The sequence below is a fragment of the Perca flavescens genome, chromosome 2 (genome assembly GCF_004354835.1).
Source record: "Perca flavescens isolate YP-PL-M2 chromosome 2, PFLA_1.0, whole genome shotgun sequence".
Lineage (NCBI taxonomy): Eukaryota > Metazoa > Chordata > Actinopteri > Perciformes > Percidae > Perca > Perca flavescens.
In genome coordinates this window covers 14,884,961-15,006,856 of record NC_041332.1, presented here as the reverse complement: position 1 = coordinate 15,006,856, position 121,896 = coordinate 14,884,961, and the positions used below count along the sequence as shown (strand labels likewise).

At 41.4% G+C, this 121,896-nt stretch overlaps 12 protein-coding genes across 23 annotated transcripts; 4 read left to right on the top strand and 8 right to left on the bottom strand.

Moving 5' to 3' along the window:
• Positions 1-325: 325 nt before the first annotated feature.
• nherf2 (NHERF family PDZ scaffold protein 2) lies at positions 326-10,346 on the top strand. Its single transcript, XM_028603426.1, has 6 exons — positions 326-1,008; positions 1,347-1,682; positions 7,765-7,956; positions 8,593-8,746; positions 8,842-9,062; positions 9,216-10,346. Exons 1-6 carry the CDS (start codon positions 802-804, stop codon positions 9,381-9,383), a joined length of 1,278 nt encoding a protein of 425 aa, XP_028459227.1. The 5' UTR covers positions 326-801; the 3' UTR covers positions 9,384-10,346.
• A 2,726-nt stretch (positions 10,347-13,072) lies between these two features.
• Positions 13,073-18,338, bottom strand: LOC114573698 (transcription factor 7-like 1). Of its 2 annotated transcripts, XM_028606012.1 has the most exons (11): positions 18,196-18,338; positions 17,656-17,757; positions 17,090-17,106; positions 16,483-16,954; positions 15,792-15,863; positions 15,315-15,386; positions 14,893-14,954; positions 14,546-14,765; positions 14,175-14,282; positions 14,026-14,059; positions 13,073-13,499 (listed from the first exon to the last, which is right to left on the bottom strand). In XM_028606012.1, exons 4-11 carry the CDS (start codon positions 16,819-16,821, stop codon positions 13,078-13,080), a joined length of 1,329 nt encoding a protein of 442 aa, XP_028461813.1. In that variant the 5' UTR covers positions 16,822-16,954; positions 17,090-17,106; positions 17,656-17,757; positions 18,196-18,338; the 3' UTR covers positions 13,073-13,077. The 2 variants fall into 2 exon arrangements, with proteins under 2 accessions (XP_028461813.1, XP_028461806.1); XM_028606005.1 differs by lacking the exon at positions 17,090-17,106 and having other exon boundaries at positions 16,483-16,919.
• Positions 18,339-21,070: 2,732 nt separating this feature from the next.
• tnpo2b (transportin 2b) lies at positions 21,071-34,828 on the bottom strand. Of its 3 annotated transcripts, none has more exons than XM_028602840.1 (24): positions 34,623-34,828; positions 33,737-33,836; positions 33,394-33,469; positions 33,076-33,225; positions 32,775-32,881; positions 32,519-32,652; positions 32,301-32,382; positions 31,387-31,509; positions 31,165-31,283; positions 30,980-31,040; positions 30,683-30,854; positions 29,860-30,012; positions 29,273-29,498; positions 29,011-29,182; positions 28,707-28,937; positions 28,440-28,598; positions 27,576-27,663; positions 27,374-27,472; positions 27,178-27,273; positions 26,582-26,657; positions 26,033-26,132; positions 25,850-25,924; positions 22,348-22,477; positions 21,071-21,497 (listed from the first exon to the last, which is right to left on the bottom strand). In XM_028602840.1, the coding sequence occupies exons 2-23, from the start codon at positions 33,833-33,835 to the stop codon at positions 22,370-22,372; spliced, it is 2,706 nt and encodes a 901-aa protein (XP_028458641.1). In that variant the 5' UTR covers position 33,836; positions 34,623-34,828; the 3' UTR covers positions 21,071-21,497; positions 22,348-22,369. The 3 variants fall into 3 exon arrangements, with proteins under 3 accessions (XP_028458641.1, XP_028458631.1, XP_028458651.1); XM_028602830.1 differs by lacking the exon at positions 21,071-21,497 and adding an exon at positions 22,112-22,240; XM_028602850.1 differs by lacking the exon at positions 21,071-21,497 and adding an exon at positions 22,112-22,240 and having other exon boundaries at positions 28,743-28,937.
• A 955-nt stretch (positions 34,829-35,783) lies between these two features.
• On the bottom strand, positions 35,784-38,137 carry rln3b (relaxin 3b). The gene is made up of 3 exons (XM_028596768.1): positions 38,053-38,137; positions 36,237-36,572; positions 35,784-36,115 (listed from the first exon to the last, which is right to left on the bottom strand). Exons 2-3 carry the CDS (start codon positions 36,409-36,411, stop codon positions 35,835-35,837), a joined length of 456 nt encoding a protein of 151 aa, XP_028452569.1. The 5' UTR covers positions 36,412-36,572; positions 38,053-38,137; the 3' UTR covers positions 35,784-35,834.
• Positions 37,303-50,691, top strand: rfx1b (regulatory factor X, 1b (influences HLA class II expression)). Of its 6 annotated transcripts, none has more exons than XM_028596713.1 (18): positions 37,303-37,458; positions 38,566-38,932; positions 42,706-42,803; positions 42,926-43,006; positions 44,576-44,646; positions 44,798-45,077; positions 45,166-45,347; positions 45,460-45,579; positions 47,068-47,189; positions 47,317-47,435; positions 47,819-47,922; positions 48,023-48,174; positions 48,404-48,501; positions 49,346-49,495; positions 49,612-49,823; positions 49,920-50,073; positions 50,162-50,207; positions 50,312-50,691. In XM_028596713.1, exons 2-18 carry the CDS (start codon positions 38,593-38,595, stop codon positions 50,482-50,484), a joined length of 2,502 nt encoding a protein of 833 aa, XP_028452514.1. In that variant the 5' UTR covers positions 37,303-37,458; positions 38,566-38,592; the 3' UTR covers positions 50,485-50,691. The 6 variants fall into 6 exon arrangements, with proteins under 6 accessions (XP_028452514.1, XP_028452558.1, XP_028452550.1 ...); XM_028596757.1 differs by having other exon boundaries at positions 50,143-50,207; positions 50,312-50,418; XM_028596731.1 differs by lacking the exon at positions 37,303-37,458 and adding an exon at positions 37,595-37,656.
• A 2,286-nt stretch (positions 50,692-52,977) lies between these two features.
• Positions 52,978-62,056, bottom strand: dcaf15 (DDB1 and CUL4 associated factor 15). 2 transcript variants are annotated; one of them, XM_028564872.1, is made up of 13 exons: positions 61,812-62,056; positions 61,021-61,124; positions 60,305-60,443; positions 60,015-60,121; positions 59,739-59,884; positions 59,484-59,645; positions 58,282-58,908; positions 58,082-58,173; positions 57,540-57,662; positions 56,918-57,000; positions 56,717-56,821; positions 56,494-56,609; positions 52,978-54,135 (listed from the first exon to the last, which is right to left on the bottom strand). In XM_028564872.1, exons 1-13 carry the CDS (start codon positions 61,905-61,907, stop codon positions 54,080-54,082), a joined length of 1,956 nt encoding a protein of 651 aa, XP_028420673.1. In that variant the 5' UTR covers positions 61,908-62,056; the 3' UTR covers positions 52,978-54,079. The 2 variants fall into 2 exon arrangements, with proteins under 2 accessions (XP_028420673.1, XP_028420680.1); XM_028564879.1 differs by having other exon boundaries at positions 61,027-61,124; positions 61,812-62,053.
• Positions 62,057-62,614: 558 nt separating this feature from the next.
• khsrp (KH-type splicing regulatory protein) lies at positions 62,615-71,039 on the bottom strand. 2 transcript variants are annotated; one of them, XM_028596313.1, is made up of 18 exons: positions 70,691-71,038; positions 69,201-69,303; positions 69,068-69,121; positions 68,945-68,981; positions 68,769-68,827; positions 68,603-68,674; positions 68,445-68,502; positions 66,656-66,803; positions 66,349-66,447; positions 66,096-66,245; positions 65,856-65,958; positions 65,329-65,453; positions 64,920-65,216; positions 64,687-64,814; positions 64,491-64,579; positions 64,102-64,311; positions 63,753-63,943; positions 62,615-63,468 (listed from the first exon to the last, which is right to left on the bottom strand). In XM_028596313.1, exons 1-18 carry the CDS (start codon positions 70,778-70,780, stop codon positions 63,460-63,462), a joined length of 2,022 nt encoding a protein of 673 aa, XP_028452114.1. In that variant the 5' UTR covers positions 70,781-71,038; the 3' UTR covers positions 62,615-63,459. The 2 variants fall into 2 exon arrangements, with proteins under 2 accessions (XP_028452114.1, XP_028452107.1); XM_028596306.1 differs by lacking the exon at positions 62,615-63,468 and having other exon boundaries at positions 63,486-63,943; positions 70,691-71,039.
• A 455-nt stretch (positions 71,040-71,494) lies between these two features.
• On the bottom strand, positions 71,495-81,568 carry slc25a23a (solute carrier family 25 member 23a). The gene is made up of 12 exons (XM_028591787.1): positions 81,273-81,568; positions 79,897-80,113; positions 77,609-77,732; positions 77,375-77,462; positions 76,429-76,540; positions 75,899-76,057; positions 75,567-75,719; positions 75,005-75,118; positions 74,701-74,868; positions 74,474-74,621; positions 72,406-72,588; positions 71,495-71,925 (listed from the first exon to the last, which is right to left on the bottom strand). Exons 2-12 carry the CDS (start codon positions 80,089-80,091, stop codon positions 71,915-71,917), a joined length of 1,455 nt encoding a protein of 484 aa, XP_028447588.1. The 5' UTR covers positions 80,092-80,113; positions 81,273-81,568; the 3' UTR covers positions 71,495-71,914.
• si:ch211-196h16.12 (regulator of G-protein signaling 5) lies at positions 81,011-85,024 on the top strand. Its single transcript, XM_028591799.1, has 6 exons — positions 81,011-81,512; positions 82,753-82,819; positions 82,915-82,971; positions 83,067-83,119; positions 84,310-84,473; positions 84,556-85,024. Exons 2-6 carry the CDS (start codon positions 82,776-82,778, stop codon positions 84,721-84,723), a joined length of 486 nt encoding a protein of 161 aa, XP_028447600.1. The 5' UTR covers positions 81,011-81,512; positions 82,753-82,775; the 3' UTR covers positions 84,724-85,024.
• A 1,288-nt stretch (positions 85,025-86,312) lies between these two features.
• On the bottom strand, positions 86,313-88,248 carry c2h19orf53 (chromosome 2 C19orf53 homolog). Its single transcript, XM_028591811.1, has 3 exons — positions 88,067-88,248; positions 87,094-87,149; positions 86,313-86,955 (listed from the first exon to the last, which is right to left on the bottom strand). The coding sequence occupies exons 1-3, from the start codon at positions 88,155-88,157 to the stop codon at positions 86,809-86,811; spliced, it is 294 nt and encodes a 97-aa protein (XP_028447612.1). The 5' UTR covers positions 88,158-88,248; the 3' UTR covers positions 86,313-86,808.
• A 73-nt stretch (positions 88,249-88,321) lies between these two features.
• mri1 (methylthioribose-1-phosphate isomerase 1) lies at positions 88,322-100,674 on the bottom strand. Its single transcript, XM_028564579.1, has 6 exons — positions 100,069-100,674; positions 98,899-99,122; positions 95,862-96,031; positions 95,596-95,772; positions 95,285-95,509; positions 88,322-92,543 (listed from the first exon to the last, which is right to left on the bottom strand). Exons 1-6 carry the CDS (start codon positions 100,198-100,200, stop codon positions 92,410-92,412), a joined length of 1,062 nt encoding a protein of 353 aa, XP_028420380.1. The 5' UTR covers positions 100,201-100,674; the 3' UTR covers positions 88,322-92,409.
• A 3,739-nt stretch (positions 100,675-104,413) lies between these two features.
• LOC114547896 (uncharacterized) lies at positions 104,414-119,941 on the top strand. Of its 2 annotated transcripts, XM_028567421.1 has the most exons (6): positions 104,414-104,553; positions 110,292-110,362; positions 111,908-112,160; positions 113,171-113,232; positions 118,631-119,669; positions 119,752-119,941. In XM_028567421.1, exons 5-6 carry the CDS (start codon positions 118,812-118,814, stop codon positions 119,839-119,841), a joined length of 948 nt encoding a protein of 315 aa, XP_028423222.1. In that variant the 5' UTR covers positions 104,414-104,553; positions 110,292-110,362; positions 111,908-112,160; positions 113,171-113,232; positions 118,631-118,811; the 3' UTR covers positions 119,842-119,941. The 2 variants fall into 2 exon arrangements, with proteins under 2 accessions (XP_028423222.1, XP_028423230.1); XM_028567429.1 differs by lacking the exons at positions 104,414-104,553; positions 110,292-110,362 and having other exon boundaries at positions 110,412-112,160.
• Positions 119,942-121,896: the final 1,955 nt, after the last annotated feature.

Below are 121,896 nucleotides of genomic sequence, written 5' to 3'. Positions count from 1 at the left end.
GTCCTGGAGAACTTGATAGACTCCTTTTCAAATGGGTAAATGCAAGTGAGCCTGAGTTTATTGGCTATTTCATGAACCATTTAAATCCCTTTATTGATCTCCAGTGAAGACAGGGGATAGAGGACAGAAGGACGATTTCCGTTCTCAGGTCACACAGTCTGGTTTCACACCCACCACTCGAGGCCACCCTCTGCCTCTCTAGAGGGGCTGTGTCAGGAGCAACATGTCCTTGGCCGCATTTAAAACGCATCTTGGCTGCGAATTTATTAAATTACTAAACAAATAATTTATTTACAGTAACTCCTAACAACAGCCTCATTGCTGCGCTGCTTCGTCAGGTGTGCGCTGCGGGGTGACAGTGGCATCTGTTGTTCACGCCTCTCTCTATTCTCTCACCGGGTCGGACAGGAGGATACACGCCCAGTTGGCGAGGATAATTAAGTGTTACGTGTGAGGAAAAGCTTTCTAATCTCTGATCTCTTGGATTATTCCTCCGATGGACGGGATTTAGCCCCTGTCCGCCGTTTTTGGCCACTATTTTATGTACACGTGCGCGCACCATTTTTGCGCGCTCATATTTGCATGATGGATTAAACACTCGTTAGTTTTAGCCTAGTTTTTTGACGTGTGCTCTCAGAACAATTGTGGATGCTAAATGATGATGGTCTTTTGGTCACTGGATCGCGCAGCCGTACATTGGATTAAGAGCCAGAGGCTTTCCACCGCTCTTGGGACAATCGCCTGTTTATTCTCCTGAGACACATTTACCTGTTTCTTTTTTTGTTGTCTTGACGCGCTGGGATGGGGAGCGAGCTGAGACCCAGGCTCTGTTTCCTGACCAAGGGAGAGCGCGGCTATGGGTTTCACCTGCACGGTGAGAGGAATAAAGGCGGACAGTTCATCCGCAAAGTGGAGCCCGGCTCCTCTTCTGATCTGGCCGGGCTGCGACCAGGAGACCGGGTGGTGGAGGTGAACGGGGAGAATGTGGAGAACGAAAGCCACCATCGAGTGAGTGATGGCTCAATAAAATGAACGTTTTAAAGAATCACAGAAGTGCTTGCGTGGTAAAAAGATACACTCTCTGAGGTGCAAACAATGAGTTCTATACCTGTTGGACCACTTTGCCTGCCTGAGGAGGAGGAGGAGGAGGATGGGGAGGGGGGGGGTGCACTAAAATGGGTCAATGTGAGCCTTGTGGGAATCACTGGGTGTCTTTGTTATGCAAACTGTGTTATATGCAGGCCAGTTCAGAGTGAACAACATGCCCTGAATGACATCACACTACTGTCATAACTTTCATGTGTCTTTAAACGCTCCTCTCTGTTACTCGTCTCTCCTCCCTGCAGGTGGTGGAACGTATCCGTGAGGTGGAGCACCGCACCAGGCTGCTGGTGATCGACAGAGAAACAGATGACTACTTCCGCAGCCGTGGCCTGGCCTGCACCGAGGACCTGGCCATTGAGATGGGAACCCTCTCCCCGCAACCTTCGCCCCGGTCCACCCCTTCTAACTCTCCCTTACCCAGAGAGAACTCACCCCTGTCACCCCTGTCACCCCTGTCACCCAAACCAAACCACATACACTCATTTTCCCCTCCTGCTGCAGACTTGTCCACACACACGGCCACACAAGCTAATGACAAGAGATCCTCATTGACATCAAGTACAGCAACAGACACAGAGGTAAGAGTGGGCATCAATACATTAGACCCTTGTCTGTGGGTCTCTCACACACTAGAACAACATAGTCAAATGTCAAAAACTTAGAGGGCTTTTATAGATTATCTGCCGTTTTTTTAATAGAAGAAAAGGGGAGAGAAGAGTCCAAATTGAAGTGGTACGTTGGTGTCTCTGGCTAGCAGCAGAGAGCCAGTGTGTTACTGTGTCAAGAGTGCGTGTGACACTGAGCGTACAGTCTTTAACCTGATGTCTGTCTAACACTAATCTGACTTGAGCACTTGGGTGTTAGGCCGGTTGGATTCAGTCCCAAAGCAGTGGCTTTTGATAGAGTCTAGTGACTTGGGGCTGAAAAAAAAACAAAAAACAGGATTTTTGGTATTCCAGCACAAACCACAGGTGCCCAGAGGAGGGGAGACAAACTGATCAAATGAACTGAAGAAGCCACAAAAAAGGGTAAGAAAACACCCAAGTGGAGACATTTATGTAAGTTAACATTGGCTGGCTTAAAGGAAATGAATCACTATTTTGTAGTTTGAAATTATTATTATTATTATTATTATTATTATTATTATTATTATTATTATTATTATTATTATTATTATTCCATTCAGCTGGATGTCTTGGACAGATATACTACCTACACATGTGCACAAAACACACCGCACAATCCCTCTTCTTCCAGCCAAAGTTAGACAGTAAAGTCAATTGTAGCACATGCAAGTTGAAAAAAAGAGTCTTCAGGGAAATTAAACCGTGACTGAATAAAACAGGGAGTAGAGACAGTGTAAAAACAGCAGGTTTACAAGGATTTCTCATCTCCTCTACGCCGCCGTGCAACAGTGGGTTTTATTGTCCTGTTTTTAACTTCATTCAAACACCTGCTTTACAAGCTACTGTTGTCTCTAAGGTGTGTGAACATTTAAAATGCATATTGTATTTAAAGAGCGCTGTCCCTTTATGCATACTGATGTTAACACCTCACATGTACATACAGCTGTAGGATTCTTCCCTGCTCACCTGATCGTGTTTCCTGTAAAAACCTATAGAATATAGGCTACTTATTGTTTAGTCAACTTAAGTGAAAGATAGTGTGATAAAGAGTGCACTAGGTGGAGGTGAAAACCAAATACTCACTTCACTGAGAGTTGCCTTAATGCAATGGTGCCTCATGTTATTCTGGTTTGCGTACATGAATTTAAAAAGTCAAATCAAGCAGGAATTTGATAAAAACAAGTCAAAGGCTTAGCTGTTAGTTTTTTTTCTCCGTAAAGTGAGAATCTGAGACGTGTTTCTGCCCAGAGTTTTACTACTTTACCTAGGGCTTTGTAGTTTGTAAGTTTATTTTGGGCTTGAGGCACACAATTTCACACTCTACAGTGGGTATTTTGGAATGCTAGCAAAGCTTTGTTAATGTTTACAAAATACACACAAACCCATTTAAATGTCTACATTTCCATGACAGCAAATGTCATGGCAAAAAGTAAATTTCCACTAGTGCTAACCCAAACATCGCCGTGACATCTTAATGTCAGCCTGGCTGCAGAAACTGTGTGTCAGAGATTGACCTCAGTGTTTGGTCTCCAAACAAAGTGGACCAGGATCCTCAAAACCAGTGGCTTATGTCAAGCTGCCACATGTTTAGCCGAAGCCCCTTGGCAGGCCATCCGGCTATCTTTATCTGTTTTGGTTATAGGTTCAGCTCAAACAATATGATTCATACGCAATAACAGCAGCACTTTTACAACAATCTATAACATCACCACCAAGACTGAGCTGACAACACTTTAACCAATACTTAATAAGCTTCAGAATGTATTGATTTTTATTACATGGCTGTTGTGAATGAATGAATGAATGAAATAATGAATCAATAAACTGCATTATATTGTGCAGGTGTTATTGTGTCTACCTCCTTTACATGGAGTAATATTAGCCCCTATAATACACCTTTTGGACCAATGAATGTTTAGCAGTTTTTGCTTGAAAATCACTTAAAATACTTTTTGTACATTAACTAGTTGATGAATCAACTTCTTTCTGGACTAACAGACTTGATTATCATGACTGCAACATGGAAACACTATGTCTGTTTAAAGAACTAGTAGATATTTCCAGGTCAGTTGTGTGTGTGTGTGTGTGTGTGTGTGTGTGGGGGGGACATGATTTGGGACATGATAAATATAGTAAACAGGTCAACAAATGAAACAGAGACCTTTAAAACCACCAGGAGACACGATGACCACAGCGACCTGACCTGTCACCATGGTGATCTGTCGCCAGGGTGTTCTGTTTAATCACTATGGCTTGCACTTGTCCTTTTTTCAAAAAAATAATAATTATTTAATAACATAAGAAATACAGTAAATACATAGAAACAAACATGGACAAAAAGGGGTGTATAATATTTACATTAAAGATGTTGTAAGGCATTGTAGATGTTTAGAGTGTGGACAGCTTTCTTGTTTGTCAGTCCTTTAAAAGTTTCAAAATATAATTTAATGTCATTTTTTAATTGGTGAATATTCGGTTTTCTTTCATACCATTTACTTTATGGATATTCCATAAAGATTCCAAATGAAAACATGGTATTTATCCAAATAATGTCCTTCATAGTAAAAATAATATCTCTACTTTATCATTTTATCTTAGAGTCACACAATACATTAAATAACTTCTCAACATCAATCCAAAACAATCTGACATAAATACAGTCCAAAATCAAATCATCTCCACAAGATATGCAACATTCAGGAAAGATCAGATTTTTATTTCTTTAAAATTGGTTTGTTGGGTGGCAGGGTTGGCTCAGTGGTAGAGCAGGCACACATATACTCCAAGATTTATGACTCGACACAGAGGTCCAGGGTTCTAATCCAACCTGTGACAATTTCCTGCATGTCTTGTCCCGTTTCTCACCTAGCTGTCCTGTCAAAAATTAAAGGTGGAAAAGCCCACCCCAAAAAAAGAATTGTTTTTTTGGGTAGATGTAATGGACAATATTAAAATACACTTCATTTACTTTATTACTGACAAAATATTTATTATAATAGGTCAAAATCTAATTTCAAGTGATATTTCAAAGTGGTAATTCCAATAATGTTTGCATCAAGCAACTGTGGGGAAATGTTTCAAATGTCTAAAATATCTATTTTCTATTTCTTCTTATCCTTTATATCAATGCCATTTAATAAAGCATCAGGTCTAAACGTTGACTGGTCATTAGACACATTACTACCCTGCAACAATCTTACAAAACACATGGGTACAGCATTGAATACTATGCTATATAATCGTGCAATTATTGAAATATTAAACTTCATTAAGAATTCTGAATAAGTAAGTGACTGTTCTCATTAATCAATCCTCAATCAAATCCTTAAAATATTGTTTTGGACTCATTTGGGATAACATATTGACTTGTTCTTATCTTTATATTTTTATTTTTCCAACCTGCCTATGAAAGTTAGATAACTGAAGAGGAAGCTTATCAACTCAAAATTACATTTTAGGAAGAATTCAATACCTCCAACTTTTTGAGAAATAAAATTTGGAATGATACACACAGTTTATCTTTATTTATTATATAATGTTTAAACCTTGAAAATTATATTAGATGTATGGAAATCAAGAACATTCAAACCTACTTGATTGTATGGATTACATAAAATATTTTTATTTAAAAAGTGAGGCTTATTTTTCCATATCACTGTATTATTCATATTTGTTTATTTGTTTATTTAAAAGGATCCCCATTAGCTAACGCCAAGACGACAGCTAGTCTTCCTGGGGTCCAAACAATACATACAAAACGTGTATGTGAGTAATTACAATCACAATTACTCACAAAAATATCATATATAAATACACATAAAAGAACAAGAAGAAGTTACAATTCAAAAAGTACTGATTAGAGTAATAATAAAATAATGCAAAACAACATAGCACATAATACAACCTCGCTCAACCAATCCAGACGATATTATGATGTTGAAAACAAATACAGTCTTAATCTTTTTTTAAAACCAGTTTTTCCCTTGATTTCACGAACCCCAACTGGAAGATTGCTCCAAAACACAATTGACCTATAAAACACGGTCCTCTTCATAGAGTCAGATTTAGGTAGGGGTAAAGAAATCTGTCGACTATTCGCCCCTCTTGTGTAATGTGAATGCATATCTGAATAGTAAATTATATTGTCATAAAGAAATTTTGGAATCCAAGTGTTAATAATTCTATGAAAATATCCTAACATGTTAGCAGATAGTCTATGCTTGACCACCAGCCAATAAAGACGTTCATGCATCTCTGCAACACTAGTTCTCGAAGAACAACCAAGAACCAGTCTTGCAGCCTTATTTTGAGCCACTTGTAATTTTTTTAAATGACTGCTTGATGCAGCAGACCATACAACAGAACAGTAATCCAAATGACACAAAACTAAAGTACAAACAACACAACTAAACAACCGTGAATTTAGAAATTGTGCACATTAAGCATTACTGCAACAGCTCTGCCCATTTTAGCAACAACTTTGTTGTTAATGATAAAATATATAACCCTGTGGATTGTGTAACTATTGGTGGACAATGCTGTGTGTGTGTGTGTGTGTGTGTGTGTGTGTGTGTGTGTGTGTGGATGGAGCATAAAGGTCAGAGAGATCTGTCAGGTCACAGCAGTGTCACTAGACAGTCACTATCCATGGGCTACCCTCAGGACAGGGACTAATGCGTGGTCATAGAGCACACACATACACACACGCACACACAAATAGCCAGCACGGACCATGTTGTAGAGGCAAAGGTCCGGTCAGCAGGTGAGTCTGTGTGAGAATGTGTCAACTCTTGTCATTGGCCATTACGCTCAGAATCGGTCTTAATGTCTCTTAACCATATCCACTTAGCCCACTGTGCTCAGCTCCTGGCAGCCACTTTCTCCAGCTTAGCTCATCGTACAGTTACCTGTTTAACAGGTACACCTATGGTAGGGCTGGGCAATAAACCTGAAATCAATTTTACAATATTAAGAGATTAGGATATTAATGACAATCTCTTTCCAATGTCATTTTATATTACCTCATGGCAAATGTATGCTAATTAATTATAAGACTGTGCATTACATCATACACAACTAGTTTATTTAAAATTGCAATTTGCTTGGAATCACTGATTTAGACAACAGAGATCATTTGATATGATCATATTGTCCGGATATGACTGTACTGAAAGATGATATACACTGATTTAGACAACAGAGATCATTTGATATGATCATATTGTCCGGATATGACTGTACTGAAAGATGATATGCAATATTGAATTATTGCACAGCCCTAACCTGCACAATCTAGTGCAATCCAGCACAACAGCCCTGCAGTAACTCCTGCTGTTGTGAAGCTTTTCATGTTTGGTTTTTGTTGACACTTTGTCACAGAGGTGTTGATTAAACTCTATGGTCATATTTGAGGCCATAATTAAACATTGGTGGTGTTGTTATTAGAGGACAAAACATTCAGTATAATGCAGTCAACATCGCCACAGACTCAAAAATGATCATATATTAAAGGACCAGACAGGTTACTTAACATGTTTTTAGTAAGTTGAAATATTTGCCAAGCATTTTCAAATGCCTGCTATATACACTATATATTTTGGGATGTTTTCTTCATACTATTACAAGCAGCCATTCATTTCTGTCCAATATGAAAATCTGCAGGCTCTTCAAACTCGCTCGAGTTGTGTAATCCATCAAAATGAACACAAATCCGCATTGATTTTTCATATTATCTTTGCAGGACAAAGCAGTGCAGACTATTCAGATCAATCTGCACTTAAAATGCTTTACCACACAGCACACACTGATAATGTCACTTTGATTAAAAACATGAATGCACATTTGTTGTCCACTGTGATAGATTACACAATTCAAACAAGCTTCAGGTCTGTTAGTTTTATATTATGAAATAAATGGAAACCCGTGGCTGCTAGATTGTACAGATGTACCTAATAAACTCTAAATGCATCTAACTCGAAATTACAGACTTGTTCCCCCCTGTTTTTGAAAAGTTCTCATTTATGTCCCATTGTAGCTGCAGGTGCAGCCATCACCAGAGCCAGCAGTTGAGCTCCTTCCCCGTCTGTGTCACCTGGTGAAGGGGGAGCACGGCTACGGCTTCAACCTGCACAGCGATAAGAAAAAGGGTGGACAGTTTGTGCGTTCAGTGGACCCCGACTCAGCCGCTCTGAGTGCAGACATCAGGCCTGGAGACAGACTTATGGAGGTACCAAACCAAAGCGCACACACATTGAAATAAATGGGGCAGAAGAATGACCCCCATCCCCTTTTTCAGAGTATATATGCAGACTCGATGCAGGGCCCTCGTCAGAGGTCAATTTTAGACAACTGATTGGAAAAACAATGCAAACTGCTTCCCATATTAATCAGGTCTGCACTGGTTTTAGGTGTGATTGGATTGGAGTAGATTAGCTGGGTTTAGAGTGGGTGGGAGAGAGAGAGGTGTTGTTTAAGGGGGAAAGGAAGAAAAAACGACAGGGGACAATCTTGAATGGAGGTGTAGAAGAGGGGCTTGTGTTTCAGTCTTTTCATGTGGACATCACAGGCTTTCTGATATGTGCGCTTGCATGAGTGAGACTTTGTTTCCATTTCCATCAGTTTATGTTGTGTAGAGGTAGAATGTGGAGGCAGGAAGGGAATTCATGCAAATAAACTTGCTTCTACTCAAATTACTGATTATATGTTTTTTGGTGTGTGAGGCATAACGTACTGTACCTTCTGCTTGTGTAATGGCTACTTCCTAATATCTGCCCTGTCTCCTGTCTGTCTCATTAGGCTTGTTGTTTCTGCATCTCTTCATTTTTACTTTCCTCCACTGTTTCTGTGTCCTCTGACGTCTCAGGTGAATGGAGTGAACATAGAGGGCTTGAGGCACTCAGAGGTGGTGCTACTCATTAGAGCAGGAGGGGAGGAAGTGCGCCTCCTAGTGGTTGATCAGGAGACGGACGAGCTCTTCCAGAGACTGGGGATCACACCCAACACCAGCCATGTCAAAGGTCAAATTGTACGCACACACACACACACACACATACACAACTCTCTTTACTCTCCAGACAAAATGGCTCATGTGTTTCTGTTTACTCTCTTACAGATCTTCAACTGGATGAATCAGCCAAAGAAAGCGCCCCACCCAACCCCTCTCCAACCACTGAACTACCCGCCACAGATACACCAATCATAAACGTCACGCTGACAGACTCCCCGATCACAAATACGTCTCCAAAATCCCGGGTCAATGGGAGCTCAGCATCTCATTCCTCGAGAAGTTCCACCACCCAATCAGAGATCAGCAGCTCGGACATGAGCATCCAGGTGAGAGAGGAGGCAGGAGAGAAACAAAACAGTCAGAAAATTAGACATTAGTGTGTGTGTGTGTGTGTGTGTGTGTGTGTGTGTGTGTGTGTGTGTGTGTGTGTGTGTGTGTGTGTGTGTGCATAAAACATGTACGTTTTTTGTGTGTTGTAGGTCCCTGATGAGGACGACAGGCGTTATTCGGACCCTTTCGTGGACAGTGGCCTCCGTCTGAGTCCCACAGCCGCTGAGGCTAAACAAAAGGCCCTAGCCAGCCGCAAAAAGAAGAGAGCACCTGTTATGGACTGGAATAAGAAACATGAGGTCTTCAGCAGCTTCTGACCCCAGAATGCAAGGAGCGAAAAAAAGAGAAGAACAGCATAGAACGAGGAATAATATTGTGATTCTTCAAAGTTCATATTGTAATTTTAAGTACTGTTCCTCGATGTTGCAGAGGCACGGTAAAAGAAAAAGTAATGTGAAAAGGAAAAAGGCGCAGGTAGTAACATTCATAGTAATCAAATATCAAGATATCAAATAGTATTTTCTAGATGCTTACTTTACAGTATCTATAAGGACAAAGACATGTTCTATGGATGTGTCAGAAATATTACAATACACTGCATTAAACGATAGCACTAATGGCCATGGTGCCTGGTCAGTACACAGTGTTTCTCTTCATTAAATCATAGTAATTTCAGAGCCATAGTGACTATGCATCTGTAACAGCCTATATGACTGATTTTAGGCCGTATTTTCTGTAGCTACGCTTTCTGTTGTAACTTTGGTAGATTTCATTTTTTGAAGTAATAGTTAAATGTCTTTTCAATTTACAATGAGCTCATCAAAGCTGAGTCCTGGAGTAGTTATATTAACTTTTTGTTTTTCAATTTAATGTAGCATATCACGTTTAGATGTAAATACAGAGGAAATGGTATAGAGGCTGAGTTATGAAATGTATTATGTTGGATCACCTCAGTGCTTCTCTTCAATGATATCTGTAAAGGAAAATATTTAAGCAAATGGTTGACTAATGGATGATAGTTGTTGTAGCTTTTTAAGGATTTGTCTCTCAAATGTGCTTTGGTCCTTCTCACAATGTGAAATAAACTTTCCAAGTATGTGTAAATGCCACAGTAGAATGTCATATATCAACACATCGTAGAATGTGTCATAAGTTTGATGAGCTGAAGCCCAGTATTCATGTTGTTTTGAGCTGATATAAGGCCCTGCAGTTGGTAGCACCAACTGACCTAACATACCTTTTAATTGCCTCACCAAAGCAAAGCAGATACTCAGTGGCTTGACCTGGCCTTATATCCACAATGTATCATAGTAGGCTAACCTACTTAAGCTAACCAGCCACTTGCTTAAGCTGCGGGGTTATCAGGTGGGCACCCTCTCAATGACTGGTGTTTTGTTGAATTGGGCCCATGTTTGCAAGTGACTTGCAAATGTAGAAATTATAAACTTTAGTTCATATCAGATCATATAATCCTCTTTGGCCACCAGAAGCACCATTATTTAAATGTCTCCCTTCCCCAGACTGCAAGAGTACATTGAGATGTGAACAAAAGGCCAAATAAGGATGGCTACAGAACAGGAAATACCTGTTCATGTCAGTTTACTGCAGCAATAAAACAGGGACATGCACAATAAAGGCATATAGATGTTATCTTCAACTCCTGTGTCCTCATTTTTTTTATCTCTCTAAACAATGCCTGCTTTCAAAACTGTTTATATAAAAAGCATTTTTGTCTGTCACAAACAATCCAAACCAAAAGCTCTATACACTGTGTGTGATGGTGTTTGCTTTATACAATTATCTCAACACAGAGGTGATATCGTTACATATTGGAATGGAGACAGTGACAGAGAAGGAAGGAGGACTCAACTCAGGGAATTTCCTGAACTCATTCTGCCCAAGCTCCACCCCAAGCCTCAGGGTGTTTACAAGTAATATCATGGTAGTAATGAAAAGATGATGTTCACTGTAACAGAAGCCTGTAATTATGGTGCTGGAGATGAATCAGATATGTAGTTCGTGGGAGATTTCTGACAGACTAACAGCTTATTCACATTGTGTATGTTATCATGTCTGAAAAGGAATCCATGTTCTTGGAAAGACGGTCTTAGTGCACACACACAAAAAAATATATATATATATCTCAGGCACAGATACAAAAAAACACCTAGAGCTGCGGTACAGACAACAGAATACCTCTGAGTGTGAGTATTATGAGGCGGTAATAATTTTGATTTGATTAATGGTTACAAATATCCCGATTTTTTTCTTGCACATGGTCTGGGAGTGTGAACAGGTGCATGACCCGATTGTTTTGTTACTTAATGACGACTCTAAATTACACCTGCTTGGGAGACAGAAGAAAATCTGGCTAGCTGGATCAACCGCAACCAAGAAAATGATACCTCAACGCTGGCTTCCCCCCCACTCGCTTTGTATAAAACAGTGGTTGGCGTATTTTCTGGACATAGTTATGCTGGAGCTCTCTACAGCAAGGATCAACAAAGCCAAATCATCGACTTTAGACCTGTGGAGAAACGCAGCAGCACAAGTATCGGTCCTAATGACCTCAGCATCACAAGAAGTAGAGGAGAACGACTGGGCAAGGTGTGATTCCTGATTCCTGTTTTTGTTTTTTGTTATTTGTTTGTTTTCTTTCCTCAAGACCGCAGAGGGTGGGAGAGGGTTGTTATTCTTGTTCAATTGTGTTTGTATGTTCTGTATGTTTAAAAATATAAAAAAAGAATTTTAAAAAATGTATCATAAAAAAAATTATCCAGATTTTATCTTCCATATGTTGTATTGTTTCATATAAATACAAAGATATAAATACAAATTAATTTAAATTGAATAATTAGTTTACCATTGCAGGCAATAAAATCAATCAAACTGTAGTGCTTCAACAGACGCTTGGATAACTCATCTACTGTACTTTACTAGGCACATGGCTACTTCAAAAGGTTGTACTTACGTATATTTTAGTCGGCAATCCCTCTTTTTCAACATATATGATGTTGAAGACAAAAAAGTCCAGGGTGCTCAGGAAGTTCAGTCAAATGTTTGAAGGTGCTCTTTGGGGTCGGTAATTCAATTAAGTGTAGAAAAAAAAGGAAAATCCAAGGCACTCTTCTTCAAAATTATTTAAAAAGCCTTCATTTTACTGGCTATTTCATAATAGAAAGGCTTTTTAAAAGGGTAGACATGAGATTTGGCTTTTTTCAGTTGAAAATAGATGAAACCTCAGCTTTAGAAGAAATTAAAAATATTCTTTAACTTAATTAATCTCTTTGGGCTGTGGGAGGAAGCCTGAAGACCCGGCGCGAACCCATGCTACACACACAACAGATACAAACACAGTACATAAGAAAAAGAAAAAACACTGTTAATCCCAAAATAAAAATAAAAAATCAAAGGCTATAAACAAAAAAAAACTATAATAGGAAATGGTTATAAATACATTAATACAGATATATAATTATCTAAAAAAAAAAACTCAAGATACAAAATCTTAAAACACTCACAAGGTAATGAGGCCGTACAAAAGCATAACAAAGACCTACAGTATTTAGAAGACGGATAGGATGAGGAGATAAAAGGCTTAAAGTAACAATAATTATTTAGTTAGTCAAAGTATACGCTCAGTTGCCCATTTACTAGGTACACCTAACCACTGTAACTGTCTAAAAAACAGTCCTCCAATAATTCTGCAATACGTTTTTGTTGAAGCTGTTTAGAGAGGTGTTGATTTAACTCTATGATCATTTTGGTGGGTGTAGGTTGTGGTGCTGTTTATCTGTATTGCGTTATACAGAGTAGACTGTTGAATAGTTTAAACATGTGGCTGCTCTTCCCTTTTCTTGATCCTGTTTTCCTGTGTTTAACCAATAATATAATGGCTTTCAAAACTGTTTCGCTCCGTGGTGCTCTGTTAGTTGTCACATGTCAAAGAACTGTTTGTGATTCTCTTTGTGTATGATTTTTTTTTTTTATTAAGCTCCAGAGAGCAGATGTCTAGAGAAAGGCAGCTGAAGCTATACAGTGAGGAGAAGAAAGTGGCTCAAGCTGCTCCATCACTGGGTAACACCGTCCTCCGACATCCTCTGATCGGGCGGACTCTGTCTGCGTTAGACTCAGTGGAGCAGGGGAGGCCAGCGACGTGGATGCTGTTTCCAGAGGATCCCGCCATGAGGCAGGGCTGATCTCATACACCTGTGGCAGATGACACATGTCGCACACAGGCACAGTCACGGCAGTCTGTGTCTGTGGCAGCTGCACCAAGACTGTCTGTGTTTGTGGAGCCTCCATCCCCAGGACTGTCTGCAGGTCCCGTGGCTCCATCATTCTCGTCTTTGTGTGAGGGGCCTCCGTCAGTGAGGAGGAAGACTCCATCTTCTTGGCCTGTTGAGTGTCCTCTTCAGGATTAGATGCAGAGGCTGCAACACAAACAAACAAAAAACACTGATCAGTCTTCTTACTAAGTTGCTGCTCCTTACACCTGCATTAAACAACATGTTAATACTAGTACTTGATCAAAAGACATTTATTTTAAAAGGTCACAACTTCTGTTGTGATTCTGACAAGTTCTGATTTCTTTTGTGATAATACATGATTCAGTATTCAACAGAAAATACAAGAGCCATCTGCACCACAGTGTTATTGTTCATTTTGTGGGGAAGTTGTTTTGTGCCATTTATGTTAAGTCTAATAAAATATACAATTGGAACCTGAACTTCACCTTAAAAGTCTAAGTAAGCTAGGTTTCCCTCCACAGTCTCCTGCATTTATGTAAATGTTCAAAGTTTTGAACTAGTTTAACTCACTTCTATAATTTAAGATATATATTTCTTGTTTGTAAAACCAATGTAATTTAACAACCTGTGATTTAAGTTAGTCAAATATGATCCAGTGTTGTCCCTTGTCACCTTTTTTATCACCTTTTTCACAAAAATGTTTTCTTACCTTTAACTCTTCTCTGCCTCTTCTTCTTTTTGCCCTACACAAAAACAAACGTGATATCAGCTGATAAAATCTCTTTGCAGTGACTGTGTTTCCTCAGCTCTAGTGTAGGGAGTGTTTAGTGATAGAAACATGTAGGAGGGTTTACTTACATAGTTATCTTTGGGGGTCCATTCGGGGTGTCGCTGGGCGTGGAGCCGTCTTTCTTCTTTGGCCTTGTCGTAATATTTGGCCTGCTCTTCTTTTGTTAGTGACTTCCACTGTGGAGAGACGACAACACACAACTACAGGCTGGATAGTGCACATGTGTAAACACAAACATAAAACACATTAAAAGACACAATACTGAAAGTTCTTTAAAGTTTGGTTTGTTCTCTTGTCAAAAGACAATACATGAAAAGCAAAAATCACTGTAAAGATGTAAAGATTTAGAGTTAGAGGACTTTTTACAATCTTGGCTGTAGAAACCTTTTTTTTCAAACTTTGATTAATTGTCTCAAACATACGGAGCAAACACACTTACCTTCTGTCCCAGGACTTTATTTACGGCCGAACTCTTTATGCCTTTGATGTTTAATTCTGCCTCAACATTCAACCTCTGCTCTTTCATGAAGAGCATAAAGGCATTTGGCGGCTTCTTTACGTACAGATGGCTTTTGTCCTGCTGGCTTTCGCGCTTTCTCTTTCTACAGACGGGAGGAGCAAAATCTTTTGCTATGACCTCGTACAACATCTCTCCATTCCTACACAGATAAAGAGACAGAAAGACACATTAGATAATAGAAAGAGAGTTTGTGATGATACAAACAAAAGCTTAATAGCTGTGTACACTTGTGTGTGTTTGTTTGCATTAATGTGTGTGTTACGTACTGCGCTCCAATCCAACGCAGGCTCTGGCCTTCAGAGAGCTTCACCACAGGAACAATGTTACACTGCAGACACAAAGACACACAGCACAGGTGATGAGACAAGCTGCAATGGTGTCATGTGACCACCTAGTGTCAGGATTTTACTCCCTTTAAATTATAATTACTGTTTGAATGACATCTGTGGAGTAAAATCACATCTGGAGAAATTACAACACACAGGTTTCTGTTGAGGGTCACAGGGGTCAGGAGGTTCGGTAACCACGGCGCAAACAGCTGAACAAGGGCCTAATTTATGCATTCATGCTAAATGATATCTTTGAGTCATTGAGAGTAAGTGGGAAGCATAGGAAAGTAAAATTCTGCTACATGATTTAAGTGAACCTAATTCTCAGTCCGAGTGTGTGAGGTTAACCAGGGTCTTACTGGCTGTGGAGCAGCAGCAGGGTGACTGACGGCTGTTGAGACGTCAGCTACAGGCCACAGATACGGCAGATACTGTGGAGAGAGAGGGGAGGTTAACCAGCCATAATGCACACACTCAATATACATCATGCAATTCAGTTTAACTGTAAGCTGTCCTGAAGCTTGGCCTGACATCAGAAACACACATAGCCTTATCTAAACACGTGAGACACGTCTGAGCAAGAGTGGACAGCTTCACCTTCTATTTTTCTAAAATGCACCATTTTTCTATTGGAGTTTGGAACTGGAGCTACAGGACAAAGTATATATGTGTGTTTGTCTTGTATAGCTGTGACCATTCCAGCACTGATATCCTTCTCCTACAACAATGCTACTAAACCTGCTGCAACCAAACAGTAAAGATGTTCAGAGTTGATGAACATGATTTAAGTGAACCTAATTCTCAGTCCGAGTGTGTGAGGTTAACCAGGGTCTTACTGGCTGTGGAGCAGCAGCTGGGTGACTGACGGCTGTTGGGACGTCAGCTACATGCCACAGATACGGCAGATACTGTGGAGAGAATGAGGGGAGGTTAACCAGCCGTAATACACACACTCAATACACCAGTTCATAAACCAACACTCATCGTTCATGCATGTAACCACACAATCTTTACTGTGATCTGACACAGAACACAAAAACACAATACTGGAAATCTACTTCATCAGACTGTCCAATAAAAATCATATAGAGCAACACAGGAACATGGTACTGTGCAGAGACATTGTGTTTGTTCATGTGTGTTTCATCCTTGAGTATTGAAATCTCTTCACCAAATCACTTGTAAGAGAATGAGGAGACTTTATAACATAAATTCAAGCAACAATCACAATAAATGGAAAGTCACCATTACCATGTGTGCCATCTTCTCCTTCTTCTCTGGTTTCTTATCCAGAAAGGTGTGGAACAACTTCACTACCCTGAGCTCTTATGAATTATTACTTTTGAATCATGATTAATTGGAAGTTATTACGTTTATTAATCAGCAGAGCCTCACAGTGAACATGTGTGAATGAATAACAGAGTGAGCTTGAAGCATCCTCCATTGACAGTCATCTGTATCACTACAGGTATTGATCTACCCCTAATGATACCTATCCTTAACCTATACTTATCTTACGTATCTTACCTGTCCCTGGCTATATGCACCTGCTGGACTATACAGGTAACCTGGCTGTATAATGTTTCCCTGACACAGAAGTCCATCGTACATGGTGGGAGCAGCCATCAGTGGATTTTGCTGCTCAAACATATGAGGATATGCCATCATGGGGATACTCGCACCATATCCACCCTCTTCTACTGGCTGAGGGTGGGTGTTGAGTTCCAGCTCAGCAGGGACAAGAGGAGGAGGTGGAGGGTTGGGTATGCCAGCCAATATTTCATCTATGGCCGCCCAGACAGTGGAAAGCAGCTCTCCCCTCTCCATCTCCTCTATAACAAGCTCTATCTCTGCACTGACATCCATCTTGGTGTCAGAGACGTGCCGTCTCCCTACAGCTTGTTGTCACTGAACTCTTCCAGAAGAACGCCTCTGTCTGATTCTGTCTGGCGGTTACTGGACTCCTGTCACACAGTCACAGCAAGCTGGTTTGGAGACACTGTTCGTAATGTAGTTCACTACATTTATGTGACAGCTATAGTTAATTGGCAGATATGGATATTCACATACAAAATATATGATTGGTTAAGAAATTGTGATGATTTGTCTTAGGTTTAACTACTCAACAACATACCGTTATTATAACTTGACCTGGACCAACAACAAAATTAAAATGCTGTTTAGCTTACATGTTAATGCATCAATAATAATACTCCAACATTAAAATGTAAACACTGACACTTTAAAAGGGGCCAGTCTGCATGATGAGTGTTCTTACTTTTATATTTGTATACTTTAGTTCAGTAAGTTTCAAAGGCGGCTACACACATTTACTTGTATAATGAAGTAGGATATTTTTACATTGTGGTATTGGTATTTTTACTTAAGTGTTTAAGTAGGCTACAATTTTGAGCTACTTGAATATTTTTATTTTCTGCCACTTTATATTTTGACTTCACCATATCTCAGAGGCAAATGTTATACTTTTTACTCCACTTCATTTATTTACCAGTTCTAGTTACAAGTTACTTTGCAGATTAAGATTTTGAACACAACACTCTCCCAAAAGTTTATTTTATAATGGAAGTATCCTCATTGACCAGCTCCAACATTAAAATGCTGGTTCTAATCAGTAACCCTATTTATAATAATGTATCTGCAAGTAAATATCGGTTAAAAGCTATCTGTTTAGATACTTACCTAGTTAACGTTAATCCGTTAAATGGTTCTTGAGGTTTGAAATGTCCCACTTTTCTTAGTTTTGTCGTTTGAATATATGTGTGGTTCACAGGTTGAAGTCTGCTGGTGAAATGAACTAATTCTGTTAAATTCTCGCACATTCTGTAGTAGCTCTATATGTCACATTATGACGTTAGTTAATTCAAATATTCCATTCTCGGATTCCATTCCTATTTTTACAGTCTGTTCCATTCGCATTTTATTGTTTATTTCCGGCAGGTAACCACTTGTGGAATGTAATTAAGTAGGCTACTCAAGTAACCTACTATTCTTTTTTAAAGATTTTTTGGGGCATTTCAGCTCTCAATGGAAAGGACAGCCAGATATGAAAAGGGAGAGACAGGGGGAAGACATGCAGGAAAATCGTCCAAGTCGGACTCAAACCCCTGACCTTCCGCATCGAGGTAGGCCTACACCTCCACACGTGGGACCCGCTCCACCAACCGAGCCAGCCCGGCCACGTAACCTACGATTCTTAAGTACAATTTTGAGGTATCATACCCGTACATTAGTTGAGTAGCCTACTTCCATTTTATGCTACTATATCTTTCCATTCATGTATTTTTCCACCACCACCAGCGTTAGACTCCGTGGGAATCCTTTCGTCCTATCGTTTTTTATCTTCCAATTGATCTCTCCTTATTGAAATCTGTGGTGTTTGTCCCGTGCTAATCTGGCATTTAAAGTCAGGGTACTAAAGTATAATCCGTTTATTTTAACCAATTCTGTCGCAGCAGACTCTACTGAATTTTCCATGTGCTAAAATCTCAACAATGTATCAAGTTAGTTGAAGCATTGCACAGCAGGTGCACTGAAATCATTGCGGCATTTTAAAATAAAATGGTCGTTATCAAATAACGCTTTCTGTAATGGTCACTACCTGAATATTATACAAGAGCAGGAGAAGAAATATGCAATTTATGCGGGGGTCTGTAGGCCTATAATAATATAGTGTAAGAATAACTTTTGAACCTTCATTTTATTTTATAAATATGCCATATTATTGCACATAATGTAGCCTACAGTCTAACTGGCATCACACAAAAGTAAAAATGACTGTGATAGTACTGCACTGTATCACTTTACTTTTTCTGTTCTGTAACCTCTACGTTTATCCATAACATTAAACTATTACTTTTGATTAGTGTTTGACAATGTTTAAAGGTAATAATTTAGCAAGTCTGTTTGGCTCTTTGTAAATTGAAACTCTGTCAAAGCCTTTCTGTATGAAATGAATGTACTCTGACCATCTTCTCTAACATGAGCTTATTAGTCAGTCCAGAGTTCCAGTGAAGGTGATCTGGGCACATTCTGGATTCAGTCATATTTCCAGTGATATCCCATGACTGGACCTGCTGGACCTGGTAGCTCAGTTTTGGGATAAAACACACAGTTACATCACACAGTATTTTAAAATACAGATGGAGGTGATAAATCAGTTGCAGCTGAGCATGTGTAAAAAATGTACATTGTGTAAACTCTCACACACACAAACAAAACCCCACTCAACAAAAGGTTTAAGCTACTAGAATATCAAAAATGTGTAATTTGAGGATGTATGTGTGCCTCTATGTAATGAAGTTGGTCATTAATGGAGGTTTACACAATGCAGCATTACAGTAACTGTGAGGCCTGGTTATTTTCTAAAAGGTAATACCCCAATTTTTTTTTTTTTCTTACAAAAGACAACACACTGGCAACTCTAACACCCGGTCTTCAGCATGCATGACAGAATTTATTTAAAAGATCCAGAGATTTTACAAACATAAACTATAAATCATATAAAGACTCAAAGCATTTTATTTGTCATTCCCACCTTCAAAAAAAAAAAAAAAAAAAAAAAGGGAACATGACTGGTGGAAGTAACCCGCAGAAAAACAAAGGATACCAAAGTCCTACTGCCAAATTGCAACAATATCATGCTTTTTATTATATAAACAGAATTTTGGAAAAAAATCCTTCCTTCCTCATCTCTTGTTCCCATCGTCTTTGCATGTATTAAAAAAACTGTCACACCCTTCCTTTCCTTGAAACTCATTGCATCAATGAATCTGCCACTGAAGCAGGCTACTACTGTATCATCCAAAGAAAAACGTACACTGATCCTTTAGATACAAAAACTGCTCAGCTACACAAAAAACACTAAAATTAACGAGCAACCAAAAACATTTCTCATACAAGCTTTGAACTAGGAGACTGTGGAAATAGAACTAGACTTGGGTCCAGATTGTCTTGTATTTAAACTGATTAAAGATTGATTTGATTATATCAGTGGTCACAGTCTAGGTCAAATCAAGTGCCAATGTCTGATTGTTTCTCCAAATGTCTACACTAGAAAACACAGTATATTAATGAAAAAACAAATATGAATCCCTGTAGTCAATTTTGCTGGCAAAATCGTATTCCATGATAAATCTAAAAAGCCCTTGGTTGCCTGTACTTTTACATCATCATGACAATGCACATATTCAAATAGCAGCTTGTCTCTACTACTTATTGTCGGTTTTTAAATTTCAGTGGCTATTGCGCTTTGGCAGTGTCCTAGCTCTTCTTTTTTAAGTAAATTATGCTCTACTCTCGTGAATTGAGGTGGTGCGTTGGTGTGTAAAGGGCAATCATATAACACACACACACACACACACACGCACGCACGCACACGCAGTACACATCTCATGCGTGCCTACTCATGCAGGATCACACACACAAATGCAGTATCTCACACATAGACACACACACCTCAGCAATATGGCAAAGTTAGTCATTGTAAAGGTGCTGATTAGTCCCAGTTTCACAGAGTTGTTTTTATTTGCCATTTAGTATTGGAATATTTTTGCCAGTCAAAGACACTTAATTTCACAGTGCAACACAGTATGACAAACACTGACATTGGGGTCAAGACATATCAAACGGGTGAGGTAAAAAAAAAAAAAAAAAAAACAAGTCCATACAAAAAAGAAAAGAAGGTCAAATAAAATAAAAAGTGCAAAACCAACTTAACAGTCACTGAAGAAAATAGCATTAATTGAAATGGGTTTTTTGCGTTAATTGTGCGAATTTAAGTCCACTATAGAAACAAAAATTATCAGTAGCAGCAAAAAAAATAAAAAGAATATGGACCATTTTGAAAACATTATAAAGATCACAATGACATTGCCAATCACTGTTTTACTTAAGATATCAATATGGCATCAAATGGATATCAGTACGAATGTAGACATAAACACACACACTCCTTCGCGCACACACTCCTTCGCGCGCGCGCGCGCGCACACACACACACACACACACACACACACACACACACACACACACACACACACACACACACACACACACACACACACACACACACACACACACACACACACACACACACACACACACACACACACACACACACACACACACACACACACACACACAGTTAACAGGTGCCAAGGACATTGCAGTGGGAGTCAAGTTTTAACTCGGTACCATGTCAAAACAATACATATTTCACACACTGTTAACATAGAATGCCGAAGTGAGGATTTACAAACTGCACATGCACACACACAGACACACTCGCATTTACACACACAAAACCTCAAAGAGGACAACTGAGGGTGTGATTTTGTCTTTCTACGATTTCCTCCTCTCTGGTGAGAAAACAAATGTTAGCCCTAATCCTCCCTTCCTAGAGGAACGGTTTCTGTGACGCCACGAGGAAAGTCTCTCTCTCTCTTGCTCTCTCTCTTTCTCTCTCTCGTAGAATATGTGACAGGAATATGTCTGATAGATGGATAGCTCTGTGAAGCAGCACTCTGGTCAAAGTGAAAGATAGGAAACAGATAGCGATATTATTTTACAGCCAAGTAGAATTCATTGAGTACAGATGAACTAATTCATATTGAATCCTATTCCCCGGAAAAGAAAGATATCACCCAGAAAACGAACAGAGTTTAGACCCCTGTCTGTCTGTCCCTAACTACATGTAGGTCTCAAAAAGTCTGAATAATCGTGCCACCCACAGTCAGTTCCATGTACTGCATGTGCAGTGTGTGCAAGTGTAAATGTGTGCGAGTCTGTGTTGGTCTGTCTGTCGGTCAAGCTATCGGTTACTCTTGAGTTTAAGAATCCTATTCAAATCTCAACTGTCCCTGTCCTCCCAGTAATAACAGACCTTTCTGTCGCTCTTTTTCCCTGCCTTGTTACCGATTTCCCACCCTCTCTTTCCCTGAAATCTCTCTACTGGTCTCTCTCCCTGCCTCCCTCTTTCCCAACATGTCTATCCCTCCATCTCTTCTTCATGTTCCTCTCTCTGTCCCTCTCTATCTGTCCCTACCAGTTAGTTTTTCTGTGTCGGGTCCCTGCCTAGTTAATCTAGAGGCGTCCCTCTGTCCCACCCTCCCACCCGCCCACCCTCCCTCTATGGACAAACACATAGGGCGTGGGGGCCGTCCGTCAGGGGGAGCGGCCAATAGCGTCCCTCTCCCTCCCCCCAGATCAGGGCAGTGCAATACACAGATGGATGAGTTTCCCATTCACCCTCCTCCTGCTGGCTCACCTAGGAGGACGGATAAAAAGGGAGAACAGACACAATCAAGTTTAACTTTAGTATGACCATTTATGTACCTATGATTATAGTTTAAATAATGATGTGTGTAGGATTACCTCTTGGGTGGGTGTAGAGTATCTAAACACCATAGCAGGCTGCCAGTCTCTCCTTCAGCAGTGGGGGGAACTGCTCTGAGAACTGCTGCCAGTTCTCCTCCCCAACCTGTTCCTTAAAACCGTGCAGGATCTGCAGGAAGGGGCAGAAGGTGGAGGAAATTCATTTCAGGCACATCGTCAAGGCTACACACTTTTACAGACAGGGCCAGGATTTGATCATTCCTTCTTACATTATGTGATCCTTTAACAGTCTCCCTATCCATAAGACCAGGCCTTATAACAGCAACAGAGAGGACTCTCTGTGAGTGTTTGATTGACTGCTACAAGGCTGAATTACCAACCGGGCTAAGTGGGCACAAGCCCCTGGTTCACTAGCCTGGCTCCGCCCTCCTACGTACTTCCATACAATCTTTGCAGAGTTTTGTTGTTGGCCATGATGTTGTGGCCCTCCTCCCCACAGTGTTTGGGAAAAGTTTGATTTTCCAGGTCGCTCCGTTAGTGGTGAAGGAGTTGGCTCATAGTTGGCTAAATACTGATAATAAAATGTGTGATGTAGTGGAAAGTTAGCAGGCTAGCAAAATAAAGATAAACTAGCAGCTTCACATCACAGGGTGAAACGGTTAACTGAAACAACTCAGGAATAGATTACTCTGCTACAACAATGGCTAAATAGAAAGAGTACAAACTTACATCGTCTCTGACTTCTGAACCAGCAACCGTAATGAAAAGAAACACGAATCGATCTCTGGGATTTCGTACGTAACTAACGTAGCCGTAACTACACACAGTGTAACCTACACGGTCTCCGTAGCGGGAGGAATTCACAACAGTAACGGAAATTTTTTTTTATTGGAGTAAAAGTATTAAAGTCATCGAAAATATGTACTCAAGTAAAAGTGGAAGTAGGAGAAAAAAAAGAATACTCCAGTAGAGTACAGATACAGCCTTTTAGTACTTAAGTAGAGTAATGAAGTAGTTCTACTTCGTAACTATACAGCTCTGTTAATACAAACTATTGATCAGCAGAACTTTAGTATATGTAATGAATAGGAGTTTAATATAATTGCAACAAACTAAATCACACCCAGATAATCTGTGGCCACTGGCCAGGTAGTATGAGAGAGAGAGAGAGAGAGAGAGAGAGAGAGAGAGAGAGAGAGAGAGAGAGAGAGAGAGAGAGAGAGAGAGAGAGATGCTGCTTTCTGAGTATCTGGACTTATAATGAAAGGCATCTCTGTGCACCTTGCTTAAAAGGATCAAAGTGCATACACAATGCACACAGAGTAGAAGGCAGGGGACAACTAGAGGTTTTTTTACGGGTCCACCTGAACCCTAAGACCCAGGACAAGACCCGACCTGGGACTGTACGGGCTCGGATCCTTGGTTTATACAGTCAATTGGGTCCGGTTCTGGTCCTGTTCTATTACCGCGGGTCCCGGGTCTGTTTAACATTATGAGTGGATCCGAGAACAACCGACTGTGATCAGACAGTGCCGAGCACGTGGGTTGAGCAGAGGCCAGACTCTGAGAGCACAAATGATAGACAGAGGAATTGTTGGGTCTATGTAAATTATAGTGTAGTCTAGACTAGAGGTGTGAATCTTCACTGATCTCCCGATTCGATTACGATTATCATGTCAGTGATTCAATTTGATATCTCGATGCATCACGATGCGTCAAATACATTTTTCTATTAAAGCCATGTAGGATATTTAATTCATAGCTTTTCAAGCTTCAAAAACAAAACATTTTGCAGGGCTCCAATACTAAATAAATTGGATACATAAAACTACAGCACTAAGGACATAGCACTTCCTGAAGGTGCAAAACATAACAGAAAGGTTGTTAGGCCTACATTAAATTGCAAACAGAAATAATCGATTATGAGCCTGTCCACGATACGATGCATCGATTATTTGATTAATTTCAACACCTCTAGTCTAGACCTACTATTGTGTAAAGTGTCCTGAGATAACTTCTGTTATGATTTGACACTATAAATAAAATTGAAAACAAATTAGCATTGCCCGTGGAAATGAGCAATCGTTATAGCTCAAAGGGCAAATAGTCAAAGTTATCTTCATTATCCTCGATGCAATAAAACTGCAAAGCGGATTCTAAACGAGTTGCATTTGTCATTTAAAAAAACAAATTATTAAATTAGATTATATTTTGGGCTTTTATGACCTTTAATTGATCGGACAGCTTGAAGACAGGAAAGGGGAGAGAGAGGGGGGACAACAAACAGCAAAGGGCAGCGGGTCGGACTCAAACCCGGGCCTCTGCCAAGGACCCAGCCTACCCGCACACTCCACTGGGTGAGCTAGAGGTCACCTCTGCAAGTTGACTTTTTAACTGAAATAAGGAGTGGATTAGCCATGCTGTTTCAATCAGCAAGAGAGGAATAACCCTAACCCTCCTGGCTGGATGGCTTATATGGGTTATATGGGTTACAGTTCTCTTAATACATCCATGGTCACAGGCTGGCACAGGGGAGGAGGCTACGTCCATTACATTAGGTAAGACACAAATTTCGTTTTGACGACTTGTAAATTAACGTTCCGGTTCCGGCGAGTACATTTCTGTGTCTTTTTTTTTGAGATGCTGTATTTTCAGTTTTATAGCTGTAGTCTTATTTTGTTTACAAGTTACAGATGGAGTCTGGAGATGATGTGGGGTACTTATTGTTTACATCTTACTTTACACACTTCAGGCTGTTGCAGCTAGCTCAGGGGGGAGACTGTGGTACAGCCTGAGACCTGCACAATAAAAACCAAAATTAAAAGAAAATAAATTGCCTTCTGCATTTTTGTTTTGCTTTTCCCTCCATTGTACCAAACCCGTACTGAACCGTGATGTCTGAACCGAGGAATGAACTGAACGGTGACTTCGGTGTACCGGTCCACCCCTAGCTCCAACCAAGCCAGAGCAGTTCTCATTATCACAGAGCAGCGGGAGATGAATAAGTGTACACAGTACATTGTCCTTACTAGGTGAAAGTCCCTGTCTATTCAAACAGAAATAGTGTACCGATAGTGAAATAGAACAGACTTGATCACCAGGTTAATTTGGCCTACTATGGAATCACTCTGCTGTCAACACACTGGTTAAATACCTTAAAAGGAATACAAAGTATTACAGAGGATCTCGATTTGTGTAAATACACGTATCTGTGGATTTTGCATAAAATTTGCAGGCAGAGCATTTTGGCCTTTATGTGGTAAGCTCCTGAAGGGGAGCGTGTTCACTTCATTTCTCTGCAGAACAAAACAGTGTCCGTGTTGCTGAGATGAACACACTCTGCTTGGCCTGAGGTCTCTACACCTCACAGTGACTCACGTAGCAGAGGAAGAGGAGCGTGAAGAGTGTGATGATGTCATGGGGAATTAAAAACCGGCTTTTGGATAGGACTGGTTGTGGAAAAACATAAAACTTGTTCTTCAATATGACCTGGACTTGGCTTCTACCACTGACCGACACAATACTGCGCGTCGCCCCTCACCTTATAGAACATGTCTCTCAAATCATCCTTAGGATTCACCCAGGAGGCCACTGCGTCACAGAAGAAGATGAAGTCCTGAACAAACACAGAGGAAGAGGTGAGAAGGTTTCATCAAGCTCGACAACCCCTGTGGGTTTACAGCCAAATGCAGACTGTGAAAGCCTACGATGTACAATGTCTCACCTGCACCACGCCTCCTGGGTTCACACCGATCATCATGCAAATCCCACGGAAGGCAGAGTCTTTTTCCTCGTTGTCTCTGATGTTCCGCAGAGACGTACACCTGCAGCACGCAATTATTATTAACCAATCGGAAGCTGTTAAAGCTGACAATGCTGTCACTACTAAGAATTCAACTCTCTCGTCTACGAGAGAACAGTAATGAAATGAGAAGTAAGCTGAAACCAATTTCAAAAAGTAAAATGGTAACAGCCTGTCATCATCATCTTACTGACATTTGTCTTTTTACTAAGCTTGAGACAACTGAAAGACTTCGGTGTCTTATTCTGACTGCTTGCGGATTCCAATCATTTTAAGAATTTGTTAAAAGAATGTCAACACTGCAGCCCTTGTAATGCTGTGATTGCAGCAGTGTGATCACACAAAAAAGCGAGGTGGCAAAATGAGAAAAAATAAGAATAGAAATAAATGTGTGACAGGGATAAAAATACTGAGTCAAGAAGAGATAATGGAAATAATCTCTCAAAATAAAGGGATTAAATAGTCTCTCACCAGGGCCGGATAAACTGCGGCAGCATGGGCGCGACCTCCTGAGGACACACGTAGCCCAGTCGTCCGATGGTGATTGCTGGAGGAGGAGAGAGAGGAGTCAGTACTGCTTTTAGAGAGAGTGAGCGTATTATCATAACACTCACTGCACTCGCTTCCCTTCTGATGAAGCATCTGCTCTGATTTTTAGCCGTCAGTCATAACCCATAACTATAAAATCTGTCTGTTCTCTTTGAAAAACAAGTATTAACCCTTGTGGGTTGAAATTCCAACATTTTGTTGTTCTTTTTCTACACTTTAACGTTTTTATTCCACTTTTTTATGATTTTTTGTAAAAAAAAAAAATTACAAGTTGTTTGTCACTTTTTTTTAACACGTTTGTGGCAATGTTTTTAATGTTTTTTTTTTGTAACTTTTTCAGATTTATTTTGTCACTTTTTTCAGCTATGTTTTTCCTGTGATTTTGTAGCTTTTTCCAACATTTGTCCCTTTCTTCAACGTTCTTTTGTCATAGTTCAGATAAAAAGTTTTTGTAAACGGGTTAAATTTGACCCAAGGACAACAGGAGGGTTAAAAACATCATGCATGCATGCATGTACCGGTGTTCTCCAGCAGGGTCTTGGGGGTGTTGGGTCGATTAATAATCTCAACCAGCTGGTTTAGAACCATAGCGATGTACGGCTGCATCTCCACTCCTGTTAAGAGACACACATCAATACACTGCATCTCATCTCATATGTAACCGCACATGCACTTAACAGTATCACACAGAAAAAAAGATTTACTCCAACTTACCCATCTGCATACAGATCTCTCCTATGGCCCAGGTAGCATTGTTGCAGACAGAGATGAACTCCGGGTTCAGATTTGTCCCGAGGATTGGCATGAATTCAGCTGCAGGACACACGAAGAAAAAAAAATGTATCATCTTCACAAACAAAAAGAGGATGATGGAACATTATGTATGCGGCTGAGTGAGAGGGAGTGAGATAATTACCAATACACGGTTTAACATGAGGGAAGCAAGCCTTGGTCAAGTCACCCAGTAGAGCAAATGAACTCTGTCTTACTTCAGGCATCGTATCCTGGGACAGAAGCGACAGAGAGACAAAGACAAATGTGAACACGCACCGTTAACAGAGTGGACGAATTATCCGATGGCACCTGACCGACAGGATATTGACCTGGGCTTAAAATTTCAAAATCTCAAATGTATTCATGCTTCCACCATATAAACCGATTCCACCGATTTTTACGGCCATTTCAAATGATGTACTTCATCCGTTTCTGACTTTGTCTTCACTCCGCAAAACTAGTTTTTCGTGTTTGTAGCCAGGAAAGCGAGGCAGGGCGGGAGGGAGACGGCCCATTAAAATTCTGTTTAGCTCCCTTCTGTAATCACAAATACTGCGTATTCAATACAGCCAAATTCACAATATAGTTGTTCTCGTTAGGGTTGTCACGGTATTGATTTGTTTTCGTATCGCACAGCGGCAGCGAGGAGCTCCGGGCACTGGCGGCATGGAGGGAGAGCAGGCGCCGCTCATCTGATAAATACAACAGTGTGGGGAATTAACAGCTCCTTGGGGAGGAGGGGAAATTCTGGACCCTCCACTCCGCTCACATGCATTCGGCAGGCACAGACAGATAGCTACTGAACACGGTTTATTGACAGTAACACGCTTGCAAAAAAACAATCCAGTGATACGTTTGGGTCTGCGGCTGGCGTGACAATCTCGTAAGTCAATTTTGACAAAAGCATCCATATGCGCCAGAGTGAAAGAAGGATTCGACTCAACTTACTGGGGGGGAAGAAAAATCATTAAAAAGGTCAAATCAAACACACACGGGCTCTACTCACCTGCATGCACTGGAAAAGCAGCGTCATGATGTTACTGCGGGCCACAAGCGTGTCCACGTGGCCCCCCAGTCCCTCAGCTAAGCCACTTAAAAGATCCAATGCCACGATCATGAAGTCCTTGTCGGGTGCTTCGTACTGGTCTGGCTGCTGACTGTACATCTGTGACACACCAAGAATAGAAGGGAAGGTGGAGAGAAACGGTCAGAAATGGGAACGATTGGCTAAAGTGTCATTGTCATTATGTAAAGTAGCAAAAACATAAATTGCCTCTGCAAAGTCCGTGTGCATGTGAGTGGGGCTCACCATGGCTTGAGCCAGTGTCTTCTGGACCAGGGTGACACAGCGCTGGTAGACAGGCTCGCAGTAGGGGAGGAAGCCGCTCTGCAGCGCCGTGGCAACAGATGACAGACACTCAAGCAGAGGGAAGAGATCTTTGTCTTCGTCCTTTAGCTCGTTCCACTTGGCTATCAGCGGAGGCATCAGCTTCTCTATGTACTCCTAAAACACAATTTTGTCATTCATTTGTTCCACACAAAACAAGGCTGTGTAAATATGTGCATTTGGTGCTCACAGGCTGGTTGAGATGGTGTCCCACAGAGTCCGCCAGTGTTCCTATAGCATCGTAGAGGATGAGCAGGTTCTTGTGCTGGTACTTCCCAAAAGCAAAAACCAGCGTGTCCAGGATGAAGCTCAGGTAAGGCACCAGCTCCGTGCACGCCTCCTCCTCCAGGGTGGCAAACGCGCTGTAGGAAAGGCGAGATGGGTTCAACTAACGTCTAAGCGAAAAGTGAGACACAGGAGAGTCAACATACTGGAAAACTTAAGAGCTGTACCTGCATGCTGCTTCCTGTACCCTCTTGTTGCCATCCAGGATGCGTTTGAGCAGCTCAGTCATGAGGGGTTTGAGGTGAGCGTCAGGGGGCTGGCTGACCACCCAGTGGGCGTAGCGGCTGAGGGTCCAGCAGGCGATGGAGCGGACCAGGGCCTTCTTGTCGCACAAACACAGGATGAGGTGGGGGATGAGCTCAGGCAAGTAAGGTACCATGCCTTGCATGCAACCTGGAAGGACAAACGGTTTTATACACCAGCAGCTGGTTAGCTTAACATAGCACAAATACTGGAAACAGGGGAACAACTAGCCTGGCTCTGTCTAAATCCACCTAACGGCATCTATAAAGCTCACTAATTAACATGTTACATCTGGTTTGTTTAATCCACAAAAAAAAAAAAAAAAAAAAAAAAAAAAACACAAATCCCAGTTTTACAACGGGGATGTGTTGGACTATTTTTTTTGGCGGGGACCAGTAAGTTCCTGGTGTCTCTGCTGGTTGCCAGGCAACTGGTTCCTTGATACAATTATTAATCAGTGAGCTTTATTTGACTATGGTATACTGCATTTCAAGCCTGTGCCGCGTCTCACCCTCAGCGATAGCTCCCAGCACTAGGATGCCAGACTCCTTAATGACCCAGTCAGGGTGGAACAGCAGTCCTTTGAGCAGGGGCAGGAGATGGGGAAGCAACTCCTCACGAAACACGTTGGCAAGAACGTCCAGAGCCGCGGCCGAACACTTCCCTGGAGGGGGGAAAGCACCATCAGCATTAGATAACTTTGAAACTGTAATAGCGCTCTGTAGCATCACTGGCACAACACAGAAAAAGATAATCCAACTACAGACATAGTGAGACAAATTGTGGGTAACACAGATAGTACAAAGTTTTTTACTGCTACCTGCTGGGAGAATATTTTAAAATCTGTTACAAGAAATATGTAACGTACCCATTATCATTGTTACTTGATGTTCATTTCAATTAAAAACACACATGTTTCAGTTGCCTCTAATGTCCGTTTTCGGAGCATCAGAGAGAAGCGCAGGCATTTAAGTGGCACCAAAAGCCGCGTTGCTATTCGGTCCGGTAGATAACGGTTGTTAAGGCACCAGTGCCCCCCAAATAAAAACTCTTCGGATCTACACGATTCACGTGGATGGCATTTTCCCATTCAAAACGGCGATTTTTGCCGAAAAGCAACTAGTTTGCAGGTAGGATATGCAATGCAGAAAAATATTTTTAAAAATCAGGTTGAAGTAGCATGTTATGGTTGAAGAAAAAAAAAAACATATACTAACCTTTAAATATTACCCTTGCTCAAAAAATAGGTTACAAGTTTAAGAATGCACTTTAAGAGCAAGAACTGCCACATGGTCACCAGAGAGGATTACTAAAGCTGTGGGTCTGTAACTTACGTAGGTTCCAGTCAGAGAGTGTGTCATCATCGTCGTCCTCGTCTTCATCGATGTCCTCCCCCTCCTCGCCCTCCCCTCCTTCATGCTGCAGAGTGACGGTGCGGGACTTGTGGAAGCGAGGTTTGATGTCTTGCTCGCTGTCAGGAACTGCCTCATCCTCTTCAACGTCGCCCTGGTAGGACAACAGAGAGAAAAGGTGAATGAATGCAGAATGGACACAGGTTAGAAAAAAAATTTTAAAAAAAAGGAAGAAGAGACGAGAAGTATGAGCAACCGATTTATCCAGGGGTGGCTCACCTTTAGAAGAATAATGTCAATCTCAGAGTATTTCATCCCATTCACCAGGATAGGGATCAGCCTGTAAAAAAAGAGACAGACAGACATATTACTATTCAGATGAAATTCATACAACACTTGATTTTTAATTCCTTGTCTTCAATTTAACCCGGTCCAACGACTTATTGGCATGTGTGAGCACTTACTGGACCAAGTGCCCGGACAGGGCCTCTTTGCAGATGGGCTGTTCAGCCAGAGTCAGCCAGAACTCACAGGCCTCCAGAGCCACGTTCTCATCTGGGTCCTGGGTCCGCTGCAGCATGTACTAGTGACAGACAAGAAGAGGTGATGAGGAGGAGGAGGAGGAAGAAGGGAAAGCCACATATTCTCTGTTTAAAGTGGAGTGTAAGATCTAGTCCCACACTCACCTGGATAATGCTGTGCATGTGTGGGATGAGGCGGTCAATGCGGACTTCCAGCAGCATAACCAGAGCCCTGCACACGTTCTTCCGCACTTCACTGTCCTCGTCACCGGCCAGTGCAAACAAACTCTGGATACAAAAGAGACAAGGGGAGAAAGAGGGTGGGGTGGCAGAGAGAGAAGGGGAAAGATTGGCAGAGCCAACAAATGTTGGGCAGGACAAAAAAAATTCTGTTACGCTTTGCCACATTTAAATCTTGACAGTGTTAGACAAGGACCTGAACAGGGTTTCAGGGTCTCTCCCTCCCACCCCCCACTATGTTCTCACAGCCATTGATGATACAAGTCTAGCTGCTAAATACAAACTAACTTCAATACTAAACTAACTCTCTAAACAAACTATTGGGTAAAATGTGTGTCCATCTGATTAGAGGACACTAGAAAACAATTTCTCCAATGCTGCACCTTGATCCCGGAGATTGTTTTGAAGCAGCATAATTGACCCTGAAGAGAGATCTGTGTAAACTGCACGAGCTACGGTACTTGGCTGGGATAATATCCAAAATTAGATGACTGTTTTTCTTATGCACCATTAAGGAGATAAAACAATAGTTCAACAGCATGTTGTAGTAAACAATTTCTCTTTTTTTTTTTTTTTTTACACACATTAGACGACTTCACGCATTGCCTCAAGCAATAGATGCCAAATATCTTAGGAATGCAGTTTAAAAAGCTGCATACAGTTATATGGAACAATAGAACTTAACCACAGCAGAGACCTGTGTGTTAAAGTAAAAAAACATAACTTTAACAGATAGATGCATTGTAACATATTCAATCTCTGACAGGAGTTAAAGGTGAGGCAGTGAGGTTTGAAAACAATGGAATTTCAAACCAAAACATAATACTGGAGGTGCTCACCTCAATGAAGGTGTCAATGTTATCCATCAGAGCCTGAGCTCGACCAATGATGAACTGGTTTACACACGCTATAGCATGGGACCTGAGAGAGAGAAAGAGACAAACGGGTGAGATCTATGATGATGATTCTAACAGGGAGAGTGAAAGTGGAAGGTCTGAGGCAGAGAGACAAAGTGCCAGTAGAGGCAGAGTCAGGAAGCAAAAGACTTTTCACTGGCCTGATCTTGGGGCTGCAGTGCTTAAAAAACTGTAGGAATTTGGGGATCATGATGTTGAGAGGTCTGTTCAGCGCATCGCTATCCAACAACTCTGATGAATCCTCGCAGATCTTCTGCAATGCTCCAAAAGAACCCTGAAAGGTGGAGGAAATCATAAAGAAAGCACGTTACAGACAAAAGAAACAGATATAAATCGGACTATCGCGTTACTATAACATTACGGAGCTATTAATGTGTGCAGGCAGGTGAACCTGACCTCGCAGGTGTTATAGTCGTCCGAGTTGAGCAGATTACAAAGCTGAGGCAACAGTTCTGGCCAGGTCTGCAACTCTCCTTTAGAGGCAATGGTCGTGATCAGGATGCCTTTAGGATAGATAATAGAAAGGTTACACAAGGATAAATCAGGCTTTAAAATAAGTGACTAAAAACTTAAACTTCCAATCGCATTCAAAACATTTTGAAAATGCAGCGCTTGCGCCCACACAGCCACATTACCTGCAAAAACCCAACCACCTACATAGTAGTCTGACTCACACTTTTTTCACTCAAACACCCACCGATCGTAGCTCTAATAAGCGGTGAAGGATCTCCGATGTTGTTGAGGCATTCTCGTTTGATGAAGTCAGCCACAGTGGGAGGGAAGTTCTGGTAGTGAGCCTTAACATTGTTCTTCAGTATGAGACCGCTCAGAGAGCGAGTGGGCTCGTCTTGAGAGGGAAGGCAGCAGCAGAGAGTAAGAGCATAAAGACATTTTTATTTTTATTTTTTAAATGGGAAGGTTAGGTACAGAAGTAATTGCAGATTACAAGCAAGGTTATTCAGTAAATTACTCCTATTCTATTGTTAGAATCTTTATATTGGACGTGCATACATACCCTCAGATTTGAGGCTTGTGAGGACAAAGATGAGATAGTTGTTGAAATCTGGAAACTGATTAAGCTGCTCCAGTTTCTGCAGGGTCTGTTAAGGAGTTCAACCATCCGCACACGCACATAGCAAAAGCTCACACACCCTTGCATACCTTGTGGTTGTGTTTGACATTTGGGCAGCACGGACTAATAAACAATCACAATCAATCACACCAGTTCATGTAATGCAAGCTGCGGCATGACACACCCAGTCAGTTTTTATTATCACCCACTTTTACACAAAAGCTCTCATGCGTAAAGCTAAATCTCACACCTTTCTGCGTGCGCGCGCACGCACACACAAGGATACTTCTTGCACAGCTCTCTGTGTTGCTGTGTCTGGGGACTGGGAGTCCTTGAGTAGCTGAAGCACTTGCTGCAGACCCTGTTCATCTGGCTGCCACTCCATCCTACAAGAGACACACACACACACACACACACACACACACACACACACACACACACACAACCGGTTTATGAAGCATGTACTATATTGGTTATTACCACCTGGCCCCACCTGTGACCTCAGCACTCCGTGCGTTACTACTCAAATCACGTATAAGTAACGTAAACTACGCAATAAGGATTACAAAACAACCAGTATGCGATAGCTGCCTTTACCAATAGCAACAACTTGTCAAATACTAGCGTAACCTGTTGACGTCTCAATCTTAAATTTTAGAGAAAACACTTCATTAAATTATAAAATAATTGTCTGCAACGTAGCTAACCGTTAGCACTGCCGTGACAGCGTTAATGTTAATGAACATTTTCCGTTTCTGGCTACATGAAATCTGAAAGTACCCCTACGCAGTCGTCAATTGGCTAGTTAGTAAGTAACAGTTGCATTAATACGTAACCACACCAACTATCAATCACGATCAAAACAGCCTTTTCCACATGAGGCCCTAGACGGCACAGACGCTAACGTCTGGCTCATTCAGCTAGCAAGCTAGCTTAGTTAGCGTCGCTATGATACTTCACACGTACCAGATTCACACAGAAAACAGCTGCAGTACGCTATCTTACGTTAATTATCAGGACATCACGTTGATGTGTCAAAGTAGCGTTTGTAATCAAAGCGACAAAGAATGCGCAAATGGAGCGCATTATTACTCATAACAGTCGCATTTCAACCCATCTACCAGTAGCATGGCTAGCTAGCATCATCTTAAAAGTACCGCGAAAGATTTTACCTGGTCACTCCGATGTGGTAGATCTATATTTCTATAGATTATAGTGCAGTTACGCTGTGACGACTAACATTAAATACAATATGACCGCGATCTGTGCAGCTAAATACAAACTCTCTGTGGATCTGTGTCGTTGCTATGCTAGCTGGTATGTGACAGAGATTGCATGCCTTGCATTCAAGCCGGGTGATCAGTTTGATCGTGTTCGGCTTCCGTACTGGACAACTGTCTGGCAAAGTAACCGTAGAGAGTGATAACTACCAATGATAACTACTGAGTTTGCCGTTTTTTGGACAGTCTGTACACATTATCTGTGTTAGCTGTTGTCTTTAAAAAAAAAAGTGAATTCATTAAGATGCATTACGTATTTCAATTATGTGAACAGACATGTTATAAATTGTTTCGTGTTGTGTTTAGTTTCTGACCACCAGATGGCGTCAACTCCAAATTCCTACAGCATTTAACTACTGTGTGTGTTGTGTAAAATGTATCTGTTTTAACTGCTACAGGGCGTAGACAACATTACGAACGCCAGTGGAAGCTAACAACAATTACTACCATTGTATGAAGCTTGTTATGGTCACTCAGTTTTGATGATAAGTCTCAACATGATGTGTTAATTCATCTCTGATAGAAGGATAAGCAAATTCCCATTCACACACTGAAATAAACAACCAAAGTCCAACATTATAGGCTCCACAGAAGCAGTATGTTGCAGGTCTATTATACTGGATTTAAGTGCTTTGTAAATATGTGTCACATTTGATGTCTAACCCCTGCAAAATCACAGGAAGCAGCTATATTCACTAGGCACTGTAAATATGAGGCCACCACCACTTCCTTTCATTTCGAAATCCTTGACAAAAATATATTCCTGAAACAAGGCTTTAGCAAAGTGGAAGTGTTGTAACAGCATTAAATATCATTTTAGTAGGCTATCTCAGTCTTTTGAAAGAGGAACAGAGACTTTCATATCAACTACACACAACTTTAATAAACATACAGTAGGCCTATGTCAATATGTGATAATTACAGTAACGAATTTTGAGTACACATTCACATTCCTGTATAATAGTATATAATAGTCAACACATGGACAGTGAATTGGATGGGATGTGGAATTTTAAGAAGTCTGAAGAAATAATGGAATCACATAGAAAAAGAGTAGAGCTCTGCATTATTGACAAGACAGGATGTATATTTAGGAAACTAGGTTCAGCACAGAGAACTGATTTCACTCTTGCTACAGCCCCACTTGCAGCAGGCGTTGGACAGTCCAACTACTACATCCCGTCCTTTCCTATCTGCACTCCGTAGAGCCTCCAGCACCTCCTCTGAGATTGGTGAGCGAGCTGAGCGGCTGAATCCAGCAGCCACAGATGCCTCATTTATTGTTTGATCTCTCCATACTTTGGACTCTGCAGGATCCTGCTCATCGATAAGTTGAGGGATGGGATTTGTGTTCCATGGGTCAAAGGCCTCTTCTCCAATAAGAGCTGATAAAAAAGCAAGGACACATCTCTTAATATTTTTTGTTTTTAGCCATTTTCTGTTTAGCCATAAGAACACAGGGCACATCATACAAAAATAAACTTGTATCCGTAGTCTCTCTCTTACCTGAGTCTCCTATGCTTCTCCTCCAGCGAGAACCACCACAGGTAAAGATGACAGCTCGTATGAACTCTCTTCCACACAGTTTCACCCCATAGAAAGAGGGATGGCCGTCATTGGACCGCACCCTGTCTACCAGTGCCACCAACAAACCCAGGGTCAAGAGTGCTGCCTTCCACATGGTGAGAATGAAAAGATGCCACAGGGGTCTCTAATGCTGCTTGAGGTATCTATGTGGTTTGTTTTTCTTTCGGGACAGCATCTTTTATAGGCCTCAGCATCTCAGAGAAGGACCTCAACTCACCTCCACTCTTCGTCATGCCCAGAGATAAGACCGGAGACCTTTAGGGGCAACAATGCACATAGAGAAAAAGAAAGTTGTGATAAAGTAGCAAATGATGCCAGAGGTGATGTCAACAGAGCTTGTGGCTATCTAATCCCCTGTGACCTTTTCCTGGCCTTTCTGTCCCTTACATCATTTGGGTTGTGCTGTATGTCACCCCACAATCTCTCCGTCTTGCTATCTGCTCTGCCGTGCATTGGATGGAGATCACTATCCATTCACCTCAAAGATAACTAGGGTGCCATACATTGGTGTTTACTGTGTCAAAGTGGCACACACACACACACACACACACACACACACACACACACACACACACACACACACACACACACACACACACACACACACACACACACTCTCTCTCTCACACACTACAGATATATTTCAGGGGCCAACTGGTGATAGGCCTACTACAGTGACTCAAATCAATTGTCAACTTCTAAATGTTATACAATATTAATTATTTATACAAGCCTATAGAGGGGGTAGAGATAAGTGGCGGTAGCAACATTTTATGTGAACTGAATGAAATGTCATTCCTTCATTTTTCATCTATCTACTTGACATTATGAGCAATCAAAGAAGTAACTTTAAAAGTGGTAATTTCACGTTCGGCTCTGGTGAAAGTGACAGACAGTCTACCAATGAACGATAGGTTATTTTAGTGACGCTGCAACCACCTCCCAGGTCAGCAAATCAGCACTTAGTGTAGGGCGGGGCGATGACGAGAGGGTAGCAACAGTTGCCCCGGTGAAGGCAAGGCGCCATAGTCACGGTAGTCCTAGCGACAAGAACCAAGCAACGGGAGTCAACAACAACAACCTAAATATAAGGGGGAAAAACTCCAACGACTAAAAAGGACAATATTGGGACAAACTAGAGGTGAAAAAGTAGAATATAAATTATAATTTTCATTCCGTTTTCTCTTATTGTATATGCGTACTTGTTTGTACAACCGTCAGCGTTATTAACGTGAAAATGGTCGAGCGACACGGTGATGTATGTGGTTGCTAGCTTCTTTCCAAACGGAGACCGTTGTTATGGCGATGTCAGATCTTTGATACGAGCACAAGATGGCGGGTGTGTAGCTAGTGTTGTAGTGCCACTCGTACTTTTTTTTTCTTCGAATGTTCAGGGGTTTTCTACAGTTTCGATTACGATAACATTATAATGAGACGGGTTTGGTCATGGATTTAATAATTATCCAATACGAGTAACGTTAACAAGCAACTAGCTATAGCTCTCTCTAACGTCACAAATCAACGTGAGCTGCTAGCTGGGAAAGCTATCGCTCTCGCTTTCTCAACTCACTTTTCTAGCAAGCTGTCCAGGAACATTAGCTAGCTAGCTAGCTAGATAGATATAGAAAAGCACATGGGACTTGTTACGCAACTACGAGTTGTAAACGCTGAGATATATGAGTGTAACAGTATGTTTCTAATCTTTTAGTGACTTTGAAAAAGTTTTTGGCCTGACATTGAATTCGGCAAGTCACTCCCATGATCATGGGATCGCCGGATGATCGTCTGATTGTCTTGTTTGCTGTGTTGGTTTAGCTACAGTACGCAGGAGTGGCTAATCTTCCAGTGTGGGATGGCCTAAAGTCTTGAATGACAGTGGGTCCAATGATTAATGTGGGAGTATTTCCAGATAGTAATATCAGCAAGTGTCCATTGTCGCATCTTTCCACATTTTTAGTTAGTCATTTAGTTTGACTTCACTTGAAACACCATGGTCACGGTTAATAAGCCTTGTTTTGGAAATTGATTTCGTTGCTTTAATCATGGTGATTAAGGTCTTACTGTGTCTCATACTGGAGCAAACAGGAAAGCTCTAGACTACCGTGAGTCTCAGACAAAAGCCCTACTTCCTCCTCTTTATGTTCCACGTGCACACACTAGGTCAGTGTGGAATAACATGCCAACGAGTGTGTTATTATGTATGTTTGTAGCACTTTAAATAATGAGTGCTGATTCTCTTTATCCCCAGAACCAGCTCCTCAAAGCATCGGTTGCCATGGCAACTTCTGGATACTCCGAGGACCTTCAGCCTCAGCAGGCCAATGCAGTAACCATAGCAACACCTTCTGCCACCACACCCTCATCCGCAAAGACGGCACACTTCCTGTCCGAGATCCCACCAACCTCTGGAGCAATTGCATCGGCTAACCAATCAGCCTCTGTCTCAAAAGCAGGACAGGATGCACTTTGTTCTCAATCGCCGCCCAACAGCCAGAAGGCAGTGGTTCTGACGACTCCCACGCAGCACTATGTAACCCAAGAAATCCAGCACTCTGCGGTCCAGAAAAGTAATGGTCAGAGCAACTCGCCCCAGTACATCATAGTAACTGTTACAGGTGAGAGACAGAGGAATGACTGACACATACCTGCATAATAGACACTGTGCACACACACATAATACACATTTTCTTGCAGCAGGAGGGCACGATATGGTATGCAGTCAATGTATCTGGGGTGTAAACAACAGGCTGGATCCTGGTTGGAGACTGGCAGTTTGTCTGGCATAGGGATTCTAGTAACCAAAACAGTGCAGAGCACAGTTGTGTTTATATATCTTTAAAAAAGTGCTTGGCTTTAGTTGCCAGGGCCCATTATGATCTATTTATAGTTAAATCAAAGTGGTATCACACAGTGCTTAAACAATTAGTCCATTAGTTAATTGACAGAAAATAAATTGTCAACAACTTTGATAATGGAGTAATTGTCATTTATCCATGAAAACCCCCAAATATTTGCTGGTTTAGGGTTCTCAAATGTGAGGATTTTCTGCTTTCCTCTGTTGTACATAATTGTAAATTAAATATTTTTAGGTTACAGGTTTTCAGCCCTACCTAGTTTTTAGCTACCTTTTTTTTTAAATAGTCTGATTAGATGTCTGGAATGAAGCAGAGATCTAAGTCTCACCAAGATCGAAAAAAAACCACTGATGTAGTTTGCCTGGCTGGTTGGGTGGTGCATACATTATGAGGACAAAATAAGCTGATGGACTTGGTTGCTAGGCTGCATAGTCCCAAATGTGGGAGCGTGGATGGCTAAGGATATAGCCTGACTTCACTTCTACTCTGCTGCTTTTGCTGTTCTAGAGAGTCGATGGTATAATGACGGGATTTGTTTTCAATTATATTTCATCAACATGGCTTTTATTGTACAATTCCTGCAGTGTTACCAAAAAAATGAGATAAGCCAGTATCTATGGTAGCTAATGCACCGTGTGCTTACAAGGCTTTGGACCATTTCCAGATATTAGTTCAAATTAATTTAGCCATTAGTTTTTTTTTAAATACATCCTGAATTATAAAAAAAATTCTCAGTCATAAAGAAATCAGTTAGTATTTTTAAAATGGGGTGTTAATGAGAGAGTATTGACCCCAACAGCGGTGTATGTTTATTTTAGTGCCGTCTATTCGTAGATCTTTTTGCCTGCTAGTATCATGTAGCACTGTGCACTCTCACCCAGAGTGAGACTCGCAGGCCTGGGGTTTGTCTCACTCTCATGAAGTAGGACTAATTTATCTGAATAACTGGGCTTAGTAAAACCTTGCGTTCCCTCATTTCTATGTATTGCAGTAAAAAGAGCAGGGTTCTACTCCAGTAGTAGTAGTACAGTAGTTTTCATGTCCATAAAAAAGGATACACTTAAGCTATTGTGCTTTTTTCTTCAATATATCCACATTTATGATAGTACTCTAGAATGATGTACTTAAAGGTTTCCATTAAAAACAGTATACATATACCCAAGGTTTTAATATGGTAATAACATGCAGATTTTGAATAAAACACAAGAGAAGTGTAACATAAAAAGGAAAAAAATGTTTTCTGTATGGCTGGGACTTTATAATATCAGTAGCTGTTCGTTTTAACTATAAATCAATTTTGCAGCAAGGATTGTGTAGAAGCAGACGGGCTGTTGTCGGTAGCTCACTCAATTTTTAAAGGTGCCCTGCCACACAAAACCGTTTTTTTGAAATATGTTAGGTCCATATGTGTTTGTGTTATGTGGTGAATGTGAAAATGAACTGCTCCCTCCTCTGTCAGCTCTAGACACTGAAAAGAAATAAGCAGAGAAATCAGGCCAATTACAAAAGCTGGTCAGTCTGACGTCATGTTGCCTGAGCTCATTACTATTCATGAGCTCGCCCAGTTGCGCTCGGTAAAGGATGCTGATAGCCAGGCTCTCATTGGCTAGCTGTTAGCCAATCAGAGTCAAGCAACTTAGTTGAATATTAATGAGAACTGGACAAATTGAGCTGAGTCTTCCTGCAGGCTTTCTATACCACGCTAGAATGACTTGAAACAAGGTAACCAAGGAATTTTTTCCACAAAAAATGTTACAGAGTCCATAATGAAATACGTGTGGCAGGGCACCTTTTTAAGAGAGTATACTCATGCATTTACCTTTTATACTGGCAGAAATTACAGCTAAATTTTACAGGGCTAAAACTTGTTGATATATTGATTAATCAAATTATTATTCCACTGATAAAATCATACTGCTTTTTTTTGGCTCTCGTAATCAAATGATGGATATTTTTATGTGACCTAATTAATGTTTTAGACAATTGAAAAAGTAAAAGCTACATTTTGAATGTGATGAAAATTGTCAAATATGTATACCTGTATTAAATATGCCTGTTTATCAATAGGATTTGGTTGGTTGTTAAACACGCCTACTATTCTGGTCCTACCTGCAATTATCAGGATTGGGTAAACCTAAACAAAGCCATGGACCAGAATGGCTTCCCCACTCGCCTTCCTTATTTTGTTCAGTCAGTCAGTACCCTCTGTAGGCTTTTCCCCTTTGAATCAAGGAATGAAGGTATAAAAGTTGCCGCCAGACAGCGGTGACTAATCAGATATTGAACTAGGAAAACACCATGTAACCTCTGACGATAATTAACATTTTTAATTTTTTACATTTTGTTTTTTTACAACTCACAACGTGGTGGGTGGGATCATCATCACCACCCACCTAGACAAAAATCAAGATGACACAGTAACTACAATATTCAAAACCATTCAACAGAATAGTAACAAAAAAGACCGTAAACCATAAACCAAATCATACACGTTTCTCCTCCGCACAAAGCTTCCTAGGAGCCCTCCAGTAAATGCAGGTACTTTCCCCATTTTATAGTATAGACATCCAACCTGGCAAACCGTTTATATGACATCTTTTCAAACGCCGCCACCCGAGCCATCTCACTAGCCCACTCCTAATTGAAGGCACTCCTTCATTCCTCCATCCTCTTAAAGTAATATGTTTGGCTATCATTAAACTAGTCTGGACACAGCTTCTTATGTGCTTATCCATCCTGCGTAGGATTGACACATCTCCCAGAACAAAAATAATCTTGGGATGAATGGAACCTGGGTCCCTGCAATCCAACATAGGTTATCATGTATACCGATCCAAAATTCCTGGACCTTATCAACGATAACATATTTATTAAGTATGCATTAATCTTGAATTGTGTTATGGGAGGTATATAAAGTTGTTTATATACACATTTATTTACTTTCCACCTCTCCAGGTGGGAACGACGAACAGTTAGTTCTCACTTTAATCCAAAATTAACCTGAGTGATGGGATGTGCCGGGTTGTGCTGGCTCAAGTGTATGTTCACAGCGGTTAACCCAGGTTGAAGTGAGAGCAGCACAGTTAAAGCAGGACGGTGCAAAACAGTTTAAATAGAATGTTTTTTCACCTGAAAGAAAGTGAATATTACCCTCTCGTCCTCCGCCCACTCTCCATCCTCTGTTTTCTCCCTCTATCCCTCGTGTAGCTCTCATTTCCCTCTCTACTCTGATCTGCATGTTTACAAGATGGAGTGATTTCTCTCTCCATCTGGGGAGATTAGCTGTCCAAGGCTGTCCTTCTGACATGCAAGATATAAGGATGAAAGCAGAGTTGGACAGACACACTCTTTCCTCCTCCCTACTATCGGTCTCTTCAAAAAAACAAAAAATCTTTGTTGCATGATGTTCTGCGGTGGCTGTTATTATGATTTGGAAGCAGTATGCCGTAAGTACTGAACTTGTGGAAATAGTGGCTGGCTTTTCTGTTGCTTTGTTCAATCCTCTGAAACCTCTCTCCCTCTGCCATCCCTAGAGGGCTCAGTTCACTCCAATGACAGCCTGTCAGACTCTAGCCCACCTGCCACTGGTGTTCCTACTCAGGTGGTCCAACCAATGCAGACCACCCAACAGGTAAGATGCACACATATACACAACCCCCATTAATTTACCATTTGACCACATAGGAGCAAGTCACAACAAAAGGCTGAGCACCCATTAGTTCTATCTGACACTGTGGCTTTACTCACCTGCAGAGGTCAGTGTTACAAGCGGTGTCGCAGGCAGCCAAGAGGATTCAGATCAACAACCTACAGTCTGCGGACATTAACCAGGAGGTAAACAGACAAAATACTGTCCTCTTATAATGTAAGAAAGTATACAATAAATACATTCAATTGACGTATAAAGGTAATGGTATCTTTTTAGCAATGGCTTGTCCACAAGCAGACAGAAAGAGAGGGATGTAGAAGAGAAAGCCCTTAGTGCCCTTTTGATGAAATCAATCATTTCCCGCCGGCTTTGCATGTCTTTTTACCTCCATCACTACGGCCTCCCCAGGCTGTCTTGAGATGTACCTGAACACTGAACTCTGCAGGTCATGCTCTGTACCTGTGTGAGTGAATGAGCTGTTTCTGAACCACCACTTACATTCATCTTTAATGGCAGACTACTACCCTACTACTTCTTTGGTTTTTCTAGTTGTATTCCTTAATACTTGATGTCCTTAAACTACCAAGAAATGCTGTCAACAACTTGGCTTTCATTTATGTATCACAAAATGATGGTGAGCTGTCAAACCGGTTTCATAAATTGTGCCTGCTCGGCTCCTCCGACTCCAAATGAGTGCTAATGTTGCTCCGTTCTCCTGGATGTGTACGTAGAAACACAATAACACGCTTGCCATAACTTTATAGGCAAGACAAGACAAGGCAAGGCAGCTTTATTTGTATAGCACATTTTCAGCAACAGGGCAATTCAAAGTGCTTTACATAAAACATTAAAGAGCAGTTAAAAATCGATAAAAAAAAACTTGTCAGGACCATATTTCTTTACCATTTCATTCACCACGGGCCCTGCAGGAACATGTGACTTTGTACTCTCGTTACCCATAACAAGAGTGGAAGTACTTCTCTTTACCTACAATATAGCCGTCGCTATAAGGCTTAGTTTAATCAGACAAACTTTGCAAAATCCTAAACAGTTCAAACTGTTTTCCTTTAGATTTTATCATAAAATCTGTGTCACACCCACGTTGGAGAAATTCTCAGGAATATGTCCGTTATCTGTTCAAAAATACCACTAGATAAAAGATGAGAATAAAAATTGACAGTGCAGTATAAGAACTTAAAAATGTATTTAAAGAAAGGCAGCTGAGAGTTGCGGTGTACCTGCAGTTTTCTGGGAGTTTATTCCAGATATGTGGAGCATAAAAACTGAACGCTGCTTCCCCCTGTTTAGTTCAGACTCTGGGGACAACAAGCAGACCTGTCCCAGACGACCTGAGAGGTCTGGGTGGGTCATAGTGTATAAAAAGTAATAGTAATAGTAATATAAAAGTTTTTCCAAATCCTGCTGAGACATTAGTCCTTTAACCCTTGATATATTATTAAGGTGATAATAGGCTGACTTTGTAATTAATTAATTTGGCTGTTTAAAAATTCAGGTCTGAGTCCATAACTACACCAAGATTTCTGGCTTTGTCTGTTGTTTTTAACATTGTCGTTTTAAGCTGAGCGTTGACTTTTAATCGTTCCTCTTTTGTTCCAAAAACGACCACCTCAGTTTTTTCTTTAAAAATTAAAACGTTAAAGGGTAAAGGTATTATAGGGTAATACTACTGTATGTCAATATTGTGTTTACAGCTTGTTGTGCTGCTTTACATCTCCTGTTTGCTTGTTGTCCAGGTGGAGCATGTGTACTCTGGCCCGGTGCAGTATGTGGACGGAGGAGACGCAACTTTTACCCCGTCCTCCATGTGAGTAGAGAGGAACCTGCTCTGTTTGCATGTTGACATAGGCATGCTCACACACCTGATCGATTACACACACCGTGCAACTGTCCCGGACACAAAATATGTTGCATTTATATGTTTCTGTTTGTGTGCGTAAATGTCTTTTCCTGTCCAGTCGATCGAGCAACTACCCTTTCTCGGACTCGCCCCTCTACTCCCAGACCCCTCCCTCCTCCTCCTACTACGAGGCCACACCCAGCTCTGAGTCAGACATCACTGGCTCTGTGACCTCGCAGCCAGTTTCTGTGGCAACAGCAGGAGCCAATAGTGGGGGAGCAGCTGCGGGCGGAGGGGGCTATGTCATTCAAGGAGGTTATGTGTTAGGAGGAGGAGGAGGAGCAGGTGGAGGAGGACAGAGTTACTCCAGCCCTAACTCTCGTGCCCCACCCGCTACTGTAAGTACTCAAGTTCAAAGTGAACAATGTATTAGTTACAATCTAAGACGTGGAAGTTCAGAAAATGAAATTCTGTGACCGTCCCTAGGTGCAGTGGCTGTGTGATAACTACGAGGGGGCGGAGGGGGTGAGTTTACCTCGCTGCACCCTCTACTACCACTACCTGCTGCACTGCCAGGAGCAGAAACTAGAACCTGTTAATGCAGCATCCTTCGGCAAACTCATCAGGTCTGTCTTCATGGGGCTACGTACCCGGAGATTAGGGACCAGGTATATATACACACATTCACTCACAAACACACACACACACGTACATTGATTTTGCTAGACATGCATCTCCTCAGGGCAATGTCAGAACTCTCTGTGTGTGTGTGTGTTTCAGAGGGAACTCTAAGTACCACTACTATGGACTGAGGATCAAATCTGGTTCCCCGCTGCTCAGACTGATGGATGAACAGCAGCACATGGCGATGAGGCAGCAGCCTTTCTCACAGAAAAACAGGTATCCACACAGGGTGGCGTACTTGTGTCCCTGTGGCCACGGGTGGAATTTGTAATTTCAGCATTCATTTTGACATCTGGTTGTGAATATTGTTTAAAAAAAAAATCACAATACGGCACAGTATATCAAGACTTTAAAAAAATGCCTCTTGTGGTTTTTGTGGTCTGGATTGCCACGTGTCCTCGATGCACTTTCATTTACACATCTACAGTATCTAGAGCTGAGCACATGGGATTGGCTCATCCAGACACATTATACTGCTGAACTTGAACAGGGCAGCAGGTGCATCATAGTGGTAGATGATCAATTTAAATAATAAAGATCTAACCGTGGCTTTGCTTACAATGATATTGCAGCCTGTTTCCAGTGTTCCAATTGCAACATAAGCTGTGTTTTGTCTGTGGCTCTTTCTCTGTGTGTCTCTCTGACCCCATTTCAACCTGGTATTCAAATCCGATCTGAGTGATCTGATCACAAGTGGACAGCTCTAAGTACAGGTGGGAATGCACCCAGGACGCATTGAGATCAGATCACTCACACCACATTCAGAGGTAATTTAGGCCACGTGACCACATTCTCACAGCAGTGTGCACGTGCATGTGTCCTGGGCCACATTAAGGAACGCATACTCAACTGTGAGCGAAACTACGTACTCATTTTAAGTATTTCTCATATAGCAGAAACCGCTGAGAGTGAATCGTGTGTTTTGAGTGTTATAATCATACTGTCAGTGATGTGTCTGTGTTGTTTGTTCCGGTACTGCCTGCTCCTGTATCCCTAGCTGTCTGGAGCTATGTGCCAGGCAGCCGCCGGTATAAAATAACCTCATTTTAAGTTTCATAAAACCTCGCCGAAATCACAAATATGTAGGATATTACAACAGACATTCCTGTTCTTAGGGCGAAACTTCTCCTTTTGCCATTAAGAAGCCGGCAAGCCTGAGTGGTCAAAGCAGCGGCTGTTAAACTGTAGATGCTAGATGGCACCCGATACACGCGTTAACGTCAACACGGGCATGCTGCGCAGGCATCAACACCTGGGCTTTAACACCATTCTACAGATGTTACTGCAGTGTTTATATTTTACATACTGTACACTCTTGGTTGCTGATGTTGTTCATTATTTCTCCCCAATTTTGGATTACATTCCTGTTGGAACATTTTCGATGTGTGTAGTTTTCGGTTTAATAGCCTAATTGGTGATTTTGCTGCTGTACTCCGTAAAACAGTCATTCCACTGCTACTTGTAGCTACATGCTAATATTTTAGGGAAACCTGTAAATCTTGGTTGCCAATTTTGGGTCACACTGCTTCTGGAACATGTCCAGGTGTGTAGTTTTTGTTTTAAAGTCTTTATTGTTAATTTCTAACGGTAGAAAGTGCCGCTATACTCTGTTACAGTCTGTCCACCTGTGATTGGATCACTCAGATCGGATTTTAATACCAGGTGGAAAGGCAGCGTTTGATTGATGGGTACTCTGTCCCATAGGATAAAGCCACTTCAGAAGTCACAGGGGATCACCAATGGGACATCAGGTGGGATGGGTCAGCAGCAGGCGGCGGCACTGTGTGATATTTCGGCGCAGGTGCAACAGTACCAGCAGTTTCTGGGTGAGCAACACTTGCGCTCTGCTTTTTTTTTTCTTCTTCTAGCAATACAATAAGAAATGGATACTTTCATCTTGTGTTCTTGGTACTCCCGTATACAAGCTGTGAGTAACTGCTGTCTCTTGTGCAGAGGCATCAAGGCCGCTGCCAGACTTTGTGGACATTGATCTGCAAGATGGAACCCTGCCCGATGGGATCCTTTTAGAACACCTCAAGGCCTTTCAGACTCTCTACAGAGAACACTGTGAGGTAGGCAGTCATGGACAAAGACAGTTAGACATGTCAGCTTTGTACTCTGTCCACATACCCGGGTCATAGCGCTTGATGCAGATACTTTTCAACACCAGCTTTAATAACAGCCAGCTATCTGCTGTCAAAGTCGAAATTGTTGTATAACACAGCATTGTTAAATGCTTTAAAGATAAAAGCTCCCTGCACTAATAAAACATTCTTTACAATGAAAATGTCAAGCAATCATGGCGTCGGAAGTGTGAATACGGTTTAGACACGTGTGTGTGTGTGTGTGTGTGTGTGTGTGTGTGTGTGTGTGTGTGTGTGTGTGTGTGTGTGTGTGTGTGTGTGTGTGTGTGTGTGTGTGTGTGTGTGTGTGTGTGTGTGTGTGATCACCACAGGCCATTCTGGACGTGATGGTCAACCTTCAGTTCACTCTCGTGGAGACACTTTGGAAATCCTTCTGGCGGTTCAGCCAGAGCAGTGACACCGAATCACTCAACCTGTAAGTGTCATTCATACACTCAAGAGAATCTGATGGAAGAAATACTAGCACATATAAATAAAAAAAAAATGTATGACCGGTCGGTCTTGTGTTCCTCCAGGCACAATGAGTCTGAGAAGCGTCTGCCCAAATCGTGCCTGGTGGTGCTGTGTAAGTATGAGCCAGTGCTGCGCTGGACCAAAGAGTGTGACAACCTGCTCTACCAGACTCTGGTGGAGATCCTCATCCCTGATGTACTGAGACCCATCCCCAGTAAGTTAGTAAGGCCCGTAAGAGGCCTGTATGCAAAACTCTTTAGTGAGGCTATCAAGACATTCATTGACAGATTTACAGCATGCAGGCCTCAATCTGGGGCAAAGTTCTTCTATTACACATCTCCATGTGTAGATATAAATCTAAACTCTCTCTCTCTCTCTCTCTCTCTCTCTCTCTCTCTCTCTCCCTCCCTCCCCTCTCTACATCGCCACCATCCCTTCCTCAGGTGCCTTAACTCAGGCCATCCGCAACTTTGCCAAGAGTCTGGAGAACTGGTTGACAGGCGCCATGATGAACATCCCAGAAGAGATGGTTCGCATAAAGGTATTTGCATTAGAGCTGAAGATCTTTGCTTAATTTCTATAATTTTACACGGGCTCGGGCCGGGCTCGGGCCGGGCTCCGGGTTGCGTGGTAAATGAGCGGTCAGGTGATGCGTTTCGATTAACACGGAAATGGCTGCTGAGGAGGTGAAACGGGGGCTGGCCTCTGGCGATTACGTTTTGGTTGCACCGGCAAAGAAAGCAAAGTCTGAGGTGTGGAAAACTTTTGACCACGTGCATAATGACAATAATGAGCCAGTGGGTTATGTGAAATGCAAAAGATGCGACATTCTGTTAAAGTACGACAGAAAGAAAAGAGCTGTATGTGTGCGCACATTTGAATAATGTCGGGCTGTAAACGGGTTCAGACTTTTAAAAAGCTGTCAATCAAAATGTACTTGTCGGGCTTGGGCCTTTTACAGCTCCCCGATTACAGCTCTAATTTGCATGCTTCTGCACTGATTACATATCAAGACATTATCTGGATAGGATCTTAAAAACCTGTTAACATCTGGCTATGTAAGAGTAAGAAATAGAAATATAAAAAAAAAAAAAGCATCACTTTTTTTTAGATTTTTTTTTTATTTCTATTTCTTACTCTTACATAGCCAGATGTTAACAGGTTTTTAAGATGCAAGAGGCATGGCAATTTATCTTAAATGTCTCGAGTGAGCGCTTTTTATTATGTTGGATGGGATGTATCCTTGGTGTGTCTAAATATGAATTTACAAATCTTCAGTGCTGTTCTCTTGTGATTGGAAAACCCAAGATGCACCTAAGTTCTGAGTGGGAACTGGCTACTTCCTGACGTGCCATCTAATTATGGCTCCCCCCCCTTCCCTTCAGGTGCTGTGTGTGGGCTCCTTCTCCCAGACGCTGCGCCGCTATACCAGCCTGAACCACCTTGCCCAGGCAGCCCGCGCCGTCCTCCAGAACTCCGCCCAGATCAACCAAATGCTCTCAGACCTCAACAGGGTCGATTTCACTAATGTACAGGTTTGTACTTCCGTCTCCCCCCTTCCACCTGCTACTGTACGTTAGTGTTTTAGGTGAAATAGAGCAGACGCCTGACACTGTCCACCTGTGTCCCCCCCCCCCCCCCCACCCTTCAGGAGCAGGCATCCTGGGTATGTCAGTGTGAAGACCGTGTGGTACAGCGGCTGGAGCAAGACTTTAAAATGACCCTGCAGCAGCAGAACTCTCTGGAGCAGTGGGCCACCTGGCTGGATGGTGTCGTCTCTGAGGCCCTGAAGCCCTACGAGCACAACCCTGTCGTGTTACCAAAGGCTGCAAAGGTTTTCCTGCTCAACTGGTCCTTCTATAGGTGAGGGGGGGGGGGAAGGAAGAAATGTGATATAGAAAATATATTTGGTTTATGTTGAAGATAATTGTCTTTATCGTCTCCGCTTTTCCTCGCTAGCTCTATGGTAATCCGGGACCTGACTTTGCGCAGTGCTGCCAGCTTTGGCTCCTTTCACCTGATCCGTTTGCTGTATGATGAGTATATGTACTACCTGATAGAACACAGGGTGGCCCAGGCTAAAGGAGTGACACCCATTGCGGTCATGGGAGAAGTAAGCGTCTGCACACTCAGTCACATAGTAGCCGTCTGAACTTGACGATACGTGTTTATAAATGTCCAGGTCTTACTCTGTGTTGCAGTTTGCCAGCACTGTCAAGAGCCGGATCTCTCCGGACCTGGAGAAAGGTAATATCAGCGGGGTTCTCCTCACGAAGATGTTTTGGTTTCAACTCCCAGCCTCTGTTATCAGGTCACTTAATAAATGTCACTTCAATGCCTGTCTCCACCAGAAGAGGAAGAGGATGACGAGGAAGAGGAGAGCGAGGACGAGGGCGGAGATCTCGTGCTGCAGTCCAGCTCTCTGAGAGCGGTCGATGACGAGAAGGACTCGATGGAGCCGCCCGCCAAGCTGCCCAGGACCAGTTTCAATCTGCACTCTCTGACCGACAGCACGCCATCTTAGCTGCTCATTTGTATAGTTATCACACGCACACGCACACGCACACGCACACACACACACACACACACACACACACACACACACATTTTGCTTTAAGTTCAACGTCATGTCATACCATTCTGTCACCTTGTTTGGCCTTCGGTTTTGCAAACAGATGTTTGCTGTTGTGTGTGTGTGTGTGTGTGTGTGTGTGTGTGTGTGTGTGTGTGTGTGTGTGTGTGTGTGTGTGTGTGTGTGTGTGTGTGTGTGTGTGTGTGTGTGTGTGTGTGTGTGTGTGTGTGTGTGTGTGTGTGTGTGTGTGTGTGTGTGTGAAAGTGGGAGAGCCCGTTGCCATTCTTTTTCTCTTTGCCTTTACCTGATATTTTTACAGTCCTTCCCTCGTTCTCTGTGCCTTCCCTGTTTGTCCAGTGGCAAGATGCCAGTAGCTACTTCTGTGCAGTCTCAACTATATTGTATACAATATATATTAATATGTACAGATGGGTGACAAATTAAAGGAAAAACCTGAATATATGAGTGAGGATGCAGATGCTTCCAGAGAGGTGCACTGCATGCTACAATTAAGCAAACAACATCCAATCCTGCTCCGTGGCATGTATAAAAATGCTGAACAGTCCCAGTTGATTCTGATTTTGTATCAAGATGGCAAGAGGAAAAGATCTTAAAGAGTTAAATAGTTGTAACTCAGTTGTTACTCTTATTTTTTTTTAAACCTGTTCAAGTAGTTTTATCATGAAATAGCCATTTAAATAAAGGCTTTATAACTTTTTTCGTTGGGGTCAGGGGCGTAGCACAAAAGTTTGGGCCCTGTAGAAAGTTATTTTCTATGGGCCCCTCCCCACAGCTGCAGCTATTCATTCTAGCATCTTTTTGGGCCCTCCTCACATGAGGGCCCTGGGTACTCAGTCCCCTGACGTGTAATCAATGCCAACACCTCACTAAGACACTTTATGTTGGTTTTTCCTTTAGTTGGTCACCTGTCTGTATATTCTTGATTCCCTCCTGCCCCGCCTTAACCACTGACCTGACTGCTGAGGAGAGATGAGAAGACTCCAAGTGTTCTTCGTTGAACTCTAAACTCAAAAATATCTCGTTCCTTGCCTTTTAAAGCGATGACTATGCAGGGCACTGTCTGAAATATACAATGTTTTAATCTCAGAGTAGCATCTGGAATGATACTGCACCATGGATTTTGTTGGCACATCGATGTCGATTGACAGATATGTGGATGCCATATTTGACTTCCTTTCATTTCTTATTAATTTGGCCAATTAACTGATACCCTGTGCCTTTGAGAGATTTCTAGCCTAAAGAAAGCTTATATTCTATATATTCTGTATCGTGGATTAATAAATGAAAGTCCTGTGAAGTAGTCTTGGTGTCGTCATGAACTTTTACTAGCTGTGACAAAAAAAAAATTGAAATGGTGACAGTCAAGCCTCGTGATGATTTTGCCCAGTTTGCTGTTCTTCACCCACCCATCCATCCATCCATCCATTCATTCTTTCAAAATCATAATTTCTTTTACACACAGACACAGTTTAGACACCACCATACACTTCATAGATGCAGTGTAAGTTGAATGGGCCACAGGACAAGATCAAAGCTTATCCCAGCCAATCAGCAGCACTTACTACACTGTATCCACGGTGACCTTTGTGCCAGCTAGATGTACCAGCTACAGCTATCTCAACGTTTTTGTAGTGTAAAAGTAGATGTGTATTTTCTGGGTATCAATGTTGAACATTTTGTAAATAACCTATATTATGTACCTTTGGTGAACCTTGTCACATATCCAAACTATTTGTATGTTGTTTAACCATTGTTGCCTTAAGAAATATGTTGTGCTATGTCCACTATCCAGATGATTGAACTATATTTTTTATTGTAATGACGGACCAAGCATGTGATTATGGTGGCTTTCTAGATGGACCCTTTCCAAAGAGCACACGCTCAACCAGCAGCTTCTCACATGGCATTGAGCAGATGTTGATTTTATGAAGCGTTGGACTGTCCTCCTTCAGGGTGGTCCGACTACAAAGATCCCACCACAGAGCACTAAATAGAAAACAAGAGTATATTTACATTTATGCATATGGTGAGGACAACTGCTAACTGCGATGTCACTATTCTAAAAATTGTGACTTGGATTCCGTCCTTGGCTAGTGCTGCTGAACCTTTTCTAAATGAGGTCCTTTGTACTTTAATCTGTGATCGTTTGTAGCTTTATTCTCACTGTTAACTAAAAGGATCTGATTACGCTTAAAACTTGTGCCAGATTTTTTTCTTCTTCATGGCACAGCAGCCACTTTGTTCTTGGTCTTTGCTCAATCGCATCACTTAGACCAGAGCAGAGGTTCCCTAACTTTTGGGCCTATGACTCCCTTTAAGGAGTTGTACATCCATAAAGTTGGTAAACTCACAATAGATTTTTTACAATTCAATTTATTCATATTTTTTAAATAATTGTCAAAATTGAAGCAGTAGAGACATATATCCCAATGTTTAGTCTTTAATATGAGCCAAGCTCCAAAGCTACTGGATCCTACATTTCCAATTATGCAATTCAATAGCATATTTTGTTTTACCCTCACTGCCTCTTGAATGCCCAATTCTAACAAAGGCTTTCTGTTAAAAAAAATAAAAGTACAGTTAACCTTTATGAAATTATCAGGTAAACAACTTCATGTAAAAAAACAAAAACAAAAAAAACAGCAGTGTCTCTTTAAAATTACTGCAAATGCCTACCAGTTGAAAAATGAAAATATTTATATTCCATGTTTTATTTGAGTAACTTAAGGAAATGAAACCATTCAGCAATTCACAAGAAATAAAGCAAAGACTAGACTCGCAAGCCAGCATAAAGGGGTACAAGCACCACGACGCAATTTTCACAAGTGTTCAGAATCTTTGTGTCAAGTTCTTATTACAACAGACCCACAAAAAAACCTTTGAATGTTTTATTTTCACAAAATCCAACCCCTCTACTTCCTGACATAGGTTTAAAAAAAGATCGTAAGAGTCAAGTGATGCAGTTTTGGGGTCAGATGGTCTAATTTTTAATACTGCAGCTTTATGAATCAACACAGCTAGACTGAACTGGTCCAGTGATGAAACGACTTGTTCAGAAGCAGCAGACTCGGTCAAATACACATTAAACATGCACACACTCGTACATAAAAATTATTTCTCTGGATGTGAACATCACACTGGTGCAGATATTGCATATGTTCAGTTACACTCGCACTACAATAACGGTACGCCTTTATGTATAAAAAACAAAAAGTAAAAACTAAATCTTCTTTCAGTCAAGCTCTCTGTTTTGGCGGTTGCAATGATACAGTACACAGTTACAAAAGAAAAGATGAAACCTGTCAAATCAAACGCACATACCACCCAAAACATCGTCATCTTTACAGCATCTAGAGCGTTCTTTGTTCGGTTTCTATTCGACACGCGTTTGAACTATGTGTTTTCCAAAGTGCAGTCGCTGAACGGGAGCGGTTTTGCTCAAGATGAAGGTCGAGCTCTGTGCTGACGAAGAGGCCGTGCTGACGTGTGTGCTTTTGTTTCCGCTGCTTTGACATTTCTTCTTTCATCATAATACAATCCAGGTACTTCGGTCACTATCTGCAAGCACTTGCAGGGACGAGCCTACGGGTGAGAAGATGAGAGGGTGAATTACGATTCACACGTATCTAGACACAGAAATAAAAAAAAAAATTTAAAAAAGTTTGCAGACTGTAAAACTTCCAACATTGGCAGGGACCTTGGTCTTAAAAACAGGGAACACAGGGCCTGATCACACCAAACTCAGCGTGTCTGTTAGCAGGCAGTGAGGAGTACCTGGGGTCCACACAGTGCTGATAGTAGCTCCTCAGAGTTTACTGCAAGAACAAACGGTGCGGCTTACATCGATGAGACTGTAACCAACCCTAATACTAAATCCTCGGGGCCTCGACATCATCTCCCGACGTACTGTATGTTTAACTCCCTGCAAAGTAATACAGCTTCTTTATCAACGGGATTGTTGACAAAAGGAAATGCCATGTTTTGAGAAATAAAATGTTTTATAGTCTGCCTAACATGGTTAATAAACCAACCCTGTTTTTTTTAAGAAGATGGCTGTGTCTCATGTTACGTTGTTTTTTGTACACGCTGGGACTCTACAAATCATAAACATGTAAATAGGAACATGTTGGCGTTATTTTGTCACTTTTGTCACAATTCGGAGCAGTAGGATTTCTGGAACCATTCACCTGCATGTTCTGTGATCTTTCTTCTGTAAAGATTCAAGTGACTTTGAAAGAGGGTTTATTTTTGGGGTGCAGTCACAACTGGCTAGTGTTTTAATAGGACCAGGTGTGACTAAAGTACAACTGCATTTAGATCTATGAGAAAGACGTCAGTAAATGGGGTCAGAAATTGTAGTCGACGGCACACATTCGATGACCGTGATGCTCGTACATTAGTGCGATATGGGAATAAAGTACGTTACAGCATGCACTGAGATGAGAAGGGTATGTATCGACTTGTCTAACTCTGGGGGTTACGGTGAATAAGCTAAATTCCCAATAAGTCGGCGTGTTCCTTTAAAAAGGAACAGAGCAGTACTGCCTAAAACACTGGTATCGGGAAGTACTGGAGTTTATGCACCAATCCGATACCGCCAAATAAAGCCCTAAAGAAAATTTACGTTAGAGTAGTTTATTTATGTTCTTTTTCCGTTATAACTGACTGTCAGACTGGATAATAAAAGAAAGTTCTGTGGCATTCATTGTTTGTGTTTGTTCATGTTTCACAAAGAGTTTAACCTGAGCCAGTCGACAACAAAATCATATCACATCCATACAGGGATAGTAGTATACAGTTGTTAAAACATAATAAAATATATGATGGTATCGGCCCATAGACAAGTTCAGGTATTAGAATTGGTATTGGGAAGCAAAAAATGGTATCGGGCCATCTCTAGTCTAAATGTGATCTATTATTAGTAACATGAGTGCAACGCGCGTTCAAAACTTGCTTGTTCAAAACAGAACAGGGGTTAGGCACGTCAATAAAAGAGTGTGAGCCGTCTTGGTTCACACTGGTTCCGATTAAGGAGCCTGTGTGTTTTTGTTTTATCACCTTCTGCTACAGTAGTTAGCACGCCTTACCTCGGAGGGCTAACTTGGCTTATTTACTTTATTTTAAATGAACGCCTTATGTAAAGAGTCCAGCCATTATGGTATGATACTGGCATATTGGAAAAAAAAAAAAATTCTAGTCTAGTTTTCTTTAAAGTGCTCATATTATGCTTTTGGTCTTTTTTCCCTTTCCTTTGTTGTGTTATATATCTTTTTTTGTGTCCATCCCAAAGGGACTTACCATCTCCAACAGAAAACACTGTTCACCAACTCCAAACAGCGTCACTTTGTAACACACGTTATAATGCTCGCTTTGCTGCTAGCGTGGCACGCCCTCATACTCTGCTTCTAACTGGGTAGTAGTCCTTACCTTGCTACTGCGCATGTGAGACTCCCAACAAAGATGGAATAGAAGTGAGATGCCTCACTCTGTAGCTAAAGCAGAGAGCTCAACAAAGTTTTTTGAAAATTTAACCATGTAAACCTATTCTGGTACAACCTCTAAATACAATTATGAACCTGAAAATGAGCATAATACGAGCACTTTAATTTAGCTGTTAAAGTCTTGAAAGTAAATCAATGTCAGGATGTCCGTCACATACTGACTAGCAAACAAATACTGCGGAGCAAAATGTGCGGGTGACTGTAAGCTAACTGTGCGGTTCATTTTTTTCTTACCTTTGGACCTCTGAACATTACAGCTTTTAATAGAGGTACATTCAAATCCCATGTACACAAAATACTCTGACTTGCCCTGGATGAATGAGAATCCTCATAGAAAGACATCTGGACAACATTTTGAGATAGTATTCTTGTTTATGTTGGAGGGTGTATGGTAGATATTAGGACACTGATCGTGTGCGCAAGTAAGTATACAACTCACCTTTGTGTAGAGCTTCGTTGGTCATGCGATTAATGTAGCGGGTGCTGCTCTCGGGAACCAACCACTTCATCACTGTGTTCACACAGGACTTCCTGTAAGAACTCCACACACTCCCGCTGACGAGAGAGATCAAGATTGGCAACTTTAACACAACCTTAAACAAAGCATAACAAGAAGGGACAAGCAGAAAGGTGTGTGTGTGTGTCTGTCAGTAGTTCCTCACCTGGTCTGACCCTTGACCTCTGTAAGGTCCCCAACACCCACGGTGCAACACACACCTGTGTTTAGGTCCCAGCTGACCTGCAGGTTGGAATGATACGTGTTTGGCCTGGAAACAAAAACAATGAAAAGCAGACTTAGTGGGGACAGAAAAAAGTGGCAGATGCAGGGCTGAAGAAGGCTTTAGGTTTATTTAGGTGAGTACCTGCAGTGCTCCTCATCCAAGTTGGAGAAGGCCAGTAACAGCAGACCAATGTTGATCATCACAGTGTTGGTTTCAGGACACACCTGATACATATCACGCACACATTAGCTCCAGGTCAAACGCAAATGTTCTTTCTTCCTTGTTTTGTTGCAACATTGTTTTTAGACATAGTGAGTGTACAGTACTGTGTGTGTGTTTGTGTGTGTGTGTGTGTGTGTGTGTGCGTGCGTGAGTACTTGCTTTAGAGCTGGGCAATATATCGCTATTTTATATCGATATCGTGATATGAGACTAGATATCGTCTTAGATTTTGGATATCGTAATATTGCATAAGTGTTGTCTTTTCCTGGTTTTAAAGGCTGCTTTACAATAAAGCAGCCTTTAATTTTCTGAACTTACCAGACTGTTGTAACTGTTCTATTATTTGCCTTTACCCACTTAGTCATTATATCCACATTACTGGTGATTATTTATCAAAAATGTCATTATGTAAATATTTTGTTATAGCACCAATAGTCAACACTACAATATCGTTGCGGTATCGATATCGAGGTATTTGGTCAAACATATTGTGATGTTTGATTTTCTCCCTATCGCCCAGCCCTAGCTTGCTTGTACTAACCTCTAATATCACAACATCATAGTCGCTGAAGGAGCAGAACTGCGGAGCCCAGGCAGCATCGCTCCTGATCACCTCATTGATAAGATACTCAAAGTCTAGAGTCAACTGCTCCACACACACACTCTGCAAGAGAGAACTCAGGTTCAAATGTAAGCTAAACACACAACCCCTCACTGTTTACACATGTGAATGATGTTTATTTTAAGTTTACTGAGCATAAATGTTCTGTTTAAACTTTACAGTTACACTAAAATGTAACACTAAATGCAGGTTCTGTTACAGAAGTTACAGGCAGGTAAATTACGTTACTGGAAATGGTCAGGGCACCCTGTTAGCTCACCTGGTTGAGAATGCGCCCCATATACTAAGGCTAAAAAACAATTAAACAGTTGAGATGGTTCTAGGATTGCCTGTTAAACAAGACTGGTGCATGCAATGCTCCGAGATTAATGCCTGCTGCTAATTATTGACTATTGATTCCAGTACTTCCAACTTGATGTATATATTCCAATCTTTCTGAATATGCTGACACAAACACGCACCTGTCCATTGTGTGGCCCGGTGACCAGCTGCAGGTTCCGTCCTTTAAGGTCAGTGACTGTGAAAGGTAGCTGAACTTTATCGTCTTCATAACCTTAAGGAGACCGAAACAGAGAAGAAGAATGCCGGTCAGTTGCTTTAGACTTGAGCTGACGAGGGTTACTTTTCACAGACCATTCTGTGTGTCCTCCCCTCGTCTCACCTCCTGCACCGCCTGCATTCTGCTCTGCTGCCCCTGGCTGTTGGAGGCGGTAGTGCAGACGTGAATAGTTGACATATCCAGGCTCGCTGGGGCCAACCTCCTGGGACGGGGATGGGGTCGGCGGGGATGAAGGTGATGAGGAAGAGGAAGCAGGAGACATCACTTGTTCAGAGCAATGTGGCAAACTGTGGCTCCCATCTGATGTTGACGCTCGTGGTAAACTAGTCCGTCTCTCCTCCTTCCTCATCTCTCTACAATCATCCTCCTCTCTCCTCCTGTCTACATGTATCCCTTTATCTCCTGCTGCCTCTTTTTCACCACCATCAGGTTGTCTCCGTTCTGCCTGGCTTTCGTTTTCTTTCCCTCCTCCTCCTCCTGATCCTTCTGCTCCTCCCTGGGCCCGCCTGAAGAGGTCAGCTGCAAACTCGCGGGCTCGCACGGCTGCTTGAGACTGGCTAGGATATGAGGGAATTGGAGCAGGTCTGCTCGGTGGCAGTTGGCTTTCGGGAGATCCCTGAGGTAGTGAGGAATAAGAGGCCAAGGGGGGGGAGGAAAAAGATGCAGAGGCCTGACTTGACAGAGTGGCTCTCTTTGTGTAAAGGATCTGCGATGACTGACCCTGCTTACCTGCAAGAGACATACAGAGAGACGCTGAAATCTGGCAACACGACAACAGCTTGATGATGAAAAGTCTTCACAGATGTAGATTAATGAGAATATAAATGAGTATCAAGAATAACAATTGGTCATTTTATCTTAATCAGTGGTCCACAGTGGAACTAATTTGGCATTTTCTGGCCTTTGTTGACCTGGTGTGACACTGTTCCCTCCTCCCACCAAATTTAGTTCTTCTTCCAAATCGCTAAATCTGACCCTTGTGTGTAGTGCATCCTATATGGGGGGGAAAAAAAGTCTAACATATGATGGTCTTAAATGCATAGTCTGATTTTAGGCAAAAAAGACAGCCATGGATAAAGAAATGTGCCTATCGTGGCCAGGTTGGTTCAGTGGTGGAGCAGGTGCACATGTACCGAGAGGTTTGTGCCTCGACGCAGAGGTCCAGGTCCGACCTGTGACGGTTTCCTGCATGTCTTCCCCCCCTCTCTCATCTAGCTGCCCTGTCAAGGATTGGAGGCAGAGGGGCCCAGAAAATAATCTTTAAAAAAAATGTCCCGATGCTACTATTTGTGTATGTGTTTTACCTGGGCAGAGTGAGATGCCGCAGGCCACCAGAGAGTAGCTAGTGTTTAACAGGATGACCTGGTCCTTCTTCAGCTGGAAAGCTGGTTGGAAAGTGGGGAATGGGTACACCACCTGGTACCTGCTGTTGAGCACATAGCCATGCTCCAGACACTCACCACTTCCTGGGGAGAGAAAAGGAGGAAGTTGGATGAGGGACAGAGAGACGGAGACAGTGAGAACAGTAAAAGAGTCCATCTGTGTGTGCGTGTGTTTACCTGTGCGTATGGTAGTGGCTGAGGGAACTGGGCAGCAGTAAGAGCAAGGTTTAGGAGGAGGCATGGAAGCAATAGTGATGTAGATGTCTCTGTTGTTTTCATCACTCATCATTAAGTTCATCAGAACGGAGCTTGAACTGCGTGTACTGGCAGGTAGAACCACACACATGGACACATAAATTACTTGTCATTAACTACACACTGCAGTAACATAGTTCTAACTTAAATTGAATCAGCTCCATATGGTTGTTCATCGATGTGTTTAACATTCCTTACTTGAAGCCAAAGATGACAATTTTTGAGTGGTCATTTGGCCACTCACACACAGTCAGGTACAGGTCGCTGTAGATTTCCTCTCCTGCAAACAGACGTACGTGATGGACCTAAAGAGAAAAAGCAGACATCAGACAAAGAACAAGATATCTATACATTAAGTTGACTTATCCAAGTTCTCCAGTTTTAACTCTCGCAGGAGGATTGCATCAAATTAGTCCTTGCCTGCTTACATGTAAATCTTCTGGATAGAACACATTAAGTTTATAGTGAGTACATTTCCTTTCCTTTACCTGTTTGAGTCTACTGTGCAGGTTGAACTCCCACCAATAAAGATGGTAGGTATAGAAAGAGAAATCATCATCTTCTCCACAGTCGCTGGTGTAGGACAGAACATAGCGGCCGCATTTGGTAAAGCCAAGAAACACATGTCTGGAACAAATAAAGTGATGCACCAATGCACCAATACATGACTTGGCTTGAACAATATTACACACAGTCAATCCTCACCCTGAATGTTATAGTCACGAGCAGGTAGGGACGTAACAATCCGATACGTCAGATTAGTATTGGCACTGACCTTATAAAGCAGATCGGGTATTGGCCATGACGTGACGGATCCATACTAAATAAAGTTTCTAAGTCAATGTCATTATAAAAATGTTGTGTTTCCACTACCAGTGACATTCATTTTGTCATGAGGGGCAGTGCAATGCAGTTAGTTTTTAGTGCACAAGCAATCCTTGGCCTAATGTTATCTTGCATAAAAATGATCTGAATTAGTTCCTCACAGTGAGGTATACCGATTTTAAATTTGGGGGAAAAACAGCATTGATATTGGACATGTACAAAGATAATCATATTGTCAGAGGATCAATTATTGGACATCAGCAATCTTAATTGACACACCGTTTGGTTTGAAATGCTCTCAGTGAGCTACACAATGTGTACTGCAGTCCACTGAACAGGACAATGTGCTTAATGACAACAAACCCATTTGTAAACACACTCTGACCCTGCTCTCAGGAACTCCTCGCTGACAATGTTCTTTAAAGGGACACACACTCGAGGTGGCAACTTCCTGAACAGGCGTTGAGAAAACTGTCCTGAAAGCTGCAGAACAGGCAAGAGAGTGGATTCAGATGTACACCATGTAATAAACACATTCATAGTACAATATGAAGCATAGACATGTGTGTAGATATATGGAAATTGCCGTATTAATGGAATAGCATTGTCGGTGGTGGTGGTTCTGGATACAAAACATACTAAAAGGGATATACGGCTTCACTCAATGACCTGCACAGTAACACACCTAATCTAAGTGTTTGAAAAGGTCTAACACACATACAGATGTCTATACAGTAAAATCGCTACGTGACTAACGTTATATCCGATTGTTGAAGTTGCATTTTAACGGGGCAGTGCAAGTTGCTGCTGTGGCTTAGCTGAAGCTAACGCCGCTTGAGCTTTAACGTTACAATATAAAAAGGTGTTGACCTCTGACTTAGCTAGCACGCAAACCGTTCATTTACATTCACGTCTACGAGCATGTTAGCAAACCACACCAACAGACAAATACCGAGGAATATTGGTAGAAAGCAGGGGAAACTAGTACTTTCATACTTTTCAGCATTGGCTAATTAGTAACCTGCCTGCCATTAGATGTTAGCTTCCGAGCTAGTTAGCAGCTAGCCCCAGAAGCTCATGAAAACAAGGCTTTCACCGGAGCAGCCTTACATTATTTCCGAACCACTATTTTCGTCTTTTATATCGCACATTTTGTGGATTCATTCCTACCTTTCCACGCATGAGAAGCTTCACGACATGGTCTTTGTGTTTCCTTTTAGCTTTCTGTTTGCTATCGTCCTTTTCTGATTTCGAGCTAGGCGCCATCTCCCACTGAATTGTTGTCCCTCGTTGCAGTCAGGACTGTCGCGATTGGTCCACAGGCTGCACGGGACTGCCCTTCACACGCTGGTGGATACATCCATCAAAAACAAAGGCATGGCACAACCATGGGTACAAAATATACCGGCGACATCCTGCAAGAAGCCACTACAATAAGATTCAATGGGACCCCCTCGATCTTGTACTTTACACACTTGATGCATCTTATATTTTTGCACTGGTTCTTATGTTATTACAGGTACTGCATTTATAAACCTGTATTGCATAAACTTGAATAAAAGAACTAAAAAAAATAAAGGAGTGACAGGAGAACTTGTATGAACTAGCTTCAGGCGCCAAGTTAACTCATAAAACCGAAGGTGTTTGGATCGGAGAAGAAAGTAACAAGGTAATAATCAACATCAAAGTAAAGGATGAAAAAAAATATATATATAAATTATATATCTTAAGGGGTTTATCCAAATAAACAAATTTGAAATCAATGAATGTATGTTATATCAGTGTCACTTCCAGCATGTTGAATCACATTTAAAATTAACTAAACAGGGCATTTCATCTGATACCATTAGGTCTAAAATGGGGAACAGCGAACTTCCAAACACAATGGTAGTCATGATCAAACAAGAAAGAAACTGGTAATTTGAATGTTTTATTTTAGGTATTTAAAAACAAGCTGTAAAAAATAACATCTAAAAAAAAAAGAAAAGACAAAACAAAATCTGAATACCCTAACGGAACCTATTGGAAAAAGAAAAAGAAACTTCCAACAATAAAGAAATTAAAATGAGGGCAGTCAAGCACATACACACACACACACACACACACACACACAAAACAACCTACATTCAGTAGGACAGTCTGTGCCTTATTACAGCCCACTTACACACGTTTTTCTGTTCAGTAGCATACACTGTATACAGACACATATGACCACCTTAAAGGAAAATAATTACAATGAATAAAATTAAAAATAAGAAATCATGATGGCAGGGAGAAATACACCTGCAACAAAACACTGGGAATGTTAAAAAAAATAAAAAAAAATTAAAAAGTACCAAGGAAAACAAAGAAAAGAAAAAAAGACCAAAAATGTTGCATTTCTTTTTCTTACAAACATAATTTCTGAATATATTCAAAATACTGCTAGACAGTTTTTTTACCCTCAGGAAATTGAAGGGGAAAAACTATTTTAATGTGAGTCAGTGTTGAGATGGTGTTGTGCCAGCTTGCAAACAAAGATGCTTTTTATTATTTCACATTTTTTAAAAATAAGCAAGGTGTGGGTGAGGTGAATGGGGCAAACTGAATAGTAACCCAACTAGTTATTTAGTGCTTTGTTCAATGCATGGGCAAAATGTGTTCCCTTTTTCTTCATTTTTGACTTTAAAAAACAAACAAAGTTGGAATAGAAAATGTCTGGGTTGATGAGTAAACCATGGTCTTGTCTTGTTAAAGCCAAAAAGGAAACTTCTTGATAGAAAAAAAACAAACAAGTCCAGAGAGCCATCGCAACCTCCCAACAGACTGAGCCGATCGTTTACTGGGCCTGAAATGAGACATCACAGACCAAATTTTATATAAATTTAAATGTAGAAATGTAATCTTTGCTTTGTAAAGAAATGTAAAGTCTTTCAAACAAACATCTGCACTTTACATTGATTATGTCACAGTATCTCCTTCTAAATCACAAAGAAAAAGGCACAATGAACAGTTGGGGAAGCAGTTCTATAACAATGGGCATTCTATATTTTGGCCAGTGAATGTGTTCTTGGCAGACAATGGTTTTCAGCATACAGGGTTAATTTTGGATGCTGGTCATGGATGTGCTACCTGTTGTCCCTGCTGTGGAGCAGCTCCCTGTCCAGGCGCCTGCCCTGGCTGTCCATAGTAGACAGCCTGCTGTCTGTAGTACTCCGCCCAGGCTGCACTGTAGTCCTGCTGGCCTCCAGCTGCAGCTCCTCCCACGGCTGCTGCTGGTGCACCTGCACCTGGAGCAGCTGCAGCCCCTCCAGCTGGCTGGGCTGGAAAAACAACAACAACACACACTTTTTACTGGATGCACACACAGTCAAGTACTTGTTTCATTTGACCGTATACGACGGACCAGACGGCTCAGTTCTGACCTGACAGAACCTTTTAGTTTACCCAGATACATAAAACTGTCTCAGACCCCACTTACTCATGCCCATCTTTTTATAGTACTCCTCCCAAGCTTTGGTGTAGTCTGGCTGGCCCCCAGGGGCCTGTGCCGCTTGGCTCTGGTCCCCTGGTGCTGCTGCTGCAGGGGCTCCTGGATTTTGGGCTGCCATGGCACCCCCTGGCTGTTGGCCGTAATATTGTGCATAGTATGCTGCCCATGCGGCGTTCTGGTCTGCAGCTGCTGCCTTATCTAATGAGGAGAGGGAAGGAAAAAAAAAAAAGAAAAAAAAAAAAGAAGAGGACATATTAGTTAATGAAATACATTTATATACCTCAACATTCACAAATTAAAAAGAGAGCAACTTTTGAGTCAAGTACAGAAACAATGTTTTGGAAGAATGGAAGTCAGTGCAGGAAATAAGGACTCACTGGGGTCATGGGGACCTGGGGCTTGCCACTGCTGGTAGGTACTTCCCCAACCCTGAGCACAGAACTGGGGGCCACCAGGCGCGGCTCCACTGCAGAGAAGGACAGGATCGTTTAAACACAAACTGCTTATTTATCATCAGTCTCCCCTGTAGGAAAATTCTGAATTGTTGCAGTGTTGTTTGTGGGTTGTACTTACTGGGGAGCACCACCAGGAGGCCCTGCATTATAGGGGTTGGGATTATAGGGACCCATTGGCCCACCTGGGCCTCCTTGACCAGGACCAGGACCAGGACCCGGACCCCCACCCAATGGACACAATGGAGCCTGGAAAAAAAAAAAAAAAAAAAAAAGAGAGAACATCCAAGTTAACTTTGGACAGCTGCTTGGACTGTGTATTCCTTCTCTGCTCTGTGAGTCACTAGAACATACCTCAATCTTCTCTTCTATAAGCTGCTTTGCATGGTCAATCTGCTGTGGGGACCCACGGATGATGAAGAGTTTGAAGTTAGGGTCACCGTTTGGCGGTGGCTGACGAGATATCTCCACAAATGCACCGGTCTGTTGGTTGATAGACTTGACATTCTCTCCTCCTCTGCCAATGACAAGCCCACATTTGTGCGCAGGAATGGAGAAGGTCATCTCCCCTCCCGGAGGACCCCAGCTCCCCTGGCCTCGACCTCGTCCACGCCCACCAGGTGACATCCCTCCACCAGGACCTGGGGGACCCTGTGGTGGATACAAGCCTTATATTAGGTTTCACTGTTCCACAGCAAAGCCCTGTTACTGTGTTCCGTCATCAACACAATAATTGAGATCAACACTTGAGATGAACACCTACCCCCTGCCCACCCTCCTCTCGTGCACGGATGCTCTGTAGCAGGTCAGTGATGATTGACGCAGCATGCTCACACTGGTCTGGTGGACCCGTAATATGGGCTATTTTATCAGGACCTGAACCATCATCTGTGAGGGATGAAAAAGGACAGACAGGTTTATTGGTGGGGGTTTGTACAGGGACTGAAAAAGGGATCAACTATCTTAGCTGAAAATGTTAAAGACATTGGAATGACAGCATGGTTAAAAAGGTGCAGTAGGCAATGCTGCGCATAGATTGTTGCTATTTGAACTAAACTGCCAAACAAATACAACACCCTTTATTCATAAATCCAAAGTAGTGAATTTATCATTTTATGGTGTTTTGATTTATTAGAGAGTATATAGATTTTACACCACACCTGCATAAACACTACTTAGCAGGCCAAAGAAAAAGACCAAGAGTTGTAAGGAAAAGAAAAAAAGAAGGTATGACATGTAATGAAATATGGTGCAGTTTAAGATAGTCCACAAAACATTTGGAGAGCTCACCTGGTTTAAACTGTATTTTCACTCCAGCATCGCTTTGGATCTTCTTGATCATCTCCCCACTTCGGCCAATTACAACTCCAACAGAGTGGCGGGGCACAGCTATCTGTAGAATTACAAGAAAAACAATAAATAGTTTTAACTGCTCTAAGTGGTTGAGTCTCACCCACTTATCAAATATTCAATTATGTTTAAGAAAAAGCAAAGTTACAACTAACTTCTGTTGTTACACAGATTACTTACATCGATGCCGCCGCCGCCACCACCACCACCTCCTCCCCCCACTCCTCCTCCTCCTCCACCTCCACCCATCCTGGATCCATATTCACTCCTGTCTCCAAAGCCTGCATGCTCCCGGTCTCGTAGGATCTCATTAACCATCTCCTTTGCTTGCTAAAAAATAAATAAATATAAAGGACACGGTGATTTGAAGGGTAAATAGGGGCTTAAAACATCTCCCACTTAGCCAAAACTATATCTGCTGTACTTTGAGTACCTGCACTTTGTAGGGGTCTCCAATGATGCGTAGGGGTTTATCTACGTTAGGTGGCTGGGATCCATCTTGTATAAGAATCATTTTAACTCCAGCCCGCTCCTAAGATTTTGCAGAAAAGGAATGTTACATTGATCACACAGCAAATTCACCTTATCCCAACATGAGCATTACTGCAGTGTACAAAATTAGCATAGAATCTTTTCTTTTTTTTAACTAATACCCATTTTCATTCTAATATTTGTACAGCAGAAACTCTGAATCAAGCCATTATATAGTTAATATTATTAAAGTAACCTGTGATTCTCACCTGTAGCTGTTTGATGGTCTCTCCTCCTTTACCTATAATCAGGCCTGCCTTGCCTGCAGGAATGATCATCTCCTGCATGGAACCTGACTGCCCATTGGTTGTTTCATGACCCCTTGACACTATGTCATCTATAAGTGCTCTGGCTCTCCTGGAGGCAAATTCAAATGAAAAGAAGAGTGATGAGAACGATTGAACACAAGACTATGGTGGCATTAAAGCAATATAGTTAACGGGTCACACTATTCACTCTAAATGTTCTTCACCGTGGCATCGCTACTATCAAGGTGGTCAGTTCAGAGATGGGACTTGACTCTTCCAAAAAAAAAAAAAAAAAAAAAAAAAAAAAAAACCCTTCGACTCGAGATGCGGGACTCGTGAACAATCTATTTTTGGAAACGATGAGCTGAATGTTATTCCCCTCCCTGCGTGACATATAACCTACCTACGTAACAAAATGTATCTGCTGCGAGCGGCTACACATGAGGACAAACTACATGTTGACCACATCGGCAGCTGCTGTGCCACTCATCAGAAGCTTTGGCTTTAAAAAACGGCAGACCATTTTATCAGGCACCTGAAAACGTATTCTGATAGGTAGCAAACATGTTTAGCTCAGCATTGGCCATCTAATGTTAGCTTGACTTTTAGCATTATTTTCCTGATACCCTGAGTACCTCAATATTTGGTCTGAACTGTTCGTTCTGTTTATGTTACAAGGGAAAAAATACAGTTATTAACTTGAAAGTAAAGCATTCCTGGAGTTTGTCATATTGCAATAGCCTGTTTAACCCTCTGGGGTCAGCATTGACTTGCACTAAGCATAGTTATTTATGGGGTAGGAATGATTAAGATTACAGTAAGGACTATAGTTGGAATGTAACTATGACAATCTTTGCAAAGGACAATGTGTACCTAGTGCTGCCTTAGAGGCAAAACTCTGTTAGAAAAGTCCAAATAATGCTAACCGTTACCATTGCGCAAGCAAACAGGAAATGGTTCTAAGATTTCTATAATCCTATTTTTTAAGATAAAACTAAACTAATACATTATGTGTAGTCCGATTAGGCAAGCCACCAATCTCTCTTAACAGCCTGAAAGGCTCACCTCAGGGAACAAAGGTGTCTTAACATGCCAGACAAAAATTAAATTTCTCCAAATGATTATTGAAAGGAGTTGGAGTCATGTAATGAGTATTACGAGCAACCATTTCTACGTTGCAAGGTGCATTTTCCTGCGTTTTGAAAGGAGATGCTACTTATCCCCTCGACTTCAACGAATTGAACCAAGCAAAGCCAATCATTTAGCATGACTTTAAAGTGTGCAAAAATACACTAAAGTATTGTTCAAAGCATTGCCTGTTCAAAACTCTGCAGCTGCTCAAGACTGGCATTACTGTAGGCACAGCTGGAGCTTTTTGCGCTGCCTGTAATATGCAACAATAGTGTGACCTGAACCAGAGATGCTCACAAGTCTTTGAGCTTGTGTCCAAGTCAAGTCTCTCGTGGTTATGAGTGTTGTATCACCGGCTGTGTTCCATCTCGGCTGCTCAGAACACTGCATAGCCATATATAAGGAATTTAAAGCATGTAATATGCTATTCTGACTCATTTATATATTATCATAGTTCCAGCTTTGATTAGTTGTTTGGGATTTAATCATTTTAAAGTTTAATATGGTTATTTCTTCTCCTCGGAGCTGCTACTTGATGCTAGAGACATCTTTGAGAGTTGAGTAGAGTAGTTGCAAATTGAGAAATACACACTGTTTGAGATGGGAAACAAAAACTTACTGTATAGCATCTGGTGAACCGGTCAGAGAAACACTTCTATCTGGAAGGCCGGCACTGTCTGTGAATGAATATGAAAATATACACATCAATCCAAGAAAAGCTATAAAACCCATTATACTTTGTTTACTTGACAAATGTGGGGTTAGCACATTTCTCACCGTGCGCAATCTGGACCTTGCAGCCAGAATCCTGCTGTATTTTGTTAATCTGTTCACCTCCTCGGCCGATGACTTTAGGGACAACAGCAGAGATATTTAGATTGAGTTTAAACAAGTGTAACACAGCCACGTCTATGGTTTAGGAAAAGTATGTGCATGTACTTACTGAGACCGACCATGCCATCAGGCACCCTGAACTCTTCTGTCATCGTGGAGGGCCTGACACTGCAGACAAGTTTAAAAAACAAGGATGTGTGAAGGATCTTTATGGAGGTGTAAGTCATACCAACAAGCACCAAAACTGTCAATGTAAAAGAAACACAAAAAATATCCTTAAGATACCTTTGTTGCGACAGGGCAGCCAGCTGAGCTCCAATAGCTGTTAAGAGAAGGAAAATGTGGTGAGCGGTTGGAAACTGAACCGAGCGAGTGTTTGGAATAGGATCAGTGAGTGATTTAACGTACACAATGCAGAATCAATTTCACTCTGTGATGCTACCTTCTTGGCATCGGGTTCATCTGAAAACAAAAGAAAAAGTGAGTCTAATATGTGGACTAACAAATGCAGACAAACTGCCCGTTTGCGCAGATTTTTCACCTGCTTCTTCCAGGGATCGTTTCTGTGCTGTGAATGGATAGTTCTCAGCTCCTCCGTTGTTGCTCACTGAGGGAACACCGTCTCCACCGATTTTAGCTGCAATCTAGAAAGACATACACACTGGGTCAAGTGTCTGCAATACACCCCAACATAGTGACTAAAATGACAGATCATCTCATTTAAAGTGGCACTGCGCAGACACATTAAGATCAATTTACTCAGGAGCACTACTACACTGATGCGGTCATCTAGGCCTGAAGACTACAAATTTGGAACAGAAAGCCTTTGTTGTGGGTGTGGAGTTTGAAAGACCGCATTTACCAGGCACGAAGGGATTGAGTTGCATTATGGGAAGTGTAGGATCTAGTTTGTTGGTGCTTGCCCCATACTATGGACTAAAAGTCAGGATATGCTCATCGCTGCTGTATCTATTTTGACTTTTCATTTTTAAAGTCCATCTCTGCTTTATCATTTCTACATAAATAAAACAGAGGAACTAAAATGAAATACAAACATTACACCAACAGTACCTTCACAGCACCTTGACTTAAGATAAAACAATCTTTAGACATAAAAATAATATGCAACAATTATGATAATCGATCGTTTTGCTAAAGTAAAAAGGCAAAAATGCTAAACTCAAGTTTCAGCTTCTAAAATGTTCAAATGGTTTAGCCTTTTTCTGTTTTCTATGGCTGTTAATTGAATATCTTTGAGGTTAGGGCAGTTCTTTGACTAACCGAGTAAAGAACTCGATAGATTAAAGATTATTCAATAATGCGATCAACCATCACTTGAAGCCCTTACCTTGATAACTACAAAGAGCCGTAAAAGTAACGTGGCCTTCACACTTTCGCCATTGACCGTGAAAGTAACGTTAGTCAATGAGAAACGTTACTACGATCTCATTCACTTAGCTAGCTAGCTAGCGATAATCACCTAATAGCACCCTTTTGTCCGTTTAATGCTAGTTATCAGTAACGTCACACTATCACAAGCTAGTCAGTTGACCTTATTTGGTGACAATCATAGTGCCATGACAATGTTGTTAATTGTTCAATTCTTCTAAAATGGCGTTTTACACATGGAGGCTGAAACTTCGTGATCAAATTACCGTTAACTAACGTTAACTGTTAAGAGTAGCTAGCTAACTAATATAGCTCACCTAACGTTAGCTGAAGTAGCTAACGTTAGTCCATTTAACGTTAACACAAGGATCCCGGTGGCGATGACAAGTTGTTTTATTTAGCTATACACGAAAGCGTGACTTACGTTGCTGCCGCTGCTCAATGCACCCTGCAAACATTTCAACCGACTACACAATCTGGCGAGTGCGTTAGACAAATGAATGGCATTGCTACTAGCTAGCTCGCAGCTAGCTAGTTACCTAAAGCTAACGTCACGGGTAATTAAGCTAGCCGCAGTTTCCCACCAGCTAACTACCGCTAGCTCGACGACTGTCTTTATCTTGTAGCGGAGCACTTTATTACCTGTCTGGCTCGTTGTACTGCATCAGCAAAAGCGTCGTTTTTCATCCCAGCGCCGACTCCGTTTGTCGGCAGACCGCCGTAATCAGACATGCTGCTCACAAGGGACAAATAGATACAGGGGGCAGGCTAGATAGCTTTGGCCGGGTTGAGCTGCGCAGAAGCGGGAAGGCTAAACAGCAGCGTACGGGGGACTCCAATGTGCGCGACCGCTTACCACGCCGGCAAATGTGCCTGCTTAAAATAGCCAATCAACGAATCTTCAACCTCTGCGTCTTCATTTTTGGGTGTTGACGTCCTACGTTATACACCAAAAAATACCGCCGCCTCCTGGGCTGGAGGAGGAGTAGTGTCGATCAGACACTGTTGAGGGGGACAGGCATGTATTTATAACATTTAGAGTTCTTGATTACCTACTTGCATCAAGCCATGTATTATTTAGAAACAATTTTACAATGGAATCATGTTTTAACAACTGAGGTGGAAAAACCAAACTTGCACTCCTAGTAACGTATTAAAGATAGCAGATAACAAACTACATGCATTTCCTGTAAGGCAATAGGTATCAAAATCAACATGATTAACTTAAATAAGTAATTTGTCCTTTAAGCCAATCAACATCTACACCTGACACACTAGGAAATTATTTGGAAATTACAGACTTGTAAAATAAAGCTTTACCAAAAATCTGAAAATTGAGGTCAAACTGAATGAGTTGTCTTGGACAGTTCCTTTTCAGTAGAAAGCTCAGTGGCATTTAACAAAAGCAGCACCATGCATGCATGCATTTATTTCCATAAAAAATAGTCACATCAAAAATGTTTATTGGCATTAAATCTCATTTCTTAGTGTTTCATTATTGAGAGAGAAAACATGAACTCTTTATCATAGTGTTAAACCTGCACATTGTGCACATAGAGTTTCTAAAAACATTGTGTAGCACTGGACCCTTTTGTGTGTTTCAAATAGGAACACTTATAAAACATGAGCATTTTGCATGAGAGGTTATCCTGAATCTTCTACGTTTCTTGATATGGCTTTGGTAGTTCCACTCATGTAAAATAAAAAGTCCTTTGGTGTGCATTACTTAGTAGTAATCTTTCCATTGACAGACAGGTCAATCAAAGTCCGGACTCTGTAACTCCACCGGTGTGCAGCGACTTTAGGTTCTTGTCGCTTACGGAACAGGAAGTTTGACCGGTCCTCCTATTAATCCTGTTGCTTCCTTTATAGACCACCTAGGAGAAAAAATAGTGCTATAGGAATGTAACATGGCTTCCTGGTTTGGTTTTACCTGTTCGTTCTCAGTAAAAGTTCATGCAAGTCTTCATCTGTTCAAGTCAATGCAATAGCAGCAGGCAAGTGGATTAGCTTTCACACAGCTGCTGGCATGCACTGCAATGCAATATATCACACATGAAACTCATTTCAGCAGCTGCCAGATCAGGTGAGGTCCTCCAAATGTGAGGGCTTTCACAACAGATTATATATAACGATGATGAACTGTTGTTTTTCTCTTTTTCTTACATGGTTTATTTTCCATCCGATCATCCTCACTCTGAAATCTCAGGACTTTGTGATCACAGCACCATGTATTCATCCAAAGTCAAGGCCCATTTCCTCATGCATTGCTAACAGATCTGTACGTGCTTGCAGTTGAAAGCCACCCCAAAATCATCTAACCTTTTTCTACCCCTTCCCTTTCCCACCCCTCCTACCCTCAATGTCCACTCCCAGGACTATCCTTGTGTATTCATAGACGACGTAGGACATGCTGACAGCAGGAACGACTTTCAGCAGGTTGGGGGAAATTCCTCGATAAAGTCCGGCCACACCATCCTGGGTCACGATGTTGTGAAGCAAGGCCAACATGGAGGGTTTAGGGGCTCCCTTCACTGAAGCTGAGAGGAGAAATAAAGATTAATTCCACCAACACATTCTGGCCTCTCACTACATTTGACTCTGCAAAACTGGTGCTAATGCACAGAAGTCATGTTTGCCCTTGATTCTCTCTCTAATTGTAAGTTTGTATAAGGTTCTAGTTGCACCAAATGCCTGCTCTTGGTGGGAATTGTTGGGTCTCTGTAAATTATAGAGTGTGGTCTAAACCTACTCTATCTGTAAAGGGTCATGAGATAACTTATTTGACACTATAAATAAACTGAATTATTAATGAATGCCTTCATTTTCATTGCATGGTCACATACAACAAAATTCTGTCTCTCGTAAAAGAAAACCGTTCCCATTCACTCTGCTCAAACACACTGACATACTCTCACATTAACACATAACTAATAGATGGTGCATTCCAGTGGATAGGCTTTTTATTTATTTTATTTATTTTTTTAGCTCATTAACTACAAATGTGATAAACAATCTGGCATTTTATGTATAATAAATAAAAGACAGAATAGATCTGGAATGACATTACTGCAAACCATTTTCCAAGGCATACAATGCATTGAGAAGGACCTGGAAACAACTTAAATCAAAGTCTGCTTACTTCAACCACATCTTGCAAACTCCATCACATCTTGCGATCTTCCAGAGTGGATGGAGTTTGAAGTAGAACGTTTTGAAAAAACTAGCAAGTGGGCCTTGAGTTAAGATTTTGTCAGACATATATATATATATATATATATATATATATATATATATATATATATATATATATATATATATATATATATATTATAAGAATGAATGTTATAGATTGATTTCATACCTGCCAGGCAGCCGTTGGTTTACATTCACTGTGAAAGAAACTTGAAGCATGCTTCAAATTCACGTTTGTGTCAAATTGTAATGCAGTTGCGAGCAGGAACTGTCTTGAAAACTTGTTTGTGTGCCCAGTGATGCCCCAACATTCAAGACAAAAGTTTGGTTCTACTCTCTATCCAATGAAGGAAACCATAAGATGTGGTTGAAAGCTCTGGTAAAAAGCGAGCCAGTGGACCTTTAATTAATATTATTTCTTTTTATCCTTTTCACAATTTCTGTTTACATATTGCATGTCTTCTGTTTGATTTTCTGACATTTGTAAAATACATTGCTTATCAGCAAGAGAGTAGATTTTCATACCACTCTGAAATAAATACAAACCAATAGCTCAAAAGGAGGTATCAAGTCAATCTTGTAGCTTATAGTAGGCTTCGGAAATAATCAGCAGTAAGTCACTGTATACAAAATCTTTATTAATTTGGCTAAATAATTGGTAGGGTCCTTTATTCAGTTTCACAGTATTAGCATGCTCCCTTGTACATACAGTAGAGATGGGTGACAAATTAAAGAAAACATGAATAAATTGGCATCATTGTTAGGGGTCATTGAATGGTTCTATACGTGTGAAAATCATTAAATATGGCATTGCAGTTATCAGATCTAATCCCAACTGCTCACCTATGGAAGATATTGGGCTTTTGTGTTAAATTGTGCTTTCCACCTATACAACAAAAGTGATCTTAACACACCTGTATACAGACAGGTGCCAAGGAGAATAAGTGAGTAAAAGTAAAACAAATGCCAGATGAAGGTTGCTGTAGAGAAATTAAGCCTTACATTTAAAGTGTTGACAGTGTGTGGGAGCTGACTTCTGTAATGTTTACAGTGCTCTCCATTACTATCAAATGAGGGAATATATTTCTTCAGTAGCCTTCAAGGGACTTCGAGATTCTATGACAAGGAGCACTGATGGCCCAACACCTAACTAAGACACTTAAGATATTTTTTTTACTGTAATTTGCCACCCATCTGTGTCTATATTAGTATGACGACAGTTACCCTGACCTTGTGCCTGCATTCGAGTGCGGATCAGTGCTAGCGGGTAACTTGCCAGCTGTCCACAGGTGCTGGAAACGGCACCGCAGCCGACCAGCACCATGACCCCTGGGTCAGTTAAACCTCGGTTTCTGTTCAGCCAGGAAAACTTCAGAGTCTATGGAATAGAGGTAGAGAGAAGAAGGTAAACACTAAGGAGATGCACGGTGACAGCTGTGAACTTTAATGTCTCTGACCTCGTAGACAGCCAAGTCAATGCCAGCGTACGGGACAATACTCAGCAGGTTGGGTACATAGCCCTTGTAGAAGGCTGCGACACCTTCTCTCTGTAGGATCTGTTTGGCACAGTCTGCTATTCCTGAGTATTGGCCTGTTTTCCTTAGTGTGAGACGAGTCTTCAGCACCTGAGGAGAAAAGAGCGGAGATGGAAAGGAAACAAGAAGGAGGAACAGAAAGAGAAAAGACATTAGTCATTTCACTCATCATGCGTTTTCTTGATGCTGTATGAATGTTTTTATGTGTGTATTACCCTGATATTACCTCCATTGGGTAGATGGCTGTCTGAGCTGTAGCTCCAGCCAAGGAGCCTGCAACAAACCTCTCATGAATCCTCAGATTTCTGGTTTCATTTCTGCTACGCATCACATTCTTGATCTATGAGTTATAGAGCAAAGAAAAGAATAAAGTACTGGAAAAAATTTGAGAGTTGTAATCATAGACAAATGATAAAATAGAATTGATGGAAAACAGATGGAGTATTGCTTTAAGACATAGTTTGACATTTTGGGAAATATTCTTAATTTGCTTGCCAAGAGTTGGATGAAAAGATTGATACCACTCTCTTCTGTACGATAAATATGAAGTTAAAGCCAGCAGCCAGTTAGCTTAACTTAGCATAAACTAAATAGAGTTATTAAATGTTGAACTATTCTTTTAAACATTTGACTGGGCAAAAATTTTAAATATTAAAAAGAGAATGAAAAATCATAAATGCCTGGAAGATAGTAAGAGGTAGGAGAAAGAGAGAATAATTAAGATAGAGATCAAAGATGAATGGATATTCAGAGGTTCAAAACAAACAAATAAGAGAAGGGCTCTCAACCTGTTCATAAGCTGTGAACTTGATAGCAATTTCTGGGGCAATCTTAAGCACATTGATTCCATTGCCCCTCCACAGCGACCAAGGTCCTCCTTCTTTCAGCATGTACTGAAAACTGCTCAGCACATTCCCTTTAAAATCAATGGCACCATGAACCTAGACGAACAGAGTCAGAGAGGTAGACTTTGTGTAAAGAAGTAGAGGCCTACTGAAGGTTCATCTCAAAGCTCTCTGCCACAAATCAAAGATAAAACGGAAAACGTTCACACATACGCATGAATGGTCATGTGGTTCAGACTGATCTAAGAGGTGAGATCATAACTGTCCCGACTGACCTGTCGGAAGACTTTGAGGCGGTCTAAGGGAGCAGTCCCAGTTCGAGATACAGATCCAGCCATGGCTCCAGCCAACAGCTGCCGCCACACATAGCCAGACTTCTTCTCCTCCTCAGAAAATTCATCTGGGACTGTCAACTGCTCACCTATATCCAACATCTACTGAACCCGTGGTGTAGGGAATGAGGATTAGATATTATGGCAATAAAGAGGAGAAAAAAAGAGTTGGAACAAAAAAAGGCAATATGTGTCTGTCAGTTACAAATCAAACTTGAGAAGCCAACTTCCTATTAAAATACTCTCTTTTATGGTGAACAGTATGTAATCAATGCTATTATCTATCGTTTGATTTAGTGTTTCAATGTTTACTATAGACAACAGGAAGTACGGCAAATAATGTGTTTGGCAAGCATTTGTTTCACAGATGCGTTGAGCAATGATGCTTTAACCCAACAATGTCATCATTTGGAAATACACAATGCTGTTCTTGTTCAAGTTGTGTATGTAATGTAATGTGTGTGTGACCTCACCATTGAATGTTTCCAGTAGCGCGCTATGTCCTCCATGTTAGTGAGAGGGTTAAAGAGGAAATAGTCTCGCCACTCATTCCAGTCAATGGTCATGGTACCGTCTTTGTCCATTCTGAGACAAACACATAAACAAGTAATGAAACTTACAGACCGTATAATCATTAAGCACTGAGTTACAGAGGGCTGGATCAATGATTTAGAAATGGCAATGAGGAATCCTTTACTGCACGTATAAGAAAACGCTTCTTGGTTTACCACACTCTAACCTATCAGCGGAAACTGAATAAAAAAAACTATGGAAATGCGGCACCTTCTTAAAGTAAAAGGACAAATATTTTGCTTTCAAAATGCAGTTCAACCATCCGGCACCATAAAATCCTAGGTGCAGGAAATTTGTCAGAACCTTGCTTTTTACTTTGCACTTCAAATTTTGATGCAACAGCATTAGAAAAGAAGGAACATTATGTTTAGCAGACTTGGTATTTGTGCCATTATTTGAATGGGAGAAGGAATGAACTGCAAATGTGCATAAGGAGGAATATCAGATGGAAAAAAAATAATCCAGGGTTTGATTATTATTATTATTATTGATAATGTATCATATCTGGTTGCAAAGCTCAGATGTTATATGTTAAAACAGCCTTTTAAACCCTGTTGACTGTTCGTACAAATTGGTTTCTGAACTGTTATGCAAGCCAGATATGAAAGCATTATATTAAAAACCAGGAAGGTGAGACCCCCTTATTGTCATTAAAGCCTATAGCATGTAAGAAACTATCAGCTTCAATGTTTCAAACCATCTAATAGACCAGTTGTAAATATACGAGGGTAATGCGCATGAATTTTCAGCGATGGGAGTTGTTAATATCCAAAACCAGGGTTGTGGATGTTCTTACCTTGGATCCTAATGTGATGCAATATCAGATATCAACAACTGTTAGCAGACCTTTGCAAAATCCTGGTGGCATCCTCGAGGCTAATGTCCACACCAATGTTGTGTAGAGAGTGCTGGATCTCCGCTGCATCTATCTGACCTGCAAATATCCACCAGTCAAGCATAATAAGAGAGAAAGAGAAATCAGAGCATGGAAAACATTTTAAAATGATCTCAATATGAACATTTTGAAGCAATAGCACCAGCAATTATTATTTCAACTGTGTACTGTTGGCTGCTGCTGACCGTCATTGTTCCTGTCAAGACTACGAAACATGAGTTTGAGCTCTTTTTCATGGGTGCGGAGATACTCCGTGAACTCTTCAAAGTCTAGTAACCCATCTTTGTTGGTGTCCCCGGCCGCCACCATCTGAAAACGCAGACAGCAGGTTAATGAAAAACAAATGTCTTGGCATTTGGCAGATATTTGGTCAGAGTGCAAAAAATGCTTTTAAATTACAGTCTGAAACCCTACTATGCCTGCATTGTACTGGTCAGAGAGCTGCTTGGCCCTTTATATATATATATATATATATATATATATATATATATATATATATATATATATATATATATATATATATATAAAAATATAAAAATATATTTTAGCCCATCTACATCAGGATATATTATTATGTTGTTGTTGGATTTTTATAAAGGCATTCTATGATTAAATCTGTACAACAGTATAAGTTTGTCTAGCCTATCAGCGCAAATACAACAGAGGTGACCCACACAGCTGCAAAATACCACAAGATCAAGATTGCACTCCAGGTTTGTAGTCTTTAAATACTCCCCTACCTTTCTATTTACTGGAAAAATTATGCTACAGCAAGTTCTGTAGTTGAAGAATGATGCTGTGAAGTGTAAAATACTTTACAGCATGCTGTTATTTAATTCATTTGTCTGATGAACTGTACAAGACATTCAAATGTTACAAAAGACACTAATAATTAGATCTCTCAACAATCATGCTGGTAGCTCTGCATTTGCAGTTGTAAATGGAAATGTATTTAAAGTTCATTAAATAAAGTGTAACCATTTAATGGTGTTTCAATGCATGTTAAAGATATATTTTATATGATCAGAATCTCATTTATCATTCTTAAAAAGATATTTTTTCCACCTATGAAGTACCATTACTGAAATCTTCTCAGAAACTATGGAAAAGAGGCCCAGTAAAATCTAGTAATCTCTGACATAGTCTAAATCAGTGGATTCCAAACATTCTTGGTTTATGACACCTTAAAGCTAAGCCATATCTATTTGTGATCCCTTATCACCGGTTGCATAAGTCTACTGGTTGCAGTACGTTCAACCAAAAAAGTGAAAATTTCCCTTTGTTCTATTTGAATAACTGTTGGAGTTCCAAAAAATTAATTATTCTTTATAGAAAAGCATAACTTTGAAAGCAAAGATTAGAGAAACTTGTGAAAATAATTTAACTGATAACTTTGTGTAGCAGAAATGTTTTTTCCCACTACACAAAATAAATAAATTTGGATTAAAAAAGGAGAGATGCAAATTGCTCCCTATATAATGTTGAAACAACCTATAAGAAAAGGTCAACAATAATCCATGTGTGAAAAGAGATCAGGTGCAGGACCAAGAGAAAGGTTATGCTTCTCATCTTTCTGCTCCTTGTACTAAAATAGAAAGCATGCTGCCCTTCTCACACACACACACACACACACACACACACACACACACACACACACACACACACACACACACAAATGAGTAATATATATTCACATACACACAAATACACACAGAGAAGAGAGAGAGTGGGAGAAACAGCACAGGAGAACGTGACAGTGAGTCTTCTTGGCAACCCATACACTTTTTGCAAAAACAAGCAGTCAAAGACAGACTGAGTGAAGAGCGACAGATTGAGTAATCACAATAAAGTCACGCTGTTGATGCTCTTGGCATCTGCTGTTGCACAAACAGAAAGACAAGGACGTGGATGACAAGGAAAACAAGGACATTCCACATAATGAAAAACGGGAACGATCTCACAGATGAGGAGAGATCATTGGGTCCTCTAATTTTAATATTATTATATTTATATTATTATATTTATATCCTGTAAACACCTCCCCACACGCACGCACGGACACTGTTGTTGAAGCTAACCATCTATCACAGAAAAATAGCCAGTGTTGCTTGAAAATCTTAGGTCATTTTACCGCGGTTCTGAAAGACTCTTCTAACCTTCTCTTATCCCTAATCCAAACCAAGATGGTCACCAGAAAGTACATATCTCCTTGCTCAAAAGAGATTTTACTATCAGTAATGTTGGTATATATGGATTTTTCTTTCCAAGATTTAATATTTTTAAAGACAATAATGTCCCAGATGACCCAGATTCTGTAATGCTGGGAAGTTATTTAAACGCCTTGATATAAACTGCATTTGTTTAATGTGACATAATGTAGTATCCACACATAAATGCCACTGCAGGGTACAGTAAACAAACAGGTGTGAGTGATACAGGTATCCTGAGTGATACAGGTATCCTACTGTCTTACCCTCTCCAGGGATCCTCTAATAAGCCCTCTGCCTGCCAGCCCTGCTCGCAGTTCGAGGATGTCAATATGTCCATCTTTGTTGAGGTCCAGCTGATCAAAGAGCTCAGCCCAGCGCTTCTCCCTCTCCTGGTCCGGACCAGGGGATTTTCTGTCCTGGCAGAGCGCCCAAGGGAACCAAGTCCATTTGGCTCCCATGACTGGTGCCAGTCAGAGTCAACTGATGGGATACAGGGGCATCAATTAAATCTCCACAGCCTGACACAGAACAGTCCTTACAAGTACTAAAGCCTTAATCACTTACTTGTACAGAAAATTTAAGGACTTTTCAAATAGAAGTCTAGTAAAAAAACAAACAATCTAATCCAAACTTGTGATGTACATTTGCAATGTTGAACAAGTGGTTCCCAACCTTGGGGTCCGTGACTCCACAACAGGTCACAAGAGGATTCTGAGGGGTCATTTAAAGTTTAAACTCCACTGATTTAACATTAACCCTTTAACATTGTCGGACTCACGATCAACAGTTATATTAAAATGTATTTAAATTTACACAGCTGAACCAGAGATAGTCTTTTTTATTCCACACATTCTTCTACCTTGTCAAAACCTGGCACCTACATTACCCACAATGCAACTCAACCACCAACAGTTCAGTTGGAGATTTGGGTGATGCTGCTGTTGGCTAATGCCTAAAGCCTAAAAGCAGAGATGAGGATAATCACAGGCCGAGAATCTAATGTAAATTTAATTTTCCTCTAAAAAAAATGCTTTTATTCTGTAGGCTAAAGGATAATTTAACATTTCTGGGACAATTATCCCAAAGGAAAGAATTCACTCACTGGTTGAAGGGACCACAACTAGTAGTAGTAGGCTATGCAACCAGTGATAAGCTTTGTTTTAAGGGGTCATAAACCAAGGTTAGGAAACCACTGATTTTGACTATGTCAGAGATGACATTATATTTGGCTGGGTTATGTTATTTTGTCCTACAATATATAGGACATATGGGGTAGTAGGGCACCACAGCCAATTAAAGTTGAATCAATTAACTTGCGTTAGGCCAGTTTGCATTACAGGTCTGGTTTGGTAATGTATCTGTTTTTTGTTTTTTTTTCGAGGTCTGGCCAATGTCTTGATTCGCCAAACATACTGGGGACTGGAATGGAGCAATTAGCTACTGTTTGGGGAAATAATTAATTATTGTGATTAAACCATTCTAGCTCGCGCAGATTGACGCAGGTTGCTCCACGGGGTAGACACGAGCAGTTTAGCTTCCATGCACATTCATGACCGCGTTTAACTTGATCCTCACGCTTACTATACGTTATGGTCGAACTACAAAACATACGAGACCATTTTGTGACTCTCTCACTCACGGTCTGTTTATCGCCAAACCCAGCCGCGGCCCATGGTAAGATGCAGAGGATCGGGATTTAAGACGAACCAGCGGGTCCGTCCTTACACTGGGTTTGACAGAAAAAGAGCAACTCCATCTGGATTCGGCAGGTCCAAGGGGGATCTGTGTTCACCACTACTGATCGCTCCGTCTTGTAGATTTCCCCGAGACTCTTGTTGAAGAAGCAGGAAGCGAGAGAAAAACAGCCGCCTTCCTGCTGGTGAAGCCTGCTGACGGCCAAGTGTCAGATCCGTGCATGTGTGTGTGTGTGTGTGTTTGTGTGTGTGTAGGATGTAGCCTAGCAAGCCTAACAGGCTGGGTCACTGTGGAAACCATAGCTGTACTTAAACAGTATACATTACAGTCTATAGTTGGCGACAGCTCGTGACTTGTATCGTATATGCTGTTTATTATTGATTAATAGGCTACTGATAAATGATGATGGCTCTTATTTGCCCCCTGACATCATCCTCAACCAGGGCTGTAGCCAGGGTTTTAGAAATACTGAGGTCATAAGTACAAGGTCCAAAAATAAATCTTATTATTATACAACATTTTGTGATATAAGTAAAACCTTAAAATCCATTCTCAATCAAACAGGGAGCCGATGGAGAGAAGCCAGGATTGGGGTGATGTCTGTTAAAACCAGTGAGCAGCCTAGCTGCTGTGTTCTGAACTAGTCGGAGGAGAGAGAGAGACTTTTGCCTGATGTCAGAAAGGAAGGAGTTGCTGTAATTGAGTATGGGAAAGATGAAAGCATGAATTACTTTTTTTTTTTTCCCACGTTAGAGTTTGAAAGCATGGGTTTGGTATGCACTGACTGCAGAGAGCCACATAAGCAGTTGAGAACAACAACAAAAAAAAAGTATACGGAAATGGAGCAGGGAAATAGAGTGGTATACTTGTTTTTGCAGAGGTGCTGTATTTAATGATTGGGTTGGGTGTTTTGTCTAATTTTGCCCACAGACTTGTCCATCAACATTTAACACTCACTTCTCCATCCTGCAATACTTTCTCTCTGCAGAGATGAATGATGTTGCTGGCCCACCTGCTCCTCCCTCATCACTTTATTCTCTTATGATAAACACTCTAAAAAGGTCCCGGACTTTTAAGATAATTAATGATGCCTGGCCACACACTCGCACACAATGGAGGCTCCCCTGCTTTAATTGTCCTATTATATGGGCTGACTTGCTTTCGGTCTCCTGTTGACAGGTCCACATGGCCTGTAAGCACGTACACCACCTCTTTCATTCACCTCTATTCAGCTTCCTTCTCTACACCTGTGAGTCCAAGGGGAGCAGATTGACAGATCAGACAGTAAACCGGTCGGCTATATAAGAGCAGCACTCTGTAGTTTGGGAGGCTGACTGACAGACTGACTGAAAAACTCTCAAGTTTTCTACCGTGTTGTCTACTCTGATCAAGTACAGCTCGGTCTGTACATTTTACCTTTGCAGGTTTTCTCAAACTACACACCTCAATGTGTAAGGGGATCTCCTACCTGCCCTCCTCATGCCTGGAGAAGTAAGTACGCAACCGGTTTGTCATGTTTTCTACGTCAATCAGAGATTTGCTCATTGCAGATGTTTGTATAATGAAGTGTTGTATGTGTGTTTCAGGGCAAAAGAGATGCGGGTGATGTTAAGCCATCTGGCTGAGACGCACCACAAGCACAAGTAGCTTACACCTACTTTTTTTTTTTCCCCAAATAAGTATTAAATCAACTTATCTGCCAGTTATCACAGTCAAGCTTTTCTGTCTCGCTTCTCAGGATTCTGGATGGAAAAGCTGTCCACGACCTGGAAACTCTGCTGAACAACATAAGTAAGAAAGCTTTTTTTCCCCCTTTCCCTTTTTTATACCACTTCCAAAGTCAGTTCATCGTTTCAACAACACATACGACATCACAGAAGACATTTTGACATTACAGTAATGTGTAAATTGTATGACAGACTAGAGATAAAAGTTTGAATTTAACTTATTTAGATGCTTCAGTTTCAGGGTCCTGGTATTGTGCTTGCCGGATCACTGTCTCAGCTTACTGGGACACTTGAATAGAGCGGAGCCATTGTTTTTTTAAAGATTTTTTGGGGGGCTTTTTCCGCCTTTAATAGACAGGAGAGAAAGGGGGGAGAGAGGGGGAAGACATGCAGGAAATCGTCACAGGTCGGAGTTGAACCCTGGACCTCTGCGTCGAGGCATAAACCTCTAAACATATGTGAGCCCGCTCTACCCACTGAGCCAACCCGGCCACGAGCGGAGCCATTGTTAATGTGATTTGTAAAACCTGTCAAAAAGTCTGCTGTGAGAATGGCCCAATAATTGTCTATTTCAACTTTTCATAATTCCTTCCATGTTTAAGTGTGCAAAAAAGGAACGCTGTGTTAAGCTTGCACAATACCTCTTAAGCTATCACAATATATCTTGCAGTACTTATGGTTGTACACGTCTCTGTTCATACAGCACTAATGCTCAGAAATGTCATATTATCCTCTACAAGGTGCAATCATTCAATGCAAGAACAGTGACTGAATATTATTGTGGTTAGCATTTCAATGGAACAGTCTCCAATAAAAACAGGTCAAAAAAATAATACTTGATTGTGCTGATACAAATTTTAACTGACCAAAAACTATGATTCACGATGAAAAATAACTATTATGGTCAATAGTAAAGTGACACTGTAACTTTTAAAAGACACAATAACATTTTTCTTCTTACAAAATAAGTAGATTTCATGACCACTAACTTTGGTGGCTAATGTTAGCAAACCAGACACTGATGTTACTTGGTCAGTTCTCTGACTTTGCCTTCTCTACTTGTGTTACTGTTACACAAATGTTTAGCATTGAACATTATTTATCATTATATATATTATATATCATTTAATATTAAATATATAAAAACATACAAATAAATCCATGTCTAATATATTGACACTCACTCATGTGAAATTTCCATGACTAAGCCACATGGAAGAGGTTCTGCTTCTCTCTTTTTCATCTCTCTCCCAGGCGGTCTGCAGGCGTTTCGTGGGTTCCTGCTTTCAGAGTTCAGTGAAGAGAACCTTGAGTTCTGGCTGGCCTGCGAGGACTACAGGCTGTCTCCTTCAAACCTGCAGAAGACCAAGTCCAGCAGCATCTACGGCCAGTTTATTAACCCTGACGCTCCACAGGAGGTTGGTGGAGAGGAGAATGTGATATGTGCAGTCAGGATAAAGAGTAAGAAGCTTCTCCTGAGAATCTGTTCTCCCCCATCAGGTAAACTTGGACGCTGAGACCCGGAAAGCTCTGTTGAGTGTGACGGACTCTCCGTGTGCCAACACATTCAACAAGGCTCAAGAGAGAATCTACAATTTGATGGCGAAAGACTCCTTCCCGAGGTTCCTGCGCTCCCCTTACTGCATGCAGGCCATTAAAGCTTTTTAAAACATATAGTTTATTACCACAGACCCGCTTTAGAAATAAGTGCTGATGAATCTGTACTGCTTGATATGTTGATTGTATTTTACCAACTAGTTTGTTTTGAGATTGTTTTCTGTATGGTAGTGCTGTCCTTGTGCGCTGTATGCATAATGCATGCTGTTATCATTATGACGCTGAGTTGTAGACATAGTTAAAAAGTCTCACATAAAAACCTCAATTATGATGCAGCTACATTGCACCTCTGGACTGCTGAGCTACAAGTCCACAAAGGATTTAAATAAATACCTCATAAAAGACAACTCATTATGTGGCATTTAATGAACATTAGTATTTTTTTATTTTTTAAACATACATATTGTATAAGCTCTATTTTTTCATTTAGAAGCTTGCCAAACTTGTTCTTGCACAGGCTGCTAGAGAGTGTATGTTGATCATTAAAAACAAACAGTGTTCAGCCTTATCACTGGCTAGTTTAGATGATGGTGTTTATTCAAGACAACCTGGGGCATTATTTATTTATTTTTTTTTTTTACCAAAGTGGCTTCACCTTGACTTTTTAGTCCAAAAGCAACATAGTGGTAACGTACGGCTCGCTCCCTGGTCACACTGCTCTGGTTATGTTCAGGTCTTTAAATTCAAAAATGCAAAGACCTGAACATAACCATTGACCACACATACTGTACATTGAAAGGGCAACTCCAATAATTCCACACATTAACGTTTTACAAATAAAAGTTGTAGTAAGCTGTTTGTGGCTCTGGTGGAAGCTGTGCAAAATCTGATAAATTGCCTCAAATTACGTCACTTAAGTCAGTGTTGGTTGTGGCTAAAGACTACGAGTTTTAATATGAAAAAGAAAAAAGTAAAAGTAAGCTTAACAGACCTCTGTAGCCCGCTCATCATCTCTGCTCGAGGCTACATTAGCATAAAGGCCTTTTTTACGGTCGCCATTCCCGACCTGTCGCGCGACAATGTGACGTCAAAATGCCGTAGATCTCGCTGGCTGCCACGATTTAAAGTGCACAACCAGAGGTCACCACTTTTTTTTTTTTTTTCAGTGGCGCACGACAAAGCGGAAACAGGAAGCATGGACAAGTTCGAGGGCAAGCTTTCCGAAGCTTTTCCAAGGACGAACATTCCACCTTCTTTTTCTTTGTTTCTTTGCAAGCAGGCTCAAAAGCAGCTGTTCTTCCACTCCAATATCATCTTAGCCACTGCTGACATGGACGTCAATGCTGCTGCCAGTTCTGCCATATTTATGTACCTTTTTCTTCTAGTCCGTAGAAATAGCGAAGTTGGTAGCCTTTCCTCAGTTGCAACACCTCTGTTCAGGAGAAGACTGCAACTAGTGTCACGACCACCACGCACGAGTATAAATAGTTACGGCGCTCCCATGACATCACACTGTCGCGAGTATACTGCGCGTTTAACACACCTGAATGTCTGACCGAACTGTTGGTGGTCTAGTTGCATTGTGCAGTAGCCATTCCCTGAGACTTCATTTAGCTGAAGTCTGTTTTTCTGAAATCACTACTATTAAAATATTTACAGAAATGATTAGTGCTGGCTGGAATTTGCAAAGTGTGTCATTCTTGACAGTGACAGGTATAAGATTCATATTTATTTACTTAGGATGATTCGTTTTCTGTACAATCATACAATGGAATGATACATAACCGGTTTTAGGGGTACAAACCAAAGTTCATAAAATTCATGTTGTTTTCAATCAGGATCTTTACAACGAAAAACAAGCAAACATACCAGAAACTCCATGCGAGTCAATGCAGTCCTATGGTGCCCCCTAGTGGAGGTTTATGTACTTTCCATGGCTCAGTGATGCATACTATATCTAGAATGTCACTTCTCTTATTTTACACATTTCTTTGTAAACGGAAAAACTAATAATTAGCATCTGTACAAGAAGGGCTCTGACTATTTCTATATGCCTGATGTCAGCCAAAACATTCAGGAATCAAAAACAACACGACAGCTGGCATGTGTCTTAAATCTGAGTCATAGGATCAATGTAGTTCACTGACCCCATGACGAAGTCTTTAAGTTTAGCACGCTTAGCCTGTGTATCAAGCCCTATTTGGAGCTGGTTCCTGGACGGGTCGCTCCTGGGTTGCCTTTACCTTCAGCCCCTTTAACCACACTCAGTGGCTTGTGGAGGGATGAGCTTGCCTTCTGGGTCACCTCCTGTTCAATCTTGTTCCTGATGGCAACCTCTAGACCCTTCAGGGAGCAGCAGAGGAGGCCATGTTAAATTTAGGTTAGCAGTCAAATTCACTGGTGTATCGGTTAGATTCTTCTATCAGATTGAAAGAGCCGGGCTGAGAGAAACTGACACTATTTTGTTAAACGTGTTCTCACCTTCTTCAGCTTCTGTTGCTGAACCACTTGAGCCTTCTTTGGTGCAATTGTCCTCCCTTTACAAAAAGGAAAACAAAAAAACAATATAACTGCCCAATTTCCAAAAGCTATTAACAACAGTTTATCAAACTCAATAATAAACACACTTTGAATGTCTCAAATCAGATAGGTCTGAAATGTCATTTGTCCTTGTTACATTGTGCAGAAACACACGGATTAATAAACTGTGTGTATTATCAGAAAACAGCACCACTACCTACCTACTAACTTCAAGGTGTATCTGTCTACATCATTGAGCTTGTCAGTAATGTGTCATTTTTGTTAAGATACATTTGGAGTAAAATATTCCTGTAGCATTCGCTAGTTAATTAAAACTAGTAACTGATTGTATAATTACACTGTAAGGGTCTATGTTACAAAAGAGTAAGCTCCATTTTCCTTCTATGTTGTGATTATATCTGGGTCAAACATCTCCATTTTGTAACATATTCATTAAAGTCCTTGAGTCATATTGAGTTACATTAACATTAACTTTTTCATTATACATACAAAAAAAAAAAAAAAAAAAAAAAAAAAAAAGAGTCAACAACACGTGAAGAACAGGTATTCAGCGGTTTCCTTAGCAAATATCCAACACATAGGAGTTTAATCTGTAACGTTAGAGCTATTAAGGTAATTTAAGTACTCCTTAAGTACCTGCGTCACCGGCCAAATGCTTTCAAAGGTTTCCATTTAGTCCGTCGCTCAGCTTACTAACTAACACAATATTTAGCCAGAGGAAGGAGCATAACTGTTATTAAGCCACGACCTCTACTATTTTCTTCTGCTGGATATTGTAAATATTCAAACAAGTCATTTTAACGTGTTCAGCAGTTTCCACGCTGGTCACACGTTGTGATTTGCCTAAAAAAAAGGTGTTAATGCGCGTTTTTCAGTAACTCATTAGATAACAGTTGAGATCTGTAATTCATACCTCCTTTCTTCGGTCCTTTCTGTTTGTTTTGTTGGTGTTTTTTAGAGGCTCCTGGCCGCTGAGTTTTAAACTTCTTTGAACCTTGAGCCATTTTTGCTAACCGGAAACAGTGAAATACACGAAGAGCTGCTCTTCTTCTTCGTTATTTCAAATAGTGATTTTCTTCCGTCTTCTTTGTTGCACTACCGCCACCTACAGGAGTCTGTGACAGGCTAATATAATACAGTGCGATTGAGGCAGACAAAAGGCAACTCATTCAATTCACTGTGGTTTTATTTGACTGTATTGATGTGAAAGAGAAATTTCTTAATTCATGACTGCACTTTACAGCATTATATTCATATACATATATATTTAAAAAAAAAAAAAATCTAGTTTTGAATCATTTCCACATTACAAAATAAACCCAGATCAAGTGATTATCAATAACAACAATAACATACTTCCACTTAAAGAGGCCATCTGAACAACACTCCTTCCATGGTAACTGCAGGCAATACTAATCATTGAGAATAATACACAAACACCTGCTTTGATGAATTAAATCAAGGTGGAAAATACGTGGCAAGCAGTGCTTAATTTTGGCACCTGATCAATAGGCGTGTGTTGGGCGTCTCAAGGAGAAGGTTGGTAGAACATCTTTTTTTTTTTAAACACAGTACTATATTGCTGCGGCTACAAAAGTGTAATGCAGAAACTATTCAGCTTCAACCAAACATAACACACTAGCCTAAATCTAGGCTACTTTGGCAAACTAAAAGCACCGCCACAAATCTTTTGTCACTTTTGGTTCACGGTACAAACATTAGTGAGATGTGGAGAAGTTTAGTCCAGTTTATTTATTTTTTTACAATCTGTCAACCTGCTTTGCGGCAGCCTGGCACATTAAGTGCATATGTTCATGCATTTCAGTGTTTGAGTCCGTGTAGGCAGACGGAGAGGTAGTGTGTATGGTTGAGGAGGCCTCCCCAGTGTGGTGTACTAATGGCCTAGTCACTAGGAATCACAATGTCATGAAATAAAACAACAAACCACAGCCAAACAGTTATAATCATGATGTACAGACAAACAAAAATCTCGTACCTCTTAAAGATTTAGAAAGAAATAATATGTGGCGTGTCTGACTGCCACAAAGTTGCTACATATGTCTGGAACACTGTCAAAATTTGCCCCTAAACACGTGATGTCTTAATCTGTACAAAACAAAAAGAAAATTCAAAGTGTCTTTTATGCTTGTGTGTGACCTAACAGCATCTTTGTGAGTTGAGGTGTGATGGGTGAACAGAGGACAAATGAAGAGGTGGAAGATGAAAGAAGAAGTTAGCTTATATTACAGGAAGATATGGACAATGACAGTATGGATACTGAAATTATTATTGGTAACATTACATCTTTTTTAAGGGTGTTTCTCTGGACCTTTCAGTGGTTCTTTTTTTATTTTTTTTATTTGTCACTTGTTCAAATGAATAAAGTTAGTGACAAAGTCCAAAAGGACAGTGTATGAGGTCAGAAGGGGTGTGTGAAGAAGGTAGACTAGCATATTTTGTGGCAAGGGTTGAAAGATATGGCTACATGATATAAACCAGGGTGAAGGAAGGACTGAGGGGCTGCTGTCTATCCGGTCATGATGCCAGTTCACATCAGTGAGCTATATTGGTGCTGCACCTGTAAGGCAGTGATCAGTGTGGGCCACCCCGAGTCTGGCCCTGTGACATTCAGTGCAGCGAGTAGGTGTGTCCCATACAGATCGAGATATCTGGGAATTTTCTACGGAGCCACTTAGAACAACAAACGCATTGTCGGATGACTGGCCAGTAACACATCTTTCACACAATCAATAACTAGTGGTTATGGGCAAATACTAGTTCACTGTCAGGTTTTAAAACTAGAGAGTCAATAAGGGTGCGTGATGAAGGTAGGGCTGCAATTAATTATTAATTCATTCATGAGATTTCTCATGACAAAACCGCAAATATTAACATTTAGCCTTTTTGCTTGGAAAAAAAACAAAAAACATAAGCCTTTATGTTATCCAGATAGTTACTGATTATTTTTCTGATTGAAGTCAGTCTGAAGTAAAACAGCATTTCAGTTTAATGCAAAAAAGTCGAAACACATTCTGAACAGAGCACAAAGGCAAGAAGTGTCTGAAATCTGTCCTGCCAAAAAGCAAGTTCATCTGAGTTTAATATTACATTCTGATTTTTGATGGCATCACACTGTGTCGCAGAGCTCTCTGCAGACAGATACTTCAGTATGGATAAGACCCCACCAATCTTAAAGGAATAGTTCACCTCAAAATAAAGACATGAAGTCATCTACTGCTCATTCCCACATCAAGTTTTTGATGAACTCTGCAGCGTGTCTGGCCACAGTAGTTGTTCTCACATTTCTCTCTTAGACTTCTGAGTAACTAAAGTTAAAACCATCTTTTCACAGATCTATAAAGTAAAATACAATACACGCCTTGCTTTCCCTAAACACTTTCAAATACCTGCATAATGTCCAGACCGAGGGTCTTTAGACCTGCATTAATTGCTTTTTTGGCTACTTGGGGGCAGCGCAACAAGGTGTAAACACAACATTGTCATATTACCACCTTATAAAGTTGTTAAGGCATTTTAGCAAACCGTTGCTTAGGTATGCATCCTGTGGACACAGAGCACACAGACCTAATCATTAATGTGGAGTCATGTTGCCCCATGTGTCCAATTGACAAATCAAAACCAATATTTACGCTCAATTCAGCTGATTTTGTCTTCCTAGGGGAATATAAACAAGTAAGTCGCTTACTGTGTCCGTCTGTTGTTTTAGCGCTAAACAGGTAGAGTGCAGTGGTTCTACCAGAGCTTTTGCAAAACAGCATCCTTTAAAACTAAACAAAGTCGTGAGTGCAGTGAAGAGTGAATCAAAACAGTAAAGTTGGCAAGCAGAGTTCTTTATCAAGTTTAACCATTTGATTATTAATTTTTTTAGGCTGTAAAACAATGACCTTAATTTGAGAAAAGCCTGCCATATAGCCTGACATATAGTCTTGAGTCTTGACTGACATGCAAGTGAGCAGATGACAAAACCTTTATTTTGGGGTGAACTATTCCTTTAATGGAGATGCCTGTATTACAGAAATACAACAGCATAACAGACCTCTGAGATCATGGCAAAAGCTGTTATGGCAAAATTACACAATACCTTCTAACGTTTTTTTTTGTTTCTTTTTTTTTTGATTTTTTAATCTTACAGAGCATCTTTTGCAATATGGTGAATATTTGTATGGTGCTGAAATAAGTATGGTTACATTATATATATATATATATATATATATATATATATATATATATAGATAGAAGTACATTATGAGAATACAAGTATGGTATGATACAATACAACTGGGAATAGCAAGATACAAACAAGGAATGAGGTATAAATACATGTATTGTCATAGGCTTCAGCTGACCAGCGAGGACTGATCAAGAAATTCCAAATTTTGCTGCACGGGGTAAAAAGTGAGAGTGAAATACAATTGTTCATATCACTAAAAATCTGGTTGTGAAAATGTATGAGCTATAAATTTGGATAATTCCTCTAAAAAAAGATTTCTACGCAAATAAATGAAATGTTAATATAACATTTTTTATGTCAAATTTAAATTTCAAATAACCACATATTTAGTTAAAATAGCAGTACCTTTTACTAGCAGGGGTTAGTCTTCTACATATGTACACACTACCAGCAAGAATATGTATTTATTTACAAGTGGGTAGCAGGATTTAGAAACCGTGGCTTAGAAAAAAAAACACTACTTTAAAATGAAATAAACAGTCATGCCACTTAGACATTTTGGAAGTTTTTTAGTTTGTAGTTGAAGAAGTCCTGAAAAATGACTCCATCATTTTTTTTGCCAAATAGAATTTATGGGATTGAGTTCAGCTGATCACTATTCGTTGTCACAGAAGCCATTTAGCATGAGAAAGAGGCGGCAAGAGAGAATGAAAAATGGGATGGAAAACTTGGGAAAAGGTGAAATTGGTAAGACCATAGAAAACAAAGAGGGACATGAAAGAAAGTGGAGTGTGTCTGCTTGACTCCCTGCAGTGAATGTGTATATGTGGGTGAGTAAGAGACTGATACACTGATATTTTTTCTGTGTGCACCACAGACATGTAACAGGGACTGTGCATTGACCAAAATTAAATTATAACACAACTATGTGTGTGTGTGTGTGTGTGTGTGTGTGTGTGTGTGTGTGTGTGTCTGTGTGTGTTCTGTGATGAAATTAGTGTTTCTGAGTGTGTGACGATAAGGTGCAGTGGTGCACACGGACCAGCAGGTGGGGATGAGAGGCTCTAGAGGGCAGTGAGGCGGCCGGTGAGTGCCGCCTGGAGCTCAGAGGGGAGGAAGACTCCCAGCTCTGTGATGATGCCTCCCGTGATGAGCTGGTGAGGGGTCACGTCAAACGCTGGGTTCCACACCTCGATACCTACAGTAAAGTTAGGAATGAGTGACATGGTTAAAAACCAAGGTAGGTGATACTCTATATCAGTGGTTCCTAACCTTTTTTGTCAGTTGTACCCCTTCATAGACACAGCCATTTATTTCAACCATTTATATTTACGTTTAGCTATCTAGTGGAACCATTTATCAATTATTTTTAGCCAATTCACCAGCTATCCATTACTTTTACATAACTAACAGTCTATCCTAACTAACTGACCAACTGTTTATCCCTTACTTTGAGCTAACAATTTGAAATGTTTATCCCTTACTTTTAGCTAACTATTTTAACCATTATCTATTATTTTTTTAAGCTAATTCAAAAGCTATGCATTCATTTTAGATTATACCCGTTTAACAACTGTTTATTAATTTCTTTTAGCTAACAATTGAACTGTTTATCCTTTCAGCTATTTATTTTAACCACTATGCATTGTATTTAGCCAATTCACCAGCTACCCATTACTTTTAGCCAACTATTTCAATTGTTTATTTGTTACTTTAAGCAAACTATTTCGACTTCTTATCCATTATTTATAGTTAATTGCATTTTCTATTACTTTTAGCTTACTATTTCATCAGTTTATTCATTACATTAGTTAGCTAACCAAGTTATTCTGCTTATAACCCCTTAGACTTAAATCTTTAAAAATGGGTCACTAATATGTATTTTTATTTTTAAAAAGACTCAGTAATTTTCTAGAAAAGCTAGGCATAGTGTTTTTGCAAATTACTCAAAAGGGGAGTAAATAGTGCATTAGCTGGGGACCATTTTCAGCTACAGATGAATCCACATTTGGTGCTCCAGTGAGTATTTAGAGCAGCAGGAGGGTGTATGTGAGATTGACTCTAAATAAAATACAGTTCCTTTGTTTAAGGTAATAAAGACACATGTCAAAAGGTGCAACTGTGTGTCTCATTAATGTGATTTTATTAGCTTTTAGACAAATATGGAACTCTATGGCACAGAGGATTACCTTAGCACAGGCTCTGACTACAGTTAATACTTGTTAGCACAATTAGTTAATTGCTGGTCTTTTAATGTAAAATAATGGCCTCATAATAATATAAAAAAAAAAAAAAAACAGCTGTATGATTTTATGTTAAAATTTACAAGAAGGACCAGAGAAGGGTGTAAGAGAAAAGTTAAAGATAGAGGAAAATTTAATGTACGAGCACACATCCTCCTCTCCGGGGACGAGTGTGCTCATTACATGTGTGCTTTAATTACTGTGATGTCACTGAGCACCTTTCTGCTCTGGCAATGTAATTCGAGATGAAATTACTAAATTCAGCGATAACAAAACACCTAAAACACACCGCTCTCATGGACTTTGATGCATAAGGCCGGCGACAGACTGGATGTGTGGCGTTTGTGTTGCATGTCAGCTGCGTGGATTTTTCTGTCTTTACACACCAGAAACGTGTCTGACGCAGCGGCGGCGCTGCTGCTAGCCTTGTCTTTACACATGTATGTTTCCCATTGATTTACTGCACTCAAGCAGTCGTATACTTCATGTTAAACATAAATGTATACTGATTTGATTACAGCAAAGACAACGTTGGCAGTATTGACGGCAAAATAGGCTACAGAATATTTTGTTTGTATTGACAGGTGCAATATTTTAAAATTGATTTTTTTTTTTAAATTACATTCATATCTATATTTGTGTCAAAACCTAGAGTGTTTCAAACATCAACATGTCATTTATTAATATGTATTTGTGTCAAAATGACACAAACATCTTTTCGTATTCTATTTTGCCAGGAAACACTTTCAACATGCTTGCGTGTCGCGTGAAAAATAGGTGTCGGTTCTATTTCTAGCTTGCATGCGTATTCGGCGCAGCTTGAGCCACGCCTGAGACGTGCATGTCACGCAGGCAGCGTGCAAGCAAAATAAAAACGGACACGCCACGCAGCTGACACGCTCACGCGATGCATCCAGTCTGTTGCTGGCCTAAGTCCGTAAGGGCACAGAGATTGTCCCATTGTGAAACCGGCTAAGCAATTGAGGGCTTTAAAAAATAAAAAAAAAATTCCCTTTCTGAACACATTTTTTAAGTCTGCAATTCTACAGACTTTCTTGGGGGACTTGCCCACAATTCATAGCCTGCCATTGTTAACAATAAAACAATGGCTGGGGATGCCCTGATGGCCTCAGGGTTTAAGCAAAGAGATTATATTTATTATAACCTCTTTGGTTTGAGGCGCTGACCATGAACTGCAAGATTTTCTGGTTTGAATATTGCCTGGGACCTTTGTTGTATGTCATTCCCCAACTCTCTCACCCCTCATTTCCTGTTATCTCTCTACTGTCACTGTCTAATAAAGGCATCAGAAATCTCAGAAAAAAACCCAAAACATTAAAAGACATCTCAAGAAGAAAAAAGTATACAAGCAGATAGCAGCAAGAACTTTGTTAAATCGGAGCCCAACACTTTACTGGCAACAAACATGCCTCTGTCCCCCTTCTTCATTTGGATCCCTTGCATCCTATTTAATGTTGGCACTTACACTGCAAGTGACGTCAATTAAAGTCTGTTTAGGACATTGGAACTGGGCCACACTCCTCCATCTCTCCAAGCCTGAATGTTTTCCTATCACTCTCAGTCCTTAACTGAACTCACTGTTTGTATCTGTTTCTGTCATTTTATACTTTTAAACAACATTTGTGACTCCCCCCGACCCCCCATACAAAAACCACCAACATCCCATATTTCTTACCCGGGGCGGCAATGGGGATCCCATTTATACTGGTGAGTTCTTCAGGGGGGCGCACTTCTATGACGATGTCCCTGCCGCTCTCTAAGCTCAAGTCGCATGACGTGCTGGGTGCGGCAACATAGAACGGAATCCCATGGTGCTTTGCGGCAATGGCCAGCTGGTATGTGCCCACCTTGTTGGCAGTGTCGCCGTTGGCAACCACCCTGTCTGCACCCACCACCACAGCTGAGAGGGACACACAATGGAAAGAAAGTTATGTGATAAGAAAAGAGTAAAGTTTGAATAAAAGGAAAAGAGACACAGACACACACCTGTGATGTTCATTTCTCTCATGGTGAGGGCTGCCATGCTGTCTGTAATAAGCGTAGCAGGGATTCCCTCTGCTACCGCCTCATAAGCCGTCAGTCTGGATCCCTGGTTGTACGGCCTCGTCTCTGTGCAGTACACACGCTTCAGCCTGCTCAGCGCGTGGAGGCTTCGCACCACACCTACACACAAACACAGACTCATAATAACCGTTACAGTGCCATAAATATTTTACCCTCTTTTCTCATTCACACCCAGGCTCCAGTCTTACCGAGTGCGGTGCCGTATCCAGCAGTGGCCAGCGAGCCGGTGTTGCAGTGTGTGAGGATGGTCACAGAGTCCCTCGGAACGCCAGACAGGATGTGCTGGGCGCCATAGTTTCCGATCTTCTTATTGTCATTGACGTCACGCTCCAGCATGTCTTCGATCCAGGCAATTACACTGTATGAGGGGGGGCCACAAGAGGTGGGAATTGAGAAGAGGCTCCGTTTGCCACTGTGGACTGATGTGACCATCAATTCTGCAGTTACAATATGTCTACATGTTTCGGTTTGTCCTGACTTTAGTTTCTCTATATCTCTTTCTCCATTTTCTCTAAATTTGTCCAATCAGTGTTGATGGTAAATGTAGTCATTTGCATAAAGCATAAAATTCCTCATGCGTGCTATATTGACCTGAGAAAGCGGAGCTTGCAGCTGCAAAATCTGTTGTTCCTGCATCCAGTTACATCATTTGACATGACGGTGATGTAGTTGGATGTAAGGAAAGAACTACAGGCTATTTCAGCTTGGATTTCTAGATTCCATTATGTTTCCAACAGCAAAAATGTCAAAATGTCTACATTTTGCAGTGTTTTGGCTGACCTGGATATTCAGCCCAATGTGACTGAATGACTGTAACTGATATCAGAACCCTGGCTTTTTATAATGACATTGACAAAGAAACTGTATTAAATGTGGATTGGTCACATTGGGGAGATATCAGAGCCGCTTCATAAGGCCAGTATTTGAGCAAACATCGATCCAGCGTACTGAATTAGTGCATCTCTACCCAAAATGTGTTGTATTGTGATTGTCCCAACATGACAGCCACTATCCACCTGGAAGCTATTCAACACCAACATCTCTCTCAACCCTTCACATATGTTCTGCTTGCCTGCATGTACAACTCTAAACTACAGTCCTGTCGAGCAAATTAACACTGTAAAAAATAACACTACTCAGGGTTTCATTTATGACATTGACAATTAATCTGAAATGACATACATATAGTATACAGGCTTCCCAATTTTCACATTTTATATGATCTGATAACTTGCCGGACACCTGCAGCTGTTGTTGAATGAGGAAGTGCTATAGAAGCAGGCCAGCAAGCAACCCATATGCTCATTGTTTGCTGATGGAGTATCTATTTGGCCTAAAGGTGTTCTGTGGAGTGTTCTTGAAAACAAAGTTTCCGCTGTATCCTTAAGACCGTTTTTTGTTTGTTTGGAGGCAGCATTGTTCAAATCATGTTTACCTGTCTTCTTACCTGCTCAACAGCCACCAGTAAATAAGTGGAAATGGAAAAGTAGGGTGGCTAAGAAAACAATTAAATTAGAGATGCACCGATTACAACTTTCTATGCCGATTCCGATTTTCTTTGAGTTAGGCCAGCTGATACAAATTTTAGCCAATTCCGATTTCATTTTTTTCTAACCACTTTACAGCATGCACAAATATTTTTTAATTATTATTCTTTAATAGAACTTTTGCACAGAACATAGAACATGTTTTGAACAGATAATGGATCACTATAAAATAGAACTATATAAATTACTCCTGGTGTGGGATATTCAGACACATCTAAAGTGCAATGTTAGAACCATTTCCTTCTTTTCACATCCAATATCCAGCTAAAAAAAATGTGATTTGGGTTTCCGGTGTCGTCCCTCCACGCCCTACTTTTTCCTTGCAAGTGTTGGATATTGCAAACGTGTTATCTTCTGCACACATGCTGAAGAATGTCCAAACAGCTGACATGTTGCAGGTTAATTCACGAGGTTCCCTACATGTGCGAGAATAGCACGGAAACGCACTTCACACCGTGAGCGGGTACGCGCCACACACGGCGTAAACGTTGAGAGAAAAGAAAAAAAGACACTGTGCTGTCGCGTCCGTGTGTGCGTGCGTGCGTCCTTGAGAACTGTAACTCGTATAACTTATGTTGTCAGTTAATTGTAACATTGACCGGCATGAAATCGGCATATGTCAGACATGGCTGAGCAGGTGAAAACCGGTCAATTCCGGTCACCGGCCGGTCTATCGGTGCATCTCTAACTTAAATACATTTATGCTCTGAAAAGGGCCCATATTAACCGACTAGGGGGACACATGGAAAACCTTTTTGCAGTCAGCCCCAAATCACCCTGTTTGTGACAAGTTAGTTAAACACAAAACATTACCAACCAAATATTCAATTAAAAAAGGACAGTTTCCCTTTTTTTTTTCCTTTTAAGTCGATCTAAAAACAATACTCAATGTCCATATGTGTATTGAAAGACTTAGTGTTTGCTGTGATTATTCCTCCTCTCCATACTGGCCCTGAAGAGATCCCTTTACTTTTAAAAAGTGATTAATGTAAGTGTTGGAGACACAGTTCTTGTTCTGTAGCCTGGGAAAACCCTGACCAACACCCGGCAAATCTGACATTTGCTCTGCAAGTCAGTCTGGCCAAGAGACCATTCAAGCCCATTTCCAATTTTTCCAAAATCGGATCGTTGGTCAGATTGGTTGAAGCACTATCCAATTGCGCCCAGAGGCATTTGAGCAGCGTCCGTTGGTGAGGCCCCTTTGGAAATGAGCTGCGAATGAACCTTGCCCAGACACACTCTCAGTTACAACTGAGAAGGGTTTGGTGTCAACCAGGCTACTTGTTCTGTGCAAAAAGGGTTAGGGTTAGACAGTTTCCTTGCTGAGCTCCAGCGGGGGAATAGTAACAAGAGAAAAGAGTGCAGTAAAAATACAGAAACTTATACCCAACCCGTTTGATTTGGATAAATCATACTGCTCACCTCACAGCCTCACATTAGCTTTGGTTGAACTTTGAAATGAGTTTTTTCATGGAATTGGGCTATAAACTTTGTCCCCCATCACTTACATTAAAATCACATCAGGGAAATGGTCTGTGAGTGTAGATGTAAAATATGTAAACCTATCATTTCATCAATGTTTAATTTGATCAAATGACCCCAATCCAACTGATAAGCGATGAATATGTGCAGCTGCCTGTTGGGCAATCTGAAGCGGTCATCTCTCTAACCAGCCCACCTTTCTCTGAGCTGCTCCGAATTCTTCTCCATGCTCTCGTTCTCAGCAAACTCCATCAGCTCGCGGGCGGCGCGGCCCATGTTGACGGCGGTGGGCCGAGCTGAGGTCAGGTGACACAGAGACTCCCTAATAAAGGTCACGGGATCGTCCCCCCCGGCGCCTGCCCGCAACTCCACAGCCAGGCTTAGGCAGCCGACGATGGCGATGGCCGGGGCGCCCCGCACCTGGAGGAGGAAGAGGAAAGAATGGTGGTCCTCGTCTTTGGTTTCTATGCCAACTTTCAACAGCTGTCTCCCAGTTTTGATGAGGATTATTAATCTCTTTCTACCACACAGAGTTGTAAGTGGGGGACTGATCAGAGCCCAAAGTTGTCACGACAGCTTTGACTGAAATGATATCATCCGTCTTGGGAGTCATTTCTCTCTCACCATTAGACTCTGTTATCATGACATCACCCTTTCTGCTTATGGTACATTCCTTCACACTCACACACACACACACACACACACACACACACACACACACACACACACACACACACACACACACACACACACACACACACACACACAAACACACACACACAAAGTGTAGTGCTGCTGTGTGTGTGTTGCCAGGAAGACAAAAGAGTGAGTGTCTGCCCTAATAAGTGAACATCTGAAAATGTCCCCAGCTGTTACAGAACTTGAACAACATGTGAACATCTGAACCCCTCTATATGTCAGGGATTCGGATATTTAAGGAGACATTAGCTGATGTGTCACTGAGTACAGCATAAAACCAAAACGCGAACAAAACCCTGGCAAAGGTCATTAATTATTCATCAATAATGTCTTCCAAAGAAAGAGGAGAGGGAGCATATTTCATGGGTGGGTTTTTGTGTGCAGATGCCTAGTTTAAAAATACTACTATATATGTAAAAAAAATACTATATAAATTATGTTTGTTGTTGTGGGGGTGTGGGGTGCTACAGCTGCATCCAAAACAAAAATACAGGCCGACAGCGGCAACATATGCATGCAGCAGTGGGAGTACAAAAGACCAAACAGACACAAAAAAGACGCACAACGGGAATAAATGCACAAGCAGCGGGCATGCAGGTCGACTGGGAAGTGGGAGAGAAAGCCCCGAGTGACAACGGGTGGAAAGAGAAAGAAAGGAGCTCCGTACCTTCATGGACTTGATGGCCTCGTAAGCGTCCTGCACCGAGCGGATCTCATCGTAAGCGGTCTTGTGTGGCAGCAGCAGCTGGTTTAGGATCTGCAGAGACCCGGACCGGTAGCGGATCGCTTCCAGCGTCATGGCCGAATAACGAGGCGGGATCGTGGGAGAAATAATAACACGGATGGACCGGTTGCGCGCACACGCACTCACACACTCTGTCACTCACACACACACACACTCTTTCTCTCTCTCACACACACACACACACACACACACACACACACACACAAACACACACACACACGCTATCCCTCTCTCTTTCTCTCTCCCTCTCTGAGCGGATACACGTTGAAGTGACCGCGGCCTGGCTGTGTCTCGGGAGCCGTCGCAAAGAGAAGAAGCAAAGTGTAGCAGGAGGAGGTGCGGGTGGGACGGAGTAGAGAGAGGATAAGGTCTGCTGTGTGTTACGGGAGGATAAACAGGGAGAGGTATGAGAGAAAGGCTGGAAACCTTCACACTGACAGACAAGCAGACGCGGAACCACGTGTTCATCCGAACAGGAAGCTTCTCCTCTGAATCCACGCCCACCAAAGTCTCGCGGGTTGTCCAATTTCCTGCTCCTTCATACCCTTAACTGTCTATGTGTGCACCATCCCCCTCTCTTCTTTCCCCCTTTGTCAGGGGAAATTTCACATTCAAACACGTTATTAGCATACCACCAAAGCCTCAAGCTCCCCCCAACAACTGCAAGCATTGTCTTACATTTTATTGTTTCAACCCTTGTCTTTTGGTGGTATTGGCTCTCACATGTAGTATGTGTAAATAAATAGTATTCATTATTACAAAACTTTGAACTTTTATTATAAATTTTTTCCTTTTAAACATAGCCACTATGAAGAAAAGTATTAAAGTGGAAACCCTTCCCTTTGCCACAAACTGGGCATTTTTGATGGTGACAAAATACAGAAATTACCATTAAGCATTATTGCATCAAATAAGTAAAAAAAATAATAATATTGACTTGACCCTTCACTAAGCCCCACCCTCCTTAGTTACTGTTGCTACACTTTACATTACATGTCATTTAGCTGATGCTTTTATCCAAAGCAACTTACAATTGCTATTTATGTCAGAGGTCACACACCACTGGAGCAACTAGGGGTTAAGTGTCTTGCTCAGGGACACATTGGTTGATGTATCACAGTGGGAATTGAACCCCAAGCTCCCAGCTCCCACACCAAAGGCATGTGTCATATCCACTGCGCCATCACCACCGTTACACCTGACAAGCTTTCGTGCCTGGTAAGACATTCCCAAGGAGATAATTAGTATTTTTTGGCAAACAGGTGAAATATCTGAGATAGCAAGACAAAATGGACTGCAGTATGCATTCAAGGGATATATCCACGACATAATATGCAACCCATTAGAGAATAATGAAGCTAAAGCCATGCCATAATGTGAGCCGCCTCATACGTTGACCATTCAAATGGGAAACACACAAATTGAGTTACAGCTATGTTCATGCACAAAATTTGAAAATAATCTAATAATTATAAATCAAACAGTTTATCCCTAAGTCTTGTGGAATAAACACAAGACATTAGCCTGAATACTTTGCAATGATAACATTCTCCTGCTTATATTTTTAGCGATTAACAAAATGCTGAAATATATTTTAAAGTATGTGAACCTCCGTTTTGCCTTTAATCATCTTAAGGATAATTCTGGCGCAAAACAAACCTTTATAACAGATGTGTACCCACTCGATCGCTCTCTATGTTTTCATGCTAATCGAATGTGTTTGTAGCTTGAAGCTAGCGCAGACCGCTGATTAGCTTACAACGCTAGTATTTGGTGCACAGGGAAATTAAACAAATTGCTATTTATACCACTAAAAAGGCTCAAATATCACCACACATCAACGGTAGTATAATGAGGGTCCCTAAATGTTAACTGAATCATTGAGAACATTGTAAGTGTACAGACAGTTTATTAAAAACATAGTTTAGAAAGACAGTAGCTCCCAAGACGGCGGCCGCACAGCTGTGCCAGTTTAGCTGGTGATCATGTTAGCTGGTGATATTTGCATGAAATCAGTGAATATTCAACAAGGGCCTGCCTACTTTTGAAGAGCGTTCTGCTCTGCCTCCGCCCCTCGAGTGCCAGAGGTTCACATTTTCACAAAGTGTTTGCAAGTGAGACAAAATAATGGATATCACGGGAAAACGTCACCAGTTTATGTGTAATACATGTCCATTTAAGCATTATCCAGCTGTAGCAGCTCCGTGTTGCTAGCACCAATCCGGCTCGGTTTTTTTTCTATAGACGGTACTCACATAGGTATAGCGATCAAGATTAACTTAAAAATTGCCCGGAGTTCTCCTTTAAGGGATCACCAAATAAATTACAATTCATCTTGAAGAAAACCTGAATTTTCATGGCAATTCATCCTAAGATTGTTTTCAGTTTGGCCCAAGTGGTGGACCAATTGACCAAAATTGCCATCACTAGAGCCAAGCTGCTAGCGTGGTTAATAATAGGGGTGTGCATTGGCACTACCCTCACAATTCGATTCGATTACGATTCACCAGGTAACGATTCGATTCAATTCGATTCTACGATGCATTGCAAGGCATCAAAATTCTACTACACAGAACAAGGCAAATTTTTCATCAGTCATGAGGCAATACAAGCAGTCAGATATTGAACAACAGATTTTATTGGCTGCTATGTATGTATTATCACTCTCATGTATCTTTGATACAGAAGTAATTGAAACTTCACAAATTTATTGCCCACTCAAGGCCAGAAAATAAACAGTGACATAATCGATTATGGCACTTTGCCGCATTGTTGCTGAATCGTGCATGCCAAGCATTGCGATGCATTGCCAAATTGATTATTGTTGACACCACTAGTTAATAATATCTAAAAAAGATGATTTCCAAATTAAATGTGGTAGAAAACTACTACACGTTCAATGGACATATTGAATCACATTTGACTTTGAGATCAGTACAATTATCAATATCACAATAATTTGATTGGTGTTCCGTTAGAACGATGTATATGTGTGCCCGATATGTGCGTCCCGGGGATGTCGTGCCAGTGAGCAAACGAGCAATCTAGCCTACTACGTATCCCCGCCGCATTTTGATTACATCGCCAATACATTGTGGCAACGTATGTGTGCTTACTGGGATATATGATAAATAACAGTAAATGTCAGATAACATATAACTTGAAGTGGCCTTTGGTGTGCAAGCAATGCAACATCAGTCATATGCTCTATCAAAATGGATTCTGATCAAACTTCTAGGCTACAACACGTCTCAGGCTACAACCTTGTTTTTAGCACCTTCTCCACTTTACATTTTACTCAATAGCCAACCCATCCCCCATTCACGGGTGGGGGTTGTCGTCAATACACCTGGGATTGCAGTCAGGAGCACTCTTAGCATTGAATAAGAAAAATAGAAATGCCCCTAGAGACCAAATTAATATTAAAACGTTATAGCAGGTGTAAGACCATCATGAGAAGTAGGCTACTGATGGAGGTAGTGGGCATGAAATGCAACCCTTATTCCATCAAACAGCCTATGCTGCTATTTACTTACGAGGCTGTTTAGCTTTTAATTGCACATGTTCTACTGTTATGCTGCCTATATAATGAATTACACAACCAAGTGTGACAGGATGAGGTTTACCCCTCCCTCTTACCTGTGCACGGGAGTGTGCACCAGCACACCTGGGGCTCATCCCCTTTGATTGGGAGCAGGTGGGGGCTCTATTTAAGCCTGTGTGTAGACTAGTTCTTTTTCTGTCTTCTCCTGTTAGGTGTGGAGGCGTGTCGGGGCTGGCGTGCTGCACACTTTTTGCCGCTGCCCTAGGTCGTCCATTTGCTGCGGTGTGAGCTGACCCTGTCTTCCCTGCAAACACGTCTAGTTGGAGCCCAAATGGGCCTCACTTGGGCTGGTTGGGCTTGGGCTGGGCATGGGCACAGAGTGGGCTTTGATGTTGGGCCCCACATGGGCAGTAGATGGGCTAAACTAAGTGGGCTCCAGCTGGGCTCTACTCCTAAGATATTCAAAATTGATTGTCAGACATGGATGCTATTTTTAACAATAGCCAGTTTTTATACAAATTTTATTATTTATTTATTTATTATTATTTATTAGGCTATTTAGAAGGGTAGCCATGGCAATTGAATAGTGGTCTTAAGCGCTATTACGACTTTCAACCCTTTCAACAGACATGTTTGCTAACTGTTTCCCCACAAATGTTCAAACCCTAAAGTAAGCAGCGCGCACTCTCCACTGTGAAGCGCACATCTGGAAAGGTCCGCCCCCATCACCGAGCAAACGAAGTCCGCCCAGCAACAACTTTGCCGCCTTTGAAAAGAAAAAAAACGTTGCCGCCTTTGAGAAGTACTGTCTGCTGTCCGTTAAGGATCCGCAAATTCAAGACTGTCGTGTGGACAAAAGGCAGGTAAGAATCTGCCTCTAAACAGGGGATGATTTTATTTTATTTTACTGCATGATGTTAACCAAAAGCTTTTTGTAGAGTATTAATTAAGAGGACAGGAACTAGCTAGCTTTTAGTGAATGTGTCTACATTCACTAAAAGCTAGCTAATTTTCGTAGGTAGCTTTCAGTTAGCTAGTGAGGTAGCTAGCTAGTGTGCGTTTCAAAATCCACTAAGTAGGCAAGAAGAGGACTTAAAAGTTTAACAAGTATTTATTTAAGTAAAATCATAAGAGCATAAACGTGTACACGGGTCCGAGTTGAGCAGGCACACAGGCTTCTCTCATCATACTGAATTTTCTGGCTTATACATGAATTCATATATCAGTCTCTAAGAGCATTTTGATTTGTTTATTAAAAGTTGGAGGAGTACCGTGGTTTAGACTTAGCCTCCCCTGGTTGGTGCACAGACTGGTCCCAGTCTTTTGGCACACGCCCTCTTCATCAGTTCTTAGGCAGACTTTAACTATGCTGATGGTCAGAGAGAACAATGCGCCGCTGTTGCCTGTCACAGGTTGAGGAGTAACTTATTCTCATGGTCAAACTGATATCAAACTGATATTAACTTTGTTGCTGCACTCTTGTTGCTTTCTGATCACCGTCATACAGTGCTGCTTTCTGCACGTACAACAGTATCCTTTTCTCATTTTGCATGACTAAGCTGTCACAGTGCTCTTCCACTAAACACAACTATAATTCAACTATGATTTGTATCCTCATAAAGCATAGCCAGCTTGACAGATTATTTTATTTCTTACAGATCCCCCTTTTCACACATCAGGTGTGAATACTACTAAGTTTAGGATTATATGGCCCTCAAACTGGTAAATAATTGGCCGCACTAGGGGAAGAAGAAGCAAGATTAATATAGCATAGCATTACATTGGTGATTCTCTTCCTTCATGTCCGAATCAGTCTCATCACCATCCTCCATCCCCAACAGGGGCATGGAGTAGGCTGGAGGAGCCATCCCTAGTCCGGTTCAAAAACCTCTTCTGGTTGTAGTATACATAATTTATCCAGTCCACATTCTTGTTTGTAGTTATCCAGGGCTAGCCTCGTAAGACCGTCCTGATCTCGCGAGCTCCAGTTTTCCACTCGCAGATCAGTCTGGCATCTTGAGGCAGAGAACATTTGGAGCCGTTAGCCAAACGACCGGGCCAATTAGCGTTGGTTTTGAGGTGGGTTAGGTGGTGATAGACAGATGGTTTATCCAATCAGCTAACCAGTATTTTCAGACAGCGGTAGCCCTAATTCTGTTAGCCGCTCGCTAATGCTTTTTTTCTCTTGGATCCTTCTTTTGGAATATGGTCCGGGAACCTGAAATGGTGCCTTTTATTCCTAAATTCTCGTTACACAAATGGCAAATATCCTTTACCGACATGTTGCTTGCATGCTAAGCTAACGAGCTATGCTTTAACTGCAACAGCAGGAGCGGGCTTGTGGTTGTATTTTCATATGCTTCGTGGATCTGATTGGTTGATTAGGTGATAGACAGATAGTTCATCCAATCAGCTAACCAGTATTTCCGCCCTTTCCCAAAAGTTCTCCAACAGAAAGTTCCCAGATGGATATGCCAAGCAAATGCGAAGCAATCCATCTGGCGGAGTCAGGTTAATCCAGGGCAGTATAGACTCAAAACCCTTTGCTATCTGATTCTGAGCTTTGAACTCCTCTGGTACACCCCTTGGTATTCCAATTGCATCTATATACACCCTACTATCTATAGACCCGAACGGGGTGCTTGGATCTCCCCATGTACCAAAACCCAAGTCAGAGTCTCTTTTAGCCCTCTTCAAGGAATGTTTGTGGTAGGTAGACTGTACTGTCTCCTCTAGCTTCCCTGCACTAATAGGAAGCATGGTAATCAGCAATAATAGGGACACTAAGGCGCAGGTTCCCCCCCATTTAGCAGGTAAGGATGGTCTAAGGCGGGGCTGTGTCCCACACATCCACCAGACATCAGCGAGTCCCTTACTCTGATTGTTAAACATCGACTGTGTGACATTGGGAACGAACGAAGATGTGTTGTAGGTGTACATACAAAACTTCTTAGGTAGGTGTCCCACATTCATGGTAGAGCTGTTGGGTTGTGTGATGCAAGTATAGTTACCAGGGTAGGCAACCACTCCTGGAGGCGGTTGTATTGCACGCACTCTGGGATACAGGAGAGACAGGGTCCTGCAGACATCACTTTCCATGGTCACATCACTGTAAAGACTTAACATACAATTATAACCAATAAGGTCGTCCACAGGTGAGAGTGGGAATGGTACTGTCCCCAAATGAGGTCTTGCTTTAGCACAGATAACACAGTCAGACATTTTATGCGTTCTAGCAGTATATTTCATCATTTTGAGCCACGTGTTACCTGAGGGTGTGAAACCAGTTTCCATCTCCAACCTTTCCTCAATGGTAAAGTTGTTTAGGTTCCGTTTTGGATCCTTCAACGTCACATATATAGGATTACATTTCTGTTCCTGGCATCGTCCTTCCTGCTTTCTACCTACACTCAGTCTGGATTTCAGGTCCCTATGTGTTATCGTAAGGTGCATTGTATCATATGGTTCACATCCCACATTTCCCCAATCTGAGCCTGTGTTAGCTTTGGCACACTACCAACTGCTACACCACTTGTCTGAGTTGGTCGTGACGCATATGTATATGACTTCCTCTCTTCTGTCTTTGGTGGTGCATGGCACTATGTCGCATAGGTCTAATAGGGCTGTGCTTGTGTGTCCCCTAATAAATGACAATGTGATCTGTCCCTTTGTTCTAGTCACCTGAACCTCCCTTCTTCCTCTGTCCTATTTGATATCTATGAACCAAAATAACAACATAACGAGTATGGCTGTAGATATTAGCATACCTACCCAGACCTTCCATGTGCATCCATAGTAGTATTTTTGTCTGGGTTCACTCCCTTGGCCTGATTGCCTAAGTTTGAACGGGAGCGGCATTGTTGATCAAATCAGCTCTAACTTCCCTCAAATCATGGGAAGGTGTAGGTGCTGGTGCACTATGTGTCAGGTGGTGCCAAGCAGCTCCTGCCTGGCCTTTTACTTGGACAGAGTGTGAGGTAACCTCCCTCACTTTGTACGGTCCAAGCCACCTGGGCTCGGTCCACTTTCTATTATGTGGACTTTCACTTATTTTTCCTTTTCAGTTTACCCAGCAGTTCAGTCAGCCCCCTTGTGACATCTTTCTCCACGGCCTTCTTTTGTTTACGCCCCCATGCAGGCCCCCACCTACTACTCCCTTTTTCTTTCCATTCTGTGTCTGCCACTCGTGCCTGACTCTTTGCTCTGATATTCAAAGTTCTCAATACACTCTCATCTCTCCCTATGTCTGCCAACAGTCCTTCCTTTTCCCACTTACACAGTATTTTTTTCCCTCTCTCAACCCATTGTTTCTGCTGCCCCCCCGGTGCTTTCTTCCCCAGTTTCACCAACAGAAAAGCTTTCAGTTCTTCCATTTCAGCACTGTATGCACAATCTTTCACTTCTTTATGCCAACATACAGCACCCGAAACACACTATATATAAGAAACCGTATATATTTTCAACGAACAATTGTCTCTGCTTTTCAAAGTGTCAATTTGACTCTGTAACGTCCGTCTGTCTCTTGTCCTGCTGTATGTAGCTCTCAAAATCTGAGTCTAGCTCTAAACTCACTTCGTCACCACTACCTGTTACTGTTTCACTCTTTTCCTAAAGTATTCTCCCCTGTCTGTTCAGACACTTCACACAATGAACCTTCACTAGTAATTGTTTCTACTACAATCTGTGCCTTATTAATTTTATCCTCTTCACAGTATACCTCAAAATCAAACAGTGCTCTAGTAATTTTATTCTCTTCACAATATACTTCAAAATCTGCCTCTGTATCGAAATGTAAAACGTTTTCTGTCATTGCATTGAATTCACAATCATTGGCTTTTTACAGTATCTACCAACCAACCGACTGAGATTCCTCTAATTAAGTCAAATTAAACCAACTCTCCGATTTTTCTAACCAAGAGCTTTTTACGGTGAATTCACAATCATTGGCTTTTTACAGTATCTACCAACCAACCGATTGAATAACCAACCATTGGCTTTTTACAGTATGTACCAACCAACCGACTGCGATTCCTCTAATTTAGTCAAATTAAACCAACTCTCCGATTTTTCTAACCAAGAGCTTTTTACGGTTTTATTTCACCCAATGTACTCAACTTTCCGACCAGTTGTAGATCAAAAGCTTTTTAAGAGTCTCTTATGGCCATTTATACTGTAGGTCTCGTCAGACCATTGAACCTTCGAAGGTTTACCTCTTTGATTTTAGTTTTGCCCAACTCTCCGGTCTCAATGAACCAAGAGCTTTTTACAGGTCTAATTTAGATTTAATTTTTGTTGCCCAACTCTCCGATCACAGTGGACCAAGAGCTTTTTACAGGCTAATTTAGATTTATTTTTTGTTGCCCAACTCCCCGGTCACGGCGGACCAGGAGCTTTTTACAGGCTAATTTAGATTTATTTTTTGTTGCCCAACTCCCCGGTCACGGCAGACCAGGAGCTTTTTACAGGCTTTCTTTAGATCTAATTTTTGTTGCCCAACTCCCCGGTCACAGTGGACCAGGAGCTTTTTACAGGCTTTCTTTTCACTCTGTTAACAGTTCTTATATTGCAATTTCGTTTTACTGTTTAGTTTTCTTTTATACTCTTAAGATTTCATTCAATTTACCAACGGCACTCTTGTTCTTCTTCACTCAAAAATTTGGTTATGCTCAATGTGCAGAAGTTAGATATTAACAGGTCTCTGCTTACCTTATTTTTGACAGCGCGCTGTTTTGAGTGAAGGAAAAACTGGAGTCCGTCCTGTCTGCTTGATTCAGGGGAAAGTCCTCTGGCGCCACTTAGGGGATCGCGTCGGGGTCACCACTTTGTGCGTTTCAAAATCCACTAAGTAGGCAAGAAGAGGACTTAAAAGTTTAACAAGTATTTATTTAAGAAAAATCATAAGAGCATAAACGTGTACACGGGTCCAATTGAGCAGGCACACAGGATTCTCTCATCAGACTGAATTTTCTGGCTTATAAATGAATTCATATATCAGTCTCTAAGAGCATTTTGATTTGTTTATTAAAAGTTGGAGGAGTACCGTGGTTTAGACTTAGCCTCCCCTGGTTGGTGCACAGACTGGTCCCAGTCTTTTGGCACACGCCCTCTTCATCAGTTCTTTAACTATGCTGATGGTCAGAGAGAACAATGCGCCGCTGTTGCCTGTCACAGGTTGAGGAGTAACTTATTCTCATGGTCAAACTGATATCAAACTGATATTAACTTTGTTGCTGCACTCTTGTTGCTTTCTGACCACCGTCATACAGTGCTGCTTTCTGCACGTACAACAGTATCCTTTTCTCATTTTGCATGACTAAGCTGTCACAGTGCTCTTCCACTAAACACACAGCTATAATTCTGCTGTGCTTTTCCTACTATGACAAGTCAAAATCTCTGCTGTAAAAAAGGTCAATTGTAGTGCATGTCCGAAAATAGCGCGGACATGCGCTTCACACCGCGAGCGGGCATGTGCGCCACCCGCCGAAAAAGTGAGAGAAAGAAAAAAGCGACAGCAGCAGCTGCAATGCGCAGGCAGGACAGGGTGCGGGCTGGTGTTTGGTGGTGGTTATTTGGCTAAAGATTTCTATGTCTTTCTATCTAGCTACGTTGCTGACACAACAGTAAAGAGACAGCCAAGCCAGTTGAGATCGCGTGTGTGCATCCTTGAGAAGTGTAAGTTGTATAACTTATGTTGTCAGTTCATTTAAGCCTGTTATTGTATTAGTCTATAGTTCTTGCAAATATAAATTAAGTTAACTGGTGATTTTCGTTGTTTGTATTCTTCACCTGCTAGCTAAGTTGCATGTGGCTGTTGATCCCCTGTAATCATAGCTAAAAATTAAAATGCTTTCTTATTTTATTTTTATAAAATTGAAAAGGAGTCTGTTTGATGATTTGTTGGCACAGGATTCTGAAAAGGAATACCCACTCCCTGTCACAAATGCGAGATCTTGACTTTAGGGTTTGTCCCCAGTACATGCTTTTTTTTTCCCTCCGTAAATTCATAATTAAAACAAACGATAATAAAAATAGCACACTAGTGTAGGAGTGGCAATGCCACGTATCCAGCCTTGTGTGGCAACAACATCATTTTTGTTTTTAACTCCTCCGCAGTTAACAGCTGCAAGTGTTCAGATGAATTGAAAACAAAAAGAATTTCAAGGCATGAGTCCATTGGATAGGTTAAAAAGGATTTAGCAGTTTCAGAGAAATTACACAGGACTTTAACAGTTCCAGAATGTGGCAAAATGTTCCGCACAATAAGAACCCTTCCCCCTACAGAAAAACAGTCATCGCAACGAGATCAGTGTCTGTCCATCACTGTAACGTCTGTATTGTTCCCATGTTGCAATTGAATTAATCACTGGTCCAGAAAAGTGGAGCTGTTTAAGTTGGCTGAAAACTGTAGTGGTCTTTTGGCTTGCCACTTTCTGCTTCTCATGGATCCGCCTGACGAGTTGTTGGACAGGGTTTTTAGGCCGACGGGAAAGTCTTTTCAGTTTAACTAAAACGTCTCAAAGGGAAAAGCTGAAACACTATCCAATGGGCCAAATTTCCGTACATCTTGAGTAGGGTTGGGCATCGTTTGGATTTTAGCGATTCTGATTCTAATTCCGATTCTTCCTTTCGATTCCAGTTCTTATCGATTCCGATTCTTTGAGTGTTGGAGTAGAAACGGGTCACATGCTTATTTCACAAATATTGCTAAATGTCCTAAAGATGTTAGTTCAGCTATGAGAGTATTTTCGATTCCAAAGTGGTAGTAGGACCCCCCCCAGCCATATTCGTCACATTGCAAGATCTGTCAGTGGACATAAGAGTTCTGGCATCCATTGGGATATCAAGGCCCTTCCTCCTTAGGATTTTAAGAAGTACAGACAGCGCTGTTTGTGGTATGTTGAATTCTGCAGCCCAATCTGCAAGCCCACATTCATCTCCATGCAAATCAGTCACTATCACAACCAGGCATATCACCTGGCACCCAGGAATTTTCATCTTCTAAATCATTTGATGAATTCTCAAAACAGTTCTGATCACAAGCATCATAGAAAGTGTCCATGGAATTTCAGTATATGCTCTAACAAATCATCCAGTGGGGATTCCTTTTCAGAATCCTGTACCAACAAATCATCAATCATAGACTCCTTTTCAAGGAGATGCAAATGTTCCGCCACTTTCGCTGATATTTTCCTCTCTTTTGTTCTTTCAATGCTCGAGATCCTGCAGCCACGGACGTACTCTGCTGCCCCGCTATAGCTTCTCTCTGTCCGCCGGCAAAGGCAATGGGAACTTCTCACCGAAATCGACGTACAGGTCATCCTGGACTACGTGGAAGATCCAGGTCTTTGGCCAGTCCCATCTGGATCAGCAGGAAACGGCGCAGCAGCGAGGCAAAGCGGTGTTCCTGCCCGGGGAACAGACGCAGCCGCCGGCCACGGAACTCTCCAGCTCCCGCTGCCGCCCTTCAAGAGTATTGTTAGGTTTAAAAAAGTTAAAGCCAGGCTATGTTTGGAAAACAATGTTTAATGGGGCCTGCTGCTAAATTTAATCAAGTAACTACACTAATCAGCATTTGACTGCCTTACCCAAAACCTAGCTTCTAAAGAATTAATCAGGTCATGTCTGACATTTAGCATATGAAGAAGACTCATTGTCTCCACAGGAAAGGTAACTATTATTGTCTCTTTTTGGGGAGCCATCCCCTGTTGAGCTAGACATGATTAGAACAAAGGAAATGCATATTACTGTAGAATCAACACTTCCATGACAAACAACTTTAGTCTGTGACTTGAAATTCAGAGGTGGGTCCTTATCCTGAGAGACAGGAATAAATGTGGGAGCAGGAGAAAGATTTGACACTACAGCCTGTGACCCCGCAAGGGAAAGCCGCTGGAGTCCGCTGATTACAGTGTATTTGTTTTGTCATGTCGCATGGCTGCTAACTGTGACCCGACAGGGGAAGCATGTTTTGCAGTCTGCGGCCGGCAGTGTTTTATGTTTTATGTTTGATTGTGTTTTGACTGTCGTTTTCATGTTGTTTTATTAAACCTTTTGGTTAACTTTCAATTCAACCCCAGCCTCTCCTCCTTCCTCCAGAAATCAGAACGAACACGTCATTTAGACATTTCTTAACAATTGATCCATTGATTTTTAAGTAGGTAGTCAATTAATAACAAATAACTTACTTGGTTATTTTTTTGTTTAAATACCATCCATCCAACTGTAAAGGCTTGCTGTACACTCCTGAAAGTTTACAGTCGTTAAACTGCCAGTTCATAATCTATAATTTGTTAGAAAAGATAGCATGCTAACTAAGATAGCTAAGCTAGTTATTGTTCAAGTCTAAAGGTAAGTATCATTAGCATGTATAAAACAGGCATAGCGTTGGTAGCATTCAGTTAATTGATCCTCTAGTGAACGAGATTAACTAGATATGTTTGGAAGATTGTCGTAAAAGTTGCACTTTTTCTACTCACACAGGTGACACCAACCAGTAACACCAACCAGTAACACCAGAGACCGACCCATAATAGTTATGGCAGGTAAGACAAGAATTTCTGGAAATCATTCACAATATATATGTCATAACCTTTGTTATAGAATGTTTAACTGAAAATAGTGATCACACATTTGATTTTATAATACTGAACTTTTGAAAAGGTTTGGATGGTAAGCACTATGGAGATGGTGAGGGCTGGAGATGACATGAGGGCAAAGAGAGTATTTGGGTAGGGTAGGGAGGAGGCAAGGACGTGTAGATGGGGTTTATATACATGAAAGGGGATATATACAGAAAAGTACTATACGGAACGTGTAAAACTAGTCTGGGTCAATGATCAGTATTTTGCAATATGTTACAGTTGAGCCGGAGACAAATCAAGACAACTATCCATGATTTTGTGGAGTTTGTGCTGGGTGTGTTAAGAAAATCTCTAAAAGACGTGTTCGTTTGATTTCTGAGGAGGAAGGAGAGGCTTAGGTCGAATTGAAAGTTGAGCAAAAGGTTTAATGAACAACACGATGAAAACGACAAGACAAAAGCATGATACACTGCAGCTGACAGCAGACTGAAATGACATGCCTCCTCTTCAGGAATTACATTAATCAGTCACGAGACATGACAAAACAATTACACTGTAAAACAGCGGTCTGCAACATGCTTCCCCTTGCGGGGTCACAGTTTGCAGCCCTGAGACATTCTCCGGATCACACATTTATTCCCTAAACCTGGGTGGTTCCTTAAATGAAATCTTCCCCTATTGGTCAGATGTCTCTCAAAAGAAAAGGTGTACGTTCGCAATCAATCCAACTATATGAATACACATTCTTTGTTCTAATCACGTCTAGCTCAAAAGGGGATGGCTCTCAAAGTTGTTTAAACAATAAGTCTTCTAGAGCTTTTACATTCATGCTAAATAACAGCCATGACCTAATCAGTTCTTTAGAAGCTTGAGAAGGTGTGAGCCAGACAAATGCTGATTAGGCTTAATCAGTATTGAAACATTCCTTCACTCAGTCACACAACAGTTTACATTTTTAAGTTACATTTTTTACCTAAAAGTATATTGTACTAAAACATAAGCATGGTTTTAACTTTTTTATCTTCAATAGGTGTCATGGTCTTGGAGGAGAGGCAGAGTTGGTTGTCACTGGAGTAGCACTGGGGCCTCATTTAAAATAATACCTGAAAAACATAAACATAAAACATAAACATAAAAAAGTTGCGTGAAGCAGGGTGAAATTTGTCGTCGCAACATTCCTCGCAATAGTTGGGATTTATTAAGAATTTCCATGCGTAAAAATGTTCCCAGTTTTCCGCAACCTTTTGACCACGTAATGCTCCCAAGGTTTTGTAGACTGCGTTTTAGTGAACTCCGATGGTATGCCCGTTTTCCGAACCTAACCCAGTTTTTGTTTTCTTGAACCCAACAATCCCGTTCTTGCTAAGCTGACCCAGAGCCGGTTGCGGCGCCCGGCGAGGGGTTGCCAGCAACGGGGAGAGACAGGGGCTCCTCCCACACTGTGCAGCGCTTTTCCTCCGCTGCTCTCTCCTGCCTCTCCCCGTGAAATGCATTGTTTGTTTGATGTGTATGTGTGTGTGTGTGTGTGTGTGTGTGTGTCTCTGTGCGTCTTTATGTGGTCGTGTCTGATTGTAGGTGTCAGTGTGTGGGAATGTTGTTTTTCTGCACCTGTTATTCCCACACAGTTACCAAATTGTTACATTTCAAGCACTTTCACCTGTTTTGATTAAGTTCTAAGAAATAAGCACCAATAATGATCCAAAATCTTGTTTCTATTTTTTACCTTTTTAGGGCCCGAGCGCAGACGGCAGCGAAGGCCCCCTAGAAAGTTAAAAAAATTGAGCCCCTGCAGTGCGTTTAACGTAGACTCACGAAACTTGGTACACATATGTAACATGTCAAGATGTACAAAAAACTTCATTAGAGCCATACCCTAAACAGGAAGTCCGCCATTTTGATTTCAAAGTTTCCACATGTCGTACTTTAACGAACTCCTCCTAGAGATTTCATCCGATCAACTTCAAACTCGGTCTGTGCCATCTTAAGATGTTAAAGATGAAAAGTTGTTAAAAGAAAAACTTTTTGTCATAGGGCGTGGCCGTGGCGGGGCGTCCATTTTGTGCGTTTCGCCGCCGAAACAGGAAGTGGGTGTAACTCGAGCGTACATTGTCCGATTACCTCGAAACTTTTCAGGATTCATAACAGTCCAACCCTGAGGACAAATGATGGCCGATATTTACTTAAAGTCATAGCGCCCCCTAGTGGCAACAGGAAGTAGGCCTAAAAGTCAAGGTGCTATACTTTAACAAACTCCTCCTAGAGATTTCATCCGATGGACTTCAAACTTGGTCTGTACCATCCCAACACCTTAAAGATGAAAAGTTATAAAAAAAAAACTTTTCGTCAGACGGTGTGGGTGTGGCGTGGCAGCCATTTTGAGTGTTTAGCGATGAACAAAGAAGTTGAGTGTACGTTGTCGTATCTGCCCGAAATTTCTCGGAATTTCTCACAAGGGTCCAGGCCTGAGGACACCTACAGGCCAAAATTGACTTTTGGTCATAGCGCCCCCCGCTGGCACCAGGAAATGCGCCTTTATATGACATGAAACTTAAAATGTGTGGTCTACATGGGATACTGAGCCACCCCCTATAATATGACCACACCCACTTACTCAAGCCCTTTCATAACTAATGACCCGTTTGATGTAGACCCTTGTGTGAGGTGTCATTGAACTCAGCAGAGTTCCTTGATGGTTTGGCCCAACCCTTATGTTTAAGCCACGCCACCTTTCATAAATGCTGACCCATCTAAGGTATACCCTTGTGTGAGGTATCATTGAACTCAGCAGAAACTTCACTCTTCATCGGTGATGGTTTGGCCCGCCCCTATGTTTAAGCCACGCCCCTTTATAACTAATGACCCGTTTGATGTATACCCTTGTGTGAGGTATCAATGAACTCAGCAGAGAGTTCCTTATTCATTGGTCATTGTTTGGCCTGCCACCCTATGTTGAAGCCACGCTCTCTTTCATAAATGGTGACCCGTTTAAGGTAGAGTCTTATGTGAGGTATTAATGAACTCAGCAGAGACTTCTTTTTTTATTGGTAAAGGTTTGGCCCGCCCCCTATGCTTTGGCCACGCCCCCTTCCACAGCTAATGAACCATATGACGTAGAGTCTTGTGTGAGGTATTGTTGAACTCGGCGGGGAGTTCCCTTTTCATTGGTGACAATTTGCGGAATCTGAGTGCCACGCAAATGCACGGTCGCAAGGAGCGGCGTCAGCCGGTAACCCCGATGCGCGCCGAGGCGCGAGGGCCCGTCCATCGCTGCTCGCAGCTTTAATTCAATTTAAGATTGTCCATCGCTTACACTATTCCAAAGTCAGATTACATAGAATATATCCATCAGTTTCCCCAGTGTGTGACAGATGTAATGTGTCAGAGGGTACACTGTCCCATTAGCCTGGATGCCGGCCGAACTTAGTCCCGCCCACAAAATTCGAGGTCGGGAAGTTCGGTCTGGAGTCGCTCTGTTGAGAAGCAATTATTGCCCGAACAGGATCTGTTCGGACCAATCAGATTGTCGGACAGATGATCAACAGTAACGGAATCAATCACGTTACCAAAGAACGCTTGGGTTGAATTTGTTGAGATGTGTAGATTCCACCATCGCGTCTGTTACAGAAGATATCGACAGCGCATTCATTTTAAAATCCTCAGCGGAGGAGCCTCAACAACTGCCCGAAAGCACAGTAGCGTTATATGGTGGAGCGAGAAAGAGAGAGACTGAAGAGAGAGAGCGTTATATGGTGGAGAGACATAGAGAGAGACTGAAGAGAGGGATGTTAAGAAATAACTAAAAGACGTGTTCTTCGATTTCTAGAGGAGGAAGGAGAGGCTGTGGTCGAATTGAAAGTTAAGCAAAAGGTTTAATGAAACTGCATGAAAACGACAAGACAAAATACAATCAAACATAAAACACGAAAACACTGCAGCTGACAGCGGACTGATCTCATGCTTCTCCTTGCGGAGTTACAGAAGAACAGTCATGTGACATGACAAACAATACGCTGTAAACAGCGGACTTCAACGTGCTTCCCCTGTCGGGGTCACAGATCGAAGTGCCGACATCACATTGGAATTGTGGGTCTCTGATTAAAGACACACCTCTGATTTTAGGTTTACCCCAGGTCACAGACAAAGTTCGTTTCACATGGTAGTGCCGATTCTGTCTAATCACGCCTGGCCCTGCAGGGAGTGGCTCCCCAAAACCAGAAACAATAGTTACCTTTCCTGTGGGGACAATAAGTCTTCTTCATATGCTAAATGTCAGACATGACCTGATTAATTCTTTAGAAGCTAGGTTTTAGGTGAGACACTCAAATGCTGTATTAGTGTACTTGATTAAATTTAGCTGCAGGCCCCATTAAACATTGTTTTCAAAACATAAGCCGGGTTTTGACTTTTTAACTTCAACAGGGACCGCCGGCGCTAGAACAAAGCCGTGAATCAGAGAAATAAAACGTGTTTTTGCCGATCCATCTCTAGAAATGCAACTGTAGCGAACATGTCACTATCACTAACGTTATCCACATTTATATTTACAAGAAACAAATGATATATAAAAAGTCTAAAAGTCGGAAGTTAGAACGAATGCACGCGAATGCATTGTGCAAAGAGTGGTTGCAATGGAGACGATACACAGTGTTGAGTTCCGTTGCTCTGATTGGTTGGAGGTCTATCCAATGAATGCAGAGGCATTTTTTTTCCCTGGTTCTGTTGGAACACGCCCCATAATCACAGCCCAATGGAGCGGTTTCAGACTCACATTCTGACTAGAATCTGAGTAGGACCACGTCAAGCTACTGTCCCATGCTTTTTGGTCCTGCTCCTCATTGGCAAACTTTTGGTCTAAAATATTTGACTGGTATTCCAAAGCATATCAGAGGCCCCTTCAGCCCGAGCCTGGACTTGCTATTTTTGGCTGCTCACAAATAACAAGGGCAATTCCAACTATAATGTGGCAACCATTGGAACTGGGACTGATAGTTGCCAAGAGACTGATATTGAGGGAATGGAAGTCTCCCTCTCCTCCCTCCTTTCATGTATGGATCACCGATGTGCTATCCATAATACAAATGGAAAAACTCCGCACTAGTCAAAGGGACACGTTTTCCCGTTCTTGGAACCCATTCCTAACTCATTTTGAAAAAGCTAAAATACAGTAAACTAATTATGTTCCTGTATCAACAACCTTTCCTCCTACCGCTGCACTAAGTATGACTGTAACAACTGGCAATAGCTGCATCTGAGTCCTGTTTGTTTGTTTAATTTGAAAAATGTAATAAATAGAATATAAAAAAAAAAAAAAAAAAACATATTGTAGTGGCTCTAATGAAATTAATTTTCAATGTTTTAGGGACTGCTGTGTTGCCTTCAAGGTCCTGGACCCTGGTCATCAGGAGCACCTGCTGTGGGACTGCTGGAGGACGTCAGAGGCCACTGTGGCGAAGGCGACCTCTGGCAACCTGGCCAACAACAGTGCCTCGAGGAGCAAGTTTAACAAAGACATTGCCATCAAGTTAGACTTGTTTCACTGTATGAGGCGCTTTACCAGGGAGTGTGTGTCTGAACATCAGCCTCTGTTCAGCTCCTTCTGCCAGTTCCTCTCTGCAGCATTTGTTGTGGTGGACCAGAGGGATCTACAGAGGCTCACAAAGGCATACACCTTGTGTGGAATCTCTCCTGCAAATCCGACAAAGCAGCACATAAGAGAGCACTGCAGGACTAAGGTGCCAAAGCCGAGGGAGCTGCTGCAGAGGTTTGAAGATATGTTGCACCACTTCTACCTGGCAAAGGATGCCAATGATGTGCCCCTGTTTATGGCCTCCATGCTGAAGTTGTGGAGGATCCAACGCGTCCACATCCTGAGAGGCTGCCTGAGCGACCCTGACGTGGGGGAGGGAATTCTGTACAGGTATGGTGGCACCTTGCAGCTCAACTACAACAAGGGTGCAGGAGCCGCTGTTACAATTCCAGTGAGAGGCACCTCACAGCAGGAGGGCTTCCACTTTCACCAAGCCCAGTTGGTGACAGGCAACCGGGTGTCCTGTGAACTTTTCCAGGCCCAGGCAATGACTAGAGTGGTGCGGTGGAACTTCCAGAGGCCAGTGGACCTGAAACAGCCTGGTGTGGAGCTGCCAGCTGTGTTCGACCCCCTGTTAATTTCAGGACTGAACACAGCCTCTGTCAAGGTGACAGGCCAAGTTAAATATCCCAGGCTGCAAAATACAAACAGGGACACCGGGGAGAGATTTGGACTGCAGTTTGTGGAGCCAGGTTGTCGTCCTGTTGTGTTGAACTGGGACAAGCACAAGGTACAGCCCAACATCCCAGCTGCTGTAGCCATGGAGACAGAGGATCACTGCCCTACTGCTATGGTGGGCACAGACTCTCAGGTAATCCAGACTAAACACTCACTGTCAATCACTGACCGTCCAACAGACTGACTAAATCACTATATTTGATGTCATATTTCAGGAGACCAGTGATGAGCCATTTGGAGCGGTGCCCATCCTATCTTTCCTGCAGGGCTCTGAAACCGTTTCCCAATCCCAGCACTGTGTTTAAGCTATGTTACACTGTTTAAACTATGGTTACACTGTTTAAGCTATGGTTACACTGTGTTTAAGCTATGGTTACACTGTGTTTAAGCTATGTTTACACTGTGTTTAAGCTATGGTTACACTGTGTTTAAGCTATGGTTACACTTTGTTAAAGCTATGGTTACACTGTGTTTAAACTATGTTACACTGTGTTTAAACTATGTTACACTGTGTTTGAACTATGGTTACACTGTGTTTAAGTTATGTTACACTGTGTTTGAACTATGTTACACTGTGTTTGAACTATGTTACACTGTGTTTGAACTATGTTACACTGTGTTTGAACTATGTTACACTGTGTTTAAGCTATGGTTACACTGTGTTTAAACTATGTTACACTGTGTTTGAACTATGTTACACTGTGTTTGAACTATGTTACACTGTGTTTGAACTATGTTACACTGTGTTTAAGCTAAGGTTACACTGTGGTTAAGCTAAGGTTACACTGTGTTTAAACTATGGTTTAAACTAAGGTTACACTGCGTTTAAGCTAAGGTTACACTGTGTTTAAGCTATGGTTTAAGCTATGTTACATGTGTTTAAGGTATGCTACAAGAAGTTTAGGTTTTGAGGCTTTGGTCTAAGCATTTGTTTTTAGTTGTGTAAGCAATGGGCAAAAACTGTAATATGTTCTATTTTAATCATAAATAACTAATTCAGAAAGTTTATATCATATATTTTTATGTTTTTTTTTTTTTACATTTTTCTATATTTGTTACATTTTATTTTACAAAGTGTGTTAATTTTTATTGTATGTTTTAGATTTTTATTGTGTTTTAGATCTTTATTTGGTGTGTTTTAGAATTAGTTAGTTTTTTAATAAAATATCTTGAAAGCATCACTGTGTCTTTATTTGATTGAGGAAGTAAAAATGAAATAAAATTAAACATATAAATTTATATAGTGCTTTGGAATTTTGTATCATTATATAATATAGGTACTATTATTAAGTTAAATTCAACTTTTACCGGTAGCAGCATGTAAAAGTATTATTGTCATAACCTTCAAATCATGAGGTCTTGTCTTGTTTCCACATCATTTAAAAAAAGAAATATTGAATTAAATGGAGCCCGACAGGCATTAAGGAATTTATGTCCAAGCCCGACAAAATCTCATCTTTTTTCCTCTCATACTAATGACATGTAGGCTACGTTTATTTGTGTGGAAAGCACTTTTTTATTAAGCAATTGAAGGAAGGCATTCTGAAATGTCAACAGATGAGCGCATCAGCGCATACTTTTAATCTAAAGTATTGTCACATACACAAACATGTAGTGAAATTCATTCTCTGCGTTTAACCCATCCCTCAAGGGAGCAGTGGGCAGCCATCACAGCGCCCGGGGACAAACTCCAGATCTGAGCCAGTGCCTTGACCAAGGGCACTGACTGGAGAACCTAGTACATGTTTTTGATGGTGGGGGAAACCGGAGCACCCGGAGGAAACCCCACGCAAACATGGGAACGTGCAAACTCCACACAGAAAGGCCTGGGTTCAAACCCAGAACCTTCTTGCTGTGAGGCCACAGTGCTAACCATTGGGTCGCCATGCTGCCCTCTATGCAGACTTTGTGAATAAACTCAATTTATATTTTGTAACTGGCCTCTCGTCCTGGTTTGTTCTGGACACGTACCTGTTTCAATCACTACACAGGGAAGGATGGGTCATGGGTCAATGGGGAATGGAGGTGCTGCTAAGGGGAGTTTTAGATGTCAACTTTTGGAAGACCACTACTCTCTGCATTATACGGCCTCACGTGAATGACTCTGTCCTGTGAGTATTGATGTAGCTGCGGCCTCACGTGAATGACGCTACTCTCTGCATTATACGGCCTCACGTGAATGACTCTGCCCTGTGAGTATTGCTGCAGCTGCGTGGATGATGACATTGTGTCATCTGCACAGGGATGCACAGATGACACAATATTGGCATCTGGGAGGCTTTGGGGAGAGGGGGGAGATGGTGGTTTCTCTGCATTTTTTGAAATGACTTTTTGCAGCACTTTATTTATCCACGATTTAT

Bases quoted from the DNA above. Each gene is read 5' to 3' on its own strand.
- nherf2 (XM_028603426.1), top strand. From the start codon at position 802: ATGGGGAGCGAGCTGAGACCCAGGCTCTGTTTCCTGACCAAGGGAGAG. The intron at 1,683-7,764 runs GTAAGAGTGGGC...GTCCCATTGTAG, and splicing joins GTACAGCAACAGACACAGAG to CTGCAGGTGCAGCCATCACC. The intron at 9,063-9,215 runs GTGAGAGAGGAG...TGTGTGTTGTAG, and splicing joins GCTCGGACATGAGCATCCAG to GTCCCTGATGAGGACGACAG.
- LOC114573698 (XM_028606012.1), bottom strand. From the start codon at position 16,821: ATGGATGTCAGTGCAGAGATAGAGCTTGTTATAGAGGAGATGGAGAGG. The intron at 15,864-16,482 runs GTAAGATACGTA...TTCTCTCCACAG, and splicing joins GTGCATATAGCCAGGGACAG to TATCTGCCGTATCTGTGGCA. The intron at 14,766-14,892 runs GTACGTAACACA...TTATCTGTGTAG, and splicing joins CTGCGTTGGATTGGAGCGCA to GAATGGAGAGATGTTGTACG.
- tnpo2b (XM_028602840.1), bottom strand. From the start codon at position 33,835: ATGGAGTGGCAGCCAGATGAACAGGGTCTGCAGCAAGTGCTTCAGCTA. The intron at 27,473-27,575 runs GTAATTATCTCA...TGTGTCCTGCAG, and splicing joins TCATGTTAAACCGTGTATTG to CTGAATTCATGCCAATCCTC. The intron at 26,658-27,177 runs GTACATGCATGC...CTCCTCCTCCAG, and splicing joins GACCCTGCTGGAGAACACCG to CAATCACCATCGGACGACTG.
- rln3b (XM_028596768.1), bottom strand. From the start codon at position 36,411: ATGTGGAAGGCAGCACTCTTGACCCTGGGTTTGTTGGTGGCACTGGTA. The intron at 36,116-36,236 runs GTAAGAGAGAGA...CTTTTTTATCAG, and splicing joins GAGAAGCATAGGAGACTCAG to CTCTTATTGGAGAAGAGGCC.
- rfx1b (XM_028596713.1), top strand. From the start codon at position 38,593: ATGGCAACTTCTGGATACTCCGAGGACCTTCAGCCTCAGCAGGCCAAT. The intron at 48,175-48,403 runs GTAAGTTAGTAA...TCCCTTCCTCAG, and splicing joins TGTACTGAGACCCATCCCCA to GTGCCTTAACTCAGGCCATC. The intron at 48,502-49,345 runs GTATTTGCATTA...CCTTCCCTTCAG, and splicing joins AAGAGATGGTTCGCATAAAG to GTGCTGTGTGTGGGCTCCTT.
- dcaf15 (XM_028564872.1), bottom strand. From the start codon at position 61,907: ATGGCGCCTAGCTCGAAATCAGAAAAGGACGATAGCAAACAGAAAGCT. The intron at 59,885-60,014 runs GTAAGGAATGTT...TCTACCTGCCAG, and splicing joins ATTGTCATCTTTGGCTTCAA to TACACGCAGTTCAAGCTCCG. The intron at 59,646-59,738 runs GTAAACACACGC...TTCTCTCCCCAG, and splicing joins AGCCACTACCATACGCACAG to GAAGTGGTGAGTGTCTGGAG.
- khsrp (XM_028596306.1), bottom strand. From the start codon at position 70,780: ATGTCTGATTACGGCGGTCTGCCGACAAACGGAGTCGGCGCTGGGATG. The intron at 65,454-65,855 runs GTGAGCTCTCCA...CATCCCTCACAG, and splicing joins GAAAATACAGTTTAAACCAG to ATGATGGTTCAGGTCCTGAT. The intron at 65,217-65,328 runs GTAGGTGTTCAT...TATCCACCACAG, and splicing joins GAGAGGAGGGTGGGCAGGGG to GGTCCCCCAGGTCCTGGTGG.
- slc25a23a (XM_028591787.1), bottom strand. From the start codon at position 80,091: ATGGGAGCCAAATGGACTTGGTTCCCTTGGGCGCTCTGCCAGGACAGA. The intron at 74,869-75,004 runs GTAATATCAGGG...TTTTCTCCTCAG, and splicing joins CAGCCATCTACCCAATGGAG to GTGCTGAAGACTCGTCTCAC. The intron at 72,589-74,473 runs GTCAGGGTAACT...TTCTCCTCTCAG, and splicing joins CACTCGAATGCAGGCACAAG to CTTCAGTGAAGGGAGCCCCT.
- si:ch211-196h16.12 (XM_028591799.1), top strand. From the start codon at position 82,776: ATGTGTAAGGGGATCTCCTACCTGCCCTCCTCATGCCTGGAGAA. The intron at 82,972-83,066 runs GTAGCTTACACC...CTCGCTTCTCAG, and splicing joins GAGACGCACCACAAGCACAA to GATTCTGGATGGAAAAGCTG. The intron at 83,120-84,309 runs GTAAGAAAGCTT...TCTCTCTCCCAG, and splicing joins AACTCTGCTGAACAACATAA to GCGGTCTGCAGGCGTTTCGT.
- c2h19orf53 (XM_028591811.1), bottom strand. From the start codon at position 88,157: ATGGCTCAAGGTTCAAAGAAGTTTAAAACTCAGCGGCCAGGAGCCTCT. The intron at 87,150-88,066 runs GTATGAATTACA...CTTTTTGTAAAG, and splicing joins GAAAGGACCGAAGAAAGGAG to GGAGGACAATTGCACCAAAG. The intron at 86,956-87,093 runs GTGAGAACACGT...TGCTCCCTGAAG, and splicing joins AGCAACAGAAGCTGAAGAAG to GGTCTAGAGGTTGCCATCAG.
- mri1 (XM_028564579.1), bottom strand. From the start codon at position 100,200: ATGACGCTGGAAGCGATCCGCTACCGGTCCGGGTCTCTGCAGATCCTA. The intron at 99,123-100,068 runs GTACGGAGCTCC...TTCCTCCTCCAG, and splicing joins AGGCCATCAAGTCCATGAAG to GTGCGGGGCGCCCCGGCCAT. The intron at 95,773-95,861 runs GTAAGACTGGAG...GTTTGTGTGTAG, and splicing joins TGGATACGGCACCGCACTCG to GTGTGGTGCGAAGCCTCCAC.
- LOC114547896 (XM_028567421.1), top strand. From the start codon at position 118,812: ATGAGGCGCTTTACCAGGGAGTGTGTGTCTGAACATCAGCCTCTGTTC. The intron at 119,670-119,751 runs GTAATCCAGACT...GTCATATTTCAG, and splicing joins TGGTGGGCACAGACTCTCAG to GAGACCAGTGATGAGCCATT.